Source organism: Suncus etruscus, chromosome 3 (assembly GCF_024139225.1).
Source record: "Suncus etruscus isolate mSunEtr1 chromosome 3, mSunEtr1.pri.cur, whole genome shotgun sequence".
Classification (NCBI taxonomy): Eukaryota; Metazoa; Chordata; class Mammalia; order Eulipotyphla; family Soricidae; genus Suncus; species Suncus etruscus.
In genome coordinates this window covers 150,632,725-150,776,075 of record NC_064850.1, presented here as the reverse complement: position 1 = coordinate 150,776,075, position 143,351 = coordinate 150,632,725, and the positions used below count along the sequence as shown (strand labels likewise).

At 48.8% G+C, this 143,351-nt stretch overlaps 2 protein-coding genes and 1 non-coding gene across 4 annotated transcripts in view; 2 read left to right on the top strand and 1 right to left on the bottom strand.

The window, feature by feature from the left end:
- SECISBP2 (SECIS binding protein 2) overlaps positions 1–26,763 on the top strand; it is a 27,154-nt gene extending 391 nt beyond the window's left edge. The window contains exons 2-15 of the mRNA XM_049769557.1: positions 602–747; positions 5,340–5,571; positions 5,976–6,099; positions 8,232–8,449; positions 11,464–11,586; positions 15,100–15,189; positions 16,752–16,884; positions 20,219–20,385; positions 20,984–21,113; positions 21,965–22,091; positions 22,517–22,737; positions 25,547–25,701; positions 25,797–25,947; positions 26,074–26,763. Coding sequence (XP_049625514.1) covers positions 602–747; positions 5,340–5,571; positions 5,976–6,099; positions 8,232–8,449; positions 11,464–11,586; positions 15,100–15,189; positions 16,752–16,884; positions 20,219–20,385; positions 20,984–21,113; positions 21,965–22,091; positions 22,517–22,737; positions 25,547–25,701; positions 25,797–25,947; positions 26,074–26,177 — 2,121 coding nt within the window. The 3' untranslated portion in view covers positions 26,178–26,763. The remainder of the gene's footprint in view (positions 1–601; positions 748–5,339; positions 5,572–5,975; positions 6,100–8,231; positions 8,450–11,463; positions 11,587–15,099; positions 15,190–16,751; positions 16,885–20,218; positions 20,386–20,983; positions 21,114–21,964; positions 22,092–22,516; positions 22,738–25,546; positions 25,702–25,796; positions 25,948–26,073) is intronic.
- Positions 26,764–27,843: 1,080 nt separating this feature from the next.
- On the bottom strand, positions 27,844–86,742 carry SEMA4D (semaphorin 4D). Of its 2 annotated transcripts, XM_049769554.1 has the most exons (18): positions 86,677–86,742; positions 53,157–53,485; positions 51,940–52,085; positions 51,549–51,611; positions 49,559–49,657; positions 48,133–48,226; positions 47,351–47,464; positions 46,114–46,265; positions 44,329–44,504; positions 44,094–44,250; positions 42,902–43,124; positions 41,849–41,964; positions 39,137–39,306; positions 38,732–38,775; positions 35,647–35,853; positions 32,019–32,228; positions 29,159–29,256; positions 27,844–28,713 (listed from the first exon to the last, which is right to left on the bottom strand). In XM_049769554.1, exons 2-18 carry the CDS (start codon positions 53,236–53,238, stop codon positions 28,687–28,689), a joined length of 2,178 nt encoding a protein of 725 aa, XP_049625511.1. In that variant the 5' UTR covers positions 53,239–53,485; positions 86,677–86,742; the 3' UTR covers positions 27,844–28,686. The 2 variants fall into 2 exon arrangements, with proteins under 2 accessions (XP_049625511.1, XP_049625510.1); XM_049769553.1 differs by lacking the exons at positions 27,844–28,713; positions 29,159–29,256; positions 32,019–32,228; positions 35,647–35,853 and adding an exon at positions 36,094–38,208.
- Positions 86,743–121,764: 35,022 nt separating this feature from the next.
- Positions 121,765–121,896, top strand: LOC126005171 (small nucleolar RNA SNORA51). The gene has a single exon (XR_007494343.1). It is a non-coding gene; the product is annotated as a small nucleolar RNA SNORA51 (small nucleolar RNA).
- The last annotated feature ends 21,455 nt before the right edge of the window (positions 121,897–143,351 follow it).

The following is a 143,351-nucleotide window of genomic DNA, read 5'->3' as shown; positions in this document are numbered from 1 at the left end:
AACACATGGTTTCCTAACGCTTTCCATACACTCTGAAGGTGCGTGCAGGAAGTTGAGCTTTGCACATGGATGTGAGTGCCAGCAGTTGTGTTTCTCAGTGTACCTTTAGGCGAACTTTTTAAAACCACTCTCAGGTTTTCAAGAAACTGGGAGTGTCGGTGTGTAAACTAGGTGCACGACTAAAACAGGTCTTGGGAAGAGCAAGTGCGGTGGCTCCCCTATATCCAGTTACCTGGCCCAAGTTTAGTGGCGACTTTGCTAACTCACTCCCAGTATAGGCAAAACTACTATATTCCAAGGGAAAGCAGGCTTCGGAATGTCATTCATCGCCCTGACCATATACTCTGGTTTTGAATTTTACTTTACGTTAATATTTTATGAAACTATTCTTTCAAGGAAAAGTAAAAGCCCTTAGAGGGAAAAATAGCAAGGAATCCTTTAGCAGGCAAACATTTTTGAACAACAGCCCTGGATCCTTTTCCAGGTTGCTGGAAATACATTATGTGGGTTTTTTTGTTTTTTGTGTTTGCTTTTGGTATGTTCACATTAGTAGACCCCAAAATGTGTATCTCCAAAACACCCCTTTTTTCCCTCTGTTCAGGGCGTCAAATTGTCAGCAGACGTCAAACCATTTGTCCCTAAATTTGTGGGGCTGGGTGTGTCATGGCGGGAGTCTTCAGAAGCTCCAGTGTTCCCTAGTGGTGCTGCCACCTACTACCCGTGTGTTCAGGAACTACCGGTGCCAGGGTATGTATTATAAACACTTTTGCCTTTTCTGGGAGCTCTGTTTCTTGGCTTGCAACCACAAACACATGAAAGTTCCCAGAGCAACTGGCTGTCCTCAGTCTGACTCTGTGAACTGGAGGGATGGGCCATCAGGACAGCCCCTATCAGAGCGAGGAGGACCTAAGGACAGGCCAACGTTTGAGATCTAACTCAGGGCCTAATACATTACAAAGCATGAGTTCCAGCCTTTGAGCTTTCTTCCTGGGCCTCTTTATTTTTTGGTTTCTTTGGGGTGACTGACAGAATCAAGGACCTCAAACTTGCAAGGCAAGTGCTCTATTGTTGATAATCATAATTGCCTTAAGAAAACATTAAATTTCAGAGGTTTAACCTTAAAGCTCTATCTGTGTCTTTAAGTGTTACCATACCTAACACCAAAAAGACACCTTTGCCTATATCTCCCAACTACTGCCCCTCTGTTCTCTTTGGTAACTGCCATAGTTTTCACTAAGTCTAGGCGTTTTGTTTCTGGCTAGTGTGTTTGGGTTAGTGACTTATATTTATTATATATACACATATATGACATATATATTCCACATACGAGCGAAACCACTCTGCAATTGTCTTTTGCGTCCTTACCTATTTTAGCTAGAATAATCCCTTCGAGCTTAGTTTTTTGCAAATACTGTTTAAAACCATATGCATCTATTGGGATATTAAATGGAAGATGGGGAGGAGTGGAGAATCCGGGGCCAAGAAATGGTCAGATAAACATATCCTTCAGTTTTATGATTAACATTTAATTTTTTGCTTAGGCATGGTGATAAAACTCAGTAGTGAAGCGTTATGTCTCTAGAATTTAACACACACACACACACACACACACACACACACACACACACACATTTAAATTCTTGCTCAAGGAGGGGCCGCCTGTAAATACTTGCTGACTCTTTGAATGGGTAGTTTTTTTTAGCAAATGCTGAGTTTTGCATTTGACCACTTCATTTTATAATGTCTTATGAGGTAAGTCTAGATCTGAACCCATGAACCACATCATGGTTATAAATTTGAGTTAAAACAAAGCTTATATTGCCCTTTAAATTTTTGTTAGTAGAATTTAGAGGGGAAAAAAAGTGTTAAAGCTGTCACAGAATTGTTTGAATTACCTGCAGATTTATTTTGAGGGGATGCATTATCTTTAGGTCTATGTTTCTATGTATCCTGTCTATATTGCCATGATACAGGCCAAATTTGTTTCTTGGTCATGTCCCATGTGCCTCTTCACCCTTAACTTCTCCTTTTGTGCCTGCCTAGTGTGATTGAAAATAGTTTGCACTTTACTCAAATCCTAAATTTATAGTAACAAGATTAAAATCGGTAAGAATGAAAGTGGAGTTGTATGGCATATTTAGGACATATTGAAAGCTTCTGTTTCCTTGGGGTTGACCCTAGGGACTCACACATGCAGGGCAAGTACTTTGCCACTGAACTACATCCTGGGCCCCAAAAAGTATATATATTTTTTAACCAGAGTTGAAGTTTTACTGTTTGTTCTGAAGGCCTTTGGTAGAAATAACCCACGTTTTCCACCTTAATTTCTCTCTTTAATTTGTTTCTAGACCACATCTGGCAGTGGTCAGGGGTTAATCCTGGCTCAGCATTCGGGAATCACTCCTGGCAAGCCCAGGAAACCATATGGAATGGTGGGGATAGAACGCGGGATGATCGTATGCAAGACAAATGCCCTACTCACTGCTCTGGCCCCATCTACCATAATTTCATTTCAAAAAGGCAGTTGGCTGGGCCTTGTTTGAGTTGGGAACCTATTTTAAATAGTTAAGAAAATATATCTTTACTTAGTGTCAGAGACTCTTAAGATCTGCCAGGTGACATTCCAGTTACCTAGAGTAGCTATGCCAAGCATTTTGGGGGAGAGTGCTCCCAAAAGTGCTCAGGGACTCAAAGACAACTCCTATGATCTTTTGTCCATCTGGGCCAGTGGTTCAGTTGACAGTTCTGCTCGGGCCTTGCAGTGCCCATCAGTCCTCTGAGGACCTGTTGTGCTCAGGACAAATCAAGTACCCAAGGCATGTGTCTTAACCTCTGTATTTGTAATTTAATAAAGTTAAATTTTATTATATCACCATGAAATAGAGTCAAAGTTGTTCATTGTTGGAGTTTTAGTCATGCAGTGTTCTAGCACACATCCCTTCACCAGTGCATATTTCCTGCCACCAATTATGCTTCCACCTCTCCACTCCCTCTTCCAACTTGCCTCTATGACAGATACTTTTCTTCTCTTTCTTATTTTACCTTTTAGATACTATGGTTTGCAGCACTATTGCTAATGGGATATCTTGTATATCACTTCATTTCCTTTTAGTTCCCAGTTGTCCAGAATGATCATTTTAATCCTGGTATTATCTCTTGGGGGTTGTATAATCTTCCACAGTGGCAAGCATTGTTACCCCTGAACTAAGAGTAATTGTAATTCCTTACTTTTTTTTTTTTTTTTTTTTTTTTTTGCTGTTTTTTGCCTTTTTGTTCGGTGCTTAGGGCTTACCTTTAGTGGGGCTTGGGGGCCCATATGAGGTGGGTCAACTGCTTGCCTTAACCTCTGTATTCTCTCTCTGGGCCCTGCTTTGACTTTATTTTGCTGTGGGGGCCACACAAGTGGTGCTTGATGTTACTGTACTCAGGGATCACTTTTGGCGGGCTTAGGGTGATGGGATGCAGGGTATTAAATTTAGACTGGCCATGTGCTAGGTAAGCAACTTACCCACTGTACTGTCTTTCTTAGGCCCCCTGCTTTGACTTTTTGTTTTGTTTTGTTTTTTGGTCACACCCGGCAGTGTTCAGGGGTTACTCCTGGCTATCTGCTCAGAAATAGCTCCTGGCAGGCACGGGGGACCATATGGGACGCCGGGATTTGAACCAACCACCTTAGGTCCTGTAACGGCTGCTTGCAAGGCAAACACCACTGTACTATCCTTCCGGCCCCTGCTTTGACTTTTTGAAAGATGTTTATAGAGGCCGAGAACTAGTCCAGGAAATCTGGCACATTTTGTCCATTGTCAGGACCCTTTGAGGTTGGCGCGGGTGTGATGTTATATTCTCATACAGGAGGCTAGGATTGTTTGCCCAGAATTAGTCCGTATAGTAGCACTAGAGCCAGAATTAGTATTTAGTTCTCTGCCCTGAGTTCGTTAGTATTTCCCAAAACTGATCCTCAAAGCTGTTGTGGGCAAGTTTGCTGAACATTTTCCGCATGTTATAATCTCAGGAAATTTCACAACAGAGACATATTATGTTAACGTAAAGCAATGATGAGAAGGAACTAGCAGTCCTCACCAAGTGTGGCTGTACTTTGCAGAACTTAGGTTGACTTGGTGGGTAAAAGGATTTAAGCCTGGATAGGTCCTGACTTGATGGGACCTGATGTAAGATGTATTTGATCTGAGGCAGAAGGAGAACATAAGGGCTGGTTGTCAGGGAGGTTGCCAACCAGTTAAAAGCCAATTTGGGTAGCTGACAAATTGAGGATGCTTTGGGTGGTGATTTGAGTGGGTTGATCATATTTTATCTCCTAGGCACAGATTAGATTTTTAGAGAGAGGGATTTGAATGAAGGCATTGACTTCTAGATTTCAGGCACTGAAAAGAGAGAACAGAGGCAGGAGGGAGTATGATGATGGGCCTTGAATGCTTAGTTTGGGCATCTGTGAGCCTCCTGGAGGTGGCAACGGTTTTGATTTGCACATACTGTCAGTGAACAGAACTTGGAGATGGGGTAGGATTCAGAATGACAGATGGGGCAGGAGAAGGCAACGTGGGGAGATATCCAGGTCATAGAGGATTCTTGGGCATAAATAAGTAGAGATTAGGGTTCCCAGGGCAGCCTGTATCTCTGCAAGTCAAGAAAGAAGTTCCCTGGGGTTTTATTTTATATTCTATTTGTTTTAACTTTTGGGGACCCCATCCAATGATGATCTAGGGCTACTCCTAATCCTATGTTCAGAGAGTTCCCTCTGAGACCATGTAGTAATGGGGATCAACCAGGCCTCCTTGAATGCAAAGAATGTTTTGGTTTCTTTAGGTTTTAGTTGGGCTCTTCCTCAGCAATGCTTGGATACCAGTCTCCATCATGGTGCTCAGGGGATCATGAGGTAGTTCTGAGTCTCTTCTGTGCCTGCATGCAAAGGCCAATGGATTTTCTCTAGTTCTTGTTTGGCTTTTAATTCAAGGTATTTTGATTCTAATGTGTTTTGATACTAACGTGATTGATCTTAAAAATGAAAAGCCTTACAGTAGATTATTACAGTTTTTCAGAGTTGATTATTGTATTTCTTTTTTTTTTGTTGTTGTTTTTGTTTTTGTTTTTGGGCCACACCCGGCGGTGCTTAGGGGCTACTCCTGGCTGTCTCCTGAGAAATAGCTCCTGGCAGGCACGGGGGACCATATGGGACACTGGGATTCGAACCAACCACCTTTGATCCTGGATTGGCTGCTTGCTAGGCAAACACTGCTGTGCTATCTCTCCGGGCCCTGATTATGGTATTTCTTGACTGGAGGTGTGTATTCTGAAACTAAAAGTAACCCATTTTTATCTAGACAGAAAGTTTATGCAGAAGAGGTGACATTTGAAGCTTCAACTTTGCCACCTCAGTATTTGTCTTCTGAGATTGCACTTCATCCCTACGCCCTTGAATCTGCACAAAATGCCCCAGTGCCCCACTCGCAGTATGACTACAGCCAGCCTAGTTGTTACCGAGGTTTCCAAACGGTGAAGCCACACCATGACCACCGTTGTCTGCCTTCACAAGACTCCAAAGTCTTGTTTAAGGTAAGTCACTCCTGTGGTTTCGTTACTTTACTTTTGAAAATATAAAGAACAGGGGCTGATGAGATAGTACAGTGGGTAGGGAGCTTGCCTTGAACGTGACTAACATGGATTAGATCCTGGCATCTCATAAGGCACTCTAAGCTGACCAGGAATAAGCCCTGAGCAGTCAGTTGTGGAGCAGAAAACAAAAATAAACAAGCAAAAATTAAAAAGGAAAGGTAAAGAACCAGTTATTTTTGCATGCAGTTAAGCCTGCTTTATCATTATTATTTTTTTTTTGGTAGTAAAGAGTCCATTTGATTTAGCCTTGAAAATTCAAAGGTGAGTGGCGATTACTTCATGAATTTGCCATTTTAAACCTTCTTTGAGTTTTCTGAATTGTTACTTTTAAATCTGTCCTGCAGAAGAAAACGTATGATGAACAAAAGTTTGACAGTAAGAAGGTTGATGGGACTGTGTCATCTGATGTAAAATCAGCGAAGGGCTCCCAGCCCGTGTCCATGCATGCTGAGAGTAGTCTGAAATCAGGTAAAAAGAACAAAGCTGTCGGAACCCTGTAGACCTGGCTGGTTCCTGAAGAAGAGCTGATACCCAGGCTCTCAGGAGCCTGCAGGCCTCTTCCTGGGGATGCAATGCTGTGTGGGCCCTGTCGACATGTCCTTAGCTCAGGATTCTGTGTGTTATGCAAGAACTTGTGTGATGGTGTTCCTTTAGCTGGTAGATTACAAGTCACCTCCAAACATGTCCTTAAAAGCACATCTTCGGGGGCCGGCGAGGTGGCGCTAGAGGTAAGGTGCCTGCCTTGCAAGCGCTAGCCAAGGAAGGACCGTGGTTCGATCCCCCGGCATCCCATATGGTCCTCCAAGCCAGGGGCAATTTCTGAGTGCTTAGCCAGGAGTAACCCCTGAGCATCAAACGGTGTGGCCCAAAAAACCAAAAAAAAAGCACATCATCATGTGCCTGTGTACTGTGTGTGACTCTGTTCTTCCTGGAATCATGTCTGTAATAATAGATTCCTAATAGGTAGGAAGTCGATGTCTGTTTCAGTTTGAATCCCTCCTTAAATACTGTCCACCCTGGGCTAGTGTCACTTCTCATGGACACCATTTTCTTTTGTTTCAACGTCACATCTTTTCTAAACTTGAAAATTCTCCTTCCAGTCTACAGTGGACAGCTAGTGATTCTCCCTGGTGTCTTATTCTTTGTTGAAAATTTCCAATTCGGGGGCCGGGCGGTGGCGCTGGAGGTAAGGTGCCTGCCTTGCCTGCTAGCCTAGGACGGACCGCGGTTCGATCCCCCGGCGTCCCATATGGTCCCCCAAGAAGCCAGGAGCAACTTCTGAGCGCATAGCCAGGAGTAACCCCTGAGCGTCACAGGGTGTGGCCCAAAAACCAAAAAAAAAAAAAAAAAAAAAAAGAAAGAAAATTTCCAATTCCTGTACTTACTTGACCACAGATATTGCCTATTTATATAGTGACTTAAACCTTTATACTATTTTACTTATGTAAATATTTTGTGAATATTTATATTATTGGGGCCAGAAAGATAGTATAGTGGGTAGGGATTTGCCTTGTACTCAGCTGATTGAGGCTCAATCCTTAGGGCACCATCTAGTCCCCCAAGTCCTGCCAGGAGTAAGTTCTGAGCATTGAAAGGTGTGGCTTAAAAACCAAAAACATTACAAATAGATATGTGTGTGTTAACATTTATGCTAATGCTTTCATATATATTGATATTAGTTTACGTATGACTTTTTCATTTTGCACTGACTACTGATAACCCATTTGGTACATGGAAACATAAAAAGAAAGCATTAAAGGATTAACTGTAATAGGTCTGACCTCAGTTAAAAGCAGGCTGTATGGTTTTATCACCTATATCATCGTTGCTCTGCATCTGAAGAAGTCGAATTGGAAGTAGGTTCTATGCTTAATTCTTGTTTTCCTTCATTTGTCCCTTAGTAACTTACATGAAATTTATTGAAGAGGATTGTAAGACAGTGGTGAGAGAGAGAGAGAGAGAGAGAGAGAGAGAGAGAGAGAGAGAGGAGAGAGAGAGGAGAGAGAGGAGAGAGAGAGAGAGGAGAGAGAGAGAGAGGAGAGAGAGAGAGAGAGAGAGAGAGAGAGAGAGAGAGAGAGAGAGAGAGAGAGAGAGAGAGAGAGAGAAAGAAAAAAGAAAAGAAAGGTACTTTATTGTATGTTGCTGCTGCAGCCAGGACCCTGGTTTGATTCCTCCAGACTGTCTGGTTCCCAGAGCTCTGTCACCAAGGCTTACACCTAAATACAGAGATTGGAATATCCCTAGAGCACTGCCAGATGTGGTTCCAACTCCCTCCCCCAAACCAAATAAAACTACACAAATTGTAAACTAACAAAATATAAAGAATAACAAAAATCTCCAGCTACACAAGGTTAAGGGTTTCTATTTCTCCAACTTGATTATGTTTTGCCTTTTCTACTGGTGGTTCAAGCAGAATGATCAGTAGTTCCGGTTCATTTCTGTTTTATACTGTCCCAAGGATAATACCAATGATGTTAGTGGGGGTGGCCATATCTGGACAGTAGAGCATTGTTACATTAATAGCCCACGAACTTACTCTGGAATGAAGTGTGACTCATCAGGCTATGTGCTTAGGTCTGCCTGTAATTTTATGACTCTAGATGGATATCACAGAAGAACAGACCGGAAGTCCAGAGTCGTTGAGAACAATGGGCCTGCCTCCAAATCCGAGTTTGAATTTACCAGGTTGGATTTTCCTGAGCTGCCAGGTCCTGAGAACAGTGAGCGATCAGAGGTTCCAAGGCAACCCCGGTGGGGGCCTGCGCATGTTGCCTCTCCCCCAAGAGAAGTGGGGAAGCCTGCCTCTGTAGCACCAGAGGTGAGTGGATGGTCCTGGTGTTGCTGCTTTCTTGGGCACATCCCTTCCAAAAATGTTCTGTGCGACTCAGGGTGGGTAGGTTTCTCATCGTGTACCTGCATCCCCTGCTCTGCTGTTGGAACTATTTGCACAATGACTGTGGTAACTGGTCCATATATTCTGAAATAATAGTCCACTCTGCCCCTTTGTATCTGATATTAAACAGGCATTGGTGGCTCAGAGCTAAAGGTGCTCTTGTAAACTAACTGCTCACTTGTGAGTTCCCTGCTTCTCATATGACATTCTACCCACACCTTTCTCACTAGAGGGGAGATAAGAATCAAATCATAGTAATTCCAGCGGCATTGTGTAAATGTGCAATTCCTCAAGGCTTTTGGTGTCATCCTGAAATGATGCCGCGAATTGGCAAAAGGGATTGTAAGGAATATACCTAGTTTACTGCCTGGTGGTTTAAATACTAGATTTCAGCTTCAAGATACAGAATTCTAGTCCATCCTTTGACTTGAGACTTCTAGGAAGAAACATTGGGTTAGTAATTGCCAGCATACTTTTTGATAGTTCTTTTCAGGGATGAGGTAGGACAAGTTCCAGTGGAAGGACAGAGAAGGAGCCATGAGGAGTGTAGAGCTTACGGTACATGTCTCAATGGAGATGGAACTTCTCTGGCCTGTCCCCTGCTGCTTCTAGTAGGGGCTACAGAGCAGTCATGATGAAGGCTGAGTTTCTGCTGGAAGAGGATTTATTTCCTTAGCAGATGTATGATGCTTTCTGGGCCTGGTCAGGTATGTGGGAGAATTGAGCCATCCGGGGGTACACCCATGAGCTTGCAGGTGGGTCGGCCAAGCCCTGGGTGCTCTACCCTCGTAAGTCAGAAAACTACAAAGCCAGGCTACTAAAAAGGGCTGAGGCATGTATTTACTCAGCTTCTAACAGTGTTTCCTTTTTTTACTGTGTTTTGAATCTGAGCTGATTGTACTTGGATTTCGAAGAATAATTGGCAAATGGGATCAGAAACAAGTGATGACTTTTATACGTGATTTGAGCATGTTTAGACCTCCCACATTAAAGTGTTTGTGAGTGGATGTGAAGTCTTTATAGAAGAGATGTTGTCTTTGGTAAACTTGCTACATTCCTCCACAGTCTTTGGTCTTGATTGCTTTTACCTACTAGGATAATGGTAACAAAACCTTCATTTTCCTATCAGCTAGTCTGTATCTCTGTTCTTGGTTATTGCAACTTACTTGCTTACTGTAAATTCTATGTTAGAATCGATGTCTTCCATTCAATTCAATTTAAGCTGCTGTTTATAGTGATTCCTACATTTATTTCTGGAAGAGGCTTTCCTTTCCTGGTTTAGATTTTACTCTAAGGTGACATTGTGCATGTATTGTTATGGATTGCAGGGCCATGGCTGCCTGCCTCTCTTTCTGAGTTACATGGGTTCTCTTAGCATCTCACATTGTCACAGATGGACAGATACAAACATGAATTCTCAGCTGGTCACCTGAAGGAATGTGTTAAATGGTGAGCTGCATGGAATTGATATGGGTCTCTTGGAGGCTCATGGGTTGAACTTAACACTGTGGCCACCTGGTCAGTTCACTAATTTTTTTTTTTAATTTTTTAAAATTAAAAAAATTTTTTTTAGAAACATGATTTTGAGCAAAAGAAGAAAGATTCCTATTAATTTAGCGAAGTTCAAGAGTTTTGAAAGGAAAGTGCTGTCACCAGGAACCTTATGACTTTGTATTTGGCTCTAAGTAATAGCAACCATGATGGGTTAACTCTCCTCAGACATCTATGGTGACTGTGCCCTGTTCTCCCCTCAGACACTGTTGCCAGTCATGCTATGTTCTCTCCTCCTACACTGATGGTGATCTTGTTTTGTTCTCCCCTGACACTGGAAGTGTCTATGTCTTGTTTTTTCCTAGATACCAGTGCTGGCCATCTTGTGTTTTCCCCTCAGACACTTGTTTTTGCTGTGACCTTCTATTACAAAAGGGCCAAAGGTGATGCTTTCAAAGCTCTAACTCGGAAATGGGGGGTCTCTTCCTTTGGTTCCCATCCAGGATGGTATGAACCACCACCTCGGGCTCCTGAATTCTTTTAAGACAGACAGCTGGATTTTTTTTTTAAATATAAATTTTTATTTTGATCATAGTGGCTTACATATTGTTGACAATAATATTTTAGGTACATATTTACATAAAATCAGGGGGGATTCCCATCGCCAAATTGTCCTCCCTACCCCTCCATTTCTGTCCTACCTCCCTTTTCCTTTTCCCTCACCCCAGGGAGGCTAGAATATGTGGTCCCCTCTGTATCTAACCCACTACTTAGTAGTCCTGCACCTGTTTGGTCTTGATGCCTCCCTTATTTCCCCCTCTAACTGGAGTCATGGGTGCATATTACACGAGCGTCTCAAGTGTGGGGTTGGTTTTTCTAGGTGTTCTTTTGAGGTACCCTGGAGCTTGCTGTTTTCTTCCTTATGAGAGATCAATCACTTCCAGGTCTAGGTCTGCTTGGAAACAAGGTCAGAGATAGGTGAGATGGGGTGAGGGGAGCAGAGGAGATTCAGGTGGGTGCCAAGTGCTGAGGTTGGCTTGAATATGTGTGTGAGGACTGAGAAAACCTAGGGTCTAATAGAAGAATGACTGTTGGGAGACCAGGCTTCCTTTTTAGGTCGGTTTCAAGGCTCTGTGAGGATTTCAGGTCAGCATTCAGGAATGGTGAGCTCAGGGCGGAAGGAGGGAAGTATGTCATTAACAGGAAACTAAGATGAATCTAGATCTACCTAGCAGCTCTTTTAACCATTTTTTTTTTTTTTCTCTTCAGAGTTTTTTTTTTTTTTCTGCCTGAATCTGCCTCTTTGGAAAACAGGGAATTGGGAGCTGAGCTCTGATTGAATTGCTTTGTAGTTGTACAGCTTGGTGTCTTGGTTTTACCCAGTCCAGGGAGTAAATGGCCCTTTGTGTGTTCTGAAAACTCAAGCCCTTTGCTGGTTTTTGTTCCAGTCTAAAACAGCACGAGGAGGAATTCCTGAGCAAAATGAAGCCTCAAGAAAAAATAAGAAAAAGAAAGAAAAATTGAAAATGGATTATGATATCCCGACAGTTCAAGAGCCACCAAGGATTGAGGTACATTCTGTTTATTACTCATTTTGTACACAGTCATGAAGGGGGTTACTTGTGATAGACAAATAGGTCTCACCTAAGTGAGACTGTGTCGCATTTTCTTTCTCCATCATTTTCATGATACTCTCACAGTTGTCTCCTGTTTCTTCAGTTGTTCATGTTGGATGCCTGAGCAGTTTAGAGCAGGCATCTCTTGGGCACTGGCTAACTGGCTGGTCTGAGGCAGGGGTCCTCAAACTTTTTAAACAGGGGGCTAGTTCACTGTCCTTCAGACTGTTGGAGGGCCAGATTATAGTAAAAACAAAAATTATGAACAAATTTCTATGCACACTGCATATATCTTATTTAGAAGTGAAGAAACAAAATGGGAATAAATACAATATGTGGCCCGCGGGCCATAGTTTGAAGACCCCTGGGAGGCATGAGATCTGTTCAGTCATGTACACATGCTTTACCCTGCAACATCCCTTGGTCAGTCCCTTTGCTTTAGCATGCTGGCTTTTGTGGGGGTTCCTTCTCTCCAACTCATTTAGCATTATGAACTTACCCTCAAAATAAAATCTAGTGTGACAAAGATCTTTGTGGGCATTGCAGGCACATGTCATATAAGCTTGCCAAAGTGGTGTATAGATTTGGGGTGGGGGGTTGGGCCACACCAGGTGATGCTCAGGAGTTACTCTTGGCTGTGTGCTCAGAAATCACTCCTGGCTCAGAGGACCAAATGAGATGCCAGGAATAGAACCAAGGTCTGTCCTGGATTGGCCACGTGCAAGGCAAACACCCTACGGCTGTGCTATTGCTCTGGTTCTGGTCTATAGATTTTTTTTTTTAAATGCTTTATTATGGGGCCAGCGAGATAGCATGGAGGTAAGGCATTTGCCTTCCATGTAGAAGGACAGTGGTTCAAATCCCGGCATCCCATATGGTCCCCCGTGCCTGCCAGGGGCGATTTCTGAGCATAGAGCCAGGAGTAACCCCTGAACTGTGACCCCCCCCAAAATATGTTTTATTATAACATTGTGATTTGCCAAGTTGTTCATTGTACAGTTGTTTCAAGAATTAAATGTTCAAACACTGATCTCTCTATCAATGTGACCTTCCTTTCTTTCACCAGTGTCTCCAATTTCCCACCCACCATCATAGACTGCCTCCATGCAGGCACGAGTAAATTTACTTAATGCTGTTTGTTACAACACAAAGGCAAATGAAATTGTCAAATCTTCGATGAACAAGGGTTAATTTGAGATCATTGTTCTATTTCTGTTTTTTTTTTTTTTTTTTTTTTTTTTGGTTTTTGGGCCACACCCTGTGACGCTCAGGGGTTACTCCTGGCTATGTGCTCAGAAATCGCCCCTGGCTTGGGGGGACCATATGGGACGCCGGGGGATCGAACCGCGGTCCTTCCTTGGCTAGCGCTTGCAAGGCAGACACCTTACCTCCAGCGCCACCTACCCGGCCCTCATTGTTCTATTTCTTCAATCTGTTTCTAAAGTCAGTGTCTAAGAATTTACTAGGCTGTGGTTGGTGTTAGTTGAGCCTTCTGTGTCACTGTTTAGGCTCACTGAGCTTGGTAGATTTCTGTATAATTTTCCCATCAGATTCCCTGTGATACTTACTGGGATGACACTAAAATTTTGAGATGCTTAGGATCTATAGATCTGAAACTAATTTGGTGGCTTGGCAGTTTGATAAGATTAAGTGAAGGAACTGGGTCATTTGTTGGAGGTTAAAGTGGGACACACACACACACACACATACCTACCTCTACACACACACACCTCTACACACATGCACACACGCGCGCGCACACACACACCCCTCTACACACATGCACACACGCGTGCGCACACACACCCCTCTACACACTCACCTCTACACACATGCACACGCACACACACACACTTCTACACACATGCGCACGTACACACACATACCTCTGACCCCTTTCTGAGAACTCCAGAATATTAGAAGTGGCAGCAATTCATATCTTTTGGAACTTAGTGGAGGGGACACACACACATACACACACCCCTTTGGACACACACTTGCACACACACACACCCCTTTCTGAGATTCCAGAATATTCGAAATGGTGGCAGTTAGTATCTTTTGGAACTTGGTGGAGGATCCAGGCTGGGTTTTTGCCAGGAAGATACCAGTTGTGAGTCGAGGCTGCTGTGTTTTCTGGCGGGGTGGGGGTGGGAGCTTGGCCCAGCTCTCTTCTGAAAATATCCCAATTTTCAGCCCATAGTCTGGTCCCATTGAGAAGGCTCATATTCTCTTATTATTTTAAGTGTTCTTTAATTTTTTCTTTAAAAAAATTTTTTTTTTTTTTTTTTTTTTTTGCTTTTTTGGGTCACACCCAGCAGTGCTCAGGGGTTACTCCTGGCTGTCTGCTCAGAAATAGCTCCTGGCAGGCACGGGGAACCATATGGGACACCGGGATTTGAACCAACCACCTTTGGTCCTGGATCGGCTGCTTACAAGGCAAACGTCACTGTGCTATCTCTCCAGGCCCTTTCTTTAAAAAAAAATTGGGCACAACAGTCATAAATAGTACAGCAGGTAGGACACTTGCCTTGCATGTATCTGACCCGGGTTCAATCCCTGGTATCTCATCTGAAGCCTGCCAGGAGTGAACCCTGGAGTCTGTGCCCTGAGCACTGCCAACTGTGGCCTAAATACCAAAAAAAATGACAACTTTTTTTTTTTTTTTTTTGGTGTTTGGGTCATACCTGGTAATGCGCAGAGCTTACTTTTGGTTTTGCCCCCTGTAGGGATCACTTCTGGAGGGGCTTGGGATTATATGAGGTATTGGAAATTCAACTGGGTCTGCCATGTACGAGGCAAACAATCTACCCATTGTACTATCATGCCGTTGCCCCAAAATAAGATTTTTTTTTTTTTTTTGGTTTTTGGGCCACACCCGGTAATGCTCAGGGGTTACTCCTGGCTATGTGCTCAGAAGTTGCTCCTGGCTTGGGGGACCATATGGGACACCGGGGGATCGAACCGCGGTCCGTCCTAGGCTAGCGCATGCAAGGCAGGCACCTTACCTTTAGCGCCACCGCCCGGCCCCACCAAAATAAGATTTTTTAAAATGAATTAAAGAGGTAGAGTCATCTTGCCTATTCATTTTCTAGCCTGGAGTCAACAGACATTAATTACAGAATTTTACATCTCCTGGTTCTGCATTGTTATTACTCTAATGACAATATGGTTGAGGCCTAGGGGCTTGAACACAGCAAAGCAGATCAAAACTGTTGTGTAGGCCCCACAGACATACTAGCCTCCTGCTTTTGCTATCTCTTGGCAGGAGAGCACAGTGTTGGGGCATCGGAACTTGTTTGATCTCAAGTAATGTTCAAGCTCTTCCATTTCAGGTTTGGGGCTGTTTTGTGAGACCTTTGAATCCTAACAGGAGTGTCTAGCAACAGTATAAGCAGAGTAACATTTGCTCTTGGGCATTTGCTTCTTTTGACTGATGAAGATGTGAAGGGTATCTGGTTTCCCTAGGATTCTGAAGAATTCCCCAACCTGGCAGTTGCATCTGAAAGGAGAGACAGAGCAGAATCTCGGAAATTTCTGTCTAGACAGCAGCCACAGGTAATTTTCACACTTGATTTGGGCTTAGCTTCCTTGCTTAACTAAATTCATGGACAGTCTATTTTCCAGACCTCTTTGTGTACTGCAACCAATGGTCCATATTCTTTCCTGAGTATGAGCAAAAGCAAACTGTCCTTCCTGTATTAGGAGTAGGATTGCAGCCATTTTTTGGGACAGAAATAAGGGGAGTACAAATAGCCAATGAAATATGAATTTAAAGAAAAGGTAGAATTCAGAATATTCCTTTGTGGGTTTGTCTCACAAATGGAAAAAATAGAGCTGCCTAGATTTCACCCTAATTGGTCAAGTCAGAGAGGGGAGATGATTCTCCTGTCCCCTTGCCCCGCTGGGATGCAGGCTGAGAATGTGGCTCATCACCTTTGGGCCATTTCAGATCTTGCTTAGTCATTGTCCTTTTGCCTTTTGGAATGGTTCATTGTTTTCACACTGACAAAAAAGTAAAATTTGAAATTTTGAATCAGCCGTTAATGCTGTACTTTAATGTAGCTGTCTTCTCCCTGTCTGGAAGTCTCTGGTACATTCAAGCATTCATCCCATGGCCATTGGAATATTGATGTCAGGATAAGATGAACAAGGCTAAAGGTGCTTAAGCAGGAGATCACAAGCCCCTGCAACTTCCTATACAGTCTGAAAACCCAGGTTAAAGCTGTTTTAGAAAGTTAGATATCTTAAGAGACTATCCAGTTAAAAAAAAATTGGGTCCATACCCAATGTGCTTAGTCTTACTCCTGTTCTGTGCTCAGGAATCATTCTGGCAGGCTTGGGGCCCTTATTGGATACCAAGGATCGAACCTGGGTCGACGTTGCAAGGCAAACACCCTCCCTGCTGTATTAACACTCTAGTTCCCAAACTATATCCAATTTTGTTTGTAAATTTAGTGCACATCTGCTGAGTAGACTTGTCTGAAGGGGATGTGCATGAATCTTTGGTCATGTCCTCACATTTTCTTAGCAGTTAATTGACTCAGGGAATTGGAGACAGAATGATCTAAGAGACTAAAACGAATCATATGACTTCACACCCAGGCTTCAGTGTAGACTTCATACAGTTTATGCTTGCTTCAAGAAGCTACACATTATTTTTTCTGAGGGTCATCTAGACAGAAATCCAGGTGGTTTTATCTAAGCCCAGTGTTAATAGAAGAGATAGGTCATCATAGTAGCTGTATTATAGGCTGATCATATGGGAATGATTGGGTTCTTTTTTTTCCTTTCAAGATTGTTAGGTCTTTAAGTTGGTTTCATTTTCTCTCCTGTTTATATATGACTCTGTAATAAAAGTTCCGTTTGTAAAACTTAGTATTATAAATAAACTTCTGAGGGCCAGAGAGATAGCACAGTGGTAGGGCATTTGCCTTGCATACGGCCAAACTGGGAGGGACCCAGTTCAATTCTCAGCATCCTATATGGTCCACCATGGGTGATTTCTGAGTGCAGAGCCAGGAGTGACCCCTTAGCACTGCTGGGTGTGGCCCAAAAACCAATCAGTCAATAAATAAAGTTTAAAAAAATAATAAACTTCTGGGTGATTTTACTTTTAGAATAGTTTTAGAAGTAGCACAAAGAAGAGTCAAGTTCCGGTGCAGCTGGATCTGGGGGGGATGCTGGCAGCACTGGAGAAGAAGCAGCATTCGCAGAGCGCAAAGCAGTCATCCAAACCTGTGGTCTTCTCAGGTGAGAGATGTTTGCACACGTCCTTCAAGCAGACTGTCTTGTGCATGTTTTCTGAGTCAAAACTTACTTCTGGGGCCGGAGAGATAGCACAGCAGTAGGGCCTTTGCCTTGCATGTGGCCAACTTGGGACTGATGGTGGTTCGATTCCCAGCATCCATTTTGGTCCTTCGAGCCTGCCAGGAGTAACCTCTGATCACCACCCGGCGTGACCCAAAAACCAAAAAAAAAAAAAAAAAAACCAAAAAAAAAAAAAAAAAAGCTTTACTTCCTGTGTAATACAGCATTGTACAGGAATATGGATAGGCAAAGATCAATGCACTAAAGTTGAGCATTTTAAAGTAAATCCTTATCTCTGTCCAGTGTTTCTTTGACAGAGGGTGCAAGGTTCATTTAATGAACAAAGAACACAGACTGGAGAAGAGTGCAGGGTTGAGGTGGTGATTGCTTTGTCTGCTGCCACCGCTAGCATCACATGGTCCCTTGGGCTCCGCCAGCAGTAGCCCCCAAATTATACTGTTTGTAACCCAACATACTACCCTATCTTCCTGACCCTCTCTTAAAAATAAGACCAGTCTTGGACTGGAGCAATAGTATAGTGGAGAGGGTGTTTACCTTGCACACAGCTGATCCTGGTTCAGTCATTCACTGGCATCTATGGTTTTCCAGAGCATAGAGCCAGGGTAAGCACTGAACACCACTAGATCTGACCCCAAAACAAACAAAAAGGGGGAGTAGTCTCTTAGAAATGGTACTAGGACAACTGGATGACTATATACTAAAAATAGAAATTGGATCTCTCCCCTAGCTTACAATTTATATTAAAATTAACTCAAGGGGCAGGAGCAATGGCACAGTAGGTAGGGCATTTGCCTTGTACACAACAGACCTGGATTTGATCCTCAGCATCCCGTATGATCCCCTCAGGCTGCCAGCATGATTTTTTTTTGGGGGGGGTGGGGGCCACAACTGGTGACACTCAGGTGTTACTCCTGGCTATGTGCTCAGAAATCACTCCTGGCTTAGGGGACCATATAGGATGCTGGGGGATTGAACTGCGGTCCATCCTAGGCTAGTGCAGGAATGATTTCTGAGCACAGAGGAAATAATCCCTGGGGAGGGAGCTATAGCACAGTGAGGAGGGCATTTGCCTTGCAATAGGCCAATCTGGGTTCGATTTCTGGCATCCCATAGGGTCCCCCGAGCCTGCCAGGAGTAATTTCTGAGATCAGGAAGTAAGTAAACTCTGAGTTCCTCTATGGTGTGGCCCCCAAACTCAAAACAAAACTCCAGTTATCCACAACTTAAATATAGGACCAAATCATAGAAAATAGAGCAAAGATGAATCATCATCATTACTTTGGTTCAGATAATAGTTCTTTTATATATGGCACTGGAAGCACAAAGGAAAATGCTGGAATTAATGGCCTAGAACAGGACCACTTGAGGATTAAGAAAACAAGATAGACCTAAGAAAGGCAACAATGGGATCAGGGGGCTTCCAGCCTCTTGAACTGTCAACATGGGAGCAAGGGCAGATTGTGACAGACAAAAGTACCTATCTAATGCTAATCGAGTATGATGGGTCTTTATCTCTCAGAAGGGATGCCTGAAGGGAAGAGGAAGCTAGGACAAAGTCTGTGTGGATCTTCTTCCTCTGGGAGAGATGGCAGACAAAATGTCATCAGCAAAGCTTCTTTGAAAAGCTGCTTTGCTGAGGCCTGTGTTCAAATTCAAATTAAGGTAATTCAAATGAAAGAGTTTAAATCATCTCTTTCTGCCACTCTCCTGGAACTGTTAACTTTCTAGTGAAACTTATTTACTTCTTGGATGTGTTCATATCCAACAGGAAAAGAAATGTTGGATTTTTATCAAAATTAAATGCTTGTGTCATTAAGAAAATAGGAATAGTCAGACCTGCAGCATGATAGCACAGCAGGTAGGCTGTTTGCCTTGCATATGGCTGGCATTCTGGATTCTATCCTTGATATCCCATAAGATCTTCTGAGCCTACCCAGAGCCATTTCTGATCACAGAGCTGGAGTAATCCCTGAGCACCATTGAGTGTAGCCCAAAAACAAAAACAAAACAAACAGTAAGAGCCTGGGGCTACAGTTTTAGAGTTACACTCAAGGAGTGGTTGAGTACTGCTGTGCTGTGCTGGGTACTGATGTGGCTGGACACTGAAGTGGCTGAGTACTAATATGGCTGAACTTTAGTGCCTGAGTACTGGAGTAGCTCAGAACTAATGTGGCTGGGTACCAGGGACAGTGATTCTCTAAACTAGTGTTTCTCTTTCAGTGATATTTGCTGGATAGCCTGCAGGTAGCATTATTTACCTTCCTGCTAAAAATACAGCTTCCAGCACAACTCTGCAGTGGGGCCCTAGAGTTGTTGGGAAGTGGGTCAAAAATGGGCTTTTATTTTTTTTTCCAAATTTTTGTTTGGGGGCCACACCCAATGATGCTCAAGACTTATTCATATCTCTGTACTAAGGAATCACTCCTGGCAGTTCTTGGAAGATCATATGGGATACCAGGGATTGAACCCTGGTTGACTATGTATTAGGCAAACTAAGGTCCTACTTGCTGCACTATTACTCCAGTGTGAAAGGGTATTGGTCCCATTTTGTTTTATTGCTTTCTTGCTAAAAAAAAAAAAAAAAAAAAATTAAAGGGGGCTGGAGAGATAGATGGAAGTAAGGCATTTGCCTTGCATGCAGAAGGACGATGGTTCGAATCCCGGCATCCCATATGTTCCCCTGAGCCTGCCAGCAACGATTTCTGAGCGTAGAGCCAGGAGGAACCCCTGAGCACTGCTGGGTGTGACCCAAAAACCAAAAATAAATAAATAAATAAATAAAGGTAGAATCAGAAGTGGGGAGACTGCAAAGTTCCTACCCTTGGCTCTTATCAGATCAACAACTTGTCTTTCTGCATCTCTTGCCTTACTTCAAGATGTTCTAAAGCATTTGAATTGGTTCCACACATGGGATATGATGCAGAGCTAGTGATTGCACTCAATATTGCCCTTTTGCGGGTCCCCTGACTTTCTCTTGTTTGTCCCTGTGATTATGGTTGGGAAATAATTAGGAGAGTCCTTTCCACACCCCTGGAATGTCCCTGTCATAAGTGAAGCCTTACAGTTGAGAAAGATCTGTTCATAGCTCCAGAATGTGCTGCTAGCCCCATTTCATTGACTGACACTAAATGCTCTTAAGAGTCATTGTGGGAGAAACACTGAAGAGTTTGTGACATGAACTTGAGGGTGTTCTATGGGGGTGGCAAGGCGTCTGTCCTTGTGTATCCCTGATGTGACCATCTACTCATTGTTCTAGTCGGTGCTGTGCCAGTCCTCTCCAAAGAGGCCACCTCAGGCAAGAAGGGTCACCGTGCCAACCAGTCGAAGACCCCACACAATCCCCTGGACTCCAGTGCCCCCCTGGTGAAGAAGGGGAAGCAGAGGGAGGTCCCCAAGGCCAAGAAGCCCACCTCACTAAAGAAGGTATATAGGGCCCTGAACTCTGGGTATGGCAGTCTGTGCCTGACTGATGCCCTTGGCTGGGCTGGGGGAGGCACTGCGTCTCTGGGTGGGCCCTGTGCACACAGCTTAGGGGGAGGTGCGCCTGGTGTGGAGGTCATGCTCCCCTGTCCAACTCCTGACTCCTCTAGGCCTCTGATGATGGCCTGCTTGGGGGTCCTGCCTTCCCACTGCCATCTTTGGTGTGGTCTGGGCTGCTGTAAGCTACCCATGCTCTAGTCCTGAGGAGCCTCTGTGCTGCTTCAGGGCTGAGACCCAGGCGCAAGAGTATCTCTGAGGGTTGAAATAAGGTTCACCCAAGCATGTTGCCCAAAAGGTGACTGAAGGAGATTGGTTTTATGAAGTGCTGCTTTGTGAGTCTTTTGGTTTTGAGGAGATTTTAACTGTTGTGTTGACTTTTGTTTGTTTGCTTGCTTGGTTGGTTTTGGGGCTAGACTCAGTGGCTTAGGGCTTACTCCTGGCTCTGCACACAAGGATAGAACCCAGGTTGGCTATATACCAGGTAAGCGCCCTATCTGCTGGACTACCTTTCCAGCCCCTGTGTTTACTGTTTCTTTTTAAGATCATTTTGAAGGAACGTCAGGAGAGAATGCAGCAGCGTCTCCAGGAAAATACAGGGAGCCCAGCAATCAGCAGTGACAAGGTGTTTGAGGCTGAGAGTAGGAGCACCGACTCCCAGCCTGACGTCACAGGTACCAGCTTTTATTGGTTGCTTCAAGAACCCTTTGCTGTACCAGCCTCCAACTCCTTATACCAGTTGTGGGTTGGCCTCATGCCTCAGGAATGCAGTTTCCACCTCTGGTTTTGGAGATGGAACACAGGAGAAGCCCTTTTGATGCAGGAATGGGAGAGGGATGGTCCTTGCAACTTGAAGTGGCCCAGGGAATTCCACCACCTGGGTCTAGAGCCATAGTACAACAGGGTAGAGTGCTTGCCTTGCACGCAGCCGACCCATTTTCTGTCCACATATGAACCATTGAGCCTGCCAGGAGTGATTTCTTCATGTAGAGCCAGGAGTAGACACTAAGCACTGCCAGATGTGGTTAAAAACAACAATGAAAAGAATCTCACCCCCTGTTGCACAGCTACTTTTACTCGAGTGTGGCGGGAAGTACCAGACATGAATGTGGATGCATTGAAGTAAGCATGTTAGTTTACTGGGGACAGAAAGTTACGTTGGAGAGGTCCAGTGTAGGGTCCCACAGAATAACATGTAGCTAGTCAAGGCTGAGCTGCCCCTCCTGCAGCTCTCAGGATGGCTTTGAAGTTTTGTCCAGGTGGAATCTGGACTACAGACTCAGTGCTGGTTGTGCAGGTCGGAATTGTCACTTCTGCACAGTGTGCAGGTAGCAGGAGGGTGTTAGTACCATTTCCCCATGCGTGCATGCGCGCGCGTATGTGTGTGTGTGTGTGATGAGGCTGGTACCATTTCGTGTGTGTGTGTGTGTGTGTGTGTGTGATGAGGCACCCTTGTCCACAGCCCCTCAGTGTGGGTACTATTCACACTAATCCTGTGTTTTAAGTCTTGGTTCTCTGACCCTAGGGGAGGTGGAATCATCTGTGGAGAGCAAGTCTGAGGAGCAGCTAGGAGAGACTCTTCCGGAACCTGAACCTTCACCAGTCCCTGATACCACCTGCCACCCCAAGATTCACAGCCGGAGATTTAGGGAGTAAGAGGGCTACTGTAGGGTTGGTGGACAACAACCTCTTCCTTTCATTCCCTGATGTGCTCATGGCAACACTGCCGCCTCAGCACTCTATCTTATCTCTCGTGCTCATGTGATCTAGTGGGTGGTCTAGGGTGACCATGTTTGGCTTCCTAGATGGGGCTTCATTTCCAGACAGTTTCGAGGGTCTGTCTGCACCTGTCCACATACACACTTTTCCAGGTCTCTCTCTCCATTTCCTTGTGTTCAGGAGGTATGGGATAGAGAAGAGTGTGGGGCAAGAGTGGCCTCAGGGAATCTGCCCAGATTGAGCCAGCTGAAGTCCTGTCAGCCTGGCGTAGGCTGATCATGCTGGCTTCCTTGGGTAGTGCAAGGGGCAGAGAGCTTTAGAGCTGTGCAGAAGCACAGACCAGGCGTGTTTCTTCCAGCTACTGTAGCCAGATGCTGAGTAAAGAAGTGGACGCCTGTGTGACTGAGCTGCTGAAAGAGCTGGTCCGTTTCCAAGACCGCATGTACCAGAAAGATCCAGTCAAGGCTAAGACTAAGCGCCGACTGGTCTTGGGGTTGAGGGAAGTCCTGAAACACCTGAAGCTCCGAAAGTTGAAGTGTGTCATCATCTCTCCGAACTGTGAGAAGATACAATCCAAAGGTAAAATACTTCCCCGGGCTGGCCTCAGCACCAAGCCAATCCTGGCATTGTTGTGAGCAAAGTAATTGGCCTCTAGTGTTGGCAGGCAGTCTGGTCTCAGCCCTGTACATTGTTGAGTGCCAAGCTGCGGAGGGAGGACTAGTCGTCTTGAGACTGAGGGCCACTGTCCCCCCAGATTCTGTGACAAATGGTAGCCAAGACCAACCCCACATTGGACCTTTGTCCACATTCCATGTTCCACGTCCATTTGGTATTTGGAGCTATAGCCATTGGCCCCGCTGCTCTAAAAGGGCAGGGGTCCTGTCCAGGACAGGCATGGTAGGGAGCTGGTCCCCATCATCAGATCGTGCACAACAAAGTGCCATAGAATGTCTGGGCAGACCACCCTGCTCTCCCCGCTCTCATGGTCTCCTGCATTGGTCACTCCAGGGCATAGGTTAGACTCTGGCACCGCACTGCCCATTCACTGCTGCCTGTCTGGGGACTCAAGGCATGTCTGCGATTTCTCTGGACCCTAATTGTGTGTGAACCAGTTTTCTCACAGTTGCCCTAGCTGCTTTAAGCCCCACTGACTTAAAAGAGGTTGCACCAGAACTCCAGGGTGGCACATCCCCCGGGTAGTGTTGGTCTTGTCTCCATCAGGCCTCCATGCTGTCCCCTCTGACCCACTGTGCCGTTCCTCTGCAGCAGGCCTCTGGTGGTCCTCCCATATCCTCCGGGGGTTTTGCTTTGTGTCCTGGTCACACTTCTGTCCAACATGAGCATGCCCTCCCAGTGCCTCCAGAAGACTCTGGAAACCCAGAGTCAAACCCATTTGACTCTTGGCCTTTTTAAAAATTTGTTTGATCACAATTTAACTAAATTGGTTTCAGTCATGCTGAAATATATGCTCTTGATGTGCAAAGTGCCTGTGCACCATCACCACCATCTGTCCCCATTGTCCTCAGGTCACTCAGTATCCACCTCCTGTTTTTCTCTCCCTTGGCTCACACCTCTCAGGAACATTGTCCCTTGTCCCAGCTGTTGTGCTTAGTTCTTTGAGTTCAAGTTCTGACTCTTCCCATTGCTGCTCTGTTGGTGCTTTTGGCACTGTCCCCAGGCTGACAGCCACCTGTGTCTTCTCCGCTTGACTCTGCTTTCTGGAATTGAGGAGCTTCTGCTGTGTCTTAGAAGTATCCCACAGATTTGTTTGTCCCACTGTTTCCCAAGCTCTTGCTGTGGTCTCTGAGTATTCTCTGGCAGCTCTTCCTTTTCTGTGGGCTTCCCACCTATGAGAATAATGATGGACTGAAGTTCTTCTCCCAGCAAAGCCTTGTTCCCTCTTGGGAAGTTACTGGTAGTTCCAGTCTCAGAGATTTCCTATGGTTGTCTGCTTGTCTATGACCACTCTGAGAACTGACTAGAAAGTTGGCATGTGGCTGGAGTCCACAGGTTCTTCATGTCTGGGATGTAGCACTGTGGTAGAGTTACCTTTCTTAACGTAGGGAAGGCTTGGGTTTGATCCTTGGCTTGTTCTCTCTCCCCCCCACACACACACATACACACACACACACACACACACACACACACGCACGCACGCACGCATGCACGCACGTATGCATGCACGAATGAACGAACGCACGCTCCAAGTTATTCTCAGCAATGCTGGGCCTTTGTCACCCAGGTTCTGAAGTTTCCGACCGAACGGGTTTGGGGTGAGAGGGTTGCTCTGAGGGGGCCTTATCATGCCTCTGCAGGAGGCTGCCTGGAGTGTTACCAAAGGCTTCTGCATCTAGTGGGCATTGTGTATTGGCAGTTCACACCTGACCAGAGAGCAGTGGGAGTAGCTTTTCCATCATGGGGGAATCTTGCTCTGGCACTGCCTGACTCTGATGAGACAGTTCCAGGGCGTGGCACAACTCTGCTCCAGCATTCCTTTTCACAGGGCTGCTTCCTCTCTGCGTTCCCTGACCCCCCTTGAGGTGTCTACACCCCATTCTTTGCTTTCTTCAGCTGAAGACCTCTTGGTCTTCTTTCCAGATGCCCATTTGCAGCTGGGTGTTTAAGTCATTTTTTGTTATTGTTTGATTTTTGGGCCACTCTCAGTGATACTCCGGTGTTGGTGGGGGGGCTAATAGGTGCCAGGGTTCAAACCCAGGTCAGCTGTGTGCAAAGCAAGTTCCTTAACCTGCTATATTGCTTTGTGGCCCCTTATGTCTTGTTGTTATCTCTCTCAGGCCCTATGCACACTTGTTGGAAGCTGTAGCATTTATGATGCTCCATTTTCCCCATTGGGCTCGTAAAAGCACCGAGGCCCTTTTAGCTGCCATTTTTTAGCTGGGCTTTAGCCTCCCAGCGAAATTTCTCAATGAATCTTTTCTTGGTAAATGTCTTTTTCTTTCCTCCTTTATCTTTCCTCATGATAACCTCGACCTAGCCATACCGAGCACACGATGTGACAGCTCCTGTGGCATCTGTGCCCATCTTCCCTCCTCCAGTCCCCTGGCTCTGTGCTTACAGCTACTTAGTGGCCCGTGTGTTTCCAGGGCTGGATTGTGAGGTTACACCTCCACTCCTGTTTGGCCCCTCCCCGGACTCCTGGGGATACAGAAGATAGCACTGTACAGCATTGGCCTCTGCTTCTCCCAGCCTCAGGGCCCCTGACCCACATCGCTGACATATCTCACGACATGTGCAAAAGTCTTTTGTGGAGAGATGACTCCTTCCACGTGACCAAGGGAATACTGACTACTGTGTGGACCGTTGCTGGTGGGCTCGGTGTTTGGGGAGACCCTGGGGCCTCTGACGTGGTGTCCTTCGCCCTGACCAGGTGGGCTGGATGACACACTACACACCATCATCGACTGCGCCTGTGAGCAGAGCATCCCCTTCGTGTTTGCCCTCAACCGCAAGGACCTGGGGCGCAGCCTTAACAAAGCCGTCCCCGTCAGCGTGGTGGGCATCTTCAGCTATGACGGGGCACAGGTGCGGCAGGGCAGGCCCTGGGGGTGGTGCCATACCCCAGCTCGCTGTCCCTGCTTCCCTGTACTCAGGGGACATGCCTGGACTCTCTCGCCCAGGACCAGTTCCACAGGATGGTGGAGCTGACGATGGCAGCACGGCAGGAGTATCAGGCCCTGCTGGACAACGTGCACCAGGAGCTGCCCGCACCCCCAGCCCCTCTGAGCCCACCCACACCAGCCCCCACTGGGACCGAAGAGCCACACTACAGTGAGTGACACAGTCAGTCTTGGAGAACGGGGGAGAGGGAGCCTTGGGTACGGCCATATTCCAGGGTCTGTGGGGACTGAGCTCGCCCATCCATGAGGCTGAGCTGTGCTGTTCTCTCATTCCCAGTGGAGATCTGGAGGAAACATCTGGAAACCTATAAGCAGTGTGCCCTGGAACTGGAAGACCCGCTAGAGGCCTCAGCCTCTCAGATGATGAAGCTGAGCTTATAAGAATCTTTTCCTGTGTTAGTGTGTTTGGGGTAAGGAAGGGGGATGGGGGCCTTTTCCTTCTCTGCCCTGCACTGACCTAAAGACTTCAGGACTGTTAGGCTGGAAGTGTGGCCTTGCAGGAAGCCATACAGCTGCTGTGGGAATTGATCTAGGGTTACTGGGTAAAAGGGATGCTGGAGCAGGCAGATATCAAGGAAACCTTTCTATTGCCAAATAGCTAGGCCAGGTTCATTTGCAGAAAGCCCCAGGGGGTGGGGGGAAGGCACAGCGACGCGGGCCCCTCGCGTTGTGGCCTCTCACTAGAAGGTATGAGCTGCTGAGAAGTACAAGGAGCCTCATAGCAACATGGGATCTTGAAGCTGTGATCATTACACATGGATGATTCCTATTAGTCCTTATTTTTCCAAGAAACAGTGTATATTGATGTTTCTAATGTTGTTTTGGTAATTTGTAAATCTTTCCCTCTTTTGCTAAATGTGCTCTGAAAGATTTCTTTTTTAGAGCCCAGGACAGACGATCACTTTCCATATTTTTCTGTAAGAAGGGGGCTTATTTATTTTGAATAAAGAATGATGATTTAATTTCACTCAGAAGGGCTGTCTCTGGCTTCTCAGCCATCGCTATCCCTGTCACTGACCTGGCCTGTGCCTCTTAAGCTCTCTTGTCTGCACACGGGATTGAGTAGCAGAGGTGTGCAGTGTCTGAGCCCTGCTGCCAGAACCTTTTCAGCCCAGCCTACTTGCTGCTTTTCATCTGGAAAACTACAAGAGTGAAGTTTGGCTACTATGTACTTGGCAGGCAACCAGAAGCTAGTTGGGCTTAAAAATGCTGTTGATAGTATAATGGGCAGGATACTTACCTTTCACATCTAATCATGATGTAGTCCACAGCATCCTATATGGTCCCCCAATCCCTACCAGGAGCTAGAGCCAGAAGTCAGCCTGGCATACTGCCAGGTACGACCACAAAAAAATAAAAAAGAAATGCTGTTAGGCCACAATAACACAGTGGCCTAACATGCACATAATAACATGCACTTGCTTTGCATGCATGCTTGGGTTTGATCCTTGGCATCCTATGTGGTCTCTTGAATACTATTAAGGGTGATCCTTGAGTGCTTAGCCAGGATTAACCCTGAGCACTGCTCGGTACAACCGCCAAATGAAACAAAACAAAAAGAATTCTGTGGAATCCATTCAGACAGACCTCTGAAGAGCAGACAGAAGTGAGCTAGTAGGTAAACTACAGGCTGCATGCACTGGACTTGCAGCAGCTGGGTGTGAGTGGGGAGCCCTGTCCTTTCCTTTCTGCCTGGCTCTGCTCTGTGGCCCACACTGCATGAGCGGGGGCTGGAAAGGAGCGATGAGAAAATAGTTTGCAAACCTCTGCGGGGAACATAAGTTCTGTGGGGGCCCAAGCTTTTCTGTACATGTGTGTAGACTCAGTTTGTATGGGAAGCAGAAAGAAATTGTCAACAATTGTGGGAATCCTGCTTCCCAGAAAGTTTGATGGATGCCTTGGTCATGGCACCACTCCTGACTAAGCCATCACTGCAGGTGACATCTGTGACCAGTGCTGTGCTCAGGAATTGCTGGAAGCAGCAAAGAAGCTACCTTCTCCTCCCATCCCACAACTGACTCACACAACAGTTCAGAACTTGGCATTTATTTTGTCATCAGTGATGACAGTAAGCCTTACCCCAGACACTGGACTTCAGGCAGAACTCAGTAGGTCCAGGCTTTACCAGTTTTGCTGGGCTCTGCCCTGGGCACACATTTGCAGAAAACAGCCCCAAGGAAAGGTCCAGATCTTGTGAGTGACTGAGTTGGCTGGACTCCATCAACTGTGGCAAAATCAGGGATGAGTCCCAGAAAAGCTACACTCCAGTACAAGTAGTACTCTGAATTGGGTAGTGCAGCAGGGGTGTGTAGAGGCATCTGGTGGTGAGAGCTGGGCTTTTCTCAGGAAGGATGTAAAACAATCAGCCTGTGAATCACAGGGTCAATCAATATTCATGAGTCAAGCTATGACCACAGAATGATCAGTGCTCATGAATTAGGCTGCAGACAATCAGGTATATTCGCTGTGAAGGACTGGGATTGGCTGGGCCCACTAGAAGTGGCTTTTGGTTTCTGATACAGTCAGGAGAACTTCGTCTGATGTTCTGGAACATGAGAGGCAGCTTAAAGACGCACACCCAGGTGGTGCCTCTGAAGATGCCAGAACATGGCACCCATGTTCACATTGCACAACTTTAGGGTTCAGTGCTAGTCTGTGAGCAGATGAATGGGATGATGTGGGAGAACCATCACTTCCGGCCCCTGTCAGTATTCTCACCATCCTGTGGGCTTCAGGGGTAATGGGCTGACCCAGGAGATTTGTAGGCCTGGCCTCCTATGTCTTCTTGCAGTGCTGCATCTGGAAATGGGCCTTCCCAGGCTGTTGTCCAACATGCAGCTGTCCTGCCAGCATCCTGGGTCACTTGACACTCCTGTGTAGAGCTTGGTGGCTAAAAGGCATCTTGCTCACAGCGCTCCTGAAAGGACAGGAGGGACCCTTCTGACCCAGTCTCTAGAGCTCAGCCCTGCAGTCCAGGCTCACATGGGACTCTACTGGGATCCAGGGAAGGGGGCCCTGCTGGAGGGGACCAGAAATGCTGCTGAGATCTGGGAGTTACCAGGCTCAGAACACAGAAGCCTTAGGTATCTCCTGCTATGGGCCTACCCGCTCCCTCCTCCCTTTTATATTTTCCCCTCCATTCCTCTCCTCTTCTGCTCTTCCACCCCTTCTACTTTCTCCTCTCCCTTCTTCCCCCTGACCTCTCCCTCCCTTCTACTTTTAGAGACCAGCTACCAAAAACCAGGAGTCCCCCTGCACAGACTGTCCAGGCACCCCCGTCCAACTTTCCTGCTTTGTCCAGGGTGACAGGTCCTAGAGATTCCCCGGAAGTCCAGCACTGCTCGGGGAGCCCAGCCACGTACCCAGGCCTTCCTCCAGCCTTGCAGCAAGCGGCCATGCTCACCCACCAGGGCTCTCCAGGCACTGAGCTCACGCTGCCACTGCTCCTGCAGGGCTGTCTCTGTAAGATATACAGAACCATGCAGGCTTTCATTTCCAGTGCCCAAAGCCACATAGGCCTGCCACAAGGCTGAAAAAGCCATGGCTACCACTACTCGGCCTCCCCGCCCTACCTGCCAGTGTTCCTGCTCCCAGCACAAGCGGCACTATTCCCCAAGATTCCCCAAGCTGCTATGATACCTTTAGTGCAAAGGAGAGAAATGCTGACCTCATGCCTCAGAGGGTGGGGGGACCAGGAGCTGAAGCCCACAAGTCAGTGTGACTAAGCTAAGCAGGGCTGGGGTCCCTGTGTTCTAGGGATATTCCTTCCACTTGAGGGATGTGGCAGGGGTGATTTTCTGTCTGGGTGGTCAAGTATGTGTGCATGGAAAAACTTTTGGAAAGGTGGGTGGGGGTCAATCCTGGTGATGCTCAGGTCTCACTTTCAGCTCTGTGCTTAGGGATCACTCTTGATGCTGATACGGGATGTCGGTGATTGAACCCAGGTGGGCCCAGTGCAAGGCAAGCAAGCACACTGCCCACTGTACTATTGCTCTGGCTCCAAGAACAGAATGGGAAAGAGCAAAGTGAACATAGTGAGGGACAAAGACTTGATTCAGTAGATCCAACAGGTTCCAGGTAGCTACAACCCATAAATGCCCAGAAGTCAGGCATTGCAGCTGCTGAGAAGCTTAAGCCCAGCAGAGGCCATGCCCATCCTCACTCCAGAAAGTATGGCTGATCTTAAAGATGTCTGAACACGAACTGAGTCTGGAGCCACCATAGGCAAGGGCCTTGCACTGGCAGTACTGGGATCCAGGAGCTGAAGCCCAGAACCTTTATCCCCAAATCTGTAGCCAGACTCTTGTGTATCTGCTGTCTGTCTCCTCTGCCTAGCCTCCAGGTTTCTCTAGCATGCACATGAGAAGTGCACAGAAAACTAGTCTGCCGGGCCAGAGCGATAGCACAGCAATAGTACACTGCCTTAAACGCAGCCGATCCAGGACCGGCCTGCGTTCAATCCCTGTCATGCCATATACCAGTGGTCGGCAACCTGCGGCTCGCGAGCCACATGTGGCTCTTTACACTTTTAATTTGGCTCTTCTGTGTGGCTCTCAAAATAAATTTCAATCGTGGTTTTGGCGAGATTTGGCTCAGTTGAAAAAAAAGGTTACCGACCACTGCCATATACCAGACAGTCCAGAGCCTGCCAGAAGCAATTTCTGAGTGAGTAACCTGAGCACCATTGGATGTGGCCCCAAAATCAAAAAAAAAAAAAGAAAATGAGAACTGCAACTACAGTCTGTTGGTCTGAGATAGGGCCTGACACTGCATTCTAGGCTGACTCAGATTTGATTCTTGGCATCCCATATGGTCCCCTGAGCCTGCCAGGAGTGATTTCTGAGTACAGAGCCAAGAGTAACTCCTTGAGCACTGCTGGGTATGGCCCAATAAAACCATATGTATGTGATACACACACAACGTAAAAATAAAGGCAGCTTTGAGAGAGAAAAACCCAATGTATGAGATCAGAGAGATACAATGGTAGGGCACTAGCTTTGCACAAGGCTGATCCAGGTTTGATTCCTGGCATATGGTCTCCTGAGCACTGCCAGGCATAATTCTTGAGTACAAAGGCAGGAATAATCCCTGATCACTACCAGGTGTGACCCAAAAAACACAAAAACAAAACCTAACCAATGTATCAATATACTCAGAGGGAAAAGAATTTTATACATCTGTAAGAAAAACAGGACATGGTAAGAAAAGAACAATAAAACGGCCACAGGAGGGAGTGGAGTGATTGCCTTGCATGGGGCCAATCCGGTTCTATCCCACACACCTTGAGTCATGTGGCCTCTAAGCACAGAGCCAGGAGTAATCCTTGAGCACTGCTGGGTATTCCTGGAATGAGATGAACTCTCAGGCATGAGAGGCTTTCCTGGGAAGCAGAGGGAAGGGAAGAGGAGAGGTTGATCAACAAGATCAGCCCGTGCATGCCAATATCTTGGAAAAATTTCCAGGCAGAAGAGTTAGGTAGAAAATGGAAAAAAAAAAAAAAAAAAAAAAATCTTCCAGAATTGAAGGGAGAGTAGTTCTTCATTTGTGGACCAGCCAGGATAGAACCATTGAAATTTCATGGAAATATAGTGTTTAGAGGAAGGGTAGGCGGGGATGAGCTCAGCAGGAAGCACATCACAGGCTTGTGTGAGTCCCTCTGAGACCCCTGATAAAAGGAAGGGGGAGTGGCAGCTTTGGGGAAAATGGGTCACACATAGGCAAGTAGGGAGGGGCTTCAGGTTGGAATTTAAAACGCAGGCAGGATTTTGCTCCTGATAGAGGTCTGGGTTTGCTCCCTGACTCCCCTTGGTGCCCGCAGGGACCACTTCTTGAGCAAAGTCCAAAGGTTCAGTCAGCCCTGCTGAGCCTCTCTCACTGAGGACAGCAAAGCACAAGGTCAGAGCAGCGGCAATAGGCACATCTTAGCAGGTGGTGGCTGTGGAGGCTGCCAGAGATTGTGTTGCATGTCTGTGTATTTGTCTGTGCCATATGGGATATGTGTAGAGTAGTTTAGTGTGCTGTGTGAGCATGTGTGCATGCATGTACAATGTGTTTTGAGGTGTGTGTGGTGTGCATGGTGCACTGTCTTTATGTGTGGGTATATAATGGTGTGTGTTAGTGTGCATACCTGAAGGGAAGGACATGCAGTTTAGCGACACCTGGACACTCTTGCCGTGCATGGTCACCTGCCCTGGTGTCCCTAGTGGGCTATGAGGTGCTCACCGTGCCTCAGGACTTGCACCCACACGGTGGAAGTCATACTCCTGGTGGCAGAGAGGATGGAACAGCGGTACTCGGTGCTTTCCTGGACAGCATCCCGCAGCCAGCTGAGCACAAGGGCCCTGCCACCGGGCAGCGGAAACGTCTGCACAGGTTCACATCTCTCCAGCTCACGTCCATTCTTCTCCCAAATAATGCGAACGTCCGCAGGACCTGGTGGCACAAAGACCATCTCCACCCGCACCCACCCCTACTTTGGGACTATAGGAGACGGGGCAGAGCAGAAGCCACCCAGTCAGTTGCTGAGGGGACAGGTATGGCTCCATCCTGGCCCTTCGTTGGGACAGTTTGCAGAGTTCCCCACTACAAGCTCTGTGACCTCTTGGCAAAAGTTTCAGGCTTCCGAGGGCTCCTGCTCCTGAGCACCTCATACTGTCTGAGAGTAGAAGTCCTGAAGCATGGCAGGAGGGCCAGGGCCTGTGGGTGGCCTGGAAAGAGGCCGGGAGATCCAGCCCGTAGGAAGCTCATACCTAACACCCCAAGAGGCTCAGTGGTCGTTGCTGGATTGACCTGGGGCTTCTAGACACGTGGGTCAGCCCCAAGTGCTGTCCTCCAAGGGACAGGCTAATGTGCCCCATTCAGGAACAGAGAGATCTGTGGTGGGCATGACAGACTGCAGGATCCTGGGTGTCTGGCCTGCCTCAGCCTTCAGGGTCTGTCAGAGTTGGGTGGGCTGGGCCCTTCTCCCCATAGCTCATGGGAAGGAACCCTGATCCCTGCTATTTCAGCAGTCACCATGAGCCAAACTAATATCTGTGCCAGTGGTCCAGCCTCTGATCGGTCTCGGCTGTGAAAGGCTGGCCTTGTGCAGGCATTCAAACATGTTACCAGGACACCCACTAACCCAGGGATAAAGAACCCCAATGTTTGCAGCAACCTACAGTTCATGGAGCAGAAATCTCAACACATGCACAGCAGCCAGGAGTACAGCCACATCTTGGGGGACAAGGAGGAAGGGGAGTCCTCTGTTACATTCAAGAGGGGGGATTTCAGGTCTGAGTTGAGCTAACCTAGTGGATTCCTGGTCCCATCAGGAAACTATGACCAATCCACACCAGCTGTTGAGCCTTGCTCAGGCCCTTCTCCTTATCTGCCTCTTGTGGTTTTCCTGTAACCTTCCTCTGCAAGAAAATCAGATTCCCCAACAGGACTCTTCAGGGAGGTCCACACATTTCCACACATATGTATGTGTGCATGAGTATCCTGACACACTTGTGCTATGTGTCCAGAAAAGATCTAAGATGGGGTCTAAGTTGTGTCTCTTGTAAGAATGTTTCACTGGGGATCTCAAGAAGGGCTTTGTGATGCTGGGGCTTCAAGCAGCAGCAGAGCTTGTGACTGGCCTAAGTGAGGCCCTGTGCTGGATCCCCACCACTACTAACATAAAATCCTGGAGCTGGAGAGATAGTGGCAGTCAAGTGCTTGCTTTGCACATTCCTGACCCAGGTTCAACCCCCAACATCTCTGAAAAGAGACAAGAGTAACACTTGAACAAAGCTGGGTGTGCCCCTAAAAAATAAATTTCTGCTCTTCCTATTTTCCTGGTGTCCAAATTCCCCGCTGCAAATAGATGCTACATTTATAACAAAAATAAATCACTGCTTGGAAGAAATGTCCCATCAGTTCTGAAGAAAATTCAAGAAGGCAGTAGTAGCACTTGGTTCCAAGGACAAGTGCTGAGGTTTCCCGTGCATAGTGATGGTGTTTCACAGTCTTGCTCTCTGCAATTTCTCTTTCCATCCCTATGTAGTACTCTGACACCTCTTGGCTGGGTCCTAGGCACCAAGTGGCTCTTCCACCCACATTCGCCCAGGCCCACCCTGAACTGTCTAGGCCTTTTTACTTCACACAGCCATTCCCACTGGTAGGCCTGGGCTGCCTCTAAGCAGCTGAACATATTCTCCCAGGAGTTCAGACTATCTTTGGCCCCTGGAGTCAGTTCTACAAAGGCTACGACTCTTCCCACAGCCCTAGCCCCACACTACCGAGGGTGACAGGCAACACCAAGGCAGGTCTCAAATTCATGGAAGGTTCTAATGGACCAAGCCCCCAAAAATCTGGGAGGTTTCTTGGTCCCGAGACCCAGGAGTTGGAACATGAGGAGTCCCCAATTTATGGGGAGAGGCGAGTTGGGGAAACAACCTGGGCACCATGGCCTAAGCATCACGTCTCTAACCACTATTGAGTGTTAGAAGGATTTGAGTACTTACATTCCATTTATCCTTTTAAAAACTATCCAGCTCGTCTGAAGGCAGAGATTCAAGAGAGAGATAGAAAACTCAAGTTAAAACCCACTGGCTGGGCTGTACATCAGGGGGTAGAGTTGGGGAGGGCAGCAGCATGCTCGGTCCTGCCCCTCTAAAGCCCAGATAGACTTCTTGGGAGTCCTGACTGTGCTCTGATCTAGCAGCTCTGATCTAGGAGCCAAATGCTCATGGACACCCCAATTCCAGCTAAGAGGGGGCACACAGGCCCATATCTGATAGCCAGGGGCTCTGGTGCATGCCTTAGGGGGCACAGCAGAGTCCTGGGGTATCCTCTCTGCCATGTGACCAGTACAGAGCCTGGCAACCAAACAAGGAGGATCCGGTGTACAGGGCTTTCCCAAAGAGGACGCAAGCCCCTGCATCTGCCTTCAGGGCCTGTTTCTCCTTGCCTGGTGATTAAGCACCTTGTATCCAGCGTCTGGGGCCAACAGTGGCCATGTGGCTGCATATCCAGTTGCAGAGACTACACAGCAGTTTAAGGAGCCATCCAGAATGAGGCACCAGCGGCTAAACACCCCACAGCATCACAGAATGTGTCCAACAATTAAGAAAAAGGGGGAAATAGCATTTGCTTTTCCTGCTCTATTGGCCTCTCTAACTGGCATTTGTTTGCTGTTGCCACCAATAACCACATGCCTAGCAATACCAGGAGCCAATGGGCTTGCAATCTTGTTTTAGACCATTGGTCTGGGGCTGACCCGGGGTCAGTAGCCAGCATCCCATCTGGTTCCCTCAATACCATCAGGAATGATCCCTGAGCATCGCCAGGTGTGGGCCCAAACCAAAAATAAATAAACATCCCTTGGCAAATCACAAACAGTCCTTTTAGAGGCTCTGAGCTCATAAAAACAAAAACGTGAAATTAAGAGTTAGAGTGATAGTACGTAGGTACTTGCTTGCACTGGTCCTCCCAGTTTTGATCCCTGGCATCCCATATTATCCCTCTGAGGACGACCAGAGCAGAGCTCCAAAACCAAAACCAAAGTATCTAAAATCGCACCGCTTGTGAGCAGACACAGAAGTTCCCAGAGTCAAATGACCCAAGGAACACAGTCAATCGCAGCAGGAAAGCCTGGGGTTTTTCTGGGCAGGACGCAGCCTTGTCCCCTAAGCCTGGAGAATGACCAGGGCAGAGTTGCTGCAGTCCAGAGCCTCCATCTGTCAGCTACTGTCCTTAGGAGAAAAGGAACAGGGGGTGAGTGCCCTTTGGTTTCAGGGAAGAGCTTCTCGCTGCCCACCATGGTCACGAGGGTTGAACTTAGCTGAGGAAACAGGCCCCGCCACCCAAGAGGTGCCCTACTCACCTGTGGCCTGGCAGAAGAGGTGGAAGTTTCCCAGAGCATGTACATGCTGCATCTGGTCGCTGAGCAAAGGTGACAAGAAGGTGACCCCCGAATTGCTGTCAGGCCACAAGCCTGAGGCTGGCCTGGGGCCTCGGGGAGAGGACGCTGAGTCAGGGCCCAGACAGGACAGAGAGGAGCCCCGAGGAGAGAGGGGCAGAGGAGCAGAGGCTGGAGATAGGATAGAAAGAGAGAAAGAGGAGCTGAGGAGTGGCAGTTAGGGGCAGGAGTGCCAGGAAAGGAACAATTCTGGAGATCAGCAGCACACACACACACACACACACACACACACACACACACAGGAAAGGAACAATTCTGGAGATCAGCAGCGCACACACACACACACACACACACACACACACACACACACACACACTGCAGCTTCCAGCAGGCAAATAACATGCATCCGTGTCCAGGATATAAGTGTCTAGTTTATTTGATTACTTTGCAAATGTATACAATTCCAGGTAGAAAAATAAAAACAAAGTAAATCTTATAAAACACGAACATGACACCAAAACAGTCCTTTGGAGCTGGGGGACTTTCCCTGGCTGAACACAGCTGGGCTCCCTGCCTGGAAAACACTGGCTCTTTCACTGGGCCAGAGGGCTGTGGCAGGGGCCTCTCTGGGTGTAGGGATCTCCCTTGCCCCTGCCATCAAACAGGTTCCAAGGGCACAGCACATGAGAGTGAATGGGGGCAGTGGGTTGAGGGAGAAGGAACAGATGGTGGCGCTGAGATGACCTGACAACTTTTCACTGGCCTGGTACGCAGAAGGGACATACAGCTGGGCTGACCCCCCAGCTCCCCCTTCCCTGGTGCAGGTGTGAAAATCTCCCACCTCCTCTCCCCCTTGAAAAAAATGTCAAAGAAGAGAACAATAACAACAAAAAGTACAGAAAGAAAATCTCTCTGAAAACCAAGTTTCCCTCAAGGAATCAAATAAAAAAATTTAAAAAGTTGCCTGTGAGCTGGAGAGATGGGTTTTGTTTGTATTTCTAAAAAAAAAAGTGAAGAGAATGCATTTAGCAAAAATAAGTTTATCCCTGAGAATCTGAAACAACGTAAGTCCTATCTTTATTCTGACAGAAACATAATCTAGTGGCGGTCCCTCTTCAAAAGATTAAAGCATCTACACTTCAGCAATTAAAAGAAAGAAACCAAAACGATGACCTAATAGACCGACATAAGTGAAGCCAAATCCTAAACTTAATTAAAATAAAAATTACAGAGAAAAAAAGGTCCGTGCAAATCTGGGCAACACACGATAAGTTACCAATCTGATAAAACTAAAACATTATTTCCAATCTGGAATTAAATTATCGTTCAGTGGCTGTGATGGGATCAGGGGCGGACGCAGGGGCCCGTGGTGGTCCCATTGTTCCCATCCCTGGGTGAGGACCCCGTCCAAGTACTCCCAGTCCCCCAAGTCACCTCAAGGTTGGGTCGGGTTCACTGTCTTCCCAGAAAACAAAGACACCACATTACACGCTTGACCCAAGAGAAAGAGACACAGAAGACGGAGGTTTGTGACCACCCTGATGTACCAGGGGACCAAGAAACAGAACAGGGAAGACCAAGAGCATACAGGGCTGATGCCTCAGTCCCCGTCGGCATCTGAGTCGGCGAACTTGAGCTCGCACTTGACGTCAAATGGCCGGTCCCGGATGGGGAGATCGTCCAGTTTCTGTGAATCCTCGCGGTCGGTGGGTGCCCGGCTAGCCATGGTGTCCTGCTCTGTCTCATAGCCCGTATCCAGGGCTGGCCTGGCCTGTGTGCCATTGTGCTGGGAGTAGCTGCCCTGCTCCACCAGTGTCTCCTTCACACTCTGCTCACAGTCGGAAAAGTCAGGCGCTGGCTCCTTTTTTCCCAACAGTACAGCTGAACGAAACTTGAGGCATTGGCTGGGCAGATAGCCCTTGTAGCAATTGTAGGAGAAGAGGCTGAGGCAGAGGAGAAAGAAGAATAGGAAGAGGAACATGAGGAGGCGGTTGTCACTGGACTTGAGGTACAGCGTCTTCTCCGAGTGCAGCTGGGGCACTGTGTTGATGACTATCTTGTGCTCACAAGCGGTACTGGTGGGCGCTGAGCTGGCAGGCAGGGTGGCAGCACTGGGTCTGGGGGCTCGTGGCATGGGGGTTTGCGGAGGGGAGTCCTGGGTGGGCCCCCCGAATGCTCTGGGGGTGAGCTTGCTGCTTTCTGTGCGGGTGACAGGAGGGCGGGAGGCCGGCATGGTCTGAAGGGGTACCCGGACCTCAAGGACGTGCTTGGCCAGCAGCTGCAAGACTGTCCGATTGCGAACCTTCTCTTCGGACAAGCACTGGTATACCCCACTGTCCCCCTCGGACAGGTTGAAGATGAGCAGATTCTTCCTGCCCAAAAGGCTGTATTTGGGGCTCTCGGCCGCGACCACGCCATTCTGGAACTTCCATACCACCCGTGCCAGGTTGGACTTTTGGGAACATTTGAGTTCGGCTGTGCTGCCGTGCTTGAGAAAATGCTGCCGGAAACTTTCTTTAAATTTATCTGGAACATCAAAATAAACGTGCACACTTGTCAACAACCCCGCTCGCCAAGCGGCTGCCACCTTCTAGTTCACAACTAGTTCAACGGGCTCAGAGAAGAGGACATGGGGTTGTACCCACTGGAGCAACAGGAATCTTCCAGAACCACCAAGAAGATAGTGGAGCTTTGGCTTGATGAGGAGCCAAGTCGAAACACCCTGGCTGGGCTGCCGGCAGACGATGTGAGGGCCAGTCACACCAGCTGCCAGCGGGGCTGGGGTTAGCACAAGGAGCCCCCTCCCCACGTTAAGCGGAGTGAGAAGCAGCTCAAGAGTGGCTGTGAGAGTCAGACCAAGGGATCCCCAGGGTCAAGAGACACATTCAGTGTGGCTTCACACGGTCTTCTCTGCAGCAAGGGACCCAGAGTGCACTGGGGTTCCAGCCAGACTCGTGTTCTAAGAAAAGAAAGCAAACCCTACGGGCCCATCACCTCCCCAGGCCACAGCAATGCCTGTCTCCAGATGGTAGCAGTGGGAGAAACTTACCTGGGCAGCTGGACACGTCTCCACTCATGTCCTGGATCAGAGACCTACAAGACAACCGCAATCATGCAAGAGGTCCTGCCAGTGCACAAAAGCACATTTTCCCCCAGGGGCGGGGCATATGCATGTTGAGCAAGGTGTGTGCACAAGGACTTCCCTAGAGGGCAGGGCCTGTTCATGTGGGGAGGAGCCTACTTTCCTGTGATCATGCAAGAGGTGCTCAAGGCACCCCCAGGGCAGGGTGTATGCATATAGGGCAGAGCATGTGCACTTGGCACTTCTCTAGAGGGCGGGGCATGTGCCTGTGGGGTGAAGCCTGCTTCCCAGCAAAGGAGAATGTGTGGGGTGAAGCATGAGCTTGTATGGTAGGGTGAATGCTTGTAAGTGGGGTACCCGCGCAGCTCCTACCTGTGGGAGCTGTGAGTCTCATTCAGGGACACACAAGTGGCCTCCGCGGGGCTCCAGGCACAGTAGGGGTCTCGGGCCAGCACGCAGTCCTGGCAGGAGCTGTGTTTACAGAAGGCCACGGGGACCTGCACTACTCCTGACTTGGAGCCTGCATAAACAAACTTCCGGCCCTGTGGGTGTGGAACAGGAGAGTGGAAGGCAAGTTAGCTGGCTCTGGCCTCCTCCCTCAGAACCGGTGCTGAGCAGGGCGCTGAGCAGGGTCAGACCCCAGAGGACACTTTCGGAGGAGTTTCCGTGCAACCCTGAGGGACACTGGCCTTTGTCCACAAATTTCCTCGCTCTTGACTTTGGCCAGAGATTGATTCTGCCTCTCAGGGGCCTCCAAAGCTGTCTAGGACCTCTGATCGCCAGTGGAGGAGTGGGAATCTGGCCATGGGTACAGAATGTCTTAACCAGATCAGACACCATGGCACTGCTATTCCAGAGTAAATCACAAATGAATAAACCACATAAATGAGTAAACTACAGTCATGGAGTCAGCAAACTGGGTTCACAAGTGAGGGTGTCACATCCTCAAGATCCCATGTACCCTGTACGGGTACTCAGAACTTCTCTCCTTTGCCTGGGAACCCCAAGTACACTTGCTGAGGTTCCCTAAACACATCCTGGTTTGTAACCCCACCCCCAATGCCCTTTTTTGCCTAAGCTTTCTTTTGTGATATTAATCCCACCTAGATGATCAGACCCGCCCACACCTGAGATGGGACAGGCTGTTTTAAATAAAGAATAAAAAAGTCAGGCTTGCGGGGAGGCGAGAGAGAAGCAGAAAGGCAGAGATGGGGCCAGAGAGATAGCATGGAGGTAAGGCGTTTGCCTTGCATATAGGACAGAGGTTCAAAGCCGGGCATCCCATATGGTCCCCCGAGCCTATCAGGAGTGATTTCTGAGCATAGAGCCAGGAGTAACCTGAGTGCTGCTGGGTGTGACCCAAAAACAAAACATAACAAAAAAGCAGAGAGAAGCAGCAGAGAGCTCAAGAGAGAGACTCATGGCGGACAGAGCCATGGAATAAAAGCAAGCTGATTTGGATAAAATTTTAACTGTTTGTGAATTATTTCTCCTCTACTACCCTTCATCAGACCCGTCAGCCTCAGGCGTTAGAAACATGGCGCCTAGGGCAGCCTCACCCAACATGTGGATCTCTTTATATTTTTATTCTACACTGGTTGGCAGCAGAAGGTTCACATCCAGCTCGGATTTTATACTGAGATGAGACCCGATGTCTGCAGAAGAGCCAGAGTGGCCATGAGTGCAAGAGGCCATCTTCCTCTGTGCCCTCACCTCTCTCCATGTCCCCTGCCTTCCTCTGTGACCATATCTCCCTCTGTGCCCTTCCCTCCCTCCATGCCCCCACTTCCCTTCATGCCCCCATCTGCCACTGTGCCCCTACTACCTCCCCTTGTGCCCCCTGCCTCCCTCTCTGCCTCTTATCTACCTCTGTAATCCCCCTTATGAGGAATGGGCATTGAAGGGAGGAAGCAGTGCCTCTTCCAGGATGGACACTACAGTTAACCTGTGGAGGCCAGGTGAGCTCAAGTTAATACAAAGGAGTGGGAGACAGACTTTCTGGGTAAGCACAAAGGGCCAGCAGGGCCTCCCAGAAATCTTGGTCAGGTTGAGAAAGCCCAATTAATGCACTGCAAGTGCCCAATCTGCTCTCCCTAGCACCCTCATACCCGCTCCTAAGTAGCAGCCAGGTGCACACAGGCAGGCCCAGACCCTGGCAAAATGTGGCACCGGACACTGCAGGATCTGCCTGAGGCCCCCAGGCAGAGCAGGTGGGGAAGGCATTCCCTGTAGGGTCAAGGTCCTTCCCTGCAGGGCCTGCCTAGAGCCTGAGGGATGGGATCACTGCTGGGTACAGACTAGACAGGGAACCCTAACAAGAAATGGGGAAGCTCATACCAGAGGCAGGACCCAGCAGAGACACCCAGGGTCTCCTCTTCCATCCCCTCTAAAGAGGAGGAAACTGAGGCAGGGTGAGTGCAGTTCAGCCTTACTGCCCCAACACCTCCCAGACATATATCTAGCTGTCCATTCCTGGCCCCATCCCCAAGTGTGGCAGGAGCCCAGCATCCATCCCAGGTCAAATCCACTGCCCTGTGTGAGGTTCTCACACAGTCCCACTAATCAGGGTTGATGCTTGTGTGTGTGTGTGTGTGTGTGTGTGTGTGTGTGTGTGTGTGTGTGTGTATTTGTTGAAGGATCTGGGGCCACTCCTAGACACCTGCCTAGCCCTCTGAGCTGTCTCCTAGGCCAACATCACACTGGAAACAAGAGGAGGAAGGATGAGGGAAAATGTTCTGTGCCAATGCCCATGGCACACCTGGAGAGATCTGAGTGACTAAGGATGTCTGGCTGGGATGTTCAGGCTGAGTCCCAGAACAGGGACTCACATTTAAGACCAGTGCTAGTCCTCAGAGCCTCCTGGTCAGCAAGAGAAACATCCTTAGGAGCCTATGGGACATGCAGTTGCCCATATTTTCCCACAAGAGGGCGCTATCCAGCAGTCAAGGAGGGGTTGACACAGGCTTCCTTTGTTCCCAGTTTTGCACCATTCACCTCACTACAGCTCTATAGCACAAAGGACTTTGTCTAAATGTGGTGGTGCCCCGGGCTTGGCAGACAAGCTTGGTGTCAGTGGTTTCCTACCTTTGTGGAAGATAACAGGAGTGTCTGCACAGGCTCTGAGTCCCGGAACAGCTGAATCTCCTCGATGATGTGGGCATCACCGTTTAGGTTGATGGCCTTGTGCAGGGCACCCCGGTCTGCAATGTGAAAGCCATAGTCACATGCTCAAATGGAGGACAGAGCTAATACCATTAGCTGTCGTGGCAAATGATGCCCTTTCCCTCAAGAAGAGGAATGACAGTAACAGTTTCACATTAGACACAAACAGGCGAAATAAATAATTAGATCCTAAGCCTGACCAATAGTACATTAGTTGACCCTGTTTGATCCTGGGCACCTCCATATGATCCCCTGAGGCAACCAGGAGTGATCCAGGTGTGTAGAGTCAGGAATAAGCCCTGCACACTGCTGGGTGTGGTCCCCAAACCAAAAAGCAAAAAATGAAATCCTAATGGTATGGGTAATTCTAGGGGTGGGCTCTCAGGGGCCCTGGCTGGCTGTACTCTGAGGGCCATATATGTCCTTTGGATTTGAATCAGATTCAGGTCCATAGCTGCATGATAGGCCAGCACTTTAACTCCAGACTTTCCTTCTTTTTGCGATGCTGAAGGTTTACTTCTGATGAAGCTTGAAGACCCTAAATGGTACTTGGGAAGAATCCAGGGCAGTTGTGTGCAAAGCCAGTCCCTGTTTGCTGTATTAGTGCTCCAGGCCCAAATTCCTTTTAATGACAAATAAAAGAGCATTTAGCTCTAATACCTTTCATCCGGAAAGGATGAGTAGCCCATGCCACCCCACTCCTCATCCCGGAAGCACTGCAGGACCCCAGGCTACCAGGAAGCCACGCCTGTCCCTGGCAGGACAGGACAGGTCCATGCCTGCTGGGCTGGCATGTGGGCACCACCTGAGCTTCTTCTGCAGCAGTTTAGATCCGCCAGACCTGAATTTCTAGCTAGACTGGCAGGGAACATGACCCTGAGCCTGGGCCCAGGTGGTGTAATGGTCACAGGTCTGGTGTCCCCCATATGCTGGTGTCTGGAGAGACACCATCCCCCACAAATGTCCAGCACTCACCTGTGCCAACAAACAACACATCATAGGCCATCCCGTCCAGGGTGTGGGTGTGGTCCACCACAATCTGCGTGTAGTTCACGCCGCTCTTAATGAGTCGTGGCTTGTTGTCTGCTGGGGTCACAGAGTCATCCATGAGCGGGTGGTCCTTGACGAACTGCAGGGTTTTGTCAGGCAGGCTGAGCGAGCTGGAGAAGTTGGCAGCCCGTGCTGCACGGTCAATGCACTGTAGGGAAATGGCAATGGTCAGTGGTACACCTGGGCACCCTATCATCAGACTGGGGGCCTAGTAGGGGCTTTTCATGAAAAAGGGCAAAAAACCAGGTGACCTCACCCCTGGAATATGAAGGTGCAGTCATAGAGCATTTGGAAATGTTCAGTCTGTTTGGAGGGGGCAGTGTGGGAATGGAAGGTGAGTCGATCCTGAGCCACATCCTCTGCCTAGACACAGTAATCTTTTATCCAGAACATGGATTGTGCCCACAAGTAGGGACAGGGGCATTTCCCACCTCTTCACAGAGCATATAAATGGTTCAAACTGCCAGAAACGAAAATTTAACACCGATCACTGATAGCCTTCCTAGAAGGAACAGGATAGTGAAAGGACTACAGAAATGATTTGAAGTCTTTCTCCCTGGTGGGTGGCCACCGTGTGAATACAAGTGAATAAGTTCACTTAGAAACTGGAGGGCTGGAGCGATAGTACAGGGGTTGAGGCATTTGACTGGCACTTCAGAAGGATCCCTGAGGACATAGCCAGGAGAAAAATCTGAATACTGCTAGGTATGCCCCTCTTACACCCCCCCAAAAAAAATCCAACAATTTCTAGATAAAATACACCAATTTCAGGAGAGGAACTGTGATTCCTACTAAAGAGCAAACCATAGGAGCTGATCAGAGCATAAAGGCAAAGAAATACCTCTGCAGAAGTAGAAAATGAAACAGACCTAATTATATTATGCAACACGAAGTTCACAAACAGCCCAGACCAGCCTTCTGGTCTGGACAGAATGTGGCAACAGCAGTTTCACAACTCAAAAATGAGAAGAACCAGGGTATGCTGTGTGTGTGCGTGTGCGTGCATATGTGTGTGTGTGTGTGTGTGTGTGTTTGTGCATGAGTGTATGTCTCAGAGTGTCTGTGGATGTATATGTACTTCCAGTCCCTTTCAGTCTGTCCCGCCAGCTGCACTTACCGCTCCAGGTCGCGGCGTGGGCAGGGCCCCATTGTAGCGCACCCACTTGGTGTGGGATTGCTCCACTGTGGTACTCTGCATGTATTTGCCTTTCGAGAAGACAGCCTCCACTGTGGACAGGTTGTACGCACACACTGCCGACAGTCCCACATTGTTCCTGGGAGGAGGGTCAGTGTGAGGCACTGCAGGAGGTGGGTCCACATCCCACCTCCCTGCCCCCGGACTGAGCACTCACAGTTGTGGAGTGAACACCCCATAGAACACAGGCTCCTTGAGGTCCTTGGCCCGAAGGACAAACACATCCTGCAGCACGTTAAAGACCAGGTTGCTGTCAGGCCTGGCACACACCAGTCTGGCCTTGAGGAACGACGTCCACTTCTTCTGTAGGGTGCGCAGGCCACCTTGGTCCCCCTGGAACCGAAAGTGTGCATGGTCAGTAGAGGATAGAAGTGCTCACGAGTGATGAGCATGGAGGGTCGATTCTAACCAGGATCCCCCTACACCACATAGGCCTGAAGGACGGGAAAAAGCAAACTGCCTGTGAGCAGTGAGGGGCTGCTGTTGCCGACCAGGGCCAAGGGCAAGACACAAATGCAGAGAACAGGCTCGACTCGGCGGAAAGTCGCAACAGCAGTGCCCAAAGAGGCATGGCACATCCAGCCCAGAGACTGGCAGGGCTCAAAGTGGCTCAGACTCAAGGGTCAGGGCATGGCTAGAGAAGCCCCGCTTTCCTGAGGCGTCCTCGTGGGCTACTGGCCTGTACCTCCTCTCACCTCCACTCAGGGTCTCAACACTCTTAGTGGTCAAGGTGTGACGGGTGTGTGTGTGTGTATGTGTGTGTGTGTGTGTGTGTGTGTGTGTGTGTGCCTGTACCTCCTCTCACCTCCACTCAGGGTCTCAACACTCTTAGTGGCCAAGGTGTGACAGGTGACAGGTGTGTGTGTGTGTGTGTGTGTGTGTGTGTGTGTGTGTGCCTCCTCTCACCTCCACTCAGGGTCTCAACACTCCTAGTGGCCAAGGTGTGACAGGTGTGTGTGTGTGTGTGTGTGTGTGTGTGTGTGTGTGTGTGTGTGTGTGGCTTTGGGCCATACCTACATGTTGCCCCATTTGTTGGGTCCCGTTTACTCCTTTGTTGATTATTTGAGTATTCGCAAAGAGCTCCCAGAATGAGAAATTGATTCCCATCCTCTTGTCCCCTTTTGGGGGGAGATCTTGGTAATATTTATCTGCAGCAAATAATCCACATAGACAGGAGGTTTAAGGGGTAAAAGGTTGGGTGAAGAGAGTCCTTTGTCAGCCTGCTCCTAGCTCTAAAACACACCTCGAGCTAGCCAGCCAACTCTGGCAAAAGACCCTGAACACCTCACTCCCAAACTATTTATTCGACTCTCAACAGCGCCCCTACCTGGAAGTTCAAAGTGGGACAATAGGCAAAGAATAATCTTTTTTTTTTTTTAAGTTTTTGGTTTTTGGGCCACACCTGGCAGTGCTCAGGGGTTACTCCTGGCTGTCTGCTCAGAAATAGCTCCTGGCAGGCACGGGGGACCATATGGGACACCGGGATTCGAACCAAGCACCTTTGGTCCTAAATAGGCTGCTTGCAAGGCAAATGCCACTGTGCTATCTCTCCGGGCCCGCAAAGAATAATCTTATGGAAATATTTTCATATACAACACCCAGAGATGCTCAGAGGTCACACCTGTTGGGGCGAAGGGACAAGGCAAATGCCCTCCTTACTGTCCTAATTCTGCAAAAGTCAGAGTGTCCTGATTCCTCCAGATACCAGAAAGTACATGTATCCTCTTCAATGGAACGGGAGGGGGAACCTTGTTTATGCAGAAAACAGAAACAACTTCACCTGGGTGGCAGGAGGTGGTGAGGAAGTGGCCTGAAAAGCAAGGGGGACTCCTACTGACATTGTGGGGCACAAGTCCCCTCGCACCACCCTGTGCTGTCCTGAGAGTCTGGGTAAGTTAAGGGGGACACAGGGAGCTGGGTTGCAGTGGGGGCTGAGGCTCACCTTGCATACCCGTGCCACGCGAGGGATTAGGAGCTTGAAGACAAACTCATATTCCACAGACACTTCAGTGAAGAAGAAGAACACACGGTCATCCCCGCCTGTGGTGCTGTCAGGACTCTCCCGCACCACATCCGAGAAGACAAAACTTGGCTCTGTGGGGAGACACCCCGTCACCCAGTATGCAAAGGGCTGGGGTCTTCCATTACACCTGAGCCCCGGGCCGAGTCCAGATGGCCCCACTCACCTTCCCTCACTCTATGGGCGCTGTGCTGCTGCAGCCACAGCTAACTCACCCCCTCCCCTTCAAGAAGCCAGAGGGCTGAGTTGAGAGAGGGGCAAGCAAGTGTCATCCAACCTTGAGGCTGTGGCTCAGATGCAAGCTCCCTACCCAAATCCCTGAGTCCATGGGTGATGTCTTTGTCCATGAGGCCCTCAACAGTCACTGTGGAGTGCTGATTCCCAAGCACATTCCCACCCGTGGTATGAACCTGCAGCCCTAGAACCCCACATGGACCCATCCAGAAGTAATCAGGTACCCAGATTCAAGCCCTGGGCATGGAGCTCAGAGGCAAAGCCATTGGGATGTGGCATCCATCACCTGGTGAGTCAGTGATCTACCAGCCACCACTCTATGAGAGCCCTGGTGTGCCTCATGGAGGAAAGGACACTTCCTATCTGCCTGTAGTCCACATCTTGGGGTATGCAGTGCCCAGAAATCACCTGCTTTAGCAGGGAAGGGACACAGGCTTGGCCAGCTGGCAAAAGACAGAGGCTCCACCTGGTATGAGGGCAAGACCCCCCATGAGATCACCCTAGACCATGATGGCTCACCTTTTTGAGCCTGAGTGCCCAAACTGCCACACAAAACCAAAGAATTTCCTCAAAGTGCCAACACGTCGATTAAACCTTAATAATAAGATTTTAGTATCTTAAAGCTCTTTATAAATTTTTTGGGGGGGGTTTTGTCTTATGGGTCACACCCGGCAGCGCTCAGGGGTTACTCCTGGCTCTATGCTCAGAAATCCTCCTGGCAGGCTCAGGGGACCATATGGGATGCCGGGATTCAAACCATCGACCTTCTGTATGCAAGGCAAATGCCTTACCTCCACGCTATCTCTCTGGCCCCACACTTTTTAAATTTTATAAAGTTATTAATTGCCATGTGCCAGCTGCAAGGCCTTCATGTGCCACTGCTGGCATATGTGCCATAGGTTCGCCATCGTGGTCCCAGACTCACCGTTTAGCCATGGAATCGCATATTCTGTCCTCAGGGGGCTGTGTGAAGAATTCCGGGAGATGATGGGTTCACTCCCCAGGAAGTTGTAGGACGTCCCAGAATATAAGTCTCCATCTGCAGCAGGTCATAAGGATGGAGGAGATCAATGCCAGCAGTAGGACTGGTGCCTGGCACTGCCCTGTCCTTAGGAGCCAGGCTTCAGCCACTGACCCACTTGTCTAGCCTGCCCCCTGTTACACTTACATGGATTGTTTTATTCCATTCTAACATCATTCCTATCTTTAGATTTATGTACTTATTAGAGGCACTCTAGTTTGCAATACTGATGATGGGAGGGTTTCGCGTGCACAATATTCCAACACTGACATGCACAGTTTTATGCTCCATGTTCCATTGTATTCTATGCAACATGGAGCAATAACTAGCATTAAGTGAATAATTTCCACATCCAGTGAGAGCACAAATCAGCAGGGCCACACACAGGCCCCCAGGTTATTATGAGGCAGGAGGCAGCTTATAACACATGCCTCACACGTGCTCACTAGACTCCAGGCTGGAAAATCTGGAGGACCTGAACCAACATGATGGATGCAAAGTCTTTTCCACCTGTCCCACGAGGTGTGTCCTCGTGGACAAGCTCAAACCTCCCACTGTGGGTCTCCGAGAGATTCCACTTACATGGAATGTGAAGCAGAAGGAAATGACGGAAGAGGAGGAGGTAGAGTAGTGGGGCAGGCAACAGTGCCCTGGGAAGGACCGGGGTGCGTAGTTTGGGCACTTACCAACCATCACCGATGTGTAGGTATGGGCTGGGTCGAAGGGGCACCTCCCTTTGCCATCCTCATTTTTCCCCAGAAACTGGAACGATGTTAAATTCTACAGGAGGAAGGAATGGTTGGTATCAGCACCTCAGTTTCTGTGGCATTTGTGTCTTTGCTGGTTTTTAATTTTAATTATTATTATTGGTTTTGGGGCCATACCCGGTGATGCTCAGGGGTTATTCCTGGCTATGCGCTTAGAAATGGCTTCCGGTTTGAGGGACCATATGGGATGCCAGGGGATCGAACCACATCCAGTGGTATGCAAGGCAAATGCCCTACCACTGTGCCACTGCTCCGGCCCCGTGTCTATGCTGTGTTGTGTGTTCAAAGTCATTATGCTGGGAGTGGGAGGAGACACACAGGGGACCAAGAGGGGGAGGGGAATCACAGTGCCAGATACAGGCTGTGCTGGAGGAGGCACAGCCAAGCCAGTGAGCAAGCAGGTCAGCAGCCTGAAACTAAAGGATTCAAAACAGCAAGTTGGAGCCAAGGAAATAGTCAGACAGGAAACTCAGAAAAAGGGAAGCAGAGAAACAAGGGGAGAAGGAAGGGGCACGGACACACATGCCTATTGGCACAGCAGGTCTGCCTGAGGGAAACTGCACAGAGGCACCAGGAGGCTAGGGGTGCACAGAAGGCTGGCAAGGCTCCATGGCATGCTGCTGAAAATCACCTGCAGGGTTTGAGCTTTGGAGACTATAGAAAATAGGGTGTCTGCAGGCCCCAGCCAGAAATGGCCAATTACTTCTGTCCAGGATGCTTGGGACAATTAGCAGGATTGTGGCAGGGGTCTGCTAGCCACAGAGGCACCAGCTTCCCATTATGCTCGTGTGCACACACAGTTCCATGGCAGACACTTATGGGACCTGCAGCTCCAGGGTCAAGGCCAATGCTGCCTATACCACCAGACCCTGTGCTGTCCTTAGTTGAGAGATTCTTTTAGGGGGGCCTGGCTGCGGTGCTGGGGGTAGACTGAGGACCAACTGCCTGTGAGGCAACATGTTAGCCCCTGCGACTCTCCTGTTGTTCTTATTCCAGAAGCTGTCACTAAACAAGCAGAAGAGGGAAATAAAAATCACCGCAGCCCACAGCCCTGCCTTATCTCCACCACTGATGTATTTAGGGCATCAGCTGTGAACTCATGGCCACACTGCACTCAGCTCTGAATGAGTGTGAAGAGTCAGTATCCAGGGTAGGGCAGCCAGTTTCCCCCAGGTACACAAGTCAGAAGGTAGCAGAGAGAAGTCGCACAAGCACAGCACATCTTCCAGCACAGGCCTGACTCGCAGTTTCATGGACAGGACCCTGGCTTGGAAGGCTGGGGTCTTCTGTGGAGGGCCAGAGGCATGTCTTCAAGACCTCTGCAGGCAGGTGGTACCCAACTCACCAGGTGGTCACAGGTAGGTTGAAAGGCATTGGTGCCACACACGTACAGAGCCCCGGGGCCGAGTGGCTGGAGCACACGGATGTAGTTGAGACACTCGGTCTGCAGGGACAGAAAAGAGGCATCACCACCACCCGTCCTTCGGCTCCCAATCCAACTACATGCGGCCCTGAAGTCAACTTCCGGCCTGGCCTTCGCTGTCTCCCCACCCCCAATCCCTCCAGCATACAGCCTGAGACTAATCCCCACCCTAATTCTCACACTGGCTCCCCTGGGCTTGGCACAGGTTTTTGTCACCTCAGCTCCTCAACCAAGACCCAGGACCCCAAATTGCAAACATGCAACCTCAGATGGTTCTGACGACCCTGTGAGATAGCCTGGATGCACTTGGGCCAAGGGTGAGGGGATTTGGTCTTTGTGGGGAGTCCCTCTGTAGGGGACTCAGCCACAAGCCTACAGGTAAGGACAGGGAATGTCTGGGCTCCAGAAAGAGGCCGTGCTGAAGCCAAGCTACCACCAGGCTGGCCTGCAGGAAGGCAGGAGCCACTGAAGACCCCCATCCTGAGCAGCACAGTTCAGGACTTCATGGTCTGAGACACCTCCAGAGATGCCTCTGCTCTGCCAGGTGCTGATGCAGGGAGAAGCACTGAGAGAGGCCTGCACAGAGGGAAGCCTCTGCCTGCTTCCCTCACTGCCCATTCCTCTTACTCCCCACTTTTCTGAGGTTAGTAACTTTAGTGACATTGTTCTAGCACTTGGCTAAAAAACTATAAATTTTCTTTTTGTATGGGGAGCATTTCCTTCCTCCCTCTCTCCCTCCCTCCCTTCCTTTTTTAGTTTTTGGGTCACACCCGGTGGCACTCAGGGGTTACTCTTGACTCTGTGCTTAGAAATCACTCCTGGCAGGCCCGGGGGATCATATGGAATGCCAGGATTCGACCCACCGAACCACCGTCCACCCTGGATTGGCCACATGCTGTCCTACCACTGTGCTATCTCTCTAGCCCCTAGGGGGCATTTCTGCTGTTGCTAATGGTCAATTCCTAGCAGGGGCCCCTGCTGGCAGTGCTGGGGGGATCCTGCAGTGTGGGTGACAGAGATGGGGTGCCTGTGTGCAGACCCTGTGCCCTGGCCTTGCAGTCAGTGCCCTGGCGTTGACATTTTTGTTTGTTTTGTTTTGGGGCCATACCAGTGGCATTTAGGGGTTACTCTTGGCTTTGTGCTCAGAATTGCTTCTTGCAGGCTAAGGGGACCATATGGGATGCCAGGAATTGACCCTCGGTCCATCCTGGGTTGGCCACGTACAAGGCAAATGCCTTACCGCTGTGGTATCTCTCTTCTCCAGACCATACTATTTTTGATTTGTTTTGTTTTGCTTTTTTTTTTGGAGGGGGGCACCTGGTGATTACTCTGGGCTCTGCACTCAGCAATTATAGCTGGTGGTACTCAGGGGACCACATGGGATGCTGGGCATCAAAACCAGGTCAACTGCATGCAACGCAAGAGCCCCATCCACTGTACTATCACTCTGGGCATTATATCAACTCTTTCTAAGACAGCCAGCATCAGATGTGACTAGCCCTCTCTCAGCTGTCTATAAGCACCAGCAAAAAGGCCAGCCTCTTATCTTGGAGGTGACCTTATATAGCTCCAGCAGGGAGCATGTGACCTCACCCAGAGCTGGCTCATGGCCACTTTTTATAGATAGAGGAAATGGTAGTAGAAGGAAGCTGCAAATAACTCAGAACACCTAGAGCAACTCCGGGCTTGAGGCCACTCAGTTGAGGAACTGCCCAACACAAGGCTCTGGTCAGCAAGTACCAGATATGTTTCCATAGGAAGGCTTTATACTAGGCTGTTTGGATACACACTTCCTGTGTTGACGTTGAAAACTTGCCCCACGAGAGGATTGGGGGACAGTGGGCAGCCCCCAGAGGCAGCAGCGCAGGACCACAAAAGGCCCTTGCAGGGGTGAAGTAAGGAGAGTGATTACCTGCTTGGACTTGCCCTTCTCTGCACATTTTGCTTTTTTATCTTCTGAGACCTTCCACCGAGCCTGTGAGGAGGGATGGGGATCAGCTTCCATGCATATAACCCCACCCTGGAGAAGAGATACTGGCAGCAGAGACAGAACATGTCCAGCAGGGTGTGGACATGTCCAGAGGAAACACCCATGTGAGTATAGGCTGGCCCTGTGGCCTCTTCTCTTGCAAGAGGGGTGGGAACCCGACATTCACAGGAGAGGGGGCTTGGGGAGGAGAGTGGCCCCCTGTGTGCGGGTGGGAGGAAGCTTCAAGGATGCTGTAGGGCTAGACGCTGCCCCCTGGCTGCAGGGGAGAGGAGAAGGGCCAGAAAGGAGCCGGTCCAGGCCGCGTCACTCTTACCTCATGCAACTTGTGGGAGATGTTCAGGGCGCTGAGGGCAAACACGGCTTCTCGGGCGCCCACATACAAGGTGTTCCCATCCTCGCTCAGCAGCAAGACAGAGTAGTTGAAGACTCCCGGCTCATGGAACTGCAGCACTTTCACCTCTGCATGGGGATAGGATGGATCAGCCCCCACCGGAGAGCCTGATGTGGGCCTTACCCACTGCCCAGGCAGCCAGCAAGAGTCTGTAGCGAGTGAGGGGCTGCCATGCTCACCCTTGGCAGCACCCCACGTTCCATTCTGCACCCCAGCACAGTACTAGTGACTTGCAGGGCCTCAGCCACAGAGCCATCACCCCTCACAGTGACTGCCCAACCTTTAGTGCATGACTCCAGGAGGTGACCCCTGGGAAGTGACACCTTGGATGCCTCGGACCCCATCATGTCCATCCAACTATGTGCGTGTGTGCAGGGCGGGTGAGAAAGAAAACAACCATGTAGATTTGATTAGGAAAAAAAGTATCCCTTTAAAAATCATTTTCAATGGCAAGGTTAAAGAGAGAAAACACAAATGGAAAGACACTTGCTGGTTCCATTCTGGGTATCACACAGGGTCTTCTGATAAGCCTTGGCCACCACTGGGTTCCGAAACAAAGAAAAGGCTGCTGCTACTGAGTAAATACAACACTTTTCAGGGACCCCAGCACTTAGCCTGGTGTCTGCAGCAAGGGCAATCACCGGACACACAAAAACAGAAGGGACATTTTCTCAGCTGTGATGGACACTGAGGGCACAACTTCAGGAATGATGGCTGGGTCAGCATGGTGGGGGGGACACGAGGGATGGCTGCTTCTTCCTCAGTCTGGACCATTTGGGTCTGGTATCTGTAGGTCATTTATTCCCATGGCCTCCTGCTCAGCACCCTATTCTGCTATCTTTGCATGGGGGAGAAACAGGCCTTACACCCAGGTCCCATGTCCTACATATAGGAGACAGCTCAGATGGGGGCAGATCCCTTCACCCCAGTGCCAGTACCGGGACAAGGGGCAGCTACACAAGACTGTCAACAGCAGGAGACGAACTTCCTTTCGGGTCTGTCTCCTCACTAGACTCTCACCAATACAGCCAAAACAGGCCCACACATTTCTAGCTACAGAAGAATCTCCTGGGAAGCAAGAGCAAGAGTCTGCCCAGATGGAAAGTTCCAGAATAAAGGTGCACAGACACAGGCCTAACCTCTGTGCTCCCAGGTAATCCTCGGTCCAGGAGCAAAGGCCAGGGCTGTTCCCAGCAGAAGAGCGAGCAGAAGCAGCAGCATCCTCGTGGGTGGGGGCTGCAGTGGGGCTTCTGCAGGGCGAGCGTTACAGGCAGAAATGATGCAGCAGGCAGGTGCTCAGAGCCCACTGGCAGGGCCCTGTGGCGTGGCCCAGCACGGCTGGGCAGCCAGAGCCCGATGCAACCACATCTCCTAGCACACAGGTCAGCTCAGGCTGCTCTCTTGCAGGGTCATGGGCCTCCCACACACTTCTCAGATGGTGGCTGCAGTGCAGCCTTCAGAAGAGACGCTGAGGAGAGAGCAAAGGGGAGGTGACCAGTCAGATGTGCAATCGTGGGTGACTTTCTGTTTGCCCAACAGCCCTGCAGAGCGTGTACCCACCTCTTTAGTCAAAAGCTAGCAGGGGGGAAGTCCCCACAGACACAGCAGCCCACACAGGCGGCCATTCCCCATCTCTACTCTCAACAGTCCAGGATAGAGGAAAATGGAGGCATGTCAGTCTCTACCTACTCCATGCAATGCCCCCAGCAGCTATTAAGAGGGAAGGGAAGGAAATGGTTTTGGGTTCCCTTTGAGAACCCAACTTCCTAATTCCTGTGAAGCTCATGGGGGTTGTGTGGCCAGAGTGATATCACAGAAGCTGCAGGCATGAAGTGAGGGTACGTGCTACCCACACATGTGTACATGGATGGCCACACACATGGCCACACATGTGCTATGTACCCATGCATGCACATAACACTTCTGGGGAAAGGCCAGCCACAGGCCAGCCCCACTGCCACAGTCTCTGTGAGAGGCCAGAGCTGTTGAGGGTGCAAAGTAGCCCTGAAGAGGGGCAGGGATAGGTGACAGTGACAATGTCCCAGGCTCTGCCAGCACTGACAGATGCCCCACTGCTCCCCGAGCACCTGGTCAGAGATGGGCCAGGGACACAGAGGGCTCTACACTCAGGAGTGAATGGAAGTGCATGAAGTGGGGTGGACTCTGCATCCCAGCTTTGGGAACATGTTCCTGCCTCATAGAATGCCAGGATCCTGCGGAGTTGTGTGGATCAGCAAGTTGTTCACCCTTTCTCTTTTTCACACCTTCTGCCACCAGTGGGCAGAGCCACTCTTCCCCTTAGAGAACCCCACCACCACCACCAACACCACCAATCCTCCCTTCCGTGGTACAGTCCACCACCAGGCCCCTCTCCAGGTCCATCAGCCACTAGACACCACATCCCTCAGGGGCACAGCAGACCCAGGGTACCTACCCTGACCTCTCAGTAGGTCCCCTTCTAGCCCAGCCCTAAGGATCTGCCCAGCATCAGCTCCCGGCCAGCCGTACTCCCTGCTGCTCTGGACACCCATGCCCAAGATAAACCTCCTATGAGTTTGAACTTCCTGATCAAGTCACAGCTTCCAAGAAGCCCTTCCTCCTCCCCCAGGAGGCACCTCTCACCCTAGGAGGGGCTGGTCACAGAGCCCAGCACACAGTCCAGCTCAGCCGTGGCAGTGAGCCTGACCGGGCTTTCTTTCATGTGGGTTAACATGTGTGCGGAGACACTGGCCCTGCGCATGAGGCACCTCCCTCAGGATCACTGAGGTGGGCTCATGAGCACCTGCCCCCCACCTCCGGGAGATGGGGTACTCCGTCCTTCCTTCCAGTCCACGGGCATCACCCTAGGATCCATACTGGAACCCCGCAGTCTGAGAGGGGGCAGCCACACCCTTTCTCCCTCCCTGCGGGGTAACCATTTGCATAGACAACGAAATGTCTATGAGCATGTCACAGAGCAGCACAGCCCTGCACTGCATGAGTTTACTGCAATTGGCACCATCCTGCAAGCTGGTCCCACAAGGGGTCCACATAACTGTGCAGGGGACCAGGGACCACAGGAAGCACAGGAGAGGAGAGGGATGAAGAGGGGCAGCCAGGAGCACCCAGTGCAGATCAGCTCCCATGAAGGGGACATGCAAAGATACATGCAGGTGTGTACACACATGTGAAAATATGCATATAGACGCATGTACATATGTACATACAATGAAGAATGAGGTGCTCCTAAAGTCCAGGCTCAGTGATTTCTCACCTGTGAGCACTGACCAAGCAATCCCACAGGCTCCCAGAAAACTCTGCTTTCATCAGTCACCACGGTCCCAAAGAAGCGCTGAGTGCCTGCACCTCACTCCCTTGCACATCACCATCTGCCCTGCTATGCAGCACTTGCTCCCCAGCCTGTCAGTACCCTGTATAATGCATACAGGTGTACCCCCTCAGACCCACATCTTTCACTGCACTAAGTGAATCTTGACCTGTCCCTGGACGAACAGAAGCCAGCAAATCAATTCTTCTGCTTCCTCGGCAGTCTAGCCCAGAAGCTTTAGCTGGAATTTATGAGCTAGGAATTCTAGGAAAGTGCTTTAAGGAGCAGACGCAGCTCATGTTTGCATTTCTGCCTTCAGCCTCTCATCCATTCCTTCACTGTCCACAACTCAAATCTGACAGCTGGAGTTGTGGCAGCCACTTTAAAAACATCAAGACAAGAGTCTCATCCTAAGAACAGTTAAGCAGAGACCAGAACCTGACAATTCAGTGAAGGGCACCTTATTTTACCCATAACAAAGATCATCTGTGGTTTCTTTGTATCTTTGTTTACAACTTTAATTTACCCCAAAACACAGATTGTCTTACTTATAAACCTGGGTGGGTTTACTGCCCCACCCGGGGTGGTTTCTGTACTCAATAAAAATGGTAGTTCTGGCAGGCAGCAGGGGCTCCATACTAAGAAGAAGACTGCCAGACTATACGTGTTTCACTCTCAACTTGGTTTGGATTATTTTTTGTGTGATCCTGGGCTTGGAGATACGGTGATTTTACAGAACTTCACACCTGCTTCCGTCTCCCCTATTTCTGGACTTGCTAATAAAGCATCAAGCTTCTTAAATGACCACTTTTCAGATTACTTAGGGAAACTGTATTTAGATGCAATTCAAAACCAAGCATCTCCCCTAATACATCCACCAAAGAGCCAGAATCACATTTCTGAAGTGGGATGGGACATACCTCTATGCATGGACTGTTCCAGCAGTTTCCTGTTTCCTCAGATCTTTTTCTCATGGTTGACAATATCTTGGATAATCCTGGTCCCTCTCCTGCTTGGGTTCCCTTCTCACAGCCCCTGCATACTGGACACCGCTGACTGCGTCTCTCTTATCAACAAACTGTGCCAGATGTGCCAACAGTGTCAGATGTGTCCATCCACATTAGTGGTCTCATTAAGTGGCTCAGAGAAGACATCTGCTGATTACGTGGCAGATGTACTGAATAGGCCCACTTTATGTGGCAAATGCAGGCATCAGGTCACTTATCGGTGGCAGCACAGGAGCTGGAGGGGGCAGCAAGAGGCAGGGTAGGCCCAAGCTCTCCAGGGCACTGCCTCCTCCCAGTGCTGCCTTCTCCACTTTTTGAAGACAGAAAACCCACTTTCATGCCTTCCCCTAGGAATACTCTTTGTGCATGAATAAGGGGTTGGAACTGGGATGGGGGAAAACAGTGATCCAGCTACAGGGCAGAGTCAGGGCTAGGGAGACTCTGGAAAATCCAGCAGCCCCAAATTCACCAAAAGCCTAAGGGAATAGACAGACTTGGAAGTATATTCAGGACAAAAGCTCCGAAAAAGGCTGGGCCACCATGGGGGCAGAGGTGCCCCCTCAATGCCAGGAAACTGTGGAGGAATCGCAGGTTCTTCCAGCCAGCAGGAAGAGCTACAGCAGCTCAGACTGGTTTGGGGACAAGAAGAACACTGCATCACCCAGCACTGCCATTCAGGAGTGGGCCCAGCCCTGGGCGCTCCCGGCCACACCTAGTCTGCCCTGCCAGTGACCGAGACTTGGTCTTTCTATGGGAGTGCGGGCGGGCTTTCAGCAAGGGCTCCATCATCTCTGCCTGTGTCCCGACTCTGTAATAGCTACCACTTCCACACAGAGCAGCAGAGGGCAGGCAGATCTGCCTCTACCACATGTCCCTGTTCCATGGGACTTCCTGATTAGGAAGGTAGCCTCATTCTTTGCTGATAGAACTGAAAAACTGCCCAGCAGAGCCTGGCCGCTGCCAAACAGATGTATATGCTGGACTCTTGCCACCAGCAACCCAGCTCTGGGGTCAAGGGGATGTGTGGTACTAAGATGGCAGCAGAAATATGCACGTAGCCTTCTCCAGGGGCTGTTATGGTACTGTTGAGGGCAAAGGGGTCTCACTGGGGTCCAGGGATAAGCTGCAATGAGAAAGAAGGGGTTCCTGTGCCACTGCCTTACCTGGCCACCCTCACTTTACAGGTCAGGATATACCTAAGGGTCTGTGAACCTGAGGCTGTGGCCTTCAGCCAGGATTACCCTCATGGACCTTTTTTTTTTTTTGGGGGGGGGGGGTTTGGGCCACACCCTGTAACGCTCAGGGGTTACTCCTGGCTATAAGCTCAGAAGTCGCTCCTGGCTTGGGGGACCATATGGGTCACTGGGGGATCGAACCATGGTCTGTCCTAGGCTAGCACTGGCAAGGCAGACACCTTACCTCTAGCACCACCACGCCGGCCCCACCCTCATGGACCTTGAATCAAGACAGGGCCTTGGTTGGGCAGCAAGTGGACCTATGCTGCACTTGGGCCTACTCCTGGCTCTACGCTCAGAAATCGCTCTTGGCAGACTGGGGGACCATGGAGATGCCTAGAATTGAACCCGGTCCTTTCTGGGACAGCCGCATGCAAGGCAAATGCCTCACTGCTGTGCCATCTCTCCAGCCCTGAGGGTTGGTTTCTAGAACTGTGCACACAGATCTATGTATGTGGGGTACTGATGTATGGGCCTACCTATGTATATGTCTGAGTATGTGTCTGCATGTACACGAGTACAGAGTATAGATGCATGTTGGCATATGTGTGTGCTGGGTGCATGCTTTCCCGCAGCACGAAACTACAGATTGGATATTGCACTCTTAGACAAGGTGATGAGTTCTCTGCCAGGCCCTCACCTCCTTGACAGCAAGGATGTCACTCTGGGCTATACTGATATGTCAGTGCAACATCAGGCATCTGAGGCATCTTTGCAAGCAGCTGAAGAGCTTAGGATGCAGTCAGTGTGCCCTGCGTGGCTTTCTGCACTCTGGTGTGCCTTGAGGTGGAGGGCCAGCTGGAGCCCTGCCTGATGCTGGGACTGGGAGGAGTGAAGCTGCCTACTGTACTCTCCCACAGAGCCGAGTTGCACATGTCCCCAGACCAGTCCTTTCTCTACCATGGTCATGGTGCTGTTACCCTATCAGAGAGAGACAGCTCTTTCTGTACGACTCGGGAAACTTTCTAGAGCTTTCTGCAAGCTTCAAGGTTCAGTTTCATTTCCAGGACCCCCACAATCAGGAAAAGCAGCCCTCTTATCCCATGGACAAGTGCCCAGCACCAAGTTCCCTGCAGGGCAAGAAGAACAGCAAAAGGCCCCATTGTCTGCCCAGAACTAGTTGTGTGCAGGAAGGAGGCAAGGCTTGCTATGCACCCAGGAGGTGACATGCTTTGGGGGCCACTCCTGCTGGTGCCATCCAGTGGGGTCAGGTCACTCCACATGGGGACAGGCTCACAGCCATGGCTTGAGTTGCCAGGATGACTGATCATCCACACACACACCCCCAAATAGAGCAGCAGCCTTGACCCAAGCCTTGCCCAGAGACAGTCCCCAGAGTCATATCCATGCTGCATGCTGGGAGATCCTAAAAATGCCTCAAAGTGGCAACCACTCCCATGTCTACCTATAGCTGTGAGCCCCAGGTACCTTGGAGAAGGCATCAGAGATTCCCAATTCCAAACAATGAATTTCTGGCCCGGAGAGAGCAGGTAGGGCACTTGTCTTTTCATGCAAATGACTCAGGTTCAATTTCCAGCACCACATATTGGTCCCTGAGCACCACCAGGAATCATCCCTGAACACTGCCAAATGTGGTCCTTCCCACCCCAAAATTAAGTAGATAAGTTAACAAACAAATACTAAAGTGATATTGCTCTGTAGAAGAAAGTGATACCTTAGGAAGGTTTGTCCATCCCTGTTGTGCAAATGTTGTTACACGAGCAATTGCAACATGGCGGGTGCCAGGCCTGGCCCACGACTGGTTGACCAACCCACTACTGGTTGACAGTATCTGTTTCTTACTATTTTTTGTTTTGGTTTGTTTGTTTCACACCTGACAGTGCATAGGGTTTATCCTGGCTCTGCACTCAGGAATCACTCCTAGAAGAGTTCAGGGGTGCAAGGAATAGAAGCTAGGTTGACTGCATGCAAGGCAGAAGATCTACCCCTCAAGTACTATTACCCTGGCCCTTATATTTTTGCTCTTTTTGCATTTTATAATTAAAAAAAAAACAAGAAAGTAAAGTTGAGCTCAAGCTTTGCATATGGGAGGCCCATATTGCAACTCAACTCCTTCAGGAGGGATCCCAGAGCAACTCAAATGGTGGACCAATGCCAGGAGAATGGAAGGAAGAAAGAGGAGAGAGGGAGGGAGGGAAGTGAAGGAGGAAGGAAGAGAAAGAAAACACAAAGGAAAAAAGGAAGAGTATGAGAGAGGGCAACTTCTCTTTTTGTCCATACTTTTTTTTGTTTTTTGGGCCACACCCAGCGATGCTCAGGGGTTACTCCTGGCTGTCTGTTCAAAAATAGCTCCTGGCAGGCACGGGGGACCATATGAGACACTGGGATTCGAACCAACCACCTTTGGTCCTAGATTGGCTGCTTGCAAGGCAAACGCCGCTGTGCTATCTCTCCGGGCCCGTCCATACTTTTTTAATGAAGAAAAATATAATGTATGTGCCAACACCTTTGAAATTCTCTAATTACTAGCTGAAGAGATTGTTCTTAATGATAATTATATGAATAATTTTATAGCTCTAAATTCTAAAAAATTTCCTTAAATGAAAGGACTTGACAAACAAAATCTGAAGACAAGAAAAAAAGTATCTGCAAAAGAAGTGCCAAGTCTTGGTAGTCCTAATGAACCAATGAACTGATCCATAACCGCAGCAGGACACACGGAGTTCTGGTCTCAAAAGCATGCACTCAGAGTCAGCCATTACCATATGGAAGCTGCTGGATCCCTGGAAATCAAATGGGAGTACAGAAATGCCCCCCACCCTGCCAGCTGGTGGAACCAGTCTGGGCCAGTGCCATGCCCAGCAGCAGAGCAGAGGTAGAAGCAGCCACACCCAGTGATTGTCCTTTAGTCCCCAAGGTCCCTGGAACTGGAAACTCAAGCTGACAAAGATCAATCTTAGAAGAACTCCGAGACAGGAGAGGCTGGCACAGAGGCTCAGCTGGCCCCAGCTCCCCGAGACCGAGGATGAGGTGACACTCCCCTTGGTGGGGAGGTGGCTTCGGGTACATCTGAGGACACTGGCCACTTGTGTGTTTAGATAAGGTAGTTCCCAAAGGCCACTGGCTGACATCTTCTTTGCCAAGGGGGAGATGGGATAAATAGGCCAGGCAGTGCAGGGGAAGCGATGTGGGGCACTAGGAGAGATGCTGAATCCCAACAGCAATAGCTGCCACATGACAGCCAGGTGACAGCCAGGTCTGGACTCAGGGAGGAACCTTCCAGCAGAACCAACATTGATGAACTGGAACCAGACCAAGAAGTGGCTGATCTCCCTACTTTTGTGAGTGTGTCGCACCTGCTGCACCGAGAGGGGGGCATCCACTAACGCATGTGGGAACAGCACTGGAACTAAACCAGCCCCACGGCATGAGTCTCAAAGACAAGAACAGCTCAGGGGCCAGAAAACCAGATGCACAGTTCCAGGCCCAGACATGAATAAATTCCAGATGGGAGGGGAGACCCCAAAGAGAATTGGGGGCTCCAGAGAGTGAGGGGACTCAGAGAGCATAAAAGGACCCCAGAGAGAAGAAGGGAGTTTCGAGAGGTAGTAGGGGAGCCAGATAGAGGAGGGGACCACAGAGAGAAGGGGATTCGAGAGGAAAGAGAATCCAAGAGAAGAGAGGAGAGGTGAGGGGAGCTCATAAAGAATGAAGGTACCTTAGAGTAGAGGACCACCAGAGAAGAGAAGGGAAACCAGAGAGTGGGGGTACCTTGGAGAGGGAAACCAGAGTGGGGGGCCTCAGAGAAAGTGGGGACTCCAGAGAGAGTGGGGGTACCCTATAGAGGTGGGGAGTCCAGAGAGGAGGGGGGATCTCAGGGAGGAGATGCCCAGGAATGCTTTGACAAGGCTGCAATAAACTCATGAATACACTACCAGAAGCTCAGTGCTTTGGTCCAGGAAAAGATTTTTGACAATATCCAGACAGGCCTTCCCAAGAAGCCACTTTGGAGAAACCCGTGTTTCATCTTTTCCCATTGAGTTTCCTGAATAGACTTGTTTCACTTCCCTCTTTGTCTCCACCTAAAATTCTCTCGAGGGAAATGCGAGGGTCTGGAAGCCTGAGTCAGACTGAGGACTGACTTTCCTTTCCTGTTAAAAAGCAATCCCTGTGCCAGCCTTAGCATTTCCATAGCTCCCCAGGAAACTGGGTGCAGAGATCATTTCCTACACTGGGAGGACCAAGAAGAACCCATGAGAGGTTGGAGGACCATTTCATGGGACTGGGGAGATGGAGGGCTATATGGTGCAGGGGTTCAGAGCAGACTCTCCAGTCCTAGATTTCCCAGGTACTGCTCGTGATCCACGTGGTTGTAAGGAGGGAAGCAGTGGATTCCTTAGTCAAGATGCCTCTCTCCTCCCCATTGTACACAAGCCATCCAGTTCCTCTACATCCATCTCCTATCCACAACAACCAGTTCAGGAAAATGCCTTCATAGATCTTTACTCTAAAGATAAGGGTAATAACAACTAAATACTTAAATCTTCATATCCATATGCACATTTGGGTAACCACACATCCCTCCATCTTACCCAGTACCATGTCAAGGAAGGTGCTTAAAGAAACTTCTACCTTCCTTCCTATTTTTTGGTTTGGGGGCCATAACTGATGACACTTGATACATCATACTTGATAATACATAAACGATGACTATTTGGTTAAAGGTATAAACCCAGGGCTCCTGCATGCAACTGTGTGTGCTCCGGTCCTACAAGCTGTCACTCCAAACCCAATTTTTATATATTTAAAAGAATCCTACACCACTTTCCCCAGAGCTAACAGGTTTGGGCCCCACTTAGACAAAGAGGAGGGGACATGTGTGCCCATGCTGGCCGTGAGGAAGGATGCCACTTGGCTGCCCACTGATGCCAGAGCTTGGTTCTAACCATCACCACCACCAAGTTCCTGAAAATTCACTCCTACAAGCCCTCTAAGCTTCTCCTCCTGGGTCCCTTAATCAGTCTTCTCTGATTCTGGGAAAGTTCAAGGGTGAGAAATAATGAAGACACAGACAAAAGCATCAACATGCAAACAACTTCCTGAAGTACTTGCTCAGAATTGCCCTTATCTGGCAGCTAAGAAAAACTCCATCATGTGAAAGCATGTTCCTTCAGTGTTGTTTCCCCTTCATGGTGCAGGATGCAACACCCCCAAACAGAGCTTCCTGAGTCACTAAAATCACAGATTCAGAAGAGCAAAACTAGTACCCATAAATGTGTGGGACAAGGCAGGTTGGGGGTAGGGGTGGGAGAGAAGCAGTCCTATGAGAAAACCTTTGTTTTGGGGTGAAGGGAATCTCAGAGTCACACACCAGAGTTTCTCTCACAGTTCTCTGAAGGCAGCTTGATACTGAGGAGCAGCTCCCTGGAGACAGGCCCCATGGCTTCCTGCCCAAACTCCCACCCCCCTGCTGCAGTGGAATCTGTCATCCCACCAACAAAGAGATCTGCATGTGCATGACTTCTGAGGTCCCCTCTATGTGCCAAGCAGGTACTCTATACTCAACAGTTGAGACCCGATGGTACAGAGGAAATGGTGGTGACTCATGGGCTGCCTGTGCTCTGGGGCGCTTCCACCCACTGGCACCATCTTTTTATACCAGGGGGTAAAAAGGTTGCTAGTAACAGTCCTGTACAGACAGACATTTTTCCTGTGTGCACAAGTGGAGACTCTCTCAGCCAAGCCTATCCTCAGGATGCAGAACCTGTGTCTTGGATCTGAAGGCGGGGCACCCTATACACCCCAGCTCCCGAAGTAGGCCCAGGAGAGAAGAGGTCCCTGCAGAAATAAAGGTCTCAAGAAGCCATGGGCAAGTCACAGCTGAAGACTCATGGTGGAGGCAGAACCAAGTCTGTTGTCTATAAATAAGAATGGAGCTACTGGTCCTTTATTTGGTTCACAACAGGCTCCGCATGCAGGAACCACACCTGTGGTGCCCAAAGGAACATATGGGATGTTAGAGATCAAACCCATGTTAGAGATGGAACCCACTGTGCAAGACAAATGCCCGCCCTGCTGTCCTCTCAATGTAGCCTAGAGCTGCTGGTTCTGTGATCAGATGAGGATCTACCTACCACATGGTCACCCTCAGTCTGGGGGCCAGAGCAAAGTAGGTTGCAGGTCGGGGCTATTCCAGTACAAGCCTACATTCTGAACAATCCCAAACAGAGCCACTGGGCAATGGCACCTCATTGTCAGACTCAAAGTTGAATCATCTTTTCACCCTTCGTCCTGAGCTTTCTTACTGCTGCAGTTCTGACCAAAAATACCCTCTTGACCTCAGCCACCCCAAGCCCTGGCTCCTTGTCTGAGAAGGAGCACAAGGCCAACTTCTGCTTCTTTCTTGAGAGGAAAGCCCAAGAGCTATAATTAGTTACCCCCACTGTAGAATGCTCAAGACATGCTCCCCCGCAATTACAAACCTCGTCCCTTTAACTATGTGTCTCCTCCCGACTTATTACAAGGCATGCAAACAGCAGCACTGGGGCCATCTGCAGAATAAAGAAGGAAAACTGGGCGACAGAGGATCCGCTGCCTCCCGCCCCCACCCAGCTGGGCAGGAGGAGTGTGGGAGCCGAGGGCGAGTGGGGGCATCCAGCTGCTCTGGGGTGTCTGCTGGGAGCCCAGCATGCTGGCCCTCTCACGAGAATCTGAGTTCTACAAATGGGCCTCACATAGGAGAGCCCCTGATCTCTGGAGTTAATTAGGCAGAGTGCAACCCCTGTGCTATACATACATGGCCAAAAGCGTGCGTGCACGCACACACACACACACACACACACACACACACACACACACACAGCCCACTTCCTCCCGAGGGACACAGAAATATCATCCCCATCACTTTGTTTGCAGCTCTTCTAGATTTTTCCGGTCATTGGAGTCTCACGGAAACAGTAGAGCTCTCTGCTTTAATGGGGGTGTTACAATGCTATCATAATGCTTTCCCTGGGGGCCAGAGGAGGGGTGGTGCAAGTGGTAGTGCATCTGCATTGCTCACACTAGCCTAGGATGGACCAAGGTTCGATCCCCTGGTGTCCCATATGGTCCCTCAAGCCAGCAGTGATTTCTGAGCGCATAGCCAGAAGTAACCTGAGTGTGGCCCAAAAACAAAAATAATAATAATAATAATAATGCTTTCTTTGGATTTAGGCACAATTCAGTCTTCTAGCAAACACCTTTTCATTAATACCCATCTTAGTACTAGGTGCTCGATCCCAGCTGGTTCAGCCTCTCTGACGGGTTCTGACTGAAAGAAGCACTACAAATTGCAGTGGCCAGAATACAGACTTTGAGGCCAGTGCACCCAACTGCAGGTCTATGGACCCACTGCCTGCTCCTGGTTGGGTGATGGGGGTGGGGTGGTAGTTAGGGGGAAGAGCACTGTTCCTCTACCCCTTCAACTGCCCCGCTCCTCTCTCAGTGCTCCTACTTCCCCGTTTCCACAATCCCTCCACTTCCTCAGCTACTACCCCACTCAGCTAATCCAGGTCCCCTTGGCCCTGCCACCTACCTCAGCATGTACCTGATTATAAACTCGGGGCATCTGGAGATATGCCTTGATGTGAACCAAAAGACATGGCCACAAGAGGCCATGGAACTATGGCATTGGTGAGCATTGTCCTCCAGGGCTAGTAGTGATGCCTCTGCAGCCCACCCTCGAAGTCCCCTGGAAGGCTGACTTCAGGTCCTATGCCAGCGAGGATCAACAGACTCAAAGGCTGTTGCTGGCCTCGGGGGACACCATAGAGGCAGCACCCACAAACCTGCTGGTGCCCTGGAGTCCCAACCATCCTCAGTCACATGATGATCATGGCAGTGAGGCACTGAGGAGTTTGTATGGGGAGCAGATTTATTCTCTGAGGACTGATGCCCCGTGCCCTGGCAGTGGATACCACCCTCCCCTCTGGAACCTGGCACAGAAATTAGGGACCTTCAGACCTGCAGCTGGTACCGAAAAACATGCCCCAAACCATTCAAGACCCAGAGCTGCCTCTACCCTGCACTTGGGGCCCTCCTTACCTCCAGGTGGCACCTGGAGTCAGCCCAGCTGCAGAGGGCCAATGGGGATAGTGGCAAAAGAGCATGCTGAGCTGCGCCTATGCAGGTATTTTTATTGTTTTGTTTTTGTTTTGTAGCCACACCTATGGTGTTCAGGGGCTACTCCTGGCTCTGTGCGCAGAAATTACTCTTGGTGGTGTTCGGGAACCATCTGGGATATCGGGGATTGAATCCGTGTCAGCTGCATCATGGCAACTGCCCTACCCTCTGGGCTATGGCTCCAGCCCAGGATTTCTTTTCTTTTCTTTTCTTTTCTTTTTTTTTTTTTTTTTTTTTTTTTTTGAGTCTCAAAATCATGAAACTCAACTCTCTGAGCTTCCATCTCAGCAGTGCCTTAAACATAAACACAAAGAGCAGACTCACAGATAAGGCGCCAGGTCCCACTTCAGTTGCTGACCTGCTTTCAGCAGTTCTGGACCACTGCACCAAGGCTCACTCTGAAGAGCACCTCAGTGCCCATCTGAAAAGCCTATGACAAATGTGCCCCTGGAGGTGCCATCCTCTTTCTGTTCAGATTACCACTCTCACCTCAGCAGCATTTTCAGTTGCACGCAGCCCCACACGGACCCTCCATGCTGATCCCAGCTTCTCCACCAGACAAAGCAATCCTGGAGTGCCGGCCTAGACAGCATGGCCTTGAGGATCTTTGGACCATATCCACATGATTGTGGCACAGACCACGACATACCCAGCTGTGAGGAGTGGGGAGCAGAGCCACTGCAGGCTCACTGAGACCAGGAGAGACCCCCTAGCCCCACACTAACAGGGCCAAGACCTCCTTTCTGTCCTGTTCCAGCTCCTGAAGCAGTACCTAAGCCTCGACCAGCTGTGCAGCCATGCTCTTGCTCCTGCAATCTTTCCCTGAAGATGCTCCTTCCTTCTAGTAGCTCCTGGGCCCTCAAGCCCTCAGGAAATGTCTGAAGCAAATGACAGGTCAAGCTAGCCTGATTCCACACAGCTGCAGAAGGGCCTTGAGGGCAGAGGCTGGTGAGGAGGAGAAGGGGGAACCCAGGGTCTGTGGGAAGAGACAGGAAGAGTCAGAAAGCACCAACCTGGATCCCGGAAAGTAGCTTCACAGCCTCTGCTCTCATGAGCCCCACTAGTCCAACCCCTGAACACTGACCAGCCTCTGCTGACCCAACCCAATGGTTTCCAGCTAGTGGATGGTTTAGGGCTTGGAACACCCCCCCTCCACCGGGGATCACCCCCAGATGATTCAGAATGTTCAGGGGGAAGGTGGGAGCATCACTGTCATGCAAGGGGAAACTCTGGGTCATGGCTGAGCCAGTGACTGAGTCAACTCAGGGTTGTACTCTCAGGGGGCTGCAGACTTTCCAGGGGATTTAGAACCAGCTTAACCTCTGTACCTTCAGGGTATTTCACAAACTCAGATCCTCACCAGGCTGTGCACTGCTCCTGGGATGCTGAAGGACAATGTCCAGGCTCCCAACATTCCAGCCCAGAGCCACTAGCTCTGCCCATGACAGCACAAGTGAAGGCATCGCTCTACTACCTGCTCATAGGCCTGGGCACCACACAGGCATGTCCGCTGCACTCAGGCTGGGATGTGCAGGGCTGGGTACAGAGAGGAAAGACCGCGGTCACATTGTGCAGGGGCTCATGCTTGCTTGTGCCCCACCCTGGCTAAGTCCCTGGCACCACTGAGTCAGGCTTGCCTAGTGGCACCCACATATCACTATTTCAGGGCTCAGGCAATTCTGCCTTTCATTCCCCTTGAGCACTGCTTGGGAGGCCTAAGAAAGAAAGACGGAGAGAAGGTGAAAAATGGTGCTGGTCACATGCACTCTGGTCACCAGCTCTTCAGCCTTCTAAGATGGAGTGACACCCATGTACCCCACAAATGGTGCGTTCTTCCTACTGGCAGAGCATGCACAACTGCTAGCTCCCCGTGAGGGGCCAGGCTTGGTACTACTGCCTCTCTGGAAAGGGAGACACACAGTCGAGGGTCCTGGAAACTACCCCAATCCTGTCTGGGAGACTCCCCAAGGTTGACCTTGGAGGGGTAGAATGAGAATTAGTTACAGCCCATAGCTGTGGGGCTCCGTGCCAGCCCTGGCTGTGCTGTGGACAGGGCCTCACCAGGCATTTCTGCTTCCCCCGAGTGCAGAGAGCAGTGGAGACAGCACTAAGCCCGGTTACCACTCCCTGAAACTCCCACAGTGTGGTCTCCAACATGATATGACCCTCAGGGGCTCACAATCCAAACCCCCGAACTCAATGCCACCCAGGGTCATCATGGGAAAGTGTGCCAGCAGGGTCTGGTCTTGGTTTTAGGGCAGCACCCATGTCCCCTCTCAGAGCCTCAGGCAGGAGGAAGTACGAGGTGGTGGCCTCATGGGGATCCCCATACCCCAGCAGGGCACTGGCCCCTCAGAAAGCCCTGCCCCACACACGCCCCAGGCTGCGGCAGGCACCTACCTCTTAACCCTGGGCAGTGTGGTGGAGAAAAAGAAAGTTCAAGAGATGGGCCCGGAGAGAGGTGTTTGCCTTGCAAGCTGCCGATCCAGGACCAAAGGTGGTTGGTTTGTATCCCGGTGTCCCATATGGTCCCCCGTGCCTGCCAGGAGCTATTTCTGAGCAGACAGCCAGGAGTAACCCCTGAGGACCGCCGGGTGTGGCCCAAAAACCAAAAGGGAAAAAAAAAAAAGAAAGTTCAAGAGAGGCTCGTATTTGCTCCTCAACTTCCACCTGGTAAAAGTACTGGGGCTCCACCCATCACCCTGTCAGCATCTGGGTCTGTCCAAGCGTCAAGACTGTGGGCGGAAGGGGCGGGGAAGAGAGCAAAGCATGGAGGAAGGCTGGGGTCCCCACTCTAATGCTGGAAAGTCCAGGTGGCAGCCACCCTCATGGTCTTCTGCAGCAACAAAGGAACCGTGACTGGGGGTACATCTGTGCCTCCGGGGGTGAGATACAGGAAGAAGTGAGTCAGCCCAGATGATGCCCAGATGTTTTTGCCTGGCCCAGAACTGCAAGCATCAACCACCATCAGCATTTTTGCATCTTCACCCCATTCTGAGAACGTCTAGGTCTGAGGTCCCCAAGGCCTTGCTACTGCCAGAAATGAGTTGAGGTAAATCCATGCCTGCACTCCCCCCAACTCTCTCACTTGTCTTGGGTGGAGAAAGCAGGAGCCCCTCCTCAATTCAGGAGCCTGTCTGAGGCCACCTGGGGTCAGTGGCACAGCTGGGCCTGAAGTGGGGAGGAGTCACTTTCATATCAAAACTCAATTGTCTAGCAGGCAGTAATTTTTTTGGAAATCAGTAAACATGAACTTCATTTTTATATTCAAGGCTTTTTATTTGTTTTGCTAGGAGGCTATAAACATACGTCATGAATATGTCATGATTTAGTTCAGTGATTTTGGTTGCCATGTAGTGGGAAATGGGGCACATATACTCAAGTATAAGCTGACCTGAGTATAAACTGACCTTCTTAATTTTACCCTAAAAACTGGGAAAACTTAGTGACTTGAGTATAACTATTTATCAGCAGTCACTGGTAAATTTCAAAAATAAAAATATATACGAAAACAATTACAATAATTGAGGAATTGGTAGGTTTCAATATTTATTGCTAAAGAAATACTGTAAACTAGCACCAATAACTTTAAAATTTTAAACAAAGTGCAGAAAACTGTAGCCTAACAGGTAATCAAGCTAAATCACAAAGGTGAAAATCCTTCAAAACTGGATTCCTCCTTCTCCTCAGCTGTATGTATGTCCAAACAGAGCTTCAGCTGTCTCTGACGTAAGGGTATCAGCATAGGCATTGTCATCATCACTAAGTGGCAGATACCATTATCACTGCTGTCAATCTCATACTAAGCACAGAATATTGTGGGTTAAATAGTTCAGTGGCATCCAGTTCAGTTCAGCTGCCTTCCTCTTCTGCTCGAACTTGTGGACTGAGCTAAAGCACCGCCCCCTCCAGCAGAAGGCAGAAGACGACAGGAGACAACTACGTGCATTTGATTCGGAGCGTGCCCACCAAATCCCAAGTATAAGCCGAGTTCCAGCACAAATTTTATGCCAGAAAAACTCAGTTTATACTTGAGTATATACTTTCAATGTGAATCACACACTGAAAAGGGGTCCACAGAGAGGTAATGGGGGACCAGAGTGATAGTACAGCAGGGAGGGCTCTTGCCTTGCACATGGCCAACCTGGGTTCTATCCCCAGCATCCTACTGGTCCCCCAAACTTGCCCAGAGTAAGCCTGAGCACTGCCAGGCATGGCCCAAAGGAAAACAAAACAAAAATGTTTACAAAAACCTGTAACTAAAATACCTGTTTGTTTGGGACCAATATTGGTGATGATTAGGAATCCTCCCAGCATATTGCCAGGGGTCCATGTGGTGTTGGAATCAAACCCAGACAAGTTTGTATTCCAGCCCTCTAGCTCAAACTCTTGCAGTCAAGTTTCCAAAGAAGCTGAAGACTACAGGAGGAACACATACACATGTTCTGTGTTCAGGAGGGCACAGAAGGGTGGAGTGTGATCTCTGACACCCTCCCCCTCACCCCAGGAGTAACTCCTGAGCACAGCTGGGTGAGGTCCCCAAGAGAAACCATATTTTTTTAAAAACATTTATTTATTTAAATTTCTTGGGGCCACACCCAGCGGCGCTTAGGGGTTACTCCTGGCTCTGAGCTCAGAAATCACTCCTGGCAGGCTGGGGATGGGGGGCATGTGAGATGCTGGGGAACTGAACCCGGGTCCATCCTGGATCGGGCCTCATGCAAGGCAAACGCCTCAACCACTTGGCTATTGCTCCAGCTCCAAGAGAAACCATGTTTTCAAGGCTGCTGAGCCACAGTGACCTAAGGCTCTGTAGGACCTGCTCACCAATGCTACAGGCTTAGACTGCCAACAACACCCAAAACGTCCACTAGGGATAGAATATTCTAGAAACATCACTGTTGCAGAGAGGTAAGGGATCTCAACATCATCTTCACAATAAGTTTGCCTAGTCCATGCAAAAGACACCCCACTGCTTCCTGTCAACCCGTATGGTGAAAGGCAGTGGACAGAGTCCTCACAGGGATAAGCAATAGTGCCCGGTGCAGGGCTGCCACTTTCCTGGGCGGCAAAGGGTGGAGACACAGTGTTTTTGGCCACACTGGCTTCCTGTGAGCCCACAAGCTCGAGGGCGTCCGGCCAGGCTTATCAGTCAAGATTTATCGTCCCAGGAACTGACTAAATAAGCAATAGTACAGAGCACGCGTGCAATGCGGGCGGCACGGCACGGAGCAGCTGGCTGGGTACAGGTGCAGATAAACACAGCGTGTTATTAAGTGCAAAGAGGAGACGATTAGACAGCACTTAGGTGCAATCTTCAAGCAAAGGAGCAGCCAGGACGCTCACCCCGCACGCTGACCTGTGTGTCCCTGTGGGTGCGGCTCCAACCTGTCTTTCTGCAGGTGTGCAAGCTTGCCAGAGGCATCAGACCACAGAGCTGGGCCCTTGGGTGCTGGCCAGGGCTGGGCGCATCTCTCAGGATCTGATAACAACTCCCAGTGCCTCCTGATGTTTTATGTCTAGCAACATTATCTGATTAGACAGCTGTGTGATTTCCAGACATCAGCAGTTTCCCAAAGGCCTCTGCAGGTCTGCCTAGCCCAGGCCTCCTCCCACAAGCACAGCCATGATGGTCTGGGGTCCAGTCCCATGGGCTCCCCAGTCTCTGGCCTGGGCCGAGAGAGACACTCTGTCTCTCCCATGCCCACCAGAGTTCTGCTTGTCTGGCAGCCTAAAATACTTTCTGAGGGCTTGCTGATACCCATAAATAGCCCTTTAGTAGTGCAGAAATGATGTCTGGGGACCACGGGGGAAATGAGGTAAGTTTCCATACGGAGGCTTTTATTCTCCACAAAAACCACACCACCTCACACTTGTCAGAATTAGAGTCAGGCCAGGATGGGGTAAGTGGGGGGAAAGTATGATTCCAGCAACACCTAAGTCTGTCTACTCAGGGTCCACCCCTGGACCAGAGCTGCATGGAAGAGGGCAGGCAGCATGTGAGGTGTAACGGGGTAGCACACAGGTGCAGATGCACACAGCACATTCACAACATCCAGAGTAGCACAGAGTATGCGCAGGAAGATAAACAACTCAGACAATAACCCTGCACACAGGGTGACATTGTTCCGTACTCCAGATGCCTACCCCACCACTCTCCAAAGACACCTAGCAGCCCCATCAGCCCATGCCTTGAGCAGCAGCTCTGAGCTTATGATAAGTAAGCACTTGCTTTGGGGACAACTCAGGTTCTGCTCTCAGGTGGATAGTCTCTGCAGGAGCACAGGGGGGATAAAATAGGGGTTATGACACACAGTTCCCCTTCAGGGTCCAGCAGCAGCAGGACTTGAGACGGCACAGCCCAGTCTTCTAGAATTTTCCACCCAGTTAACTCAGCTCATCCATCCCTCAGGGCTAGCCCAGCCAGGAAGACTCTGCAAGAACAAGTTCCCCATCTTGCTCCCCCCCAAACACACTCTAGGATGGGTGGTAAAGTCACATATCCCAGAGGGATGCTCTGTTCCCAGAGGGTCAGAACTTAGTTTTTTTGCTTTTTTTTTTTTTGTTTGTTTGTTTTGGTTTTGGGGCCACACCCAGCATTGCTCAGGGGTTACTCCTGGCTGTCTGCTCAGAAATAGCTCCTGGCAGGCATGGGGGACCATATGGGACACCGGGATTCGAACCAACCACCTTTGATCCTGGATCGGCTGCTTGCAAGGCAAACGCCGCTGTGCTATCTCTCCAGGCCCGGGTCAGAACTTAGTAGAAAACATGGGGACACCTCGGACAAAGACAGGCCCCACTTGAGTCAATTGTGGCTCTGCACCTGCCTGTCATCCGGAGAAAATTCACTAAGGGCATCAATCCTGAGAACCAGGTCCCAGGAAACTTATAGAAGAAAAAGCAAGAGCAATATTCTGATCCCCAACCTTCTAGATTTCCCCAGAGCCCTTAAGCTGAGCCCACCTAAGACCCAAGGTTGGCCAAAGCAAGAGCATGCACATTCCAGTGTATTTGTATTTGTATTGTGTATTTGTGTGTGTGCTCATGCGCAGTGTGTTTCTGCCGAGTGTGGTACTGTGTGTATGCGTAGGAATCTATCAGCAGGCCTGTGTGCTGAGTGATATAAGAGCAGGAAGGAAGGGAGTGGAGTTTCCATGAAGCCTGTAAGTTATGGAAAGGATAGATTTGGGGCAATAGAAATAATACAGTGCAGAAGGTGCTGGCCTTGCATGTGGTCAGTTTTGGTTCCATCCCCACCAAAGTGAATGGATCCTGCCAGGAGTGATCTCTGAGCACAGAGATGCCAAGAGCAAACACTGAGTATCACCATGTATGGCCCCTAACCAAAATAGTAGTAGTAGTAGTAGTAGTAGTAGTAGTAGTAGTACCCTGTTTCCCCAAAAATAAGAAAGTGTCTTATATTAATTTTTGCTCCCAATGATGCGCTAGGTCTTATTTTTAGGGAATGTCTTATTTTTCCATGAAAAAGAATACAGCACACACTTATTGCTAAATATAAATAAAGGAAATTTATTACCTGCATAGGGTACGGTAGTGTGCTACTTGTAAACACAAACCAGACAAACTGTGAATCCTATAGACGCCAGTTGGGCAGCTCTAGCAACCAGTTAACGGTAAATTAATTTTCATTCCAAGACAGAGTCTAGAAAGGTCTTATTTTGGGGGGATGCCTTATATTTCACCCAGAAGGAAACCTGTAAGTAGGTCTTATTTTCGGAGGATGTCTTATTTTGGGGGAAACACAGTGATAGTGGTAGTAGTAGTAGCAGCAGCAGCAGCAGCAGCAGCAGTAGAAGTAGTAGTAAAGGAAAGGAGGGACTTGACTGGGGGTTTCCATGCATGGCGGGGACAGAGGCACTCCCTTAGCATGGGATTTTGGCACTGTTCTGATATTGAAAGGTACATGCAAGGGCACCATAGCACCTCTGGCCCAAAGCATGACATTTCAGAAAGTTTGTTCCTTTCTTCAACTTCCTTCTGCTCCTCTCCTGGGGAACTGAGAGCTGATGTTTCCATGAGGCAGCACTCACTACCCTGCAGAACTGTAACCCCTGGCCTGCAGGAGGGGAAATGGTGCTGGCCACAGTCCAACCCCACAGCCCCTAATCCACATTCTAAAAATGGCCACAGGACAAAGCCCACCAACACTGACCCTCAGGCCACATAGATGATTTTAGAAAGAACCGCACTATGGGGCAAGTCAGGCCGGAAGTGAGATATGTGGATCAGCGCTGACCACCACATCATGACCTTCTCTCAGGCAGGGTGGAGGTGGGGGTGTCTCGGTTCAAATGAGGGAGGCTGCCTGGGTTCCACGCTTGGCCAGCCCCCTCATTCCCAGGATGTTCCCCATGGCACAAGGTGGGCACACAGACGAGTAGGGGAAGGACGAAGTATCCAACCCAGCAGGTTGTTTGCTGGATGGAGAGGCCCTGTGCTGGTGAGCGGGTTTATAGCAAAGAGGTCTGTGCTGGGTGTCTGCTCATATATCACATTCCTGATGCTGTGACACTGGAGAAAGCCCTCAGCTCCCCATATACCCACTGGTGCCTGCACTCAGAGCCCAGCACATGCCCCAGAGCAGAAAGGATGCAAACAAAGTTAGAGGCTGGTGGCCATTACCTGTGTCCTGCAAGGTCTCCAGGGGCAGAACTGCATTCCCCGACCCTGCCTCAGTTTCTCCACTGCCCCTTCAGTGTCACTGGGCTTCCTCCCAGAGCAGTGGGCAGGGTGGGTGGGCTCACACTACAGCTCTCCAGTCCACTGCATCAGCCACTCAGGGATGTGAGGACCACCAGCTGAAGGTCATGATTCTGCATGAGGCTCTGAGCTTTCTTCATGCCAAGGGAAGGTCAATCATCACTTGTGTGACTCTCCAAGCACAGGCCATGTGTGTCAAGTGGGCCTCTGCCTGCAGGGAAATGTCACCACAAACTCAAGAGGATTGAAATGACAGAAGATTTCAAAGGTTGTGGGGGCAGACCCAGGCTCTCTGGGCTGACATGCAGGAGACAGGTGCTGTGGAAATGTTTGCTCACCTCCCAGACCAGAAGTTAGTCAACTTCCCCCTTACAACTTGATTCATCACAGTCACAGGGTCAGTGGGGATAAGGCCTAGCTGGCTGAGTCACTAGGAGCAGCCTCCCAGGCCCTTAGCACTGCTTGATTGAGTTTGTCCACTCCTCCAGTGCCCCCCAAATCACACAGTAAAGCAGCAAGTCTGCAAAAGCAGCCAGACACGACATCTCTCCCCATCACTGTTCTGTTACTTCCCACCAGTCATCGCTGCTGTAAAGTGCCATCAAGTCCCAGGTTCCACTGCCTTTCCAGGAGGCCCTGCTCTGAGTCCGTCACTCTTTCTCAGATGAATCTGACCCATGGCTCTCTCGAAACCCCACAGTGGAGCCTGAGTGGAAGAAAGGGTTTCCTGACCCACAAGCACTGTGATTCCTCCTCCCCAAGCCCTGGGGACTCTCCCCCAGAGAACCCAGGATGTGCTGGTCTTTTGGGTCCTGCCCCTGTCACTCCTAAGGGGAGGGCACTCATGGTGGCAGGGACTCAGGCATGGAGGTGCCAGGCACCTGACGATCCCAGCAAACAACATCAGACTTAAATCATCACAGACATTTTATTTATAAAAGGAAGCCCAGACTGATCTCAATCATGTGAGAATATAAAGAAACATAGTCAGGACATAACTAAAGCCCAAAGACCATAGAAATGAAACTGCAGTGTCCTTAGTAGGAAGCTTGTCACAAGGGGGTGGTGTCAGAGAAGGGACCACTGTGACAATGATAAAGTGAAGTGGTCTCTCTGGACTTCAGGACTGGGTACTGTAGGGAGGTAAAGTGACATCATGAGAGCCTTTCAGTTACAGCATTATAAACTACAGTGGCTAAAAGGGAAAGAGAAAAAGTCTGGCAGGCTGAAGACAAGAGGGAAATTGGGGGCACTGATGGAGGGAAGTGGGCACTGGTGAGGGGGGAGAATAATCCAACATTGTGTAACTGAAACTCAATCACAAATAACTTTGTAAATTTGTTATCCACGATGATTAAAGAAAAAAGAAAAAAGACCAAAGTGTCTAAATTTGGGGGTGGTGTACCCGTAAACCATGCACACTGTCGGTTCTGGTGAGTCCACAGCCTGTGCCTTGGTGCCCAATGCAGAAGGTGAGGTGGTAGCTGGGGGACCTAGGAGTGGGTGGGATTTGTAGAGGAGATGCCACCCACACCCCATGGCAGACAGGACAAGGATGAAAACTCAGAAAAGGCAGGCTACCGTTCTCCTAAGGTAGGATTAGGTTTGCAGGAATGCTGGCTGAATAAAAATGCAGAGGGCTATTAACAGAACTCGAAAACAATTAGGAAACCCTCACATTCCAAGGCATCTCAATGGGATCAGTCATTCAGATGCTAATTTTACCCCAATTGTGAAAGGCTTGCAAGCACCCCTATTCAGTCCTGGCCTCCAAGAAATCTCCATTAGAGGATTTTCTGGCCCTAGCCTGGTTCCCTTCCATGGTTTGCAAGGGATTTTTCCAGCTGTGGAGTTTCTGGGGCACTCCTGCCCCCCACCCTGAGAGAAGGGGCCCTGTGAGGGACCAAAGGGACAGCGCCTGCAATAGAGCCACAAAATGTTGGCCAGGCCCCAGATGCTGATATCGGCAGGGTGGAGCCCATCAAGTAGGCATTCATCACCCCCACTTCATATTCCACAATGCCCAAGAGCAAAGCGCCAACTCTGATGTTCACATTCCAGACTCAATGATTTCCAGAGGTTCAGTATTTTTTTCTGGCAAAAATTATATCTATTTATGGGGCTCAAGTGATAGGACAGTGGGGGCAGGAGACATCTGCCTTACACACACTCCACCTGGGATCAATCCTTGGCCTCCCATCTGGTCCCTGGATCCAAAAGTAAATCCTGAGCATCACTGGGTGTAACCACCCCCACAAATCATATCATCTATTTTTACTAAATGAGGCCTAAAGAGATAGTACAGTGGGGAAGGCCCTGACCTTGCACATGGCCAACCAGCAACACATATGATCATCCAAAACCGCCAGGAGATATCTCTGATGCCAGAGCCAGAAGTAAACCCCAAGCATGACAAGGTGTGGTCCTAAAACCAAATAAATACTAATTTAAAAAGGGGTGTGCTAGGGTCAGAGTGATAGTACAGCAGGGAGGTCATTTGCCTTGCATGTGGCTGACCCGGGTTCAATCCCAAGCATCCTATATGGTCCCCAAAAAACCTTTAGGTTTTTTTTTTAGGTCCTGAGTGCAGGGACAGAAGTAACCTCTGAGCACTGCTGGGTGTGGCCCCTAAACAAAACAACAATGGAAAGGTGGGGAGACTGTGGTACAGTCCAGCCTCACCTTTCCAGGTTCGGTCGCAGCTGCTCTGGCTTCCACGACGGCCCCAGGATCACAGTGTGCTGGACTCGGTCTGGCCCTCTGCCTGGAGTACCCGTCCCGACATGCAGGGCAGCGTGGGGGTGGGCAGGGGGACGGGTGGTGGGCAGCTGGGCCCACTTGAGTGGATACAAGGCTCTGTTCAGCAGTGGGACAAGAGTCCACAGTAAGGCTGGTGGGTGGGACATGGTGGCCCCATTCTCATGCCCTTGAATACAGGCTGTGTACGCAGGCCCCACTGTCCCCGGGTGGGCTTATTCAGTGCCTAGCTAGGAAGAGAGAGGGGCTGTGCAGACATGCACAGGAGGACAGGGGTCTTGCCAAGGCTGCACAGCCAGAGCCATGCATTGGAGTGGTTGAAGGCACCGATGGTGGGCAATCCCTTCCAGGTTCTCCAAGGAATCCTCAAAGGTCTGCCGGCTGCACAATTCTGCCTCCCTCTAGGGAACGGAGCTCAGGGTCCTAAAGAAATCACTTGGGCCCTAAGGATCTGTATCTAGGTTTGAAACATGAGACTCGTGAGGGTTGCTGCAGTGCTGATAGGAACAGGGCGCTGCCATTCCACCTGAGAGCAGATGCAATCACTGAGAGCAGCCTGGAAATGGGTGGTTGCCAGCCCTTACTTCTACCACCAGCATGGACCTTCCTAGGGACAGTAGCATTGCTGGGGTAGAAACTAGGGTGCCCACTTGGTTTACTACCCACCCCTGGACCTGTATGGAACATAGCTTAGTCACAGGAACCCAAGGGGGCTCAGCTCTGCACATGGCATGAACATAAGAGAGGCCTGGCAGCTTCTCTGGGGGGCTCATCTGATTCTTGGCCCCTGTCTCAACAGCTGGAATCCAGCTGACATGGGTCCCAACAATTCCACAGCAGGCAAGAAGGGGTGTGGTCTAGGACACAGTGGTTGGTACTTGGGGCCACCTCATGCTGCTGCTGGCCAGGGGGCTCCTACCATCTCATGTGGCCACACGCTGCAATGTGTCCACTGGGAAGGGAGTGGAAGTTCCCCAGCTCACCCCAAGTGTCCTGGACTGCATGTAGAAATCTCCAGTCAACTCTGGAACTGGGGCTATGTCACCAGCCTACTGAACATGCTGTAGCTCTGAGGCAGAATTTGGAGATGCCACAGCATAGGCGCTGAGCAGACTGGTAGATTTGTACCAGGAAGGTTCCACTATGCAGAATCCATGACAACTGGCCGAGTCTCAGGTCTGGAGAGCAGAGGCCAGAGCAGAACACAAAGCCCGGGGCAAGGCTGGGAGTGGCACCATGCCCTGGGTTGGCTGGGGGAGGACATTCAGAACCTGCCAGGTACAGGATGACTTGCATCGGAAAAGGAAGCTGAAGCTATGCAAGGGCACTGGGCAACTGTGACCTGGCCAGGGACAGAGCTGGGTCACCAAACGAGGGAGAACTGAAATGTGGAGTCACTTAGGTTTTATTGGGATTCACAAGACACAGAGAATATTCCTGGTCTACACACACTCTACAGCAGTGAACCCAAGTCCTATTTATAACCCTGGACTAGAATTACAAGTGGTTGATACATTTGAGATTCTTGTGAAATGTGAAGATTTCCAATACATGTTATCTGCAGAGGAGCTTTTTCTTTGTTTGTTGATTGTTTCTTTTAGCCATAACCATTCTTTCTTCTCTCTCTCTCTCCCTCTCTCCCTCTCTTCCCCCCACCCTTGGTCCTAGTCTCCAAACCTTGTAATATACATTCTCTCTCTCTCCTCTATTCCCTTTCCCTCCCTCTCTCCCTCTCTCCCTCACTCCCTTCCTCCTTTCAAGTATAATTTTCCTGGATGTGGGAAGTTCTAGCTGCTGGCACCCTGTCCTCAAATGCACCAACAAGAAAGAAGAGTGTATGGCATAACCAAAGATGAAATTGTACAGTTTGCTGTTATGTGTATGGAACTGGTCAAGATGACGCTGAGTGGAGTGAATCAAAAGGAAAGGGAAGGGCATAGAATGAACTCTCCTATGGGCAACATAAAGAAACTTAATAAGGGAACAACAATGACCAAAGGCAACTGAAACCAGAACTGGGCTAGAGAACTGAGCTGACCAGGATGGGGGAAGTTGGGGATAGTAGGAGGAGGGGGTGGGGCAGGATCAACTGACACATGAAACCTTGTCATTAACAGCCTAAGAGGATATCAATTGTAAAAATTCGAAAATAAATTAAAGAGTGATGCACTCAGAAGGCAATCTTCCAAGGCAGCAGGAATATAAAACAAAACACTGAAACCTGGGTAAAAATATTCCTTCTACAATGAGTGGTTTGACTAAAGAATAGCTAAGGATTTAAAAAAGTGGCTTACGTGTGCAAAATCCGACCAAATGCAAAATTCAGCTCTATTTTCATGCAAGAAACCCTTCTTTACTGAGTTCTACCTAAGCCAAGAGACCAGAAGAGCACCACAGTCCACCCCAACTTCAGCTCTGGTAGCAGCCACACCACAAAAGTTTATTTTTTGTCTGCTGCTGAGTCACGTTTGGGTCAATACTTGGGGAGTGCTCAAACCCCTGGCTCCCTCACACACAGCCCCTGCTCCAGCCCTTGGAGCCTCACCTGGACCCATTTCTCTTCAAACTTACCACTTTCTGGTATAATTTTAAGCATAAATTAGATCCCACATTGCCAAAGAACCTGCTGTACTATTTCTGCCATGAACTCAGGGCCCCACTCACAAACACCTGGGTCTACATGGGACCAGACTATACCCAGCCATCAGTGTCCCCAAGGACAAAGGCCATCAGTGTCCACATTTCTCAAGTAAGGAGAGGGCCAGGGCACAAGTTGCAACTCCTGGTCAGTGCCTTCTCTGATAGTTCTTCTCAATCCCTCAGCCTGCCTTTTGTCCACACTTCCTGCCCTGACTTCCCACGGGTTCCCAGGCGGGGCTTCGTGTCCTTTATTCAGGTGCCGAGATTCACAGCAACATCTGTATAAATGTTCCAAGAGTTCAGTGTCACCAAGCCACGTGGGTCAGCAGAGTGCCAGCATCCCACCACCATGGTCTCTAGGTCCTCTCCCACCCCCTTCATGCACAGAGACAGGTATATATACACACACAGTAAAACATGACACACATACAAAGACATACAGGCATAGTCACAAAACACACACAGACATGCAGTCACATATAAACAGATATAGAAACAGACATACACACAGTCATACATACAGAGACAGACATACAGATAGAGATATATAGACACAGTCATACATACAAACATACACAGACATAAATAAACACAGAGTCACACATATAGACAAACTTAATAAACACAGAAACACATAAAAAACACAGACACACAAACACACACACACTTCAGAGCTGACCTGAGGGTCTCTTCTCACTGGCTACTTTTCCTTACCTCACTCTGGATTTCTGTACCCTCCGCACATTTTTTTATTTTGCTTGTTTGTTTTGTTTTTGGGCCACACCCAGAGGTGCTCAGGATTTACTCCTGGCTCTGCACTCAAAAATTGCTCCTAAAAGAAAATTTAAAAAAAAAAAAAAAAGAAAAAGAAATTGCTCCTAGCTTGGGGGACCATATGGGATGCTGGGGATCGAACCCAGGTCCGTTCTGGGTTAGCCACATGCCAGGCAAATGCCCTACTGCTATGCTACCGCTCTAGCCCAACCTCTGCACATTTCTAACTTCAGTTGTGTCTCTCAGCTGTGTCTGTCACTGCTCAGCTCTGTCCTGGTCTCTGCTTAATGATCCCCGTGGCCTTCTGTCATATTTGGATGAAGCCCTAGACCATGAAAGAAGGTGCTTGTGTCTGTTACAGATATGCACCCACACACTTTCAATACAACCCAGGCCATCAGGGCCATGATGGGGCTTCTATGAGACATCAGGGTACTGTGTGGGGAATAGCCCCGGGGCCTATGTGTTCCACTGCAGTCAAGGAACACCACCTTGGTGGGCAAACATGAGTCTTGCCAGCAGGGCACCATGTGACAGGTGCCCTGAGCTGAGTGACAGGCAGCAAGTCTGGGCATAAATTTGAGAGTGACATGGCCAGACAGCTGACAGGAAAGAGTGTCATGAGCTCTGGCCAGGATGCCAGGGCCTCCTCAACCACAATGGCCCAGCCAGGAGAAGGTGTGAGGGCAGCTGGAGGATGCTGAGTACCCAGACCAAGCAACCACCGGCAGTCCTGACCACTTTCCTCAGCTCCTCCTGAATTTTAGTTCCCTGGACACCACCAACACTTGCTTTTCCAACTCTAACTCTGACAATCGAACACCATGAAACTGTGGTCTAGATCAGCAGCAAAAGGCCAAACCCCAGCACGGGAATGAAGCTATGTGGGGCAGGTGCCTGCCCTCCATGCCAAGCCACCCCTCTTCCTTCCCTGCCCCATGCTGGTTGAAGCTCCCTGTTCCTAGAGGTGCTGCACACACAGCCTTTCTGGTGTGGCCCAATGCTATATAGTTCACAGGTATCTGGATCCAAATGCTGTTTCCTTCCCTCCCCTCCTCCTCCTTGGCCTGGGGTGAGTCACTGCCCAATGTGGGTCACAGTCAGTGGACAGAGCAAGTCAGAGGGGCTTGGACCATCCACCAGTCTGCTTCTGGGGTCCCACTGGGGGGAGTACTGAGCCTCGCTGCTGGACACCCCACCCACCCCACCCTGAAGTGCTTATGCCCACAGATATAAGCTGAGCTCGTTGCTGAGCTCCTAGGAGGGAGAGTGTGACCCCACTGCACTGTGACCCCACCCTACCACAGCTCTCCATCTGCAGTTGGAAATGCCACAAGAAGGCGCGGAAAAAAGAAAGCTTCCCACCATGGGTGGCCAAGAGCAGATCATGACCCCATACTCTCCTTGTGCCACTCTGTCTATGTGCATGCCAGGGCCCAGAGGGCACATTATGCTCCCCCCACAACCCACCCACCCACACAGGACCGGCCAGAGACTCAGGCACCTGGCAGGGTACCCTCACAGGTGTAAGGAGCACATCCCTGCCACAGAACATGAGGATCCTAATATGCAGACAAGACTCAGGCTAGACTGGCAGTACCTGTATCCCCTGCCTGTGCTTAAGCCCTCCCAGGGGTTTGGGGCAGGGGGGGGGGGGGGCTGTCTGGCTTACCTGCCATGGGCCCAGAGTACAGGAACACTGTAGTTTTGGGTCACTTCGAGGAAGCTGCAGCCACACACATGCTGGAGGGAATAGCCTTTTGTGTCAAAGCCCAGCCAGGTCTCTGGCCTGTGGCTGACACACTGACAGCAGCCTGAGCTGGCAGCAGTTGTGGGAGGCAGCAGAGATAGAGCTGGAAGCTGGGGTGTGCTCCCGCCCTCACCCCACCCCCTCCTTTGACATGCCCACTCCAGAGCAGCGGAGCTCTCTGAGCATTCAGGCTCAGGCCTGGCAACTTTGCTCACCACACCCCAGCTGGCCTGACCTCACCACACCCCCAGGGAGCGGGTGTGGTATGGTTCGCCCTGGCCGGGCACAACGACAGTATAGGGCATGTAGGGGACATAGGGTGTGGGTGCTATAGAGGTCCAGCTCCTGGGCCAGCTCCTGCTGGAAGATAGGATGAACACCCAGTCTCCAAGATGGCCCAAAGTACAGGCCCAAACATGTACACGCCCCGGCACATGTGCACATGAGGAGATCCTATGTCCAGGGTACACTTGACTCTAGCCGGGTCACTCTGCCATGATTGCCAATCACCCACTCTAAGCTCTTTGCCTAGACCCAGTGGACTCCCAGTAAGGGGAATAAATGCAAACCCCGGGACAGGCTGGCAGCTAGAGCCTAGACAATCCTGGACTCAAAGGAGCCATAGTACAGCAAGCAGGTAGAGCACTTGCCTTACGTACAGCCAACCCGACTGTACTTTCCTGACTTTCCCATATTGTTTCCGAAGCCCCACCATGACTGACCCCTGAGTGCAAAGCCAGGAGTCTGCCCTGAGTACCACCAGGCGTTGCCCCCAAACAGAAACAATGGACAGGGTTCAGGGACTCAAAGATGGGGCATAAAACTGAGTTATGCTCTGCTGCCTCAGACTGACAATGGAGGACAGAACTCAAGGCCACAGCAGAGATGGGGTAAGCATGCTGGGTGAGAAAGACCAGCTGTTGGCCGCTCTGTGGAACAGCTCTGAACAGAGCCCCACTGTGTAGTGGCCACGGCCAAGCAGTGCCCAGAGGTGCCACAGCCTGAGCCAGTTTGTGGGTGTAGCTCCTAGCAGAGCCAGTCCAGCAGGCCAGGCCATACCCTTCCCGGGGCCCTGCTGGCAAACAGAGGCTTTACAACTTGCACATTCCATTACAGTTTTGCAGTTTAAACTCAGAAATCAGCTTCAGACCAGAGAGACAGGACTGATAAGGATTAAATGCTGGCTGGCAAGCAGCTTACCTGGTACCACAAAGGAGCACTGCCAGGAGTGAATCCTGAATGCAGCTGAGTGTAACACTCAAATCAAAATATTTCTCTGTGCCCCTCAAAATCAATCTCATCCACCTGAATTGGGCGTGTTGGCAGGGCCCCAAGGGAGAACCCTTTCTGTCTCAAGCAACCGGGAATCCCGGAGACGGGGCCATGGTCCAAACCAGGGGTCTCTACAGAGGTGGAATCAGGAGGACACATATGCAGTCATCGAAACAAATTAGATCATGTGACTACATATTAGGTCACAGGTTGTATGTCTGCTGCCAGCCAGTGAAGATCGAGGAGATGGAGGTTTACCTGAGGGTTCGGCTCAAATCCAAACACAGGGAAGAAGGTTGTACAGGGGACTTGGCCTTCCCATCATGGACAGAGCCCACAGGGTGTGACTGGCTCCAGTGCACCTCACACTGGGACACACTCCAGGCAGTCACTGGTCAGTCAAGCAGCATAGGACACAGCCTGTATGGCCAGCAGTGATGCCCTTCACATGCCTTCCAAGGGGAAATGATGCCTGGCAGTCCGCCCATACACTAGGACACCTCCCCACCTCAAACTACAGCTGAACCACCAATGCAGAGACCCTCTGACTGCAGAGAATGTTTATGAGTCAAGCCAGGGGTCCAGATCTGCCTCTTTGGGGCCAAGGGCTCAGCCCTGTAACTGAAGTAAATGACTGGGTGGGGCCTGTTTCAGTCAGTAACAGGTCCTGGCCAGTCAGATCTTTGTCTCCCTCTAATGGATGAGGGAGCCCAGGCCATCCCCAAGGGACCATTTTTGAGGCCCCCCTCCCGAGACTGCTCTGGATCTAGCAGAGCATCACCTCTAAACTATGGGCCAGACTTGGGGCACAAGGTCCTACTGTCAGTGTCATTGTCTCCCAGGACAATGGGAGATACTAGAACCAACTCTGGAGCAGATGCTATGTTCACCATGTTCAGTCCCAGGGGCAGCAAGTCACCTTGGCCCTGATTCCAGCTCACACTTTTTTTTTTTGGTTTTTGGGTCACACCCAGCAGTGCTCAGGGGACCATATGGGAAGCCAGGATTCAAACCACCATCCTTCTGCATGAAAGGCAAATGCCATACGTCCATGTTACCTCTCCGGCTCCGGCTCAAACTTCTGTCCTTTGTACTCCTCTCCCTGACCACGTCTGGCCTCTTGATGGGGACTGTGTCTACCTCACTGGCAGCCAGTCTCACAGAAAGCCCGCAAACCAGAAGCTCCCAACTAGACTGTCACCACCATCCACCTCACCCGCTTCTGGCCCATGCCCATCTATGCATCCTTGTTCCAATCCCCAGCACTTTGTCCAGAGCTGAGCTTTGTGCATGGGTCAATGACACACTCAGAGGGACCCTCTCCTCCCCGGGTGCCTCCTTGGCCTCCCAACGCCAGCCCTGCTCAGCCTGAGAGAGGGTGCAGACAGCAGCAGAGCAGATGGGCAGCCGGGGGCCAGCATTCATGGACGGACACGTGTTGGGTGTGCCTGAGGCCCCCCGGCATGAAAGGCCCGTTTCACTGGCTTTGCACTGTGCGTGACAGCATTGCCACATGTCCGCTCTTGTCAGGGAAAAACGGACCTTTGTGGGCTATAAATAGCCTGGCCAGATGTGGGAACGCCGCAGGCCTTGCTCGGGGCTGTAGGCTGCAGCTGCACACCCAGGGATGGGGCAGGGGTTCCAATGGATAACCAGGCTGCAAGGTGCTCATAGAAAAGAGCACATAGGCCCGGACAGCAGGGAGGGGGGAGGGGGTACCAGGCAGCTCCGCACGCTGGAGAGACTCAATCCCAACTAGGAGCCCAATTCTCACCCCTGCACACAACTTCTGGGCAAGATGGATGCATGGTGTTTACAACCAGTGATTGTCTGAGGACAGTCTGAGATGGTTACAGTAAAGCAACACTCAGAGAATTTAAAGCAAGCAGAAAAGCACCCTCCATGATGATGTTCCTCATTCGTGACTCCATGGCACAGCCTGTACCAAGCAGGCACTGTACCGAGAGAGCACCCAAAATGCTGGACCTGTGCTGCTCACAGAAGTCTCAGGAAACCAGCTCCCGCGAACCACACATATGGATTTCTGTGGATCACACTGAGAACTAGAGAACCCAGGAACTCTGAAAGCCCCATCAGACACAGGGATGGGCCAGCAGCCATCAAAAAACATGCCTGTCCTGCACTCGAGGCTGGCTCAGGCCCTGTGCCGACCACTCAGAGCAGCTAGCATGGCCTTTGTGTGAACAAGCTGGTTTTCCTCCCACATCAACACACATTCAAAAATTGCTTCTCTCCTCTTCAACTTTTCCTTTTAAGTTGCCTTTTGCAGGGAAATTCTACCACTGATAGGCAGTCAGGGAGAGCACTGAGTTCCAGGCTGGCAAGAGAGATTCAGACTGAAAGTTCAGGGACTGAGCAGTGAGCATCTTCCTTGCAATTATGGAGTATTCGGTGCCAGCTAACCCAGGATGCCACAGGACTCTTCTGTGGACACATGGGGCATCTTTAACCCGGAGCTCTAGAGAAGCACAGGAATGGCTGTCCTATCACAGCATCTGCCAGCTTCTCCAAGGCCCCCCTACCACTCCATCCCCAGTTGCCAAGAATCGGGACCCAGGACTGACCGGAAGTTTCCCTCAACTGCTGGCATACAAGTAGGATGGATAGAAAGCGCCTCTGTAGCCTCTTCTCTTCTGGATTATCCAGAGCAAGCAGACAGACCACCAGTGTGAGGTGAGGACAGTCCCTCCCTGTCCAGGCTGAGACTTGCAGCCCTAAGAAAGAGCTCTAGAATACAGGTCAAAAATCACAGCCCTGAGGGGCAGACCCAGAGTTCACCCTGCTCAAGAGGAGCAGCAACACAAACAGCTCAGCTCAACAAGATGTAGCCAACTCTGTTTGCAGTTGACACTCCTTCCACCTGCAGATGGACCTCGGGAGCCCAGCAGTGTTCCCCTGTGTTCCCCATTTCTCACCAGCACCAATGCCGGCTGCAACCCTGTCTCCACGCAGGGATGACATGGGTCCCCTTTATTTCCTGCTGCCAGGGTGGAGACAGAGTGACTAAACGTGGACTAGAATCAGTTCTAGAAAGTCCGAACCATCCCCTACCTGAAGGTGAGAGTGGGCACACATCTCAGCAGCCAGGACGGGGCTTCCTCTTGAAGCGTCGCGACTACAACAGAAAAGAAAGATCTTAGCCAAGATGGATGGACAAACAGACACGCGTTCATATGCATATATGCATTCATAACACTCTCACACACATCATTCTCATGTTCATATACATGTTCATATACACATACACTCAGGTTCATATTCGCACTTACACAGATTGTCTCACATAGTCGCAAATATATGCTCTCTCATACACTCTCACAAACGTTATCTCGTGCCCTCTTTTCATGCACATATACAGACACTCACACACACAAAAACATATTAACTCAATTCATACTCATACACCCACCCTCACACTGTCTCACACACTCATACCATCTGCAGAGGTTGCACCCATTTCCTTGCCTGCACTATCCACCTCACCCAATTCTGGCCGATGCCCATCTGTGCATCCTTGTCTCAACCCCCAGCACTTTGTTCAGTGCTGGGCTTTGTGCATGGGTCAATGACACATTCAGAGAGACCCTCCCCTTCCCGGGTGCCTCCTTGGCCTCCCAACGCCAGCCCTGCTCAGCCTGATCATGCTCTCATTCACTCTCTCAGATCCTTTATCTCTCACACATAGTCTCTAATACCCACCCCACTTTCTCCCCACTCCCATGGCCTCTACGCAGGACTAGGTCACAGGAGCAGCTCACCTGGCCAGGTGAGACCAAAGTTGCCTCAATCTGGCTCTGCACCCCCTACTGCCTTCTGTGCCTGCTGTAGGGACCTAGGGACATACCAGCTTTTCATGCAGAGCAGGCATCACCACTCACACACAAGTTAAGAGTGACAATCAGGTTGGAACAAAGAGCACACATACCCTGGGAACAGCCCCAGAAAACCCCAGGAAACAGGTCTGGGAACCCCCTGAACAACCTGAATTTGACTTTCCAGTGCATGTAAAAACTATTTCCATCATCCCAGAGTCCAAAACACAAAGTCCATCCTTCACCTACATGTCACTCTGAGACCTGCGGCCAGCAATGTGGTGCCAACACACGAGCTGGGGCAAGGCCACTGCTAACCTGCCATTTGAGAAAAATGTGGCATCCACAAAGCACAATAAAGCCAAGTGTGCTGTAACATGTCTGCACAGCTTCCAAAGTGGCCCATCGCTTAGAATCACAGAAGGAAAACGTGGGGTTCAGCTCTTTGTGTTTCAACAATGCTTACTTTTTAAAATGAACACAGACTTCCAAGTCAAAATCAGAAGAAGAATGGTGGAGGAAAGAGAGGGGGAGGGAGAAGGGGAGAGAGAAGGAGAGGGAAAGAGGGAGAGAGGGAAAGAGGGAGAGAGAGAAAGAGAAGAGAGGAGAGACAGAGAGAAAGGCAGAGAGAGAGAGAGAGAGAGAGAGAGAGAGAGAGAGAGAGAGAGAGAGAGAGAGAGAGAGAGAGAGAGAGAGAGAAAGTACTAAGAAACTGAAATCCATGAAGGTTTTCATGGAGGCCTGACAAGCAGCACTGCTGCACAGGAGAAGCATGAATCAACAAGCTTAGAAAAGCCTTCCAGGGAAAGGTCTTTCCTGTCTCTACAGGCTACTGGGAGCAGTCAGCACATACAACTCATGTGCAAGAGACACTGCAGACATGCGTGTCAGTCCTTGTAGGCTGCTATGACACACACAGACACACACAGATACTGCAGAAGTACAGACATGCAGACACGTGCAAACACTGCAGACACATACAGATATAGAGACACACAGACACAAAGACACAGTCATGCACACACAGTAATGCAGACACACAATCACGCAGACACACTGAAGTGCTGCAACAGCAAGTGAGGGGAGGCAGCAAAAACCCTGGCCTACTACCATTGGCCCTTCTAGTGCCATGTCATCTCTGACAGGTCCCCATGGGAAAGGCCAAAGGACAGGCCTGAGCATGCACAGCTGGCTGAGGCTTATGCAGATAGTGGGGAGGGGTGAGAATACATGAGAATACAGCCTAGGGCCCATGGCAAGGATGGGCCAAGCCGCTCCTCAGGGACTCTGCCATGACCCTACCCAGCCTGCACACAGAAATCAGCAGTACCAGCTCCTTGAACAAAAGGAAGGGCTTGGGCACAGGGCTTGGAGGCTCAGGGGTCGCTGTGGACCCACTTCACCCCACACTCATTTACCAAGAAATGACCACCTACACCAGAGGGGACAGGATGTTTGTGAACAAGTGAGTTTGGTGTCAGATCTGCCAGCCCCTGAAAATAGGTCCAGTTCCCAACCTTGCACCCCATCCTGGAGCTGTGTCCATACCTGGGGGCAAAGAGAAGCCCCCACTCCCTCACTCCAGATGCCTGCCAACTCTCAGGCTGGTTCCTGTCCCAGACCTGCATGATCTCTCTGACAAAGGCTGTGTTTGCTTCTTCCCTAACAGAGGATTACAAAAGATCCCGCAATGAAAACCCAACGAGAGTGAGGATGCCAGGGGACTGTGGCCTTCAGTTCTTGTGGCCACCATGTTAGGACTAGCACCAGCAAGCAAGGGTGACCCTCCACTGTGTCCACAGAGGCCAGACGGGGTCCCGCCCCACTCCCCAGATGAATCAGCCCATCATACGCCCTACCCTTTCTTCTCGCCCTCAAATAACCCATGAGCACATTGTGGAACTCCCCGTGACCAGATTAGAGACATACAGTGAAAAGCACAGGTGACTGATTTCACCAAGATGCTCTAAGAAAGAACGACGGCCTAGAGCAACAGTACAGTTGGGAGGGCTTTGCCTTTCCTACAGCCAGCCCAGGTTCAATCCTCAGCATCCCCGAAAGTCCCCCAAGTCCACCAGAAGTAATTCCTGAGCACAGAGCAAGGAGTAACCCCTGAGCATCAACAAGTGTGGCCCCCCAAAAAATACCAACAAAGCAAAACAAAGCAAAGAGAATGAATAGAATAATGAAATAGCTGAAAATTCTCATTCCCTGCTTTGCCTTAGGAGTCAGAAGGCCAAGGCTAGGGAAAGGAGAGACCACAGAAAGTCTGGAACAGCCTGCAGAGGCTTCCTAGGACACCCATCTCTGCAAGGAAGAGGGCAACCGTATCACCTACAGCAAACCCAGGGGCTGTGTACCATTCTGCAGAGAGCAGGTGTGAGCTTGCTGGTCCCTGGGCCTGGAGGCGTCTGAGGACAGCTGGGCACAACTCGCTGGCCTGGGGTCAGCATCCGGAGGGCAAGCACCTCCTTCCCGATGTCTGCAATCAAGTCCAGCTCCCCACAGGACTGGGCACCCACAGACCACGGCCCCGCTCTCTGTTCAGCTGACACCGGCAATTAGAATGGAGCAAGCCTGTTGTCTCCAAATTACATTTCTTTCTTTTTGGGGATGTGTTCCTGTTCCTGGCACCACGCCATCTCTGCAGCTGTAAACATCTGACGCCCTCCTCACAGCACCAGGCACACGCTGATTCACCCCTCACACCCACGCCCCTGGCAAGGGCAGAGCAGCAGCTGTGAAGATGGTCACACCAGCTCCTACACCTTCCATTGCCTTAGTGAGGGCAGCGCTGAGGCCCACAGGAAGCCAGCAGCACCCACAACTCGGTGCAGGACCAGTCAAGGGCAGGAGGGTTGCTCAAATGATCCATCAGGAGACAAAGAGATAGTACAGGGGAGTAAAACTTGCCTGGCACACAGCTGACCCATCCCACACCCCTACCCCAGCCCTGCCAGGACAATGCCCAAGTGCAGAGTTAGGAGTAAACCCAGAGCACTGCCGGGTGTGGTCCCAAAACAAAACAAACATAAAACCGGTCCAAGAAAATGACCGTGAACTAAAAAATGCTATTTGCCATGTTACTGGTGAAGAAACCAATTAGATTTTTAAAACCCTTTAAAGAAGAAGCTGCACTACATAGAACTGGCTGAGTAGGGCACAGCAGGGGCAGCTGAGGGGGGAGACATGTCCCCCTGGGGGTACAGAGTAAAAGTCCTGGGACTCGATAGGGGCTATGTGTGCTCTGAAATTGGACAATTTTGTTGCGTGAACTCTATAGAATGAATTTTCAGGATCTTCCCACTGCAGAATCAGGCATCCCACCACTGGGAACTGTGCATGTCCTGGAACATCAGCTGTGTGCTTGTTCACACTCAGGGGCAGATCCTGCAGCTCAGCTCAAAGACGGGTCCTCCCTTCCTTCCCAGGCAGGCAGAGACCCAAGATGGCTCAGCGTGGGATGAGGTAGGGGCTTCCTGAGGCAGGTCCAAGTCTTGGGGACAGGGGACAGGGACAAGGAAGAGGTGTGTGGTCCCTCGATGAGAGTAAGACACTAACTAGGGTGTGAGCCTCTGCAGATCTGCAGTGAGATCAGGACCCATTACAGGTTGCACGAATGAAGTAGCAACCAGCAGTTCTGAATCAGAGAACAACACAGGTAACTACTCAGATGCCAGCGCACACGGACTTGGATGGAATGACAGGTCCCAGTTCACACTCAAACATGGCCTGTCTTCAAGCCCAAGTACAATTTCCCCAAGCTCACAGAGCAGCGAGAGTGGTGGCTGCCCCAGTGCAGTCCATTGTGGTGTAACCACTGCTCTGTGGGACACACACTCTCCTTGATGTCCCACACCCACTTCCCAAGCACAGAACAAGTGTCTTGGGTCCATATCCTGCACCCTGATTCCCAGCAGCCATGGGAAAGCAGGCAAGACTGCACTGGAGTGTACTCAGCACCCACTGTCTGAAAGGGGCTAGGGCATGAGCTCAGCAGCCCGTTGTCCCAACTGACTGTACCCTCCCAGCCTTGGTGCTCACCCACCGAATCCCAACCTCTGTCCCTTCTATTGTCTGGTCCTACAAGCCGGCTTCTGGCTGCTCTGAGCTCTGCAAGACCTGCCAGACACTTTGTAGGACTGACATCATGTCATGAAGGCAGCCTGGATTCAGGTCAGTTTCCAGAATCTTCCCAAGGAGGCTGCACACCCCTGCACTGGTACTCGTAACTAGATCTTTCCGTGCCACACACTCCCTGAGAGGTCCCCAGGGGTTTCGTTCCTCTTTAAGGCCACCAGCACAAAAACTTAAATACCACCTTGTTGCTGGAAGGAAGAAGAATCAATAATGGAAAGTTAACAGTGGCCAGAATCACTGCAGTCTTGCTCCTTGGTGGAGGCTGCAAACAAAGTGAGCAGTGGCTGAAGGAATACAGAAGGCAGAGCCCTTGCCTTACATGACGTCCACCCAGGTTCAAACCTCCCACCCCCACATATGGTCCCTTGAGCCCCAACTCAAGTGATCCCTGAGCATCACCCAGAAGCCAAAAAACATTTTAAAATAGGCATAGGATGGCAGTAGTTCCATCCAGGGCCACAGTGTGCCCACACACACGCACACGCACGTGTGCACACACACACACACACACACACACACACAACATAAGCAGCTACAAAAACTAATTTCCTTCTATGCCTATGAATTCCTCTCCTGTCTTAAACCTCAGTGCAGTGGAGATTTTTAATTAAATGAAGCAAAATTCTCAGGTGTGAAGAATTTTACTGAATAACTGTGCCCCCCCCCCCTTACCCAGGAAGATGCTGATCAGGATCTCCACAGATGGGTGTTATGCCCCACAAAAAAAATCACACCCTCTACTTAAGTCCTCAGCATGATGTCATCTGGAGATGCACCTGGAGGTGGGGGGAGGGAGGGGAGAACAGGAGGGATGAGGCCCGGTCAGTGTGATCAGCACCCTACCAAAGATGCCAGGGAAGATGCAGGTGGGGTGAATATCCCCTCCAGGTCCAGTGAAGGGTGCAGAGAGTCGTGTCCTTCCATCCCACAAACAGTTCTGTATGCAAAGTCAGAATAGACTAACACTTGTGGCCTACTGTTGTCCCCTTTGGAGGAAATCATGGTACAGTATTCCCTGGACATCTACCTTAAGTGAGGAGAAAGCACCAGAGGCCTTACTGCACCCCTAGATTGTTGCAGCACTTCCTACCCAGGTGGTTTTCACCTGATGAGATACACTGAAAGATAACAATCACAACAATACTGTACACAATCTATAACATGTCCAAGATGAAATTGCTGACCTGGGGCCAAGGCATTTGCCTTACACATGGCTGATCAGGGTTCAATCCCCAGCATGCCATATGGTCTCCTAAGCACCACCAGGAGTGACTCCAGAGTGCAGAGCCAGGAGTAATTCCTGAGAACAGCTGGGTGTGATCCCCAAATTCCAAAGAAAATAAATAAAAACATTAAATTTTAGAAAAGAAAATGATGAAACAAAAGAAAATGATGACCCACTCAATACCCAAAGTATGAAATAAAATGCATTCCTGGGTAAAAAAAAAAAATATCTTCTGTAAAAAGTAAATTGAAGATTTTACTGGCAAATTCTATGGACTTCATGTCCATAAAGCAATTCTACATGAGCTCTTCCAAAAATAAAAACAGAAGAAAATGCATTTGCCAACTTAAATCAAACCAGAGCTGTCTGAGAGCAAAATCAAACTGAAGTGACATCAGATTTCAGTCCAACATCTCTCATGAACATAGGGGCAACTGGCCTCAAGATCATCTTAGTACAACAGGTCCAGTGATACACAGAGCTGTGTGTTGCTTAATGATGGGGTGCTATGGTTTGAGAAACATGGCGGGTGACTCCATCACTATGAGCAGCACAAAGCATCTGCCCACACACCTGAAGGCACAGCGTAAAGCAGACCTGGCTATTGCTAGAAGCAGAGCCAACTGGGATCCCCTCGTCTCTGCAGCCAACACTGAAAGAAACATCATCATGTGACATGTGGCTATATATACATGATGTACTAGAACCAAGCAGTGTTTATCTTAACAGAAGTTTAGGTTAACAGAAAGCTGGTTCAAGATGCAAAAACTGACAATGTCATCCTCTCTATTAACAATGTGCACAGAAAAACATACCAGTGGGGCCAGAGAGATAGTACAGAATGTAAGGCACTTGCCTTGCATGTTGCTCACCTGGGTTTGATACCCAGCAACCCTTTATTTTTATTGTTATATTTTTGGTTTTTGGGTTACACTCAGTGGTGCTCGGGGGTTACTCCTGGAACTCTGCTCAGAAATCTGCTACTGGCAGGCACAGAGGACCAAATGGAATGCCGGGATTCGAACCACCATTGGTCCTGGATCAACCACTTGCAAGGCAAATGCCCTACTACTGTGCTATCTCTCTGGCCCCATGCCAGGAGCAATTTCTGAGCACAGAGCCAGGAGTAACCAGAGTGCTTCTGGGTATGACCTCAAAAAACAAACAAACAAAAAAGAAAACACACCTGGGGGCGTAGAACAATAGTACAATGGGTAGGGTGCCTGCCTTACATGTGGCCATCTTGGATTTGATCCCTGGAATCCCAAATGGCCCCCAAGTACTACCAAGGAGTGGTCCTTAAGCACAGGGCCAGGAGTAACCCCTGAGCACAGACCCAGAAGTAACTCCTGAGCATCACCAGGTATAATCCCCCCAAAAAATTTAAAAATAAATAAACAAAAACAACTCTCAGCAAACTAGGAGGGAAACTCTCCTACCTAAGAAAGGGTACTATGAGGACAGCCCCAGTGGGCAGATGTGAAAGTGGGGCTGCAGCTTTGTCTCTGCTTCTTCTAACACTGTATCCACAACCTCAATGAGATTAGGGAGAGAGCCACGGAGGACACTGATTGGCAGTGAAGAAACAACAGCCATGACTACCTGTGTGTCAAAAATATCAAGAAATCTATAAAGGGCCCGGAGAGATAGCACAGCGGCCTTTGCCTTGCAAGCAGCCGATCCAGGACCAAAGGTGGTTGGTTCGAATCCCGGTGTCCCATATGGTCCCCTGTGCCTTCCAGGAGCTATTCCTGAGCAGACAGCCAGGAGTAAGCCCTGAGCAACACTGGGTGTGGCCCAAAAACAAAAAACAAACAAAAAACAAAAAGAAATCTATAAAGCAAAAAAATTAATTAAAAAACTCTCTTAGGGGCCCGGAGAGATAGCACAGCGGCGTTTGCCTTGCAAGCAGCCGATGCAGAACCAAAGGTGGTTGGTTCGAATCCTGGTGTCCCATATGGTCCCCCGTGCCTGCCAGGAGCTATTTCTGAACAGACAGCCAGGAGTAACCCCTGAGCAACGCCGGGTGTGGCCCAAAAACCAAAAAAAAAAAAAAAAAAAAAAAAAAAACTCTCTTAGAAGGAGCAAGTCTGACAGAGTCACAGGATTCAGTCAGACACAGTGTGAGTCATCTTTGCAGGTTCTGTATGTATACACTAGTATATTTATTCATTGAACTCTGTCACAGTTAAAAATGCTTTTGCTCTGTAAAGGATCCTGTGAAGGGAATTAAAGACTACAGACTGAGAGGAAATATTTGCCAGCTCCCTATCTGATGAGAAATCTGTCTCCCCAGAACATAAAGAAATCTCAGGGGCTGGCGTGATAGCACAGCAGTAGGGCATTTGCCTTGCATGCAGCTGACTCCGGACAGACCTGGGTTCGATCCCCAGCATTTCATATGGTCCCCAGAGCCAGAAGCGATTTCTGAGCACATAGTCAGGAGTAACCCCTAAGTGTCACCTGGTGAGGCCCAAAAAAACAAACCAAAAAAGAACTCTCAAAACTCATAAAGTAAATTCTGCATGTTCACCTAAACAGATCTACAAATGGCCAATACACAGGTAGGACAGCGGCACTCAACCGGGGAAACTGGAGACAGAATAGAGAAGGGGAGGCCAGAGCAATAATAGCACAGGGGTAAGGCATTTATTTGCCTTGCACGCAGCTGACCTAGGTTTGATCTCTGATATCCCATATGGTTCCCTGAGCTTGCCAGGAATAATTTCTGAGCGCAAAGCCAGGAGTAACCCCTGAGTGCAGCTGCTGGGTGTGGCCCCAAAACAAACAAAACAAAACAAAACATAAAAAGAACAGTAGTTAGGGTGCTTGCCTTGCATGTGCCAGCCAGGAGTAATTCATGGGGGCAGTCAAGAATAAGCACTGAGGGCCAGAGAGGTAACACAGTGGGAGGGCGTTTGTTTTGCATGTGGATGACCCGGGACAGACCCAGGTTCAATTCTCAGCATCCCATATGGTTCCCTGAGCCTGCCAGGAGAGATTTCTGAGTGCAGAGCCAGGAGTAACCCCTGAGCGCCGCCAGGTGTGGCCCCAACCAAAGAAAGAATATTCGATGAACACCCCAAACAAAACAGAACACATAGGGGAATACAAATCAAAGCCTCGCTAAGATAGGGGCCAGAGCTGTAGTACAGTGGGCAAGGAGCTTACATTACATGTGACCAACCTGGGTTTGACCCCCAGTATCCCATATGGTCCCCAAGACCTGCCAGGTTTGATATCTGAGCACAGAGCCCGGAGTAATCCATTGAGTGTCTTTGGATGTCACCCCAGACCCAAAATATGATGATAATAACAAATAATAGATAAATAAGATTCAGAGAGGCAACAGTGGCAGGTGTGGGGAGTCTGGGGGAGGAAGTCAGGGCTTGGCGGGGGCAGTTTAAGCTTTACATGGGAACAGAGTCCACCTCTGGGTGGACGCAAATGGCCCCTACACAGTGAGAATGTGCTTAGCACCACAGAACCAGACACCTGAAAGGTGCAACGATGGCACATTTTATACCTTGGGTAATAGTTACCCAAACTAAAAAACTTTCATCAGAACAGTGGATTTAAAAACTGGTATAAAGGAAAGGGAAATTTTCACTTAAATAAAAAAATATTTGGAAGCCAGACTTTGTAAAGGTGAACATGCATGACATTATTTCTAAGTTTGTAACCTGAAATCAATGCCATAAGAAAATTTTTCTTTATGGAAAACAATGCTTGAGGGGCTTTCAGGGCAAGAAGTCTCAAACTACAGCTCTCTCAACACATATTTTGTTTTCGGGCCACACCTGGTGGTATTCAGGGCTTACTCCTGGTTCTGTGCTCAGGGATCACTACTGGCAGTGCTTGGGGTACCATATGTGTGCCAGGCACTGAACCCGGGTCAACAGTGTACAAGGCAAGCATCTTCCTTGCTAGCACTAGCACTTCAGCCTCCGAAGCTCCCTGTCTGTGCACACCTCACTGTGGAGTGTCACCTGTGACCTGCTGCTTCTATCTGAACATCAGGCCACTCCTAGTTCAGAGCCTTCTTATCCACAATCACAATACAGCTAAGATTGCCTGCTTGTTCTGTCAGGCACTGGGAATTCACAGGACCAAGTTTCATTCTCTCCATGGGACAAAAAAAAAAAAAAATAAGTGTAAGACGCATTTAAAGGCTGGAAAAGTGCCTGCAATGTCAGTGGACCAGGTGAAGCTGGAAGCAGAAGTTCATGTGAACTGTGCTCCGCTGTAGGCAATGAAAAAGGGGAACAGTCCTAGTCAGTCTTCCTGGATTCCCAGAACCTCCACTGCATGGTTTATGCTTCTAGACTGGCAAAGATCCTGATGCTCTCGAGCCCCAGGTCTTGGCCACTCTGGGTCAATTTCCTTCTTTGTTCCCAATGGTTGCCAAGAACTTTAATCTTCCACAATGCGCTAGTGCACATTGTAGCTTCTTGACCTCTGGTACCAGTAAAAACCAATGACAGGGGGCCCCAGAGCTAGTACAGTGAGTAAGGCACATGCCTTACACCTGGATGACTGGGATTCAATCTGTGGCACTGCATATAGCCCCTTGAGCCCCACCAGGAGTGACCCCTAAGCACAGAGCAAGAGTAAGCCCTGAGCATGGTCAGATGAGACCCAAAGACCTAAAGCAAAAAAAAAGTAGCCACCAAATCTCCACAATGATAAACACCCTGAGTCATCCAGCTCAGGTTATTAGCCTTCACTTCAACTCTGCACTGGGGGTTGATTGAAGAAATATCTGGCATTTTAACATAAATAAGAACCACAGATTACACCAGACACATGAAATGATGATTCCAAGAAGAGTTCAGAAGACATGGAAAACTATCCAGGAGTTGACTGTCTAGCCTGCCTACCTCTTAGAGGCCTCTGTCTGTTGAAGAAGAGAAAAGAGCCAAGAACTTGCACTTCTCTTTTTCAGGTTAGACTTTTCTGGGGTGAAAGGACATTGTCACAGGCAGAGATGTGGACAGGAGTTATCCACCAGTGCATCCCAGTAGGACTCTGGCATTCCCCCAGCAGTGCTCAACAGAGTATCTGTGGAACAGCCACTTTCTTCTCCAGTGGATACATGCCTAAGCAGCATCTTCCTCTGGGAGGGTTGGGTCCACTGGCCCTGCAGGAAGAAACTAGGTAGAACTGAAGAGTAGAGCATTACCAGCTTAGGCATGTCCCCAAAGGCCTTGCTTTGCTAAGAACTAATGAGGCCACAGACTTCCCAGGAAGTCCAGGGACCAGGTTTACTTACTGGGCTTATCCAGCAGTAATAAATAGCTTGGGGTGCCTGTGCTGCCTGTAGTTACTTTTGAGGCCTCAGTCAGCTGGGTAATCAACAAATACATATCAAGTGCCAGGCTGAGAAGCAATGTTCATTTCTGAATGACACCAACTGCCCCCTCCAGACATCCACCGCCATACTGCCACTCACACTTGGGCTTCTCCAATTTTGGGAAACAATCCCATTTATATTCCTAAACATATATCCACCCATGAACTTTCATTGAACATCATTCATCTGTCTGACCATTCGCCCATCCCCATCATCTACCCACCCATCCATCATCTATCAACACATATGTACTCATCTATCCATGGTCATCCATCCATCATCCACCCATACATCATCTATCTGCCCATCATCCTTCTATCACCTATCTGTTTGGCCATCTACCCATCATCGATCAACCCATAATCCATCTATCTGTCCATCAACCATACATTGTCAATCCATCCACCAATTCCTTATCCATATATCTACCTATTCACTATCCATCCATCAATACATCAAACTTCCAAAATGTATCTATCATTCATCAACCCATAATCCATCCATCAGTCCACTCACCATCCATCATCTACTACCCACTACTCATCCATCCACTCATCATGAATCCACCAATCACCGTCCATCCATCTACCCAACATCCATCTACCCATCTTAAATACCAAACCAAAAAGAAAGAGATCAGAACTTCATTCTCTGGTCAGTCCTAGGGGCCCAATAGTGCTCCTCTCTGTTATCATTCTTTCCTCCATCAACCACATCATTTCCAAACCTGCACAAGCACTGCGAGTGGGCAAGCTCACCCCCCAAGATACAACACCATTGTTCTTTTGTTCTTATATTTCCCATATAAGTCACATGATGACCAAGAGGCCTAATAAGAAGGTGCCAAGTAGGGGGCTGGATAGCATGGAGGTAGTGCATTTGCCTTGCATGCAGAAGGATAGTAATTTGAATCCTGGCATCCCATATGGTCCCCCAAGCTCAGGAGTAACCCCTGAGTGCTGCCGGGTGTGACCTAAAAACCGAAAGAAAAAAAAAAAAAGGAAGGTGCCAAGTAGACAAGACAGTAGTAGACAAGTAGCCAAGTAGACAAGACAGACAACAGTAGCAGCTCACAAAGGGAAAGATAGGATGGCAAGACCATGGCCTGAAAAAAAAATTCTTTCCCCCAAGAAAGGAAACCTCAGGGAGGCAGAGTATCAGGCTTGCAGCTAATACCACACTGAGCTACTACCTGGTACAACTAGTAACACTCTCCTTTCCTGAGGTCAGGTAAAGAAGCATCTTCTAGCTGTAGAACAGGAATCATACATGACACAGAGCTGTTCCATGGCCAACAACATAGGAACAGGGCAGCCTGCACAAGGCCACAGGCCAAGGGCCTGGGGCAGAGTCAGAATACAGGGTGCCAAGCTGTGCCCAAATTGTCAGAAATGAGACAATTCTTGTCCCTAGAGGACAGTCCCATGGGTCCAGAAACTAGCCATGCTCACTCACAGTAGAGCATCTGCAGGTACTGATCCAAATTCAGTCCTCCCACTGTCCCCTCAGCTGTTCAAACAGTAGGCCAAAGGGGCAGCTAAAGGCCTGCTGGAATGACAGTCAGGCAACTTGACCTGCGACATTCTCAGTCTCCAGTCTTGGGCCTGGCACACACAGCTCTGAGGTGCCAGGGCCGCCCCAGTCATCTGAGCCAAGTCCTTAAAATAAACTTCCTTCCTCCCTTCCTCCCTCCAGTTCTCTCCCCTCATTCCCTGTCTGGGTCTCTCTCACCACACTCTAAAGAACTCTGATTAATATGATCAGGCACCCATCTTCCACTCAATTCATTGGGACTGCTCAGTCCCAATGTAGAGCAGTATGATCTCATGGGAGAGGGAGGGTCCATGTTCACACAAGCTCACAAAGGGTCTACGGGGAAACCACTGGTGCCGGCAGGGACAGAGGCCCAGTATTTTTGGACCCAGGCTGTGTTATTTATGATGTAGATGAAATGCATGTATTCGGGCATCCATTTTGAAATGCATGTACTCATTTTGGATGAGAGGGACCATGGGAGTGGCAGCATTTGGCTAATATGCAATGAATACTTAGGGGGAAAAAAATCCTCTCAACCTCCTTATGGGCAGACTTCTATTTCATGAGTCTCTTAGAATGAAATCCTGGGGCTCTAGTGAGCAGCTTTTCTAGAATGTGCCTCCACATACACAGATACTCGAGCTCTCTCTCTCTCTCTCTCTCTCTCTTTCTCTCTCTCTCTCTTTCTCTCTCTCTCTATCTCTCTCTCTCTCTCTCTCTCTCTCTATCTCTCTCTCTCTCTATCTCTCTCTCTCTCTCTCTCTCTCTCTCTCTCTCTCTCTCTCTCTCTCTCTCTCTCTCTCACACGCACACACACAGGTACAAATGCTCGTAAAAACCTGAGCACTGCTAACCAGCTGCACCTGTTCCTGTGACTGCATGGAGAAGTGCAGGCTGGCAGAGACTGCGTAAAAGCCAAGGACAAGAAAGGGCCTGGCCACTGAGGACACTTGCCTCCAGCGCCTGGCAAGCCCTAGGTAGCAAGCTACAATCCCACTTATTCCCGGTCTAAGTTCATTCACTTTACTGAAAACCTTCCAGAAAACAGAAGATATTTCTTTTCCTGTAGACTCTAAGATGCAAGAAATGCATCCAGTCAATGAAATTAATACGAGAATAACAATCTAAGTCCATTAAAAAGGGAAAAGCCCATGTGCCAGAAGCTTTGGGTAGAAAATGGCAGTGTCCACGCAGTAAAGCATAAGGGGAAATGTGAGCACAGGCCCTACCCTGCTCCAATAATGGCTGTTGGTTGGTGGCTCCTGGGGGTCTGGAGGGGACAAACATAAGCCAAAGAGTGGCCTAGGCAGGTTTCCATCAAAACTGAAACTACAGGGGCCAGAGCGATAGTATTGTGTTTGCCTTGCAAGCAGCTGCCCAGGAGGAACCTGAGTTCATCCTATATGGATCCTATATGGTCCCCCAAGCCAGGAGTAACCCCTGAGCATGAGCATCACCGGGTATGGCCCCCCCCCCCAAAAAAAATCCAAAAACCTGCAACTGCAAAAAGACTTTGACTCCCACAGCCCAACTCTGAAGATGTCCTTATTCACTAAGGAACAGGGAGAATGCTCCAAGGGCTAGAATACAGGCTGTGTGTGCATCAAGACACCCAATTTCCAGCACACAAGAGTGGAAGGAGGGGCCATTAGGCACTGCTGAGAGGGGCCCCCAACAAAACTACTCAGTCAGATACAAAAAAAGAACACAGCCAGGGTGAGGAAGGCCAGGGGTGAAAGGACCATGCTGGAGACAGGGCCATGCAGTCACACATATGGCAGCAGCACGTATGCAGAGATACCCAAGGGTGCAGTGTTGGTGCACGAGCTGGGCTAGGGAGACCATCTTACTCTTCCCTCCCAGCTCCATTTCTTTTCTGTAAGCAATAAAAATGCCATTATAAGAAAGGAAAAGTTCCTCTGCTTATCTGACTTCCTGTTATAGAGGATTCAACAAGCAAAAGCCACCTAAGAAGATAGACCCTGCCTGTTTCCTGTCTGTCAGGGCGAAAACTACCTTACAAAGCAACAACTTTCCACCGCCAGTTTCTCTCCTCCACTGCAGTGCAGAGCAGTTATGTTTCCATTTTCCTGCTGATAAGGCCTTGCTGGACTTGGTCTTGGAAAAGTGCCCTGCTAGGCCCCAGCACTCAGCCTCTTTGCAACCCTGTGGACTCTATCGGTGGCCTCTGCACTAGGGCTGTAGGGTGGCTCAAAGCCCACATGGGCAGCAGTATTTGCAAATACAACCACAATGATAGGGGTTGAAGGGGACCCTCTTGGGTCCTGGGAACACCTGAATCCAATGAGGGGGAACTTACCAGGGTGTATAGGACAAGTGCAGCACCAGGGACCACCAAGTGGAGCAGAACAAGGGTTGGGGTGGGAAGGTGGCTGGGGCCAACAGTGGCTGGGAGAGAGGAAGAGCCTGTGAACACAGAAGGGATCTGATGACACCCTGCATCTGGACTCAATTCTCAGAATGGGAAGAGGGAGAAAGCATCGTGTGGCCAGCAGCCACCAGTCGAGGGTCTGCGATGGCAGATATTCAGGTGCACATATTCCATGTATGATACTACAATGAGGCCAGGCAGGAGCAAGCACAGGTTTGGGGGTCCCTGACTCAGCCTCTCAAGGCTCCAAGACATCACTAGGTTGCACCAACTCAAGGGGGACAGAAGCACCTCTGGTGACCTCACTGTCCACGGACTGGTCACTGGGCTGCCAAACCACCACAGCCTCTGATCTCTTCTGCTGGTAGCTAGCTGGGTTCCAGCTTTGGTCCAGGTACCCTGAACCAGGCACAACAGGCCCATTCTGGGACCACACCCACCCTGGCTGGGAACCTGGTTGGGTGTGGAACCCAAAGAAGCAGACAGGAGTGATGGCCACCAGCAGTGGACGAACAATACTGTCAGACTAGCCCCTGCCTCTCTCTTCTGCTGGATGAGAGGCAGCAGAGCCCAGAAAGGAAACATCCAGAGCAAGAGAATGGGGCTGGAGCAATAGTACAGCAGGGAGGCCGCTTGCCTGGCATGCTGCCACTCCAGGTTTGATACCCAGCATCCAGTATGGTACCCCAAGCACCACTAGGAGAGATCCCTGACTGCAGAGCCAGGAGTAAGCTCTGAACATTGCTGTGTGGGGCCACTAACCTCCACACACACACACACACACACACACACACACACACACACACACACACACACACACACACACAAGAAAAGGAACAAGAAGAGGGCTCGAGAAACAACATCTGCTGCCTGCACCCCACTCACAGCTCCCAGTGCAGCAGATGTTGTTCCTAGCCACCATCTATAGTAAAGGCAGTCCCTGTCCTTGCTATTGTCTCCTATAGATCTGCTGAGGGCATGGGCAGATGGGGCTGGGCATGTAAGGGTTGTGCTTGGGGGTAGGTGATGTCCTGACAGCAAAGCTAGTGACTGTCCTCAAGTGTGATTCGTGTCCTGAGTTTCTGAGGCTATGGGCACCATTGATGTGGTTGTGCCAGGATGAGGAGGCTGTGTAGGGGAACAGGCTATAGAGCGTTGGGGTGCCTCAGGTCCAGGGGACAGGGGCAGACATGGCCGTTCTTCGGTGCTGCTCACTGCTCAAACAGAGTTTACACAGCTCTGCTGTCTGATGGGGCTGAGTTTGGGAGGAGCTGGGTCCTCTCTTCCTTGACTGAGCTCCAGCAGAGTCAATGCTAGAAAGTTCTGAGCATGGTGCTGACTCGGGCATTTCTGCACCTGGCTGGAGATCCTGAGGCACTGGCCGAGAGGCCAGAGGTGGGGGCGGTGGTTATGTCCCTTCTGCTCCTAATATGCAGGCTCTACAGGCTTGCAGCAGGACCCTGGCCCTGCAAGCTGGGATTACAGTAGGCCCTGGCATACCATAACCCCATCTCTTCACAAATGTCCTCCTTCCCCCACTTTCTGATTGCTCTGAGTGAGTGGAAACCAAGCCATGCACCTTCAATCTTGCCTATGGGGATGTCCCCTCAGAAAGGGGGACACCGAGGTAGCAGAGATCCAGAGAACTGCGTGGCTCCCCACGGTCCCGTGTTTGAAACCCAGGCCAGGGCTTCAGGTTTCAGATATCAACAGAGATTGGACACAGTCGGAGCAGGGTCTCAGGAGGCGGCATCCACGTGGCTCCAACCTGTGCTCGCACTTAAGAGATGGGGGAGGAAGGTCAGGAAGTAAGTCAGCCAAGCCTGGGCAGAACCAGACAGCACATGAGCTGCACCTCTTTACTAAAGTCACAACTTCAAAGTGTCCGCACAAGTAGGGACACATATCAGTGGGACTTGGGAGCTGTCAATTGGGGTGGAGATGGGGCTTTAAATCAGAAGCCCTTATACCAAAAAACACAGCACTCACTGCTGGAAAAAACTATGGTGCTGGTGTCATACGTGTGTGTGTGTGTGTGCCCGGGTATGGATATATATGACTGTCTGTGTTTTTGTGTGCAGACATGGGTGTGCATGTATGTGAGCAGACATGTGAGAACAATGCAGATGCATGTGGGTATGTGTGCTGGGGCATGGTTCTGTGTACATGTCAGAGGGCATCTGTGTATGGTGTGTGCATGTTCCTGGGCATGGCTTTGTGTAGATGTGAGTGGCCATGTCTGTGCATGGGCTGTGCATGTAAGTGGGCATGGTGGGCATGGCTGTGGATATGTAAGCAGGCATGTCTGTGCATAGTGTGTGTGAGTGTGTGCCCAGGCATGGCTATGAGCATGTAAAGGGGCATGTCTGTGCATGGGGTGCATGTATGTCTGGACATGTTTATGCACAGTATGTGTATGTGTGTGTGCCCAAGCACAGCTGTGTACGTGTGAGCAGGAGGGAGTGCCCAGGTGTAGATGAACATCTGTGTCTGTGCTCAAATACAGCCATCTGTACAAAGCCTCTATAAGCAGCAGGTCTTGCTGTGAGTCAGCCTCTGGGGCTGAAAGTAGCCAGGCTTCCTGGCTGTTTTGAAGTTTTAATAGTCTAATAAAAAATGTTTTCGTTGGTATTACGTACGTACTAAAATCTTTCTGAAGCTTGAGTTTAGACAGGTTGCTGAATTCCAGGCACAACCCCATTCAGGGTCTGGAGCTTCCAGTGACACCCCACAGTCCCAACCCTGAGGGTAGGACCCACTCATGTGCAGAGGCCACTTGTACACACATGACGGGACAGGTGAAACACAGGTCAGCCACCTGCCACCCTTCAGGAAGCCATGGCAGATACAAGACTACAGGCTACCTGCCTGGGATTCCCATCTGGTACTGGCCAAGACAACCACACCTACTAGTGCCACAGATGGCCCCATCACTCTAAAGTAGGACCAACAGGGACCAAAGAAAGTACAAGGGATTGGGTGCTCATTGTGAACCCCTATTAGATCCCAGACACCACATGGTACTCTGGTACCATGGTACTCTTCCAGTTAGCTGAGCCCCATCCCCCCAGCACTGCTTGGAAGAGTCCCACCCCATCCCCAGAAAGAAGCTGCAAACAGTGAAATACCCAACTGCATTTTTTTTTTATAATTTTTTTTTTTTTTTTGGTTTTTGGGCCACACCCGGTGACGCTCAGGGGTTACTCCTGGCTATGCGCTCAGAAGTCGCTCCTGGCTTGGGGGACCATATGGGACGCCGGGGGATCGAACCGCGGTCCGTCTCCTAGGCTAGCGCAGGTAAGGCAGGCACCTTACCTCGAGCGCCACCGCCCGGCCCCTACCCAACTGCATTTTAAACGAACATTGTAAGTTTAAACATAGTGTGCCTGGCTCCTAAGAGATATAGACTGTGTGAGTGTATTGTGATTTTTTTCACCTTTCTCTTGACTATTCCTTTCGGTTTTTCATCACAAGCATCACTACAGGAAAATGGAAGATATGAGACAAGCACTGCACAGGTGAAATCAAGACAAGATGGCCGAGGAGACTTGGGGACATAGTCCCACAGCCCCAGCAGGACTTCCCTGTCCTCACTATCAATCTACTTTTCCGAGTGGTTTCTGAACTCACTGTGCTGGGCTGGTCCCATCAAACTCAATGTCTCGATTCAGAGAAACAGAAAAAACACAAATTATTCTCTGAGTAAGGGACAATCTCAGGAGTAAATAGGATGGCTGGAGGGACACTGGACTCCCTTCCTTTGCTCTTATAGTCAGAATTAACTTGGGCGGGGAATAGACCAAAATCTTAGTGCTAAAACCATTTTCTTTGGGTGCCATACCCAGCTGTGCTCAGGGCTTATTACTGGCTCTGCCTCAAGGATCCCTCCTGGAAAACTCAGTAGACTATTTGCAGTACCAGGGGTTAAGGTAAGTACCCTGCCTGATGTTCTCTCTTCCCAGCCTGCTTACAGAAAGCTTTTATTCACAATATCCCCAACTGGGAACAAAGCACACACCCACAACCAGCTGAATAAACCAAGCGGTACTCAGGCATGGTACAAGAGGATTCAACAATAAAGGATGTCACATGCCCACATACACAGCCACACACAGGCCTGACAGAGATCTGCTGATGGGAGGAGCTGAGACCAGAGGTCTAACCACCGAATGGCTAGACTGCCAGGCTCATTTCAGCACTGCTCCTTGCGCAGAATCATCCAGTATCCTGGGGTATTTACCCATCTGCACCACTACCCACTACAGTGGGTGGGGCTAGTGGAACTCCTGGATCATGCTGGCATCCACGTAAGGAACTAATGATCCAATGTCAGCAGATCATTGATGGAGTTGGTGGGATGGTAATCATACAGGAGGAACAGAATTTGCCACATGTGTCTGTCAGTCAAGTGATCCATGAATGAAGGCATCACAGAACTGACCTGCAGGTCACCCCCCACCATGGTCTGTATGAATGAAGGTCAGGACTATGCTGTTGTCAGGGGTGCACCTGCATCCATTGGTCAAGATTCACTGAACAGTGCTTTCATGTCTTTTCAAGTTCAAGTGAGTTCATGTCTTTTTGATTCAGAGAGGTCCACTGCTAAGTGTTCAGGGATGACTCTTGGGAGACCATGAATTTCTGATTCCATCTGAATCCAAGTCTTCTGACATGTGCACCCTCTTTGAGCTGTTTCCCCGAGCCTAAGTGAGAGTTTCAGACTACATATAATAGACCTTCAAAGGGCTGATGATTCAAAGTCCCAGCCTATGGTGCGTGCAGAGCACCATAGTTAGTTATCCTGCCTGTTGGTTACAATCCCTTCGTGACAACACTTGTAACTAAGGGGGCCATGGTGGAGCTAGGCCCTGCACCTGCACTGTGTCTGAGAATTTGAGGTGACAGGTGGAGCCCAGACGTGCCGAGCATGTCTCTCGTCCACTGTGAGCTAACTAACACTGGAGCCCCAATTCAGTCCCTGGCTGGTGGCTGGGCAGGAAGCAGCGGGAGGAAATGCTCTGGTCCAGCTGGCAGCAGGCCCAGGTCCCATGACCTCCCTGACACAGCGCTCAGTTCTCCAAGGTCAAGTCTCAGCAGAAGCTCGCTGTGCTCCAAAGCTCTGTGGTCCTTTCTCCATGGGGCATGGCCAGCCGGAGCATTAGGGATTTGCCTGGCCACTCCATTTCCTGCACCCCCAGTTCTGTCCTCAGACACTCTGCCCTAGTGATCTTGTGCCAACTAACAGCATTCAAAGTTGGCCACCTGTGCCCCAAATACTGGCCCCATCTCCCAAGCAGCCACTCCCCAAACCTGTCATGATATAGGGCACATATGGTCCCAAAGGAAGCCACTCCACTCAGTCTGAGCACAGATTCCTGGGGGTCACTTAGAACTGATAGAAGGTGCAGATCAAAGATCTGAGAGCTCTTAATGTAGATTACCTGAATGCAGGCCGCCTCAGGGAATGCCCTACAGGTGGAAGTCCTATATCCAGTCTTTCTTTTATCAGTCTTCCCTCCTGGAAGAAGTCAATCTTTAGAGATTTTTACCTTAGCTTCGTTTTTTCTCACATCCCCTTATGAAATGTAAAATCCCCTTAGACTTAGTTAGCAGCAGTTAGGAATTTGTTTGTTATCCACCCTATTCCCTATGATTGATTATTCCTGAACAATAAATGACCTATGTGGAGATCAAGGCTTTCAGTCCTCTAAGCGGTAAGCACCCTGACCCCATGACCCCATGCTTGTCTCTCTTATGTCTGTCTTGTTTTCCTAGCGGTACCTCTGCTTCAGGCCCATTCACCTGGGGCTGTTCTCTGGCAGGAACCCCACTGTTCTTCCACTTTCATGGCACAGCCAGAAAATGACCAGACCCTGTCCACAGCACAGTTACTCTGCTTCCATGTCGGGACAAAGCCTCCTCCAAGACATAAGCTCTGGCAAAGCCATCAGCATCCCCAAATGCCCTACACCCTGAAAGTCAGCCTCTGCAGTGCTGTAAACCCTTCTGTAGGGAATAGGACCCTCTCCTTCTGTGGTGCCACTTGCCCCTCCTGTTCTTTTTGTGCAACTGGGGCACTCGGTGAACTTCTGCAGCTCCATGAAGCTGCCAAACTCACAAGCTGAAAGAGCCCACAAGAGCCTTCCCTGGCTGGTCTATGTTTGGGGTTGCTCTCAGGGTGCTCACACAGGACTTGTCGAGGGCAGTGCACTTGGTCAGGGCAAGCACCAGGAATCACCATGGGAGTGCCACCTCCATTGGCATAGGCATCAAAACTCACAGCCTCGAGCCTATATCAATAAGAGGAGCTTGACCACTGAGCTACGCCTGGGTTCCCCTCTCTACCTCCCAAGAAAAGGACATGCCCTAACAAGGACATCAATCAAAGTTCGAGGTCACCAAAACAGCAGGTGAACCTCAAAATTTCTCAGAAGGACCAGGTCAAAGAACACAGCTGAGCCAAGTGAGAGGGGGAACTATGCATGGAGTCCATTTTGTACAAGGCAGCTCCTAGGCACACAACCATGAAGCCAAGCTTAGGGAAGAGCCAGTGGGGTCTCCCCTCCCCACCAGAAAATACAGTAAACAACCACCTCCAGTGCCAAACACAGGGCCAGCTCAAGGGGCAGTCCTCACTCAGGCCTTTATTCAGTGCGGGCCCTGGGAACCTCGTGTCCTTCCAAACAAAATCCAAACACATGTCCAAGAGCCAAACATCCAAATGCTGGATCAAAGCAGATTATGTTCTGGCTATTAGAGCAACTTGAATTTCTTGTTACAGGACAGAAAAGCAAAAAGGGAGAGAAAGCCTGGCCTTCTACTTGAAACTCATAGGTTTCCCATTTCTAAGCTTTTTGTATTAGCCCAGAGTAAAGTTACTCACTTTGCTCGCTCAACGCTTCATGAGAAAGAAAACAGGGCAGATGCTGAGAACAGGGCAGAGCCAAGAGAGCCTCCTGGCACCTCACCTGCCTGCTGGCACAAAGACCCTCTGATGCTGTGTCTAACTATGTGGTCGAAGTAGTATCAGTGGCAGGAGGTGGCATTTGAATGAGACCCTAGTATCATCCCAGGGCTGCAGTTCCAGGCTGTGACAGCCAGCCATTACTTCTCCCTAGGCAAGCAACCCCAACTGACTTTGTGGTATAAGGAGTAACTGTGAGCTTTGGGCTCCTGCCACCACCAGAAGAAACCAAACCAGCCCCCTCAAATCACCCCAATTCACCAAAGGTAGCCTAGGGTAGAGAAACGGCTGCCAACAAAAGACTCCGTCTCAGATCCACTGAAGTCTACTCAGAACACCCAACCAAACATTCCTGATGCTATTGGACTCCCTAATACAGACCTCTTCTTGAAACATAAATACTCCTAATATAAGTGAAACAAATAGGTCCCTCCTAGTTCCTCCTTACAAACTCACAAAAACTATACACACTGGGATTTAATGCTTCCTCCATGGGTCACACACACTAACATGTGCATGTACAAACACTCACATGTGCATATACTCACATTCTCTCCCTGGAAAACACTCACACATGTACACTCAAATTCTCTCTCTGGACAACACTCTGCATGAACACACACATTCAGACATGAGCATAGACTCTCCCTTCCTGGGGACATTCGCACATGCACACACAAACACGAAAACAGTTATGACTGTTTGCCGAGGTCAATCGCAACCCCCCTTTACGGAGCCTCTCATCCCCCCTGTATATGAGTGCGTCTGAATGTGTGTTTGTGTGCCAGTGTGTGAGTCTAAGTGTGTAGATGAGTGTGTCTGTGTGTGTGAGTGCAAGTGTGTGTGTCCTGCCAGGTCTCAGTCCACATAGAAGGCCCCACAGAGGACAGCAAAATGCTGTAGGTCCCAGTAACCAATTTAACTCAATTTATCATCACTTCTTTTAGTTTCCCAAAAGTATTTGGCCTCTTGCCCTTTTTGAGGGAGAAAAATAGTCAACACTCCCTTGGAAATTTACTTTCTTTAAGCAAAGAAATCCTTGCACCCAAGGCTACTAATGGCCCCCCACCTGCCCACTGTTTCAGTGGGTTGGGGGAATATTACCTACTTTGCAGAAAGACTGGGAGCCATAGAAACAGTATAGGGGTAAAGCTTTGCCTTGTACAAAGCCAACCTGGATTCAATCCTGGACCATCCCATATGGTCCACCGAGCCCACTAGGAGTGATGCCTGAGCACAGAAACAGGAATAAACCCTGAGCACTGCCAGGCATGGCCCCAAAACAGAACAAACAAGAAAATAAAGTAAACACCTGAACTATTTCCTGGAGTTTAAAATCCTGTGCTGTGGGCTTTGGAGACGATCTGGGTTTATAGTAACATTAACTTTTTTTCACAAAAAAATCAAAATAAAGGAATACGATGTAGACAGGAGCATGAGGAGCCTATAGGTACCCCCGTGCACTACCACATAAAACTACCACCAGCACAGACAATCCTCCTGGCATAAGCCATACAAATCACCAACAGATCCCAACCCGGTCCCTTTCCTTGGTTGCTAAACAGTAAAGCTCATCTTAATTCACCCACCAAGCTGTTATTGAGCATTTTGTAAATTCACCAGTCGCTCAACCAAAGTGCATCCCAGATATCATAGTTTTGGTAGTCTTATCCCACACGAACTCTGGGTCAGGTTTTATGCCAAGCTGCAATCCTAAGACTGCAGAGACTAGGTGGGATGTGACCAGCCTGTGTGTTTACTTTCAGGGGCTGTATTAGAAATAGAGAACAAACCAGGGCTCCATCCCCTGGAGCTGCCGCTGGCTATGGGAAGGCTGCAGAGAGGGTGAACCCTAGCTGCTGGAGCACCAGGAGAGAGCCTGGCATAGTACTGCCAGATACCACAAGTGAGCGCATGTAGGGCAGCTAAGCAGGCTTGAAAGTGAGCCATGCCACTTTTCTGGGACAACCTGCCCCACTGCCCACCAGTATCCTCTTAAAATTGCACACAGAGGATCTCAGTTCCAGCTCCAGAGGTGACCTGCCCTGGCCTGCATCTCCAGGTAGATCTTCAGGTAGATCGCCCCCCCTCACTTCGGAAGAGTGGCCGAAAATGGCTGTGAATGGTGTCTGCATAGGCCTGCTGGACTAGACAAGACACCCCAGGAAGCAATAAGTCTGGAAGAGCAGCCCAAGATCCCCAACATCAGAGGGGGCTCCCCCAGAAACGTGGCACTCTCCTCACTGACCTCCCTTCTCCCATCATCTGTCCTCTCAGGAATGGAGTCTGGGAACACATGAAGTGCCTGCCCCCAGCCAGGAACGAACAGGATGTCAACCTTTCTTGTAGGTATCTCCAGATGGCTGATGGCAAATTCCTAGACCTTTGTTTTCTTGAACAACCTCACCCCACTGTGCTCACTATGGGGTCCCACTGCCATGGCTCCTCTATGCAGGGCAATGAAGCAAGGAGGAAGACCATCACCAGCATCCCCCAAAACAGCCCAGAAAGGAGAATGGGGACCCATGCTACCAGCCAGCTCTGACCCATGTCACGGCTCGGAGGGCACAGGATCGGCAGGAGAGTCTAGGCCACCCCTACCACCTAAAATTCAATCCAGAGGGTTGTGTCCACTGTGTTTGGTTTTGCAGCCATATCCAGTGGTGCTAGGGGAGATTCCTGGATCTGCACTCAGAGATCATTCCTGGCAATGCGCGGGGAACCACATGGGATGTCGGGGTTCAAACCTGGGTCAGCCATATGCAAAGCAAGCATCCTCTCTGCTGTACTATTATGTCCACTCTGGGTGTGGAAGGGCTGGGTTTTTCCCTAGGAGCATCAGGAGGCTGGAGGAACCATTGATCTCTGCAAAGCTCAGTTATTGATTTTGTTGTGTGGCTGGGTACCAGCCAGCAGGGTGAGGTCCCACTCTGGGCTGGCCATTAGTGCCTGCTCAGAGGGCCACCAGACATCCCTCCCCTTTCTGGCAGGCACCTGGGGGCACTTCCTAAACGAAACCCCATGCACTCCTGGAAGTGCCACACAGAGGCAGAGAGCAGTCATGGGACACTGCTACCGCTACCATTCTCTCCCTCCGAGCAGTCACAAGGCCAGCTTGCACCCACACCTGGACCTGGACCAGACATCCCCTGCCCCCCAAGACTACCCAGAGTCCTCCAGGGTGGAGTCTCCACGGGCGAATAGTCCAGGGGCAGAAGACAGCAGACAGAGACCCCACCCTGAGGGCGAGCACAGGAGGGACCCTAGATAAAGAAATTGTGCGATTGTGCACCGGTGCCACCCCAAGTCTCTACAGAGGGCCTTGGCCATGGTGGGGTCTCCAAGTGAACATCCAAAAGGTGCGAGTCATTTGTTTCTTCTTGCACATCTGTTCTTCTGGGCATTCAGCCTGTTGTCCATCAGCACCCCTCATTCCTGAAAACACTCCCTGGTGCTGCCACTTGACTCTGGCAGGATCAAGGGCTAAAGCAAGAACCGATCCAGTGACCATCAGGGCTAATCATCTCTGCTAGGATCCTAGCCCTGTTTCTGGAGGAAGTGAACATCCCCAAAGACAGCGCCTAGCAGCCAGAAAGCAGGCCCTGGGGAGAAAAAGTGGGTGCCAGAGGGGGCCACCACGACTGTCACCCCGAAACTTCCGCTCGAGGCGTTCCATGGACCGGAGCAAGGGGCTCGGGTTCCTGTTGGCCTGCCCACCAGCAGCCTGCGAGTGGTGGCGGTGGGTGTCCCCGCAGAGGGAGGAAGGGTTTGCAAAGGAACAAAAGCCAGACCGGGTCCAGAAACCAGCGCTGCGGGTGACAGACAAGGAGGCTCCCACCTGCACGCTCCCCGCACCCCGACTCCCAGGGGGGGGCGGCCCCCACGCCTCCACCCGTGGACCCCGCGGCACGGGCCCGGCTGCAGGCGGGCGGCAGCAACAGGTGCACCGGGGCTCGGGCCGCGGCTCTCCCGCGGGTCCTGCCGGGATGCCGCGGTCCCCGCCGGCCGGCCGGACGAGCCTGCCTGGGCCTGCGGCGCCCCGGCCGCCCCACCTGTCCGAGTGCGCGCCCGGGCCGCGGCCTCCGCCACGCCGAGCAGCGCGGGCCCCGCGGGCCGGAGACGGGGCCGGGGCCGGCTCCAGGTGCGCGCGGGTCGCCGAGGGTCCGGCCCGCCGCCGCCGCCGCCCCGGCCCCGGCCCTGCAGCCCGGGCGCCCGGAGCTTACCTGGCGGCGCGTCCCCGCGGCCCGCGGCCCGAGGGAGGCGCAGGAATGGCGGCGGCGTTGGCGGCGGCGGCGGCTCGGCGCGGGGATGCTGCGGCGCGCGAGGGCGCGGAGGCCGGCGCGGGGCGAGCAGGCCCCTCCCCAGGCCCGCCTCCCGCGCGGGGTCCCTCCCCTGCCCTCCCCGCCTCGCCTCGCCCCTGCCCCCACCCTCCCCTCCGCTCCTCGGCCACTCAGGCCACACGCAGCCCTGCCCCCTCGTTCCTCTCCCCCTGCAGTGCCATCTCTCCCCTCCCCGCTTCTTCTCTCTCCCCTTCCCCTCTTTCCACCCTGTGCCCCCCCATCCTCCCTCTCCTGCCCAGCCTTCCCTCCATCTAACCTCCCGCCCCCCTCTTTCCGCCTCCACCCCTGCCCCCTCTCTCCACTTTTCGCACCCCTTCCCCTGGTCTGACATCCCTGCCACTCCCTCCCTCCCTCCTCTCCCCTGCCCCTGCCTCATCTCTCCTCTCTCCCTTGTGCTGCGTCTGCTTCTCCCCCAAAACCCACTCCCTCTTCCCCGCTCCTCCCTTCACTCCCCACTCCCACCCTCTCGAGTCCTTTTTCCCCCACCTGTCTTTCCTCACCTTTGCCCTGGAGGGGAACCCTCCCCCAGGCCCAACCCAAGGATTCCCTCTCTCCCTTCATCCTCATCTCTGCCGGCTCCCTCTCCAGTCTTGTGGCCCAACCCACCCAGTCCTCTCTCCCCTTCCTCACCTTCTTCCTTCTGTCACCCACTTCACTCTGCTTTACCCCCCCACACACACACACACACACACACACTTCCCCAGTCCAGGGATGCTGCCAAGGCTCTGGCCGGGCCTCTGATTGTATTGGGTTCTGCAGAGAGGGTGTTGAAGCGCCAGTTCCTTGGCCCTTCACCCCAACTGAAGGCCTGATTCCATCCTTCCCAGACCACATCTCCTCCCTTTTCCACAGCAAGCCCGAGACCTCTATGCACTGTCCCCTTACAGCTGGGGGGCGGGGGAGTGGGGCCGGCCTGCAGACCAAAGCCTAACACCTTAACACTTGGCTGCTCTGCTTCTAAGCAACTTCCATTTCGAGCAGAACATTCCAAAACAGATGTTCTCCCTACACCAGGGACCTTTTGGTGCCCCCGTGTCAACACTCACTAAATGTTCACTTTGCTCAATAGGGAGCAAAGGATTTCCAGGGCAGCTGCTGGTGATATGTGACAGGAGAGGCCACAGGCATGGGGGCTGGGTGTCCTTAGATAGCTCTTTCTGCTTGTGGCGGGGAAGGATGCACAGGGCACGTCTGATTCAAGGACCGGAGGGGCCAGCAGGCACTTAGGAACCATTCTATGCCAGGTGCAGTTGCCAAATAGCTCCTGGGGATGCAGGCATGACCCTTAGGTTGAGACCTGGCCACAGGTTGGCAGCCTGCATCATGACAGGTCAAGTCAGCATTATTTTGTATCTAAGGGATACAAACCAGAAACAGGGACACAGCCTATGGGGCCAGACCTATCGGTATATGGTATAATGGGTAAGGCATTTGCCTTACATACAGCTGACTCAATCTATAGAATCCCATATGGTGCCCTGAGCACTACAAGAGTGATTCCAAAGCAGAGCGCTAGCCAGAAGTCAATCCTGAGCACTGCCAGATGTGCCGCCCCTCCAAAAAAATAAATAAAAGAGAGAAAAGAGAAAAATGGACATAGTCCTTGAAACCAGGCAGGCTACCTCTAAATGGAGGACATCCGGCTAACCTGGCCTAGTCTGGTCACAGTTCCCTGGCTGCAGACAGTCTTCAGCCCTTCCAAGGTTCATCCTGATGATCACAGGCTGCCAAGAGCCAGAGCTGAGTGTGCTTTTTAGTTTTGAGGCCACACTGCCTCCAGTAGTGCCCAGGGGCTTACTCCTGGCTCTGCACTCAGGAATTATTCCTGGCAGGGCTCAGGGGACTATATAGGATACCAATGATCAAACCTGGGTCAGCTATGTGCAAGGTAAGTGCATTAACCCTTGTACTAACCTTTCTAGCTCCAAGACTCAGGCAAGCACGTGAGCCTTTGCTTATATGACTTCTATGAGCCCAAGAAACACAGAGCATCCTCAAGGGCCTGAGAACTAGTGGTCAGACACTAGGGCCAGCAACATCAGTGCTTCAGAATGTGGGAACTTTTCCTGCAGAAGGTTGGGGACTCACCCCAACATTTGATGGATAGGTTGAATCTTCAAGTGTCGCCAAGCCCAGAAGAAAATTGGACAGAAAGCCTTCACTCAGTACTAGAGCTCCATTCCTCACCTTTAGATAGAAATGGATTTAGGGCAGTGCTGATGGAAGACCTCTGATGCAGCAGTGGAGAAATGGAGATAAATGTGAGCATCACGGGTGAGGTTGCGGCTCTCCCAGACTCTCCCGCCCCCTTGGAGGATGTACACCCTTTCCTAGTGTCAAGGACAGCCACGTGGTATGAGGAGAGAGATGGCACATGGGGGAAATGGAGATGTGGAGCACAGCACAGCTCAGGAAATGCCCAGATAAGGATGGAAGGCAAGCACAGATGGGTGGAAATGAGATGACTGTGTCAGTAGCTGACCCCCCTGCTGGAAAGGCACAGTCCTTCAGGGCCAGCGTCTAGACTGGCTCTGAGTAACAGCAGACACCGGCTGGAGGGGCCGTGGGAGTGCGACTGCTGGAAACTGTCTCTGCTCTTAGGTGTTTACCCAGACAGCACTACTCTGTCTGTACAGCCCAATGCTCTGTAGAGCCTCACCTTTGAGCTGTCTCCAAGAAGCCCTCTCTCCTGTTGTTTCCCCTCTATTGGGCGATAGGGAGAGAACCAAGGGGGTGACAGCACCCTGCACCCAACACCTGTGAGAACTCCTGAAACACGGCCTCCCTCCAGCTGCTAGCCAGGTTTTTAAAGACCTTTGTGCTTGCCCAGACCTTCTTAGCATTCTAGGCCTGGACATGGGAATTATCAAATGGACTTCCTTCTTGCAATACGGATGGTCCATCTCGTGTGTTCCTCTGATTCCTCTGACCACGTGCTCCAGTTTGAAGTGGGTCAAATATTGCATGTGCACGTAACTGCCCCCCAGCTGCCCTCCCCCAAAAAGCCAGGCTTGGGGGGGCATGTGTGTTTTGTGCAGTTTCTCTCTTCTCCTCCTGCAGAAGCTGGGACCTTCATGTACATCTGAACTCAGAAGTTGTTCATGTCCTCAGAAGGGAAGTCACGTGGATGTGCAGAAGCACAGTTGACATGGCCTCTGATACCCTGCTACTGAGTGAACAGACACAGACTGGGCCTCTTAGCTTTTTCACAGGCAATGGAACCACTGGTGGTTGGCTGGCAACAGTTTTAAGATAGTGTAATTGGTGAGTGTCTGCCAGAGGAGGAATGTTCCTGAAGAGGTAGGATATAGCTGCCACCTCAGCTATGCAAGTGTGTGTGTGTGTACATACATCTGTGTGTATGCCTGCATGCGTGTTAGGAGGTAGTTAGTACATGTACTAGCAAAACAAAGGGGAGATCTGAACAAATGAGGGTCTGCACATGCTTGTAGCACTGGAGAATGGTCCTTAGATGCCACCACAAAACTGTCTGCTAACAGTAGGACCAGGGCTCTGCTCTCAGGAGCAGACAGCTGTGTGCCCACTCCCACCCCCATCCCTGGCAGTGCATTCCAGAAAGATCTACCTTGGGGCAGTGTTCAAAGATGAAGTGGGGCTTCAGGCACCATCTCCTGGGGGAGGAGAGGAGTATCTGGATGCACATGACACCAACATGGAATTTCCAGTATCCCCATTAGCCACATAGAGGAATTGCAGGTGTGTTGCAGGGGAATTACAGGATGGTTGCAGGGGATTGTGGAGATCGCAGAGGGCTCTTTCCATGAAAACCCTTTTTGGCAGCATCACAGAAACAAGACTCCAAGTGTTGTGGTTGTTCAGAGCACTGTTCTGCATGCATCTCAACTAGCAGATGCTCGAGCTGACAATTTCTGGTCAAGGGTGTGACCTGACTAGCAGGGTCACCCACACTGTCCCAGACTCTGAGCAGCACTAATCATAGCATAGTTTACCCATAATTCTCTGTTACCTGCGGTGAAGGTGGTGGTTCTGGGGAGTGGGATGGCAAAGGCAGTAAAACACTACCCGAACAAGAGCTCAGGCACAGTTAATTCAGGATAGTAGAGGGCAGCATTGATGAGGCTCAGCGCTGGCTGAGCACTGGCGTCATCAGAGCTGGTGTCCTTGTGTGACCCACGCCAGATCTGCCACCTCTACTCTGTGCTTCCTGCCTCTTGACAAATGTCCTTCAGGCCTTTGAGGCCTCATTTTTCCATTCTCCCCAACCCCTCCGGAGCTACTACCTTCAGTGTCTCTCAGTCTTGATTCTAAGACCTTCAACAGTTGCTTTTGGTCTATACCTGGTTAATCTGTTCTTTTGCACTTCTAGAGTTTGATAAAGACTCTTGGTCTCTCTGCAAATAGCACTTTATAAGGTGTAAAATAAAACACAGTATTAAAAAAGAAATAAAGCACTGGAGAGATAGTAGAGAGCATAGAAAACTTGCTTTGCATGCAGATGTTCCAGGTTCAATACCTAGCATCTCATATGGTTTCCTGAGCCATGAGAGGAGTGATTCCTGAGTTAAGAACTAGGAATTAGACCTGAGCACTGCCAGAAATGATTCCCAAAACAAATGTTTTTAAAATAAAAAAATGAAGGTAGATAGGGAAAAAAACACTTGTTTTATTTTATTTTGTTGTGCAGTACATCCAACAGAGTTCAGGACTTGCTCAAGGTTCATTCCTGGTTATGCTAGAGGTCAAACGCAGCATGACTGCATGCAAGGCAATGCCCTTAAATACTCTCTCCATTCTTCCAGCTCCCAAATACTTTAAACTAGAATCCATTCCCTTCCTTTGCACATGCAGCAACACATTCTAGCAGCATGTCTGATAACTAGTAATTTGGAAGTCGTGATAAACTGCCTGGTACTTTGAGATGTGATGTGAAAATATCTGTGATTTCTACTTGGAGGCAGGTCACACTTGCTGTTTTTGTTGCCTGTGTTGCTACTTGAAGGAAATGCTTCATTTCAGTGAGAGGTCCGTGGGGCAATTCTTTTCTTCCCCATCTATTCCATCTGGATGGATTCTTAAAGTCTTTCCAGAATTACTACTGTAGACAGCCTCACTAAGCTCAATTCTTATATAAAGCCAGACACGTTTATTATTGTATGAGTGAGACAGACAGGGCTATTTCTTTCTTTTTTCTTTCTTTCTTTTCTTTCTCTCTTTCCTTCCTTCCTTCCTTTCTTCCTTTCTTCCTTCCTTCTTTCCTTCCTTTCTTCCTTTCTTCCTTCCTTCTTTCCTTTCTTTCTTCCTTGCTTCCTTCCTTCTTTCCTTCCTTCCTTGCTTCTTTCCTTCCTTCCTTGCTTCCTTCTTTCCTTCTTTTCTTCCTTCCTTCCTTCCTTCCTTCCTTCCTATCTTTCTTTCTTTCTTTCTTTCTTTCTTTCTTTCTTTCTTTCTTTCTTTCTTTCTTTCTTTCTTTCTTTCTTTCTTTTCTTTCCTTCTTTTCTTTCTTTTCTCTTTTTTGGCTTTGGGTTTACACCCAGCTGCACTCAGGTCTTACTTTTGGATCAGGGATCACTTTTGGAGGAACTCAGTATCATATGGAATGGCAGAGATCAAATATCATTTGAGTACAAACAAATAAAACCCTCTATCTCAAAAAAGTACATTTTTCAGTCCCCAGACAAAGCTCTGGATGGCAAGGAAAGTTCAGCTCAAGCTCTTGGTTCCCTTGTATCTAAAGACACTGCAGGTCCAGGCCCATTAAGGAACTGAGATACCTCATTTCATCTACCTTGGCCTGGTTCCTTTTCTTTCTCTCCTATGGGATCTGGCTCCATTTGGGAATTGACTTCATCTTCTTCTGCACAAGCTCACCCAAAACCTCATTCTAAAATGGTAACAAAGACTTTCTCCCCATTCTCCGAATCTCTTGGGAGATCTTTGATGACTTGGTTAAATCTCTAGCTGTAGAGGGGGCCTGAGTAATAGTACAGCAGGAGGGTGTTTGCCTTGCAGTGGCCAACCTGAGACAGACATATGGTCCCTTGAGCCAGCTAAGAGTGATTTCTGAGCACAGAGCCAGGAGTAACTCCTGAGTGCTGCCAGATGTGGCCCCAAAACAAACAAACTAAAGTCTCTAGCTGTATGTTAGCAATGTGATGTAGAAATAATCAGACATTGGCATATCTGAGACTCATGAAAAGCTATTTTACTTTTCCAAGTCAAGAGGAAGACAAGCATGGGGGGGTGGGGTGGATGCCAGAACTAACCAAGAAGGCAACATAGTATGATTCTGCTACAGACTTTTAGATTTCTCTCTTTCTGGATCAATTTCAGACTTGGGGTCTCAGTTGGATGTCTTGTCTTAGAAGGTGAACTGGGGAGGAAAAGGTTAACCTTCAAAACATTATTGTTTCACCTCCCACCTGGGAACTGCTTGGTCACTGCAATGCGCTGCTCTGATACTCCATAAAAGACAAGGGCTGACTATAAAATTAACACCTGTGGTATATTAACTTGTCAGGAACTCAGCCCTGGACAGGCTGGGGACACTAACCTGAACTGCGGTGTCGAGATAAGAAATGGGTACAGTTAGTGAGTTCGCAGAACCTGAGGCCAGGGAGGAGCTGGGTAGTAGGCCAATGGTTGAGGGTGAAGGGAGGCAGACAAGATGGCACATGAGTGGCTATGTCAGAGGCAAAGGGAACCATCCAGTCTACTCACAGTGTGCTCTTGAGGGGAATGACTTTTTAGAGAAAGGCTTAAGTCTGGGAGAATTTATTTGTATTTTAGGGTTTTAGTTTTGGTGTTTGAAACATACTTGTTGATACTCAGGGCTTACCCTCTGACTCTGTGATCAGGAATCATTCCTGGTGGGTCTTCTGGGACCATATTGAGTGTAGTAGGAAGTAATTGAATCATGGTTGGCCACATGCAAGGCAAATGCTCTACCAGCTGTACTATCATTCTAGCCCATTTCATTTTCTTATGGGCCTTCCTGCTGATGCTTAAGAGGACCTGGAGTAACTTCAGGGGCCTTATAAATGCAAGGCATGGGTGCCACTTCTCTGAGGAATCTCTTTGATCCTTACTGACTTCCTGTATACAGGTAAGCCCAAACGGGAAGGTAGCTGCTGTGATATTCCCCAGGTGGGGATTATCTCAACCCTGATCCAAGTGGTAGGAACACAACAATTAGAGAATCAATAAATAGGCCCAGAAGGGTCATGTAACTCTGTCACAAACCATGACCAGAACTTTTTCTGTGTTCACAGGTAGTTAGTTCACAGGAAACTTAGACATAGGAAATCAAAGAGATAATACAGGGATAAGACATTTTCTTTAACTTGGGTTCGATCCCTAGTACCCCATAGAGTTCCCTGAGCCCTGCTAGCAGTGATCCTTAAACACTGTCATAAACCAAAGAGAAAAAAATTGGATGTGTAGTTTCTGGGTGATGCAAGTAATATGAAGGAAGTTTTATGGGACCATATGAGATACCGAAGATCGAACCTGGGTTAGCTGCATGCAAGGCAAGTGCCTTACTTGCTAAATTATTCTCTTTGGCCCTCCAAAATCATTTTGAAAGGGGCTGTGCTCACAAAGATTGAAATTTAGCCATAATCAAGAGAAATTTTTCTATGCTTGTGGCAAAAATGCAAGCAAAAATTAGATTAAAGTTGGTTGCTGAAAAACATGGTCTTTCAGTAGAAAACACTTTTATGCTGTAAAATCATTAGATGGACATGTAAAAAATATTCAAAATAAATAGAAGTAAGCAAAATAATAAGTTCTGATACCCTTTCCTCCCTACTTTCTGGAACAGTCTTAGTGCTATGGTGTTTTTCTTCCTGGCTTTGTTTTTTCCTTTGTGTAAGTGCAAGTGTGCACTTTTTCCTTTGTTTGGTTTGTTTTGGGGCCACTCCTGGCACTGCTCAACGCTTATCCTTGACTTAGCTCTCAGGGATCACTCCTGGTGGGCTTGAGGAACCATCTGAGATTCTATGAATTGAATTTGGTTAGGCTGTGTGCAAGACAAACCCCTATCACTCTAGTCTCTGTCTATTTCTCAGCAATCCCTCTCATTTGCTTTGCTCCTTTTGTCACACCTGGCAGTGCTCAAGATTATTCCTTGCACTGGTGAAGGATTTTTTTTTTTTAATTTTTGTTTTGTTTTGTCTTTGGGCCACACCCGGCAGTGCTCAGGAGTTACTCCTGGCTGTCTGCTCAGAAATAGCTCCTGGCAGGCACGGGGACCATATGGGACACCGGGATTCGAACCAACCACCTTAGGTCCTGGATCGGCTGCTTGCAAGGCAAATGCCGCTGTGCTATCTCTCGGGCCCAGGTGAAGGATTTTTTATATAAATATATATATATTAAAAAATAGAAAAAGAAAAGATAAGGCCTCCCAATTCTTACCACAGGCTGTGTTCTTTACACTGACTGTATAGAAAGAGGAGGTACAATAAATGCACCCATATTCACCTCAACACAGGCCCTTTGCCTGGTATGTATTGTGAATAGGGGGACAAAAAAAAAAAGATTATTCCTAGCTCTGAATTCAGAAATTGGATGCTGGAGATTGAACCTGGGTCAACTATGTGAAAGACAAACATTTTACCCACTGTACTATCGCTCCAGTTACTTAAATTTCATTTTCTCATCAGTTGTGGGCACTCTTCCACATTTCCATAGAACTCTATCTTGTTCATTTAGAAATATTAAAAATTATCATCAGAATAGTGTGCACAAGGAAGAGTAACCACACAGAGAGCAATATTGTTATCACTATTATTTTGGTTTTTGGACCACACCTGTCTCTGCACTCAGATATTACACCTGGTGGGCCTTAAGGAACCATATGGGGTGCTAGCCAAACCAGGGTCAATCACATGAAAGGCAAGCACCATATCCACTGTACAATCTCTTCTGTCCCCAAAATGTTGACATCAAACTATTATTTTCAGGGTTTTTTATTATTATTTTTCCTGATTGCTCAGTCCTTCCTCAATACTTCCAAACACAAAAAAAGTTGAAAGAATTGTATGGTGAGTACATCCTTACCTATCACTCCTGCTATGAGTTCTTCCCACACTGTATATTACATTCCCCTGTCCATATAGCCAACCATTATTTGTCTGGATATGTTATTCTGCAATATTTTTTAATTTTAACTTATTTTTGAGGGGCGGAACACCTGACAGTGCTCAGGGATTACTCCTGGTTCTGTACTGAGAGATCACTCCTGGTTGGTCTCAGGGGATCATATAGAGTCTCAGGGATCAAACATGGGTTAGCCATATGTAAAGAAGCAATAATAACTCACTGCACTCTCATTCTCCTCTGCACCCATGGGCACCCTCATTTCTCTCTGCTCTCTAGATCATCTTCTTTGTTGCGCTCTTTCCAGGGAGTCAGCGAGGCTTGCTTATCTGCTCGTTTGTAAGGTGAAGACTAGGTTGCCTGTTTTGGTCTTAATGCTTATAGATCTGCCTTCCCCACAGGGAATATTTCCTGGCATGAATTCTAGTGTCTGTTGTGCTGGTGGAGGGCAGTGAGTTTGGGGTAGAGATGTAGGTGGCTCAGGTTTGGACTGTCCCAGCTGGAGGGATGGGGTAAAACACACAATGCCTGGAGAGCCCTTACAGTCCAGCTTCCTCATGTTGTGCATGATCAGTGTGAAGCAAGCATGCAGTATGCAAAGTGAACACAAGCACAGATATGATGATCCTTTGTACCTGATCAAAGGCTCCTATATACACCCACTGCTACTGCTGCTCACTGTTCCAGAATCACCAAGCCTCTGCAGCCCCTGCACCACACATGTGTCACTTTGCTAGAGAAGAGGTAGCTGCATGGGAGATATGCAGTGCAGGTGAGGTCCTCCCTGTGTTTGGTCCTCACTGCAGGCCCCGATCCACATACTGCACCCCAAATAAAATCCACCAGCCCTATGCAGCTCCTACTCACCTGCTAGAACATGTTGATTGCTTAGAAAGTTTAAGCTCATTTCACAGGAATTTTTTGTTAGTGTTATTTTGCTACGTTATTACTGCAAATATGTTGTATCATCCACCCCTTGCACTTAGCTAGAGTTAGTGCCCCACACCTTTTCCAGGTGGGGCATGACTTCAGCTGAACTCAACTTCTGGGTTGTGTCAGCCTAGTGGAGGATTTTTCTAGATTCTGGCAATTTACTCCATGTCCTATAACAAAAACTTATAACAAAAACCTAAGGGTTTATTCTCCCTGAGTACCTTATATAAGAAAAAGATGACAGGGCCAGAGCAATTGGACATTGAACAGAGGGCTCTTGCCTTGCATGTGGCTGGCCTAGATTTAATTCCCAACATTTTATATGGTCTCCCAAGCCTTCTCAGGAGTGGCCCCTGAACACAGAGCCCCTGAGCACCTCTGGGTGTGGCCTCAAAACAAAAAGAAACTGAAAAATATGTCAAGCTAGATTCATCTAGAGAGAGGAATCTGCTGCAAAAGCACCATATTGTTGTTTTTCACTTGGAAAAAAAAACAACCAGATTTTTGTACATCATATATTCTTTTTTTGTCTCAGAATAAGATCCCACCAGCTATGGGCATTCCCTCAGTGAAACTTGTATGTATTTTCTTGCTTTCCATGTGTTTTTCAACAGTTATAATAGGCTCTTATTACTGTTGTGTTTGTAATTAGATAAGTTAAACGTTTCTAATGTGGTTAATTACTCAGGATGTTTGCTGCCTGATGAAACTGGGTCTGTGCTGTCTTACTTGCAATCTTCTGTAAGATAAAAATACTGGCGTCCAAGCTCTTAGAAATCCAGAGCAACATCAGCCTGCCTGACTCCGTCACATTGTGCCTCCTTTCCTCCTCCTCTGGCTCCCTCGACATCCTGGAGCCACAAGCACAAAAACAAAAGGTTTTTCTAGAGTCCTCAGGAGGCTCTGAATACTCGTTCTTATCCATTACCAGGACTGTGGACACAGTGTTGAAATCCAAAGATGATTGATGACACCATTTGTGACAATCTCATTTGGAGATAAACTATATTTAATATTACTTGGGTTCCGCTGCAAAATATTTAGAGCCCAAGAAAAATGTTAAAGAGCCAAAGAGATAAGACTATAGGCAAAGTGCTTGCATCAATTCCCAGCATCACATCTGATCCCTTGAGCCCCACGGGGAATGAACCATGAGCAAAGTTACTAGAGAACAATGAAATACTTTGTTTTTTTTTTCTCTTTTCTTTCTGGGGTGAGGCCTCCTGAGCAACGCTCTGGAGGTCTAGTGACCCTAGCTACAATTCTTACCTTAGCTTGAGCTTGCAAAGCTGTTGGAGGCCTCCAGGGCTGCACCCAGCAGTGCTCATTGGATCACAGGAATTGAATCCTGGAGTTGATTCCAGTCAGGTGTGTGCAGGCCGGCATCTAATCCATGTTACTATCTCTTGGTCCTTAGTGCTGGGGTGCCTAGAACACTTTGAAGAGATGATCAGGATTAAGAAGGGTGCAAATTGGTCCAGTCTCTTAGAAAGATAGTCAGCCTTTCTGATACTTCATTTTCCCCCTTTGGAATTCTACTCTCCATACCCATGCATTGCCTTCCCCTCCCCTGTGTTTAAACCTTGCTATTTTGACATGGCCTTCTTTAGCTGTATGTGGCTTCTCTAATTATTGTTCATCAAATTCTATTTCTCTATGTAGCGTCAAAATCAGATGGTAATTTTTCTCCCCCATCTGTTGCCACAATCTGTTCAAACTGTCACATTCTGAGAGCTCAAGGTAGATTATAGGGCCTGAAAAGGGAAGAATGTGTGTGCTACATCCAGACCTTATAGGTTGGTATTGATTACTGAATTTGGATTTTGTACACAGTGCAGAGGCCAGAAAAACTTCTGTTTTGTCTGATTCCTGTAGTGATTTCCAGAGTTGCTGAGACCCTAGCAGGATTAAATTATGAAGCCTTCTACTATGAAAATATTTAACAAGGCACCTTCACCTACAGTCCTTTTCTCTTCAACCACAATATTCTTTGCTCACAGAGAAAAGGGAGGTTCCTCCACTCACCTTCTAAAGGGTGTGATGTTGGAATTATGTGCAGGAGAAACCATTATTAAAAGTATCATAAACCACAGCATCTCAATTAAGAAAAAAAAACAGTTAAAAGAATCTCAATGCCATATGCTGGAGTTTGAAGGGAAGGACCTTGTTCTTGGAAGTACAACTGGTAAGCAGGCAAAGAGGTTCCAGCAGGCTCAATAACTCCTGTTAGAGACTGGATCCAGCTTTCCTTTGTGGAGAAGTCTGGGATGTGGCAGCAGTCTTAGAGCTTTGGGGTGCATAGTTGTGGGGTACACAGCCTCAGACCTAGAGGCCAGAGTCAGCCCTGGAGGGTGAGACAAAGGCAGGATAGAGGGCCCGGAGAGATAGCACAGCGGTGTTTGCCTTGCAAGCAGCCGATCCAGGACCAAAGGTGGTTGGTTCGAATCCCAGTGTCCCATATGGTCCCCCATGCCTGCCCGGAGCTATTTCTGAGCAGACAGCCAGGAGTAACCCCTGAGCACCGCCGGGTGTGACCCAAAAAAAAAAAAAGGCAGGATAGAAGAGACTGCTCAGCCCACATTCAACCTACCTAGAGAAACTAATTAAGAGTTTTTGTTTCGTTTTGTTTTGTTTTTTGTAAGGGAAGTCCATTTTAGCTTAGGACCCCATTTGCAGGTCTCCTGGTCTGTGGAGGAGAACCCCATCACCCCCACCAGCCTCCCCTGAGTAGTCCTGGAAATAGAGAGGCAATAAAGAGGAAATAGACTGTAGGCATGTGCTCCTTTTTATAAACATCAGCTCAAACAGTAGCTTCTGCCTGCAGAGCAGCAAGTGAATTCCTCTCAGTCTGCCAAAGGCATAGTTGGGTGGCAGGCAATTCAAATGCTTTGTACATTATTTTCCATGGGATGACCAAGTCTTGTTTTTGTTGGATTGTGTGCTGCTGTTGTACTGACTCAGAATTCTGCCCCCCTTTCTTGCCTACTCCTCTCCTGTTTTTCCAGCCAAAGACACAAATGAGGGTTTGCACTGCAGCTGCTTCTGGGAAATGCTTTCAGTTCCCTCACTCAAAATTCCCTTTTCTGGAACCTTCCTCATGCTCCTTCCTCCCTCATGTTGAAATAGGCACAGGGAATTTTTTTTTTTTTTTTTTTTGGATCATACCTGGCAGCACTCAGGGGTCATTCCTGGCTCTACGCTCAGGAATCGTCCCTGGCAGGCACAGGGGACCATATGGGATGCCGGGATTCGAACCACCATCCTTCTGAACGCAAGGCAAACGCCTTACCTCCATGCTATCTCTCTAGCCCCAGGTACAGGGAATTCTTACTCTCTGTGCTGGGGTTGGCTCTATGACAGGGACTTCCAACTCTGAGGTAATTATCCTTCCCATCTAGGACCTCACTTGCCTCAGGCCAGTCTTTCTGCCCTAGTTGTTCTGGTGCTAAGTATCATGGAGGATTTCTTCTCTCTCCTTGGACACCACATTCTCCCACCTCTCAGACACTGGCCATGGCTATGGGCATCTAGGCACAGGAGGAGGGAGAAGGCTGAATGCCGGTGTGTCACAACCCGCTTCCTTCAGTGCTCACTGTAATTCTCATCTCCCTCCAGCTGTGGATGAAGAAATAAAGAAATCTGCAGGGTATGTGGCCTTAAGTGTGCATTCTTAGCCCTTTTCTATCCAGGTTTATTCTCTGGACCTAGTACTCTAAAGGTACTGACCATTTCAGGGTTGGAGAGGGGAAGAGGATTGGCTCCAGCTGTGGTTGTGAGATGACAGCTGGCCTTCTCGCTGACTATGCTCTTGACAGGACAACTACCCAGAGCTCTGTTCTCAGTCACCTGGCAGAGACTAGCTCAGTCAGTCCTGGTCAAGAGTGTTTACTGAGACGTGTTTGTTATGGGAGGCTGTTATCAAAAGCATTTCAGGGGCTTGTCCTGAAAGGGCATGTGTTCCCACATCTGTACAAGGAAGGCAGCTTCTGTGCCTTGTTGTGTGGGTATTAGCAGCCATGGAGGCTCTTGCCAGCCTTTCTTTAGCCTTATTGGTATCCACACCCCAAGACTCCAGAAGCTCACCTCCGCACTCCCACATTTCTAGATGCCCAGGGGACCTTTTCTACTTTTCTGGTGAAGGACTGTGGGAGAATCAAGTCTTCCTTCTTAGAGATAAAGCTACACAGACTCTACAATGCCTCATTTTCTTATCTACCTTGATTCATTCCATGTGTCTCAGTTCTGTGTTAGAGTCAAGCCCCATTACTTTCCTGAAAAAGCTTTAAGAGGCATTTCTGGGTGACTCAATGCCCTTCCACTCATATCCCCGCCCCCCCCCCCCCCCCGAGGCCAGACCTCTTCTGTTGGCAGCTCTGGCTTAACCCATGCTAGGCAGTGAGGCACAGTGGAGGGGTCACATCTGGTATGTCACACAATGTCTAAAGACTTCATCACTCCAATGGAGAAAGTATCCCCTCCAAACAAAGATGCGCAGAATTAAGGACACTCTGTACATTCTGATCTGGGGATTCTCAAACTTCCTGGCCCCACTGCAGGCTCTTGCCCTATGGGGGGTAGTTTATGAAAGAAAATTGTCACCTCCTGAACGCAAGTGATGAAATCTGCAGCACTGCAGTCATTGCCCACCCTCTGACTCTCCCAGGTGCCCAGAGACAAGTCTGTAAGAGAGAGAGGTGTGGATGCCAGGGATGAGGCCAAGGCCAGGCCTAAACCTCCTTTGGTCAAGCTCCCTTGGTCTCATCACTGAGATACTGCCTCTGCAGTCCTGGATCCTCTGGGTGTTTCCTGGTGTCACACAGGCAGTAAAAAGAATCCTATCATCCCATCCATGCCTGAGTACAGACTTTGTCTGCATAGAGGGGCTTGGCTTTCCCTTGGGCAAGAAGGACAATAGTGCCTTCTGTTACAGTTTCCCTGCCAGGGACTGTGTGGCGGGGGGGGGGGGGGTGTGGTATCTCTGCAGAATTATGGCCATCTGCCCACTCACATTGCTCCAAGGCCTAAATTCTCTTGCAGCAGATCTATGAAACTTTCCCTGCTTCTCACACACTCAGGGGGATGAGGGGATGGGGAGTCTTTAGGGATGTATGCAGATGCACGAGGACCAGAGCTGAGGGTGTTTTCTGGTGAAGAAATAGGGTCACAGCCAGTACAAGATGTAGAGTAGTTTATTTGCAGATCAGCTGCAGACCTCAGGCCCCAGGCAGGCTCATTCTGGTGAATGGGGAGAATCCATCCATTTCTAATTTCTCTCAAGCACTGATCTTCCCTGCATGTTGGGATTCTGGTGTCACAGTAGACCACTTGCTTCCCACACTGACCAAGGACTGGCTTTGACCAATGCCTCTGGTGACTGGGCACTCTACCCTTACTCTAATGGATCCAGGCTTATCTCTATTGCATGATGCTTTGCACAACAAGTAAGAAAGAAGCAATTTTTTGGTGGTAGGTCTCACATTGGACTAAGCACTCTCACAGTCATGTGTATCCAGGCAGAGACACATCCCACCTTGATGCTACCTTGATTCCACCATGATAAAGAACTCAGTCTCCTTCCAGTGCATACACAGAACATTTTCTTGACTACAGCAGGCTGCATGCTCAAGCCACACTCAATTTCCCATCAATGCCATCTCTTGGGGGGCTGGTCTCCCAGGGCAGGACATCTATCCCTTTATTATCTGACTTCAGAAAGGCACCATGACCAGTTCTCTAAGGAAAGCCTGGTAGCACGCTGAAAAGAGTGGGCCAACCTGACCCACCTCCATGGGCAGGGTCCAGGGCCCAGTGACCCTGTACCAGCAAACATGCAGAGAGCAGAACTGGACTGGCTCTCAGAGGGTCTGGAAAGCTGCTTCCTGGCAGCTGACCAGCCCCTTTGGGACATGAGAGTTATTTTTGCCTCCTAGAAAGGCTGTAACCAGCTTCATTCCAGAAATTCAGCTAGGAATGTGGAGTCAGCATGGGGCTGTTCTATCACCTGAGAAGTTTCTGTAACTTGGAGTACACATATACCTGACAGGAGAAGCCTTGGATGGAGGGGAGTAAGTCTGGTCCAGGAGATTGAAGGAGCTTGCTCTAGGGTTTAGACCTGGCCTTGGCGCCATGCCTGGTATCCACACCTCTTTCTCTTACAGACTGGACTCTGGGCACCTGGGGACAGTCAGAGGGTGGGCCATGATCACAGTGCTGCATACAAATCTTCCACACAATTCTCAAGAACCTCTAGGGCAGGAAAATCTACTTCTACAACAAGGCCTCCTTGAAATCCAACACAGAATGCTATAAAGTGGAATAAAAGGTCAGAGCTGGCAGTTGTATACTGTTTTCACAACTAGGTCATGTGGCTGTCCTGCACCTATGGCTGAGCTTAAGAATGGTCAGAGAATCCTTTTTTGGTCTCTCGCTGTCTCCAACGCCTGAGTTAGCAGGAAGTGAAAGCTGAGGCAGCCTCCCCATTTATACACCGTCCCTCAGCAAAGATTAGGGCCTCTCTGTGCAGTCACTAGGTGGTGGCTCAGTCAAGAGAGCACATGCAGTGAAGTTCAGTCTTCAAAGGGAACTTTGAGAAGTCTGTCGTTGGACTTAGATATTCTACATTGTAGTAATTGCCAGTGTTTTCTTTTCTTGTATTTGTTTCCTTCCTTCCCTCCCTCCCCTTTCTTCCCTCCCGTTCCTTCCTTCCTTCCTTCCTTCCTTCCTTCCTTCCTTCCTTCCTTCCTTCCTTCCTTCCTTCCTTCCTTCCTTCCTTCCTTCCTTCCTTCCTTCCTTCCTTCCTTCCTTCCTTCCTTCCTTCCTTCCTTCCTTCCTTCCTTCCTTCCTTCCTTCCTTCCTTTTTCCTTCTTTCTCATCCAGCAGTGCTCAGGGCTTACTCCTTGAATTGCGTGTGAGGCAAACCCCTTATCTCTCCAGCACTAAATTCCAGTTTTAAACACACACACTCATACACACACACACACACACACACACACACACACACACACACACACACACACACACACACAAGAGGATGACAGAATACTAGCCCAAATAAATGCTGGGGGGGGGGAATACTGGTAATATATGTGGGTGGGAAGCACGGTATGAAACTAAACCAGGCCAAAGGCATAAGACATTTGAAATTCAAGATCCATCTGAGACTGGAACACCTAAGTATGCAGAATTCCAGGTGGGAGCTTGGCTGAATCCCAGTGAGGAGAGACTCTAGCCACGGAACAAAATCCTAACTAAGAATATCAAAAAACCATCAACAGTTCCATGTGCTCCCCCTTGGCAACCATTCTAGCAACAAACTTTCGGGAAAGTCTGCATGAAGTCTAATAAATTAACTTGTCAGAATAAAGGGGTACATTTCCACATCCTGGAAGTAACCAGCAGGTTCCTATCTGAGATTTTGGGTTTTCTTCATGGCTTATTCTCTCTATCTTGGGAATTTATTGCAAATCTATTTGGGATTGTATTTGCCTATTTTCCCCACTCTGTAGAAACTCCTGTTCTCTCTTGAACATGTAACCCTCTCTTATATTCAGCTCACATTTCTCTTAGAAAATTTCCTAACAAACTTATTTTACTTTACCTGGCACTGATTAGGGTTTGCTCCCAATTCTGTGCTCAGGGATCACTTTCGACAGGACTCAGAGAAATGGTAAGGATTTGGGGGTGGAACCTGAGTGGCTATGTGCTAACCAAGCACCTTCCCTGCTATATTATCTCTCTGGCTCCAAAATTCTTTTTTTTTTTTTTTTTTTTTTGGTTTTTGGGCCACACCCGGCATGCTCAGGGGTTACTCCTGGCTGTCTGCTCAGAAATAGCTCCTGGCAGGCACGGGGGACCATATGGGACACCGGGATTCGAACCAACCACCTTTGGTCCTGGATTGGTTGCTTGCAAGGCAAACACCGCTGTGCTATCTCTCCGGGCCCCCAAAATTCTTTTTGTCTTTCAGTTTTTGGACCATACCCAGCAGCTCAGGGCTTACTCTTGGCTCTGTGCTCAGGGATCATTCCTGACAGGACTCATCTTTTGGCCCTGAAATTCTTTTATATGAGGGAAGGTGATGGGCATAGAAAATCCCGAGTTAAGACTGATATTTCTTCCCAGCAAAGAGCATTATCCTGCTCCAACATGGATACAGATGGCAGAGATTATTTCTTATGTTGGCGGAACAAGCAGAACCCAGGTATGGTTTGATAAACCACATGGGGTTGTTGTGACATCAATTGTGTTCCATGCAGATTCTTATCACAATCTCTCGAAGACTTTCATAGTCCTAGATTTTTTTTTTCTAGTGTTATGTTTTGAGAAAATTGAAGACATACACTATGGAAGTTCTAGAACAGTACCTGTCTTATAGGACAAAAGTCAGAAAACTTCTATAAAGAGACAGGTATATTTTAGACACTGAGAATCTTTCTTGCAACTTTTTAGCTCTGCAATCATAGCCCAAAAGCAGCCATTGACATATTCCAATAGAAAATCATTTATTTGAAAAAATATATTTATTTACTATTTTAACATTTTATGAAACTTATTTTTCTTTGACTCTTTTTCAACTAAGAAAAAAAGAGTCATTCTTTAGTACATGTCAGAAAAAAGACACTCCAGCTGCCCAGATTTTACCTGTGGTGCACTTTAGTACCTATTATTTATTTTAGATTAAGAAAGGTATTTTTTTTTATAAAATAATTATACTTTTATTTTAGGTAATGCCAGAGGTTGAAACTCAAGCTCATATATTCTTTTTTTTTTTTTTTACACCACCCATCACCAGTGCAACATTCCCATCACCAATGTCCCAAGTCTCCCTCCTCCCCACCCGACCCCCGCCTGTACTCTAAACAGGTTCTCAATTTCCCTCATACATTCTCATTATTAGGACAGTTCAAAATGTAGTTATTTATCCAACTAAACTCATCACTCTTTGTGATGAGCTTCCTGAGGTGAGCTGGAACTTCCAGCTCTTTTCTCTTTTGTGTCTGAAAGTTATTATTGCAAGAATGTCTTTCATTTTTCTTAAAACCCATAAATGTGTGAGACCATTCTGCGTTTTTCTCTCTCTCTCTGACTTATTTCACTCAGCATAATAGATTCCGTGTACATCCATGTATAGGAAAATTTCATGACTTCATCTCTCCTGACAGCTGCATAATATTCCATTGTGTATATGTACCACAGTTTCTTTAGCCATTTGTCTGTTGAAGGGCATCTTGGTTGTTTCCAGAGTCTTGCTATGGTAAATAGAGCTGCAATGAATATAGGTGTAAGGAAGGGGTTTTTGTATTGTATTTTTGTGTTCCTAGGGTATATTCCTAGGAGTGGTATAGCTGGATCGTATGGGAGCTCGATTTCCAGTTTTTGGAGGAATCTCCATATCGCTTTCCATAAAGGTTGAACTAGACATAGTCTTAGATTTTTTCAATGCCTTTCTCAAGGTTGCCACCTCCCTGCTCCCTATTTCACAGACATCACCTGAGGAGCTGCCCTATGTTAGGGGTTACCTCCTGGCAAGCAAGGACAGACACTGATACTTAGAAGTCTAGACAATTGATAGAATGTTAAACTGGGTAGAAATGTTAAATTGTATTTTAATTTATTTAGTGGGGGAGATTGTGCACTGAAGCAGGGCTCAGGAGGCTGTGGAACTCCTGAGCAATATTCCTGCAAGTCTGTTTCTGGTGAGGTTCTGAGTGACAGGGACAGATGAGGAATCTGACCCTAAAAGGAATTATGGGTGCAAATGTCACAAGGGTTGGCCTAGATCTGTGGTCAGCAACCTGTGACTCACGAGCCACATTTGGCTCTTTACACTTTTTTTTTTTTAACTTTTTTTTTTTTTTTGGTTTTTGGGCCACACCCAGCAGTGCTCAGGGGTTACTCCTGGCTATCTGCTCAGAAATAGCTCCTGGCAGGCACGGGGGACCATATGGGACACCGGGATTCGAACCAACCACCTTTGGTCCTGGATCGGCTGCTTGCAAGGCAAATGCCGCTGTGCTATCTCTCCGAGCCCCGGCTCTTTACACTTTTAATTTGGCTTCTCTGTGTGCTGAGCAGCTGCTCCAGGAGTCAGGACTCTGCTCCTAGCCTCTGTCAGTGCACGACCTGTGTGGCTCTCAAAATAAATTTCAATCGTGGTTTTGGCAAGATTTGGCTCAGTTGAAAAAAAAAGGTTGCAAACCACTGGCCTAGGTGATCTCTAATCACCTGGATGGTTTATGCTCTGCCCAGTAACCAGATAGTGAAATATCTAGATGGCTGGACACTGGAAGCTAATTATCACAGTATCTTCACCACTGTTCTATGCCCCATCTTCTTTAAACTCAATGAATGTTCACCCACCCAGCCCCCTTGTTAAAAAGCATAAAAGAGGAGAAATTTCTGCCTCTTCCATAGTCTGGGAAGCTGTTCCTTCCCCTAAAGTCTTTTCTGAATCCAGCTATTTGTTCCCCAGTCCCTTGCTTTCAATCTAGACTGATTGAGAACAAAAACCTAAGTACCCTCACTGATTATAATATTTAGGGCCCACAGTGCCAAGGTCCACTGGTCCTGGGGCCTTTAGAGTGGCACCTGGCTTTGCTCAGGAGCCACAGGCTGCTGGGGAGCAACCAGAGGTCAATTGCATAAAAGCCATTGCTTTACCCCCTGTGCATCTTTCAGGCCCCAAGAGTAGCTTTTGAAAAATAGGCTTAAAAGATCAAAGGAAGATAGATCTAAATAATTATAGGGGAGCCTGAGAATGAGGTAAGGAGAGAGCTTCAACAGAGAGGGAAATGTCTATAAAAAGTAAGCAAGTAGAAATTTTGAACAAGCCTTCAAATAGGGATGGCTATGGGGAAGAATGGAACAAAACAAGAACTAGAAAATGCACAAGATTAAATAATCATAATAAGCAGCCTCCTAAAACTATCTCTGGCATTGGATGAATGCATGTGTGTCTATGTGTGCATGCATGTGTGTGTCTATGAGAGAGAGAATGTGTGAAGGCAGAAAGGGAGAGAGGAAAGAATCCAGTACTCTGAAGTTCTCCATGTCCAAAGTATTCTGACATCTGTATAGATAACTCAGGGAGATGTCAGAGAGGGCAGTGAGATGAGAACAAGATGTAGGCTTCTACTGTGGAGGATGGAAGCCATGCTACAGGAAGTGGCTGCCTCTGCCTCTGCCCTCAATTCATCCTGGCATGGTAGCAGGCATCTTTTTTTTTTTTCCCTTGTTGGTTTTAATTTATTTACTCTCAGTCCCCATGACTTACAGTACTGTTAATGAGAGCATCCTATGTATTCAGCATTCTATTTTTTATAGTGCTAAGCAATTACTTTATTAAACACCATGGATATAAAATTGTTCATAATACATTTGTTGTTTTTTCCACAGTTAAAGTCATACAATATACAATACCCTTTACCAGTGCACATTTCCCACCACTGATGTCTCCAATTTCCCTCCCATCCTCCTTGATGCCCTCTCCCCTGCCTGTCTCTGGGACATACATTTTTTCTTTTCTCTCCTCTCCTCCACTCCACTACTCTCTCCTTTCCTCTTCTCCCTCTTCCTCCCTCTCCCCCCATCCAGAATGTCTGGAATAACTTTAACTAAATTGAATCATCTAGAGAAAATAAACATAGTTTTAGAATCTCACAGTCATTCAAGACTTAATTGAACAAATAGCAAAAAACACCAACAGACATATTCAATTAAAGGTTTAGAGTCAACGGAGCACTGTAAAACAGTGTTAGAGTGGCAATAATCATTTGCATAGGCCCACCAAAGTATGGGGGACATGGAAAGGAAAAACATTGGCCTAAATACAAGGAGACCTTACCTCTGAAGTTTCCTGACATAAGTCCAATTCTAGGCACCTGGCAAATTAGTTTGTCCAATCCAGGTCATTGTCTGTAGTGCCAGTACAGTTTTATTTTTTCAGACAGTTTTTGTTTTTGGTATCATGTTTCTGTATTGAAGATCCTGGAATCTGTATATCTTACATTGAAGTCAGGATGATGCGTAGCATCGTCTAATTTCAACTCACAATTAAAGGGCAATGCAGAAAGCCTTGTCTAGTACGCAGGTCGTTGTTGTTGTTTAAATCTTCTCAGTGTCAAGGGAAGACTCTTTTGAGTAAATCGATGTCAGAGCAGCAATAGGGTCTTCCCTGATAGAGGATAGCTTCCAGGTGATGTCATAGACAACTTTAGATGTTTCATAGATGACTTCCCTGGTTCAGGGGTAAATGGAGAATGCCCAAACCTCTGAAGCCTGTGCCAGGTCATCATGTCAATGTTCAGGGTGTAAGGTCCCATTGCACCACAGGATTTGTGTGTTCCTATCTCTATTAGATAAGAACTTATTTGTATGTATAGTATTTTCCATTTTAATGTGCCCAAGCAAACAAGGAATAATGCCACCTGGCATTATCAGTGTATAAGGGGGCCGCAAGAACAAATCCAACAATTCCCGTGACCTGGTTCAAACATAAGCATTAAACTGAGGAACTTTTTCACCAAAATTCCTTATTGAACAGTTCACAAAGAGAAAAGAAGATAACAAGTGGGGAAAATAAACAATTTAACTTAAGACAGTGGACACAATTGTCACCGTTTAAGGGGATATTCAATAATAGTTATAGCGGTTGAGGGAATATATCTACAATATTCAAATATGGTATCCCCACACGAACTGGTCTCTTCCCAGCCTGAGAGTCCATACTCCCATTTTTATTTTAAATATATATGGTATGCGTGGGGGCTAGTGCCCCTGTGCGGTTTTTGAAATGGAGACCAATGAGAAAAAATAATACCAGTGAATGTCATGATATAATGTCCTGACATACACTAGTGCTGCATCGACCCACCATCCACCCCATGTGTCCCCTCCTTAGTGTAGGGAGAGAAAGGGGGAAAGTTTGAGGAACACAATAGAGTCCACCTGGGCTGGCAACCAGGGAAAGCCTGGAGTAGGGGAGAAATAGGGGAATGGCTGGGGGCCTGCCAAGCCTCCAGTAGCAGGCATCTTCTAGAATGCCTACTCCACTTGGCAACCTGGCAAGGGGAGAAGTGAGCAACACAGAAGGCAGCCCAGTTTATGAGTTATTTCTGAAATGTCACCTTGTGTCCTGTGTCCCATGAGTGACTTTAGGGATGAAATGCAGGGGCCAGAAATGTTCTTGTGATTTTCTTAGAGAAGCATTTATATATAAAAAAACAAACAAACCTTGGATGTTCTAGACTTATCAATAGTGCTTGTGTAATAATACAAAATAGGTGGAGAATGAGGTTGTCCGCTCCCCCAACTTCTTGTTTATCCCACCTGAATGATTAGAACCTCCCACACCTGGAATGGGCAGAAGAGCCTGTCTGGGAGGAAAGAGGGGATAAGAAGGAGTGTTAGAGTCAGCAAAAGGACTCAGTCAGCAAGGAAGCCTGGAGAGCAGCTGAAGGGAGACAGAGGCAGAGAGAGCCAGAGAAGGAGCAGAGAAGTGGCTGCTTGGAAAAGACTTAGCAAAAAAACCATGTGAGGAAATGTAAATGGTGGTTAGGACAGTGAAATAAAGGTGGTTGACTCCTGGAACTTCATCTGTCTGCTTTGTGAATTTCTCCATTGCCACCCTGCAACCTTCAGACCCACCAGGAGGTAGAGACTGCAAGAGCCGGGCTTAGCTGAGAAAGGCCTCACCATCCCCCTCCCAACACATGCGAACTGACTCAATATATTAAAATAACAGCCTCAAACAAAAACAAAACAAAAGAATGAAGGATTTTTTTAAATACCTTATTTAAGCACCTTGATTACAGAAATGATTGTAGTTGGGTTTCAGTCATCAAGGCCCCATCCCTCCTCTCCCCCCCACCTCCACCCGCCAGTATTCGAGACAGGCTTTCTACTTCCCTCACTCATTGACATTGTTATGATAGTTGTCAGTGTAGATATTTTTCTAACTGCACTCACAAAATATTTTTGTGGTGAGCTTCATATCATGAGCCAGTCCTTCCAGCCCTCATCTCTATTGTCGCTGGGCATTATTACAATAATGTCTTTTCTTTTTCTTTCTTTCTTTTTTTTTTTTTTTTGTCTTTTATTTTTCTTAAAACCCATAGATAAGTGAGACTATTTTGTGTCTATTTCTCTCCCTCTGACTTATTTCCTCAGCATAATGGATTCCATGTACATCCATGTATAGGAAAATTTCATGACTTCATCTCTCTTGAAGGCCACATAATATTCCATTGTGTATAGTACCAGAGTTTCTTTTTTTAAATTTTTTATTTTTAATTATGAGAACAAAGATGCAAAGAAAGAGGATAAGGTAAAGTTACAGTGGAAGAACAATCACCCACAAAAAGAAATCTCAGTTGTCCCATTGCTGATATCTTAACTTTGAACTTTCAGCCAAAGAACAGTAAGAAAAATAAAATGGAACCCATGTACAATTACTTTGTCCCTCAAGTCCCCAGATTATAGTACACAATATTTCTTAGCAGCACACAAAGCAATCTAAAGACATAAAACTTATGTAACTCCTTAAACATTGAAGGCAAAGTACTTTTTTACATTTTCATGCAATTGCATACTAGTTTAAGTTAACCTCAAAAGTTTAAGTGGGGGCCCAGAGAGATAGCACAGCGGCATTTGCCTTGCAAGCAGCCAATCCAAGACCAAAGGTGGTTGTTCCCATATGGTCCCCCGTGCCTGCCAGGAGCTATTTCTGAGCAGACAGCCAAGAGTAACCCCTGAGCACTGCCGGGTGTGGCCCCCCCAAAACAAACAAACAAACAAACAAAAAGTTTAAGTGGGTTGTTTTTCTTAAGGATTAGAGTCAAAGGAGCACAATAAAAATGGTTTTAGAGTGGCAATATTGTTTGCATAGGCCCATCAAAATATGAGGGACATGGAAAGGAAAAGCCTTGGCCTAAATACAAGGAGACCCTACTCCTGAAGTTTCCTGGCATAAGACCAACTCTAGGCTCCAGGCAAACTAGTTTGTCCAATCCAGGTCATTGTCTGTAGTGCCAATACACTTTTATTTTTCACAGTCTCTGTTGTTGGTATCATGTTTCTGTATTAAAGATCCTGGAATCTGCATATCCTATATTGCAATCAGGATGGTGCAGAGCGTCCTCTCGTTTCACCTCACAATTAAAGGGCAATGCAGAGAACCCTGTCCTGTAAGCAGGTCATTGTTGTTGTCAAGTCTTTTTAGTGCTAAGGGAAGTCTCTTTTGAGCACGTCGATGTCAGAGCCATGGTAGGGTCTTCCCTGGTAGAGGATTGCTTCCAGGTGTTGTTATAAAAAACCTTGGATGTTTTGTACATAGCTTCCCTGGTTCAGGGGTAAATGGAGGATGCCCATTCTTCTGAGGCCTATGCCAGGTCATTATATCAATGTTCAGGATTGTGGTGTACCCCAAGACCCACCCATATCTGGGAGGAGTTTTGGGAACCGGATAATAGGTGTAACTACCTGCAAGACCGCCCATTTCTGGGAGGGGTCTGGAAAAGGATAGATAAACCTCTGAGCCAGGGGATTCGGGCCTTTTGCCGTTTCTCTTTTGGCCCGGCTTGGCTTCCTGGCTTTTGGATCTTTGGGCCGCATGGAGCCCAGAGGGAAGATGGCTAACAGGAGATAAGATGCAGGGCTAGCAAAATAATGCTGTGCTTGAAAGGTTGACATAGGCCACACACCTGTGGTGGCTAGGGCATGAATAAAGATGATTCTTCCTGAAGCCTGCATGTGAGTGAGTCTTGATTACGCGGATTACCTGGGCCTGAAATTCGCCAGCTGGATGGGGATGAAGCCACGTGGCTGGGGCCTAAGCACAAAGGCCTCCATCCATCGCCATCCAGCACCATCGTTAATTATTTCATGCTACACAGGATGTAAGGTCCCATTGCACTATGAGATTTGGTGTTCCAATCTCTATTAGACAAGAACTTATTTGTATGTATAGTATTTTCCCATTTTAATGTGCTTATGCAAACAAGGAACAATGCCACGTGGCGTTATTGGCGCATATGGGGGCCATAAGAACAAGTCCAACAATCCCCATGACATGGTTTAATCATAAGCATTAAACTGAGGGACTCTTCCACCAAAATTCCTTATGAACAGCTCACAAAGAGAAGTCAAGATAAAAAGTGATTAGAATCATCACAGTAAAAGAATATTTAGGAAGAGTTATAGCTGTTAAAGAAAATACACATAAAATACTCAAAAGACATATGTGTCCATTTTATGTCTTTTGAAACAATTGGGGGTTGTTAAATTCAATGCACGACTTTGGTCAGTGATTAGAACTGTGTAGTAAAAAGAGTAAATGTGGGGTACTAATGGTTGGGGGTGAGAGAGTTAAGGAGTAATAATGAGCTTTGTAGGGGTGTGCGAAAGGGCAGAATCTGTTGGGGCAAGAGGTCTGTCTTGGTGCCTAACAAATGAAAGAACTGAGGGTAAAGAGGGTTAATTAAGGGGAAGATAACGAATCAGGATTGGGAGATGAGGGAGTAGAAGGGGCTCTGGTGTGGAAGAGGGGAAATATATCAGAAGGGCTATATACCATGTATAGATGAATTGTTTATGGATTAGGCTTGGAAGTCGGAGAGGACCACTGTATAGGAAGTTACGTCTATATATACACTGATTTAGAGACCTATTTGAATATTATCCTCCAAATCTAAGGAATTCCATTTTTCCCCTAGAAACAGTCGAGAATTAAGAATATTTTTGGAAGGGCCCGGAGAGATAGCACAGCGGCGTTTGCCTTGCAAGCAGCCAATCCAGGACCAAAGGTGGTTGGTTCGAATCCCGGTGTCCCATATGGTCCCCCGTGCCTGCCAGGAGCTATTTCTGAGCAGACAGCCAGGAGTAACTCCTGAGCACTGCGGGTGTGGCCCAAAAACCAAAAAAAAAAAAAAAAAAAAAAAGAATATTTTTGGAAATGAACAGACACTTTGATATAAAAGAAATACAAATGGCCAAAAGGCACATGAAAAAATGCTCCTCATCACTGATCATCAGGGAGATGCAAATCAAAACAATGATGAGATACCATCTTACACCACAGAGATTGGCACACATCACAAAGAATGAGAACAATCAGTGCTGGCGGGGATGTGGAGAGAAAGGAACTCTTATCCACTGCTGGTGGGAATGCTGTCTAGTCTGAGTTCACTTTTTTGCACGTGGCTGACCAGTTGTTCCAACACCACTTGTTGAAGAGGCTTTCCTTGCTCCATTTTGCATTTCTTATCCTTTTATCAAAGATTAATTGATTGTATGTCTAGGGAACATTCTCTGAATACTCAAATCTATTCCACTGATCTGAGGGTTGATTTTTATTTGAACACCATGCTTTTTTTATTATAATATAATTTTATTTTGATCATAGTGGCTTACATATTGTTGACAATAATATTTTAGGTACATATTTACATAAAATCAGGAGGGATTCCCATCCATCACCGAATTGTTCTCCCTACCCGTCCGTTTTTGTCTTCCCTCCCATTTCTTCTTCCCTCACCCCCAGGGCGGCTAGAATATGTGGTCCCCTCTGTATCTGACCTATTACTTAGTAGTCTTGCACCTGTTTGGTCTTGAGGCCTCCCTTATTTCCCCCTCTAACTGGAGGCAAGACCAGCTATTTCAAGTTACGTGGTTTTGCCTGAAAAAGAAAAAAGTAATAAATTGGGGTAAGAGTCTAATACCCCGAAAATGGGTGGAATCCTTCTAGTGGCTCTCATCATCGATTTGGGAGGTGAAGGAGAAAGAGAAGGTGAAACACTCCACCAGTACCAAAAGAAGTGTCAAATATCCAGTGAGGACTCCAGGTATATCGATAAGCACCACAAAAAACAAACAAAAAACAAAACAAAACAAACAAAAAACCAACAAAAACAAGCACACAAACAAAAAACACACCATGGTCTTGAAATAAGAAACATGGCATAGCACATAACGAAAGAAAAGAGAGGAAGAGAAAAAATAAGTATAACTGGGGACAACAATTTCAATAATCACACCCAAAGAGAGAAATCGACCAAAATAGATAGGTAAATAAAAAAAATAATAGTAATAAATGAAGGTAAAAAAAAATATATATATATAAATAACCAAGGTTTTGTGCTTTTTGTATTTTTGTTTTTTCCCTCCTGCCCTGGCACAGTAAATATTGGGGTCATTTGAAAAGAAATTCACTTGGCCTAAAAAATATGGGGTTTCTCCGTCCTTGGAGTATACTGTCATGGGATCAACTCTAGACTTTGCTCTCCCGGTGGCGTTTTTGTGGTTGGTAGACTTCTGCTCTGTCCAGGGTGATACAATCAGAGCTCTGTGTTTAGAGGTCTCAGTATCTGCACAGATCCTGAGATGGGACTTATGATGAAGTCAGTCTTTGTGATTCTAGAGGTTCTGTTACCTCAGTGTCATTTTAATCCATCTTCTGTGGTTGGTGATCTTGGGCTTTGCACTGAGCCTAGGATGGCACCTAGGTTGGGAACACCATGCTTTTTTTAATGACTATAATTTTGTAATACAATTTAAAGTTGTGGAAAGTGATGCCTCCATATTCCTTTTCCCAAGTGTTGCTCTGGCTATTCATGGGTGTGTATTGTTCCAAATGAATTTCAGGAGTGTTTAATTCATTTCTTTGAAGAATGTCATGGGTATCCTTAGAGCAGGGGTCCTCAAACTTTTTAAACAGGGGGCCAGTTCACTGTCCTTCAGACTGTTGGAGGGCCAGATTATAGTAAAAACAAAAATTATGAACACATTTCTATGCACACTGCATATATCTTATTTAGAAGTGAAGAAACAAAATGGGAATAAATAGAATATGTGGCCCGCGGGCCGTAGTTTGAAGACCCCTGCCTTAGAGAGATTCTATTAAATATGTACAATGCTTTGGGGAGTATTGCCATTTTAATAATGCTAATTCTCCCAGTTCATGAGCTGGGAAGGTGTCTCCATTTCCTTGTGTCCTGTTTTATTTCTTGAAGCAGGGTTTTGTAGTTTTCTTCGTATAGGTCCTTCTCCTTTTTAGTTAAGTTGACTCCAAGATATTTGAGTTTGTGTGACAATAATGTAAATGGGATTGTTTTTTTAAATGTCCATTTTTTCTCTATCATTATTGATGTACAATAAGGCCATTGATTTTTGCATGTTAATTTTATATCTAGTCAATTTGCTATATGAATCTATTGTCTCTAGAAGCTTTTTGGTAGAATCTTTAAGGTTTTCTAAATCTAGTATCATGTCATCTGCAAACAGTGAGAGCTTGAGCTCTTCCTTTCCTTTTTTTTTTTGGTTTTTGGGCCACACCCAGCGATGCTCAGGGGTTACTCCTGGCTGTCTGTTCAAAAATAGCTCCTGGCAGGCACGGGGGACCATATGGGACACCGGGATTCGAACCAACCACCTTTGGTCCTGGATCAGCTGCTTGCAAGGCAAACGCCGCTGTGCTATCTCTCCGGGCCCGAGCTCTTCCTTTCCTATCTGGATGTCTTTGATATCATTTTCTTACCTAATTGCGATGGGAGTTTCTCTGTAATGATGCCCTTAACTGCCAATTCTTCCTGGGGATTTTCTTCCTGGGTCTCTGGGACTCCAATGATTCTTAAGCTGTTTTTGTTGAATTTATCAGACTTCAATTTTCATCTGTTCACATTCCTTGAGTATTTTTTCCATTATCCATTTGCTTTAAGATTCTTTTCTAATTTCTTCTGCTGTATGGAGTTGTTCTGTATCTCATCTTCCAGCCCACTGATTCTGTCCTCAGCTTCTGTTACTTTGTTTGAGAGGCTTTCCATTTAGGTTTTCATTTCATCACCGAGTTTTTCAGTTCTGTTTTTTCAGTTTGAAGTTTTCTGATTTCTTCCTTTGTGGTCTGTTCAGCTTGATCTATGCTTTCTTTGAGTTCTATGAGCATCCTCCATATTTCTTCTCTGA

Excerpts from the sequence above, each read along its gene's own strand:
- SEMA4D (XM_049769553.1), bottom strand. The coding sequence starts at position 53,238 with ATGCTGCTGCTTCTGCTCGCTCTTCTGCTGGGAACAGCCCTGGCCTTT. Across the intron at positions 44,505-46,113 it reads GCGTGGCACGGGTATGCAAG|GGGGACCAAGGTGGCCTGCG; the intron begins GTGAGCCTCAGC and ends TTTCGGTTCCAG. Across the intron at positions 39,307-41,848 it reads TCCTGTTATCTTCCACAAAG|GGCCGGAAGTTTGTTTATGC; the intron begins GTAGGAAACCAC and ends CCACACCCACAG.